Source organism: Schistocerca serialis, chromosome 5, assembly GCF_023864345.2.
Source record: "Schistocerca serialis cubense isolate TAMUIC-IGC-003099 chromosome 5, iqSchSeri2.2, whole genome shotgun sequence".
NCBI lineage: Eukaryota > Metazoa > Arthropoda > Insecta > Orthoptera > Acrididae > Schistocerca > Schistocerca serialis.
In genome coordinates this window covers 304,801,318-304,945,496 of record NC_064642.1, presented here as the reverse complement: position 1 = coordinate 304,945,496, position 144,179 = coordinate 304,801,318, and positions in this window count along the sequence as shown.

Sequence of the window (144,179 nt, the reverse complement as noted above, 5' to 3'; positions counted from 1 at the left end):
TTAGGGCCCAACCGATATAGTCACGAGCCCAGGAGAGGGGCTACAGGCGACGTCGTGCTGTTAGCAAAGACACTCGCGTTGGTTGTCTGCTGCCGCAGCCCAATAAAACCAGAATTCACCCCACTGTCTTGACGGATACGTTCGTCGCACGCCTAGCATTGATTTCTGAGGTTATTTCGCGTAGTGTTGCTTGTCTGTTACCACTGACAATTCTCCGTAAATGTCGTTGTTCTCAGTCGTTAAGTGAAGGCCGTCAGTCAGTGCATTATCAAACGGCTCAAATGGCTCTGAGCACTATGGGACTTAACATCTGAGGTCATCAGTCTCCTAGAACTTAGAACTACTTAAACCTAACTAACCTAAGGACATCAAACATATCCATGCCTGAGGCAGGATTCGAACCTGCGACGGTAGCTGTCTCGCGGTTCCAGACCGAAGCGTGTAGAACAGCTCGGTCACACCGGCCGGCCGTCAGTGCGTTATCCGTGGTGAGACGTATTACCTGAAATTTCGTATTCTCGGCACACTCTTGACACATCTCAGATTACTTAATTCCCTAACGATTTCCGTAATGGATTGTCTCACCCATCTACATATAAATACCAAGTCTGTTGGTTCTCTTCGTGCGGCCATGATCACATCGGAATCCTTTATACGTGAATTATCTCATTGACAGCTGCGCCAATACACCGCCCTTTTATTCGTTGTATAAGCGATAATACCGCCATCTAGATAATTGCGTATTCCATGACTTACGTCAAGTCAGTGAACAATACTGGCCATTAAATGTGCTACACCACGAAGATTTAACCGACAGGAAGAAGATGCTGTGATATACAAATGATTAGCTTTTCAGAGCATTGACACGAGATTGGCACCGATGGCGACACTTACAACGTGCTGACATGAGGAAAGTTTCTAACCGATTTCTCATACGCAAGTAGCAGTCGATCGGCGTTGCCTGATGAAACTATGTTGCGATGCCTCGTGTAAGGAAGAGAAATGCGTATCATCACGTTTCCGACTTTGAGAAAGGTCGGATTGTAGCCTATCGCGAGTGTGGTTTATCGTATCGCGACATTGCTGCTCGCGTTGGCCAAGATCCAATGACTGTTAGCAGAATATGGAATCGGTGGGTTCAGGAGGGTAATACGGAACACCGTGCTGGATCCCAACGGCCTCGTACCACTAGCAGTCGAGATGACAGGCATCTTATCCACATGGCTGTAACGGATCGTGCAGCCACGTCTCGATCCCTGAGTCAACAGATCGGGACGTTTGCGAGACAACAACCGTCTGCACGAACAGTTAGACGACGTTTGCAGCAGCATGGACTACCAGCTCGGAGACCATGGCTGCGGTTACCCTTGACGCTGCTTCACAGACAGGAGCCCCTGCAATCGTGTACTCAACGACCAACCTGGGTGCACCAATGGCAAAACGTCATTTTTTCCGATGAATCCAGGTTCTGTTTACAGCATTATGATGGTCGCATCCGTGTTTGGCGACATCGCGGTGAACGCACATTGGAAGCGTGTATTCGTCATCGCCATACTGGCGTATCACCCGGCGTGATGGTATGGTGTGCCATTGGTTACACGTCTCGATCACCTCTCGTTCGCACTGGCGGCACTTTGAGCAGTAGACGTTACATTTCACATGTGTTACGACCCGTTACTCTACCCTTCATTCGATCCCTGCGAAACCCCACATTTCAGCAGGATAATGCACGACCGCATGTTGCAGGTCCTGTACGGGCCTTTCTGCATATAGAAAATGTTTGACTGCTGCCCTGGCCAGCACATTCTCCAGATCTCTCACCAATTGAAAACGTCTGGTCAATGATGGCCGAGCAACTGGCTCGTCATAATACGTCAGTCACTACTCTTAATGACCTGTGGTATCGTGTTCAAGCTGCACGGGCAGCTGTACCTGTACACGCCATCCAAGCTCTGTTTGACTCAATGTCCAGGCGTATCAAGGCCAGAGGTGGTTGTTCTGGGTACTGATTTCTCAGGATCTATGCACCCAAATTGCGTGAAAATGTAATCACATGTCAGTTCTAGTATAATATATTTGTCCAATGAATATCCGTTTATCATCTGCATTTCTTCTTGGTGTAGCAGTTTTAATGGCCAGTAGTGTACATTGCGGAACACAATTATGTGATCACTTTTTCGAAACGTGGTAATTGTGTTCCACTTGCACGCTTAAGTTTTATATTTGACTGTAGGGAGAGTACGACCTTCCTCTGTAATGGTGCAAAAGCGTGGCGCCCTGCTACGTCACACTCGTGCTCAAAGGCGCTTCAGACCTCAAGGTTTGACCACATGCAGAAGAAACGCCGCAGCTCAGAAGTCCATGAGACCTGTAAGATGACGTCACATCGGCACAGAACTTCACCACAGTTCTGACAAGAGCCACCGTGGACGTGTCACGTGACGGGACAGTCGTCTCAGACCCTCTTACCCACATTAGAACCGCGACGCCCAGCTTTGACATCAAGCGTTTTTCTTATAAGTGACCGAGCATGACATCCCAGACACACCGCTGCTCAGAATTGGCACGTAAAGGTCCAGGGGGTGGCATAAGGGCCTCAGCGGAACCGCCCCTTTCTCTGATGCTATTCCGGCCTTGAAGAATTTTCATTGGTTGAAAAACACTTGATTATTTTGGAGAACTTTTGTAAATGTATTTGCAGTAAAAAGTGAATGGACAAAAGAGCAGCAAGTGACCCTTCTGCTATCTGTGTACAACGTTTGGTGCTTTCGGCTCAGATTAGGAAATCGTATTCTTTTAGTCTTCACATCCTCTAATATAAAGAGAACATAATTCATTCTGCCATAGTTCTTCCATTTGTAATTATCTGAAACATTTACACTCATAGCAACAAATCAGGATTAGGAGAATGAGGAACACATGGCATAACAGAGGCCGCTAGTCCGCTACTGAAAGAGGGGACATGATACTTCACATGAATCTCGATAGGCGACAAGGATAAGAGAAATGACGAAGTTCAGTTTCTGACGACTAGATATGTGGCAACGTCCATGTGTTTCTGCAGTGTGTTATCGAATTATCTCATGAGACCACTGTTGACTATCATCCATCTGCTGGATGTATTTGTTTAGCTCGTGCTGTACGAGATGAGTACGTTATGTATTGGCAACGCGTTTCACCGCCTCTCTTCACTAAAAAAAACCGACAGTAATTTTCTAGCAATATTTCGCGAGTATATATAAGACTGCTATCTAGTAAACTGAGTCTAGATATGAAACGTGTGAAACTTCAGTCTCCCCAGCCGTAACAAATGCGTAAGAAGTGTATAGAAATGAAGCGGCTGTTGTCGAGGACGTTAAACCACTGCATTCACGTAAGTTACATACATATTTTACAGGGAACAGCACCAGTGTACACTTACGATAGCAAAGACAACCTGTTAAGAGAGCTTAAAGTACCTAGCAGCGTCTACAACTTGAAGCACGAGCTCGCGCGCCCACACACACACACACACACACACACACACACACACACACACACACACACACACACACACATAAACAAGGAGACAGAAAAACTAAAGTTTATAACAACTGACATTTCGCCGAAACCTCTTCCGTCTAAGACTGGAGTGTTATAGCCATGGCTATTGCACAAAGAACAAAATATGTCAGACACAACTTTTTGAACATTGACACAAACGAACTGTTAAAAATTTTTAAATGTCAGAAATGTAAAACAATTTCAGTGTAGTATTTACAGTTAAAATAAAGTTTACCCTGTTGACAGTACTTTTTAAATTTTTTTTCTTTGATTGTAACAGTGAACCCGTACGTTGCTAAGCTTAGTTGCACATCACAGGGACAACAGAACGCAGTACAGAGTCATCAGACCCCTATTAGCCTTACACATTACAGAGATGTTAATCAATTGTTGTTTCTTAATGTTGAAACTGTTGATATACATCTAACTCGTGGCTGATAAGTCCACGTAGACCATACAGGAATGGATCATGATGAGGACGTGGGCTCACGAACGACCCCATACAGTACGCTTCAGAGACGCTCTCCACCAAAATCAGTAATTTTACGGTGGAAGAAAAAGCTCTTAGCCACTTGTTACATAAAAGAGAAACCCCACTCAGGACGACCACCAGCACGACTGGAAACTCATGTAGGGGTTGCAGGCGTCTGTCGAACGTTCACCCAAAACGCCAAGTGTAAGTGGCCACAGGAATTAGGAGTTCCATACTCGACATAAAAAAAAACATATTAAGAAGAAGTTGAAGTTGAAGGCATTTAAATAACGGCATGCAAAAACACCATCAGGATTGTGGGCGAATGCTGGATGTCTTTCTGGAGGGAAAGTATTTTTCTCGGACGAGTTTGCAATATATCACACTGCAAAAGTGAGAAACATTTATTTCTGGAGTAAAGAAAAAGCAAATTCTTAGAAGTACTTGAACACAATTCACTGGTATGATCTGGGCTTCAACGTCTGCAACCCACCCGGTAGGTCCACATTTCTTTGACGATCCTGTGAATCGAATTTTATGTCTTACCATGTTACGTGATTGGTTTATTTCGCATCTGCAAAATCGGAGACTGCTCGGTGATTTATTGTTCCAGCAGGATAGAGTACCAGCCCAGTATGCAATTGCCGACAGAGAATATCTCAGTGACGCATTCGTGACCAATGGATCGGACGTGGTTCCGTCCATTTGCTGCACCTTTGTAGCGGCCACTCCTAACTCCTGATTTCTCATCTTGCGACGTTGAATTATGGAGGTTAATTAAACAGAAGGTTGCTGGCACTCGTTACGAGACAGCTGATGAACTTAAGGTTGCTGTTCGATGTGCATTTACTGCCGTCACGCCAGTAATAAAGAGAATTTCACATCGTACATGGAGAAGAAATACACTCTGTTACGAAAACGATGGTGCACTCACAGACACTCTCGAATAATTAGTACAGAATAATACCACTACCTCAAAGTGGTCCTGTGCCATGACTCCACATTAATGGAGTGCAACCATCTATGTGTATCTGGACGTGCGATAGGGGATAATGGAATCTTGTGATAACTTTGTACGTCTTCTCCTGTGCCGTGTAAATTTTTCAGGCCTAACTTGGAGACAGTATTAAGGATGTTGTACATACTATTTTCGTATGCGAGTGTTTTGTCTTTGTTTACATTTGAGTTACACTCGCATTCTGTTCTATTAGTAAATAAAACAGAGTCTGATACTGTTTTCTGTTTTGGTCGTTGATCAACGTATCCATTCGAGGGATGAAATGCCACTCTACTGCGTTTTATGAGCATCTCTCACGCTGCAGTTTATTTTCTGAGCTCTAATGCTATTGATCTGTTGCTCTCGAATTGACTTGGTCTCCAAAGAAGCTTCTGTTTTCCAATATATAAGGTTCGTTGCCCCCCGAGACAGCCGAAGTAGAGATACTGGGGACTCAGTAAACATATTTTCGTCCTGGAACATAAAAAATGAACTGAAGGTAACCATCAGATTGATGGATAAGTTCTCTTCGTGAAAGTATAAAACGTAGTGTCACGGATGGATACCAAGTTACATATCACTTAGCTCTTATTATATCAAGGTGGACAGTAAGTCAGGAAGTAAACTCTTTCTGGGCAATACATCACCATAATTGCAGTTCCCTGTACTTTCATTTGCACTAAGGTGAAAAGAAGGACTTTACTTTGAGCTTTCACTTGAAAACACAAGGAAAATAATGTTTCTGAAACGACTTCATTCTGTGCTTTTAACAGGGTCTTGAACGATAATGACCCCATTTTAGGGTAACTAAATTCAAATCCAACCGAAATTATCGACGCCCTTAACATACACATTTATCAGAAAAGCAAGTAATATTAACCACACAATTTTAGATTCGATTTAAAATGTAACTAAAAGTAAATTTCTTTTTATTGAGGTTATCAGGTAACAACATAACATATCATCTGAATCAGTTCGCCTTTTTTTTCTATTCTGTCTTTCAAGAAAGAGGGGTATTTTTAAAAACCGCAGTGAAGACAACTGATAACCATGTAAGGCTTTAGAATCTAGGATAGAGCTGTTAAATGGCATCAATTTTCATTTGGGTTGAAAAGAGAAAACCTAATGATTCAAAATTGAGACCTGTATTTCATAAGTCTTCCCTGCATAAACACTACGAATAATCATCATTTCGTGTTAAAATGCGCAATATTCGTTCCTGCACTAGTCTTCTGTGGCAGGCAGCACGTCATCTGACAGAACATGTACAACGCTGTGGCAGCGCCACATACCTAAATTAAGAACATTTCCAATCCGTTTCTACGAGAAACAAAACTATTTGCAAACCTCACTATGGAACAGGTCTATGTTGCCGCAACTGACGATAAATCTGCTCGACATATTGGACATGCCTGAGTGTCGAAGTTTTTATCACGACGTTTCAACTAACAATGTCCAGAGAAGTAATGGTTCACTATCACATGATTATGCTCCAGTGCCTCGTGTTAAAATTTGTGGCTGGGATGTTTCTTTTTATTATGAACTCTCGTGTCCAAAATTAAAACAACGAACTCCGTGTCTAATTCACGGTATAATCATATAAAATTTCAACGAGATGCCCTTACTATCTTGTTCTGCACAGAAGATGGCATTCCCGTCACTGGACAACCATTCCAACGATGACCTCAGGGCGCCATGAAACGAGATAGTGTTTTTCGGTTGTCCTAAATCCACAATCGCTGTATACACAGTCATAGCCAGTGCAGTATGGCACGGAGAAGATGTCTACCACTCTGCGGTGGAGGGACATAGGAAGAATGGAAGCAGGACAGTCGCAAACTGATGTGACCCGTCGGCTTAGTGTGAATCGTTCTGCAGTTTCTCCGATGTGGCGACAGTTTATAGAGACTGAAACTGTTCCGAAGAGCATGGCAGGGCCAACCACGTATGACTTCAAATAGAGGACCGTCATTTGGCTGCAAGGGCACATCAGTACCGCCTTAACACTGCACGGCAACTGGCGTCTGACCTCGCAGCATCCGCTGGACTTGTTGTATCGAGACAAACGTTGTCCAGAAGGCTTTGGCATAGTGGCGTTTATTGTCGGATTTATTGTCTACCTCTGACGCGTCTTCACAAAAGGGAATGTCTAGAGTGGAATCATCAACATGCCACCTGCGTGATGGAACAATGTTGTTTTGACAGATGAGCCCATATTTAGTCTGATTCTCGATGGATTCGCATCTGGAGGGAACGTGGAACACGATTTAGGGACCCAAAAATTGTGGTAAGAGACCAATTTCGAGATGGATCACTTATGGTGTAGGCAGGGATTATGTTTACCACTCGAAACCCTCTTAATGAAATTGTACGGGAGAATCGGCAGGGTTAGGTATCGTGAAGAGATCTTGGGACCTGATTTGCGGTTGTCGCAAGGTACTGTGAGCTCAGACTTCGTATTGATTGACAATAATGCTCGACCTTATAGAGCAGGGGTGGTTATGTTTTCTTGCAAACGAAAGATATTGCATTCATTGTGTAGTCATTGACAGTACCAATTTCAAGTAAGGGATACTGATGTGGGAAGACCTACTCGAAAGTTATAAGAAAATATCAGTCTGACAGCGAACCCCTTCTACTGCAAGCTCGCTGCTTTCCACATTTTGGGAGGCGGTGGTATGGATCAAAAAAGAAAAAAAAATCTTCATTTACCATGGGCTCTGAAGTGCAACATTAAGAGCTATGAGCATTTGTTCATCTTCACTATTGTGAAACACACCTCTTCTAATGAACAAGTGTTCGAAGAACATAAGGTACGCATTTTAGAGCTCATGTTAACTAGACAATTTTTTTCTCGTTTTGGTCCATACTACTTCCTCAAAAAATCTGGAATGAAAAGAGCCTGCAGTAGAACAGTTCCGCTGTCAGAGGTATCAGAACGATTTTCGCTTATAACTTTCGACTCTATCGTTCCGTATCAGAGTCTCTTACCTCACATTGGCACATGTACCCTTGTCCACGATCCCTGAAAGTTGTAACATCATTACGGAATCACGCTGCATAGTAGCTTACCTGAAAAATCTTACTGTCTCTTTGACCCCGGCAATATCGGAAAAGGGAACCAAAGAAGATGCTTCAATCAGGAACTGTTATGGACAGGGGTAGACCATAAATAAATAACTGAGAAGCAGAAAGTCAATTAATTTTTGTATATATTGAACCATATATGAAGTTGGCAGAAGTCATGGGATAGCGATATGCACGTATACAGATCGCGGTAGCATTGCATACACAAGGCATAAAGGGGCAGTGTATTGGCGGAGCTGTCAGATCTACACAGGTGATTCACATGAAAAGGTTTCCGACGTGATTATGGCCTCATGACTGAAATTAATAGACTCTGAACTGGGAATGATAGTGGGAGCTAGACGCATGGGACATTCCGCTTCGGAAATCGTTGAGGAATTCAATATTCCGAGATCCATAGTGTCAAGAGCGTGCCGACAATATAAAATGTAAGGCATTACCTCTCACGACGGGCAATGCAATAGCCGTCGGCCTTCACTTAACTGCCGCGAGCAGCGGCATTTGCGTAGAGTTGCTAGTGCTAACAGACTAGCAATAGTACGTGAAGTAACTGCAGAAATCAATGTGGCACGTACAACGAACGTATACATTAGTACAATGAGGCGAAATTCGGCGTCAGTGGGCTATGGCACCAGACGACCGACCCGAGTGCCTTTGCTAACAGCACATCGCCTGCAGCGACTCTCCTGGGAGAAAACCACGGAGACTGGAAAACCATGTCATGGTCAGGTGAGTCCCGATTTCAGTTGGTAAGAGCTGATGGTAGGGTTAGAGTGTGACTTAGGCCCCACGAAGCCATGGACCGAAGTTGTGAACAAGGCACTGTGCAAGCTGGTGGTGGCTCCATGATGGTGTGGGCTGTGTTCACATCGAATGGACAGGATCCTCTGGTCCAAATGAACCGATCATTGACTAGAGATGGTTATTATCGGATACTTGGAGACCATTTTCAGCCATTCACAGACTTCATATTATCAAATAATGATTTCATGTCACCGACAGGTTTGAAGAAAATTCTACACAATTTGAGCGAATGATTTGGTCACCAAGATCGCCCGACATAAGTCTCATCAAACATTTATGGGACACAATCGGAGGGTCAGTTCGTGCACAAAATCCTGCACCGTCAACACTTTCGGAATAATGTACGGCTATAGAGGCAGATTGGCTCCATATTTCTCCAGGGGACTTCCAACTACTTGTTGAGTCCATGCCACGTCGAGTTGCTGCACTACGCCGGACGAAACGGAAACCTGCATGATATTAGGAGGTACTCCAAGGATTTTGTCATCTCATTGGAAACAGAAATGAAATGAGAAGCAGGCTTTACAGATTGGGACAGCCGCAGTCCACAGCGCTGGATTGTCCGTAGTAATTGCCTGACCACCACAAGAAGAAGAATATAAAATATGAAGAAAAGTTCGTCCAGCCTTTAGAGAGTTGTAATTGGTAAAAAGTGGGATCACCATCTCGGTGAGAGCAAGAACGGAGACCATGAAAGTTAATGAGATCCGATTGCAAGGTGTCAGGCAAATCCAACACCTTCCATGAAAACCCCGACATGATAGCAAATCCGGCAATATGTCACACAGCTCCGAATAAATCGTGACATTAAATTAACCAAAGTAATACGATCAACGAATGAGCAAATGGAATACCAGAGACTAACACAATAACGCCTAAATGCATGTTATACCTTCCCATCGTGAAACAGACGCAGTTCCTAGGGGAGAAACGAGAACGTAAGCCGAGAGCAGAGCCGTGTAGGCTACACTGCCCTACGATAAGAGCGGGACAATGGGACACCCACATGTCCGGCCGACCGCTGGGGGGTCCATCCTGCAGCCCCTGTTAAAAGATAGAGCCCTCCAGAAGAACAGCATAGATTTTACGATAACACTAAAAGTTCCACACCAGCTGCAAGTTTTAGCGTGAGACTGTTACGAAGCATACATTAAAAATAATGCCCCACCACGAAAAGTATAACGTTCTCATGGATAGACAGAATTTTTGTAGGCGGAGCTTAAAGTTAACATTGAGACGCTGATTGGTCAGTTGAAAACACAGCCAGATACCTTTTTCTTAAATCAACTTCGGAAAACAGTAGTAAGGATAAGTTCGTGAGAGTTGCTACCGAAATGGCGAGGTGTGTGGAGCTGTGCCACCCGCCACCCCTGACGCTGCCTAACCACTGACAAGGTAATGAACGTATGCGATGCAGCATAAGAGCGCATAAGGCTTCACTCAGAACTGCAGAAGTCTCATCTGTTACATCCCCTTTTTACGCAATACTAGTATCCAGCCGGCCGGTGTGGCCGTGTGGTTCTAGGCACGTCAGTCCGGAACCGCGAGACCGCTATGGTCACAGGTTCGAATCTTGCCTCGGGCATGGATGTGTGTCATTTCCTTAGGTTAGTTAGGTTTAAGTAGTTCTAAGTTCTATGGGACTGATGACCGCATCTGTTTTGTCCGACAGTGCTCAGAGCCATTTTTACTAGTCTCGAGTGTCAATTAGACTACGTGCTATTCACATTTGCTACTTGAAGTTAAAATCTGAAACGCGATGATTTTTCTGTTATATAATTATTGAGACGCCACATCAGCCACTGTAATTTCTGACAAGTTAAATAAATAATTAAAGATAATCGAGGGTCACTGTAGACCATTTTTGATAGTTTTCTCTTTTATGAAACTTAATTTAAACCTAGATTATAGATGTGATATGGCATAGGTCATCCTTCGATCCATTATAGAACTTGGAAACCCATTCAGGGAATATTCGTTCACATTTTGTTGAACGCAGTTGGTTTTTATCATCCTGTACTAAAATATTTCCTTTTATCAATAGTACAATTTAAAAACTATGTTTTGTGAATAGAATAAAAATTCCAATGGTAAACTTAACTGCTTTTTCGACGTTATTTTACCAGCTAACTAAAAATAGGAAAGCCTTGAACCCCTTCCACTAAATTCAGTTAGTATTAAGATTCTTTTACAGGGAGTGCAGTGGAGCTGCTATCCTCGCTAGTCTCACTGAACTCTTCTGAATTCTACATGTCATGTGTGGTCTGGCGTCTCCTTACCAGCAGCAGGTCCCAGGTTCAAACTAGTCAATTCCCTAACAAACACGCTCAGAGCGTCGTTGCGCGAAAGTGGTAGGGAGATACGACTTAGAACAAACGGACACCACGTAGAATGTTAGACGATTACAAAGGGTGGTACGTGTAGCAACTTTCACGAAAGCAAAGTCGGCGTGTGATGTGCAGTCGGCTCACAGAGCAGACTTCGTGCTCGCCTAGTTTCGGCGACCGCGACAGCCGTGTGCATCCTCTGCCTACGTGGAAGAATTCCTGTCGTGATCACTCTATGCACATCTGGCACTACGCCGATGGAAGTCAAAATATACTGCTAGCCTTGATGGCGACAGGCTTCCGTGCCAGTTTTCACTAACAATTCAAAGCCAAACGGCGTCCGCGACAGCTTGCGCCAGAATGACCTGGCGAGCGTGTCCTCGTTATTTTTCCTGCCAGTGTGGTCTGCCTTCATAAGCAAGTGCAGACAACCATACAAGGGAGATTGCTTTGACTAGAGATAGGCAGACTCCTTCATCTTTCGGAATTAGGTCATTGGTGATTGTTCCCTTTTGGGAACCGTTCATTTTTACCCGTTCACCGTTCCTGTGCATGCCACATGGATTTTAGATAAATTTTCAGAAAAAAATATCAAATAAAAATCAACAAAATTCATTTCCTTAGTCGAGTGCCTTCTCAGAAAGCATCAAAGTAGTCGACTGAGGCGAGGGGCCAGTAATTACAAGACAGGCAGAGAGACGCCAGAGCAGGCTGGACGAAGTACGACTTACGGAACCTTTTAACGAGCCAGCGTGAACGGCCCAGTCCTCATTAATTTTCGAAGGGAGTTCGTAATCTAGCAGGCACAATGTCTTCGTTTTCATTCAGTTCACAGAAAATAATACATGCATGCAGTGTCATTACTAGCATGAAGTAACTAGAAGTAAACTATCATTTGTCAAACCAACATTAAACAAATATCAGAAAAAGTTTTGCATCACCTCGGCTCCGAGAGTTCCGGAACCCGTACAGAAAACTGGAAAGAGATCAACACAAACATCATTTCCGCCCTTTTTATTGCTCCTGAAAACCACACATTGCATTTTGGACCACCATAAAGCGAGACCTTTAGAGGTGATGGTCCAGATTGCGATACATTCCGGTACCTCTAATACCTATCAGTAGCACGTCCTCTTTCATTGATGCGTGCCTGTATTCGTCGTGGCATACTGTCCACAAGTTCATCAAGGCACTGTTGGTCCGGACTGCCCTCCTCCTCAACGGCGATTTGGCGTAGATCCCTCAGAGTGGTTGGCGGGTCACGTCGTCCATAAACAGCCCTTTTCAATCTATCCCAGGCATGTTCGATGGGGTTCATGTCTGGAGAACATGCTGGCCACTCTAGTCGAGCGATGTCGTTATCATGATAGGGTTACAGTGTCGTTCGGAGGATGGCATTTACGCATCGTGCAGCCGTTACGGCGCCTTCCATGACCGCCAACGCCGTACGTCGGTCCCACATAATGCCACCCCATAACAGCAGGGAACCTCCACCTTGCTGTACTCGCTGGACAGTGTGTCTAAGGCGTTCAGGCTGAACGAGTGCCTCCAAACAAGTCTCCGACAATTGTCTGGGTGAAGGCATACGCGACACTCATAGGTGAACAGAATGTGATGCCAATACTGCGCGGTCCATTCGGCATGTTGCCTGGTCCATTTGTACCGCACTGCATGGTGTCGTCGTTACAAAGATAGGCCTTGCCATGGACGTCGGGAGTGAAGTTGCGCATAATGCAGCCTATTGCGCACAGTTTGAGTCGTAACACGAAGTTCTGTGGCTGCACGAAAAGCATTATCCAACATGGCGGCGTTGCTGCCAGGGTTCCACCGAGCCATAATCCGTAGGTAGTGGTCATCCAATGCAGTAGTAGCCCTTGGGCAGCCTGAGCGAGGCATGTCATCGACAGTTGCTGTCTCTCTCTATCCCCTCCATGTCCGAACAACATCACTTTGGTTCACTACGAGACGCCTGGACACTTCCCTTGTTGCGAGCCCTTCCAGGTACAAAGTAACATTGCAGAAGCGATCGAACCGCTGTATTGACCGTCTACGCATGGTTGAACTACAGACAACACAAGCCGTGTACCTCCTTGCTGATGGAATGACTGGAACTGATGGGCTGTCGGACCCCCTCTGTCTTATAGGCGCTACTCATGCATGGTTGTTTACATAGTTGGGCTGGTTTATTGACATCTCTGAACTGTCAAAGGGACTGTGTCTGTGACACAATATCCAGAGTCAACTTCTATCTTCAGGGGTTCTGGGAACTCGGATGATGCAAAACTTTTTTTTTATGTGTAGAGTAATCTTTTACAGTAAGCTGGTGTGCAAACTAACTATGTATTTATTAACTGCCATGCTATCTGTATGAGAAGTAATGCCTTATTTGGATAACTCACGACTTCCGAAACAGGAGCTGAGAATCTGCATACTAAAATTAGAAGCTTGGGAAACTACATGAATATGGTGGGAGATTGTCGGTGATAGGAAACCGGAATTGTTTTTTCCAAAACCTTCACGATATAGCAAACAGCGTTATTTTGAAGATCTTTAAAATCGAACATAGTAACCAGTTTTTGATCACTTATCAGTTGATGGGGTCCCAACCTCCATGCCTGGATTCAATCATCAGTTAAATGAGAAAGAGAGTTTCTGAGCGAGCACAGGCTGCCATTAACTGATGAGAGTGAAACTAATATGAAATTCAACAACTCGCTAAATATGTACTAATGTACTTAAAATTTAAATTTTACACACAGATATACTTGAAAATGAAAGAAAAAGAGAAGTTCACTACTACCTCAATGCTGATAATTTTGCGCATGTTTCGGCCATTTAACTTACTAAAAAAAATGGAGTAAAATGTTGTCCATGAAACCCAAGTTGAATGGCTTTTTAGTTGAATCATTAGTTTCTGTCACAACAAAAGGTGCATATGTTTGGAATGACAACGTTTTGGAAAACGATCTCTTGTGCTTACCTTTCAGGCATAAGATATATGCGAGGATTACGTCGACAGCTTTGAATTAATTGCGTACTCTCTTCTCCAAAACCATCTCAAGGAGTATCTTCCCGTGCTCCAAGGGAATCCATCACGCAAGGTGGATGGCGAAAGCCATTTATGTACTGGAAAAAATATTTGTTCCTAGATGAAACTGAGTTACGACAGTACGAGACTGCACTATTCTTACTTTCCTCGACAGTATGTAAGTGTGCCACTTCCAAAGCCAAAGCACAGCACTTAGGTTTCAGAATTCTCTCAAAACTTTATGCATCAGGTCGTCAATAGTGATACCCCTGCGTGGCTCTATAAAAACTGAAAAATCATTTATAGTCACCTGTCCCGTGCTATGATGTCTTCATCTTCTGGATCAAAAATCAGTTTGATAACATCGCTGAATCGTGAAGAAGAACCAACGGACAAAAATATATGTGAGGGTTCAATTACGAATCCATCAAATTCCAAAAATTTTGAACAGCTCGTTCCTAATAAGATGACTTCAACCTTTTTGATTGGAGTGAAAAGCTCCTTAAGACAGATTGTCACAGTGGCATAAAACTGAAGATGTCTACAGCACTCTATACCTACACTGAAGAGCCAAAGAAACTGGTACACCTGCCTAATATCGTGTAGAGCCCCCGCGAGCACACAGAAGTACCGCAACGCGACGTGGCATGGACCGACTAACGTCGGAAATAGTGCTGGAGGGCACTAACACTATGAATCCTGCAGGTTTATCCATAAATCTGAAAGACTACGAACGGGTGCAAATATCTTCTGCACAGCACGTTGCATTGTCCTACTGGAATTGCCAATGTCCATTGGAATGCACAATGGACATGAATGGTGATAATGATGGTTGGTTTGTGGGGCGCTCAACTTCTCGGTTATCAGCGGACCTACAAATTCCCAATCTTTACTCATTCCAATCTCGCCACTTTCATGAATGATGATGAAATGATGATGACAAACACTCAGTCCCCAGGCGGAGAAAATTCCCAACCCGGCTGGTCATGAAGGGATGCGAGTGATCAGAAAGGATGCTTACGTACGTGTCACCTTCAGAGTCGTATCTAGACGTATCAGAGGTCCCATATCACTCCAACTGCCTACGCCTCAAACCTGATGGCTCAACACAAAAGTTTTGTCTCAAGTATAGATAGTGTTGAGGATCAGTGGACAAAGTTCAAAACCATCGTACAATATATGTTAGATGAGAATATGCCAAGCAAGCTCGTAAGAGATGTAAAAGAGCCACCGTGGTACAACAACCGAGTTAGAAAACTGCTGCGGAAGCAAAAGGAACTTCACAGCAAACATAAACATAACCAAAGCCTTGCAGACAAACAAAAATTACGCGAAGCGAAATGTGGTGTGAGGAGGGCTATGCGAGAGGCGTTCAATGAATTCTAAAGTAAAGTTCTATGTACTGACTGGGCAGAAAATCCTAAGAAATTTTGGTCTTATGTCAAAGCGGTAGGTGAATCAAAACAAAATGTCCAGACACGCTGTGACCAAAATGGTACTGAAACAGAGGATGACAGACTGAAGGACGAAATACTAAATGTCTTTTTCTAAAGCTGTTTCACAGAGGAAGACTGCACTGTAGTTCCTTCTCTAGATTGTCGCACAGATAACAAAATGGTAGATATCGAAATAGACGACAGAGGGATAGAGAGACAATCAAAATCGCTCAAAAGAGGAAAGGCCGCTGGACCTGATGGGATACCAGTTCGATTTTACACAGAGTACGCGAAGGAACTTGCCCCCCTTCTTGCAGCGGTGTACCGTAGGTCTCTAGAAGAGCGTAGCGTTCCAAAGGAATGGCAAAGAGCACAGGTCATCCCCGTTTTCAAGGAGGGACGTCGAACAGATGTGCAGAACCATAGACCTATATCTCTAACGTCGATCAGTTGTAGAATTTTGGAACACGTATTGCGTTCGAGTGTAATGACTTTTCTGGAGACTAGAAATCTACTCTGTAGGAATCAGCATGGGTTTCGAAAAAGACGGTCGTGTGAAACCCAGCTCGCGCTATTCGTCCACGAGACTCAGAGGGCCATAGACACGGGTTCACAGATAGATGCCGTGTTTCTTGACTTCCGCAAGGCGTTCGATACAGTTCCCCACAGTCGTTTAATGAACAAAGTAAGAGCATATGGGCTATCAGACCAATTGTGTGATTGGGTTGAAGAGTTCCTAGATAACAGAACGCAGCTTGTCATTCTCAATGGAGAGAAGTCTTCCGAAGTAAGAGTGATTTGGAAGAATCCTAAGGAAATGCAATCCGAAAACAAAGGAAGTACGTTGCAGTACGCTTGTTCGCCCACTGCTTGAATACTGCTCAGCAGTGTGGGATCCGTACCAGATAGGGTTGATAGAAAGGATAGAGAAGATCCAACGGAGAGCAGCGCGTTTCGTTACAGGATCATTTAGTAATCGCGAAAGTGTTACGGAGATGATAGATAAACTCCAGTGGAACTCTCTGCAGGAGAGACGCTTAGTAGCTCGATACGGGCTTTTGTTGAAGTTTCGAGAACATACCTTCACCGAGGAGTCAAGCAGTATATTGCTCCCTCCTACGTATATCTCGCGAAGAGACCATGGGTATAAAATCAGAGAGATTAGAGCCCACACAGACTCATACCGACAATCCTTCTTTCCACGAACAACACGAGACTGGAACAGAAGGGAGAACCGATAGAGATACTCAAGGTACCCTCCGCCACACACCGTCAGGTGGCTTGGGGAGTATGGATGTAGATGTAGATGTTGATTATAGAGTCTCCTCCAGCTTGAACAGTCCTCTGATGACATGCAGATTTCGTGGATTCATAAGTGTGTCCCCATACCAGGACACATCCGTCCTCTCGACACATTTTAAAACGAGACTCGTCCGGCCAGGCAGCATGTTTCCAGTCGTCAACAGTCCAATGTCGGTGTTGACGGCCCCAGACGAGGCGTAAAGCTTTTCGTCGTGCAGTCATCAAGGGCACGCGAGTGGGCCTTCGGCTCCGAAAGCCCATTTTGATGATGTTTCATTGAATGGTTCGCACGCTGACGCTTCTTGATGGAAATTTTCGCAATTTGCGGAAGGGTTGAATTTCTGTCCTGTTGAATGATCCTCTTCAGTCGTCGTTGGCCACGTTCTTGCAGAATCTTGTTCCTGCCGCAGCGACGTAGGAGATTTTCTGTTTTACCGTATTCCTGATACTCACAATACACTCGTGAAATGGTCGTACGGGAAAGTCCCTACTTTATCGCTACCTCCTTGATACTGTGTCCCATCGCTTGTGTGCCGACTATAATACCACGTTCAAAGTCAAAAAAATGGTTCAAATGGCTCTGATCACTATGGGACTCAACAGCTATGGTCATCAGTCCCCTAGACCTTAGAACTACTAAAAACCTAACTAACCTAAGGACATAACACAACACCCAGTCATCACGAGGCAGAGAAAATGCCTGACCCCGCCGGGAATCGAACCCGGGAACCCGGGCGCGGGAAGCGAAAACGCTACCGCACGACCACGAGCTGCGGACACGTTCAAAGTCACTTAAATCTTGATAATCTCCTACTGTAGCAGCAGTAACCGATATAACAACTGTCTTATACAGGCGTTGCTGACCGTAGCACCGTATTCTGCCTGTTCACATATCTCTGCATTTGAATATGCATGCCTGTATCAGTTTCTTTGGCGTAAATGTAGTTCAAACGTTCAAATGTGTGTAAAGTCCTAAGGGACCAAACTGCTGAGGCCATCAGTCCCTAGACTTACACACTACTTAAACTGACTTATGCTAAGAACAACACACACACACCCATGCCCGATGGAGGACTCGAACCTCCGGCGGGAAAGGCCGCGCAATCCGTGCATGGCGCCTTAAACCGCGCGGCCACTCCGCGCGGCTCAATGTAGTTATTAAAGTAAACTGTTCGGCTGAGAGAGGCCTTAAGTTCATTAAACATACTAATAAAGAATTTACAAAGAAACAAGGATATGTAACACTTAAGGACCCACTAATCATGTAAGGTGGTGGGTTGCATATGTATAATTATAAAGATTTGTTAATAAAGGAATTTAAAAAAAAAGAACAAGGAACAGAAGCTGTATATACTTCAGATGATGTCTCAGTATTCTCACAAGGTTCCAGAAAAAAAAACTTTATAGGAGAATAAGTCTGCTTGCAAACAAGTCTGGTTTTCTCCTCATATTTGCCTCACACCTTTCATAATTGTAGGTTTACAGTCTGTATTATTAAATTTAATGAAGCAACACGCTGCCAATAATTAACTCGAAAGGGATATATATATATATATATATATATATATATATATATATATATATATATATATAAATAATAACTAGCTACTTCTCGACATTTTTTGAGACAAAAAGTAAATACATTTTATACTATTCTGCGATTTTGCAAATGGAGAGACACTGTTTTCCCTTTTTGTACTTAGCCGAAGCCATGTGCAACTCATTTTTTGTGCAATAAAACCAAATTAGAGGGCACCACAAAGAAACACCCAAACTTGCAAAATAATACTTTTTTAACCATCACGCTATTTTTTGGAAGAACTGTGAAAATCACACGTTTTACGCTAACATTCTTACACTACAATTAAAAAAATGATTAAGAGCTATCTTAAAATCAAGGAGATGATACTTTAAAAAGTCTTCAAATAAAAAAAAACAGTGGCTGCTCGTTTTAATTGGTAAACAAAAAACAACTTTCTTCTGATAAATGTGCGTTTTACAGTTGCTCAAAGTACGAGTTGGGAACGAGGAGCTGAAGAACTTGAGTGAGGTAATGAGTCTGAGGCGGGAACAAGACTGGCCGAAACGCGAAGTGAACGGCTGATCTATTGATTTCGATTGGAGTGAAAGACTCTTCCCGGGAATGAAACCAACTGCGATCGATGTGAACGACCGCTCCCAGGAAAGAGACCAACCGTAACCGAAGTAAACGGTGATCGACAGTTCCTTATAAGTCTTTCCTCGGTCTTTCACTTTAGTGACCCATTCCTTGGGGCTCATTGTTTGTGAGCGGCCCACCTCTATCGCTGACTCCTACTGCGGCGGAGTTGCTTCCAGACTCTGTTCTGAAGTGGCAACATTCGATTAGATCGAGAAGAAAGGTCTCCCTTAGCGCCAACATGGCTAAAAACAAAGTTTGAATGAAACGGTTCTTTTTCGTTCAACGGCTCGCGCGATCTTGTCTATTGTATATAATATGCATGGGTGGCATCAAATTTATCCTGACCTTATCTAGTGATCAGTAATATATCAGCGGGTCTAGATTCCAGGCAAAATTGATGCTATGGAGAAATTTTCGTATTAAGTTTTACAACTCGTTTAATACGTGCGCAATCCCCCTTCTATACGAATCTGCTATTGGATTTTACATCAGTTGAATGATTCGGTACTGTTCCATTGTAAGGCAAAGATGAAACATTTCCTAAGGCTTCTCCATGACTGTGTGAAACATGTAGGAGATCTCTCAGATTTAGAATCTGAGATGTCTCATGCTGGGCTCACATTCAGAAGAACGATGATTCAAATCCCTCTTGAGCCACTCACATTTACATTTCCTGTAGGTATCGTAATCGCTTACAACAAATGTTGGGATGATTCCATCGAAGAGGACACGGGAAGTTATCATACACAACCTTCCCCCAGTCCGCACATGTGCTTCGTCTCCAGTGACTACTTTTTCGACAGTTAATTAAACTGTTTTTTTTTTCCTTTCATACGTCTCTGCGCTATATCCTGGAATGAAGGCACGTAACGTATTGGAGGCAAGCTGTATTTCTTAAGGAAACACATGGCATTACTGAATCTGGTGGGATTTGAAACTTAGTAGGCTCGATATGCTGGTACTGGGTTTCATTATGTCGCTGCCCCCCATTTCGGTAATCATTCACAAGACGCAACTACTAAATTACGCTACACATGCATATACACTGAAAAGGCAAAGAAGAAACTGGTACACCTGCCTAATGTCGTGTAGGTCCCCCGCGGGCGTGCATAGTGCAGCAACAGCAGCAACACGTCTTGGCATGGACTCGACAAACGTCGGAAATACTGATGGAGGAAGCTGACACTACGAATCCTGCAGATTTGTCCATAAATACATAAGAATACGATGGGGTGGAGATCTCTTCTGGACAGTCGTTTCAAGGCTTCCCAGATGTGCTCAATAATGTTCATGTCTGGGAAGTTTGGTGGCCAGCGGAAGTGTTTAAATTCAGAACAATGTTACGGGAGACACTCTGTAGCAATTCTGGACGTGTGGGGTGTCGGACTGTTCTCCTGGAATTGCCCAAGTCCGTCGGAATGCACAATGAACATGAATGGATGCAAATAATCAGACAGGATGCTACCGTACGTGTCACCTGTCAGAGTCATATCTAGATGTATCAGGGGTCCCATGTCACTCCAACTGCACACGCCCCACACCATTACAGATCCTCCACCAGCTTGAACAGTCCCCTTCTGACACGTAGGGCCCTTGGATTCATGAGGTTGCCTCCATGCCCATATACGTCCACCTGCTCGATACAATTTGAAATGAGACTCGTTCGACCAGGCAACATGTTTCCAGTCATCAACAGTCCAATATCGGTGTTGACGGGCCCAGGCGAGCCGTAAAGCTTTGTCGTGCAGTCATCAAGGGTACACGAATGGGCTTTCGGCTCCGAAAGCCCATATCGATGATGTTTAGTTGTATGGTTCGCAAGCTGACACTCGTTGTTGTCCCAGCACTGAAATCTCCATCAATTTACGGAAGCGATATCGGATATTTGATGTCTTACCGGATTCCTGATATTCACGGCACACTCCTGAAACTGTCGTACAGGACACTCCCCACTCCATCGCTACCTCGAAGATTCTGAGTCCCATCGCTCGTGCGCCGACTACAACACCACGTTCAAAGTCACTTAAATCTTGATAACCTGCCATTGTAGCAGCAGAAACCGATCTAACAACTGCACCACTCGCTTCTTGTCTTAGGCAGGCGTTGCCGATCGCAGCGCCGTATTCTGCTTGTTGACGCATTTCTGTATTTGAATACGCATGTCTATACTGGTTTCTTTGACCCTTCAGTGCATTTCAGTCACCCAGACAACACAATATACACTTGGAATCGTAAGTGATGAAAGCAGAAGGATAGAAAACACGTTTCTCAGTATGCACTCTGGAAAATATTGCCGCGTTCGTGACAGTACTAATGGCTCAAACGAGACATCGTGAGGAAAGCTAGGTATTGCTCTTCATGCTGACGCACTTAAATCAAAGGGCAACATAGCGTACAGCGTTTCATAACAGCTTTGACTTCCTTTCCACGATCTCCTCCTTCCACAATTATCATTATGACGTGAGAGTAGTGGGCAGAAGGTGAACACTGTAAAACTTTAGCCCACTGGCTTAAAATATTCATGGAGTTAGTATTGTATATATCTGGACGGCTATTTCTTTCGGAGGGATACGGAGTCCCGCCTGCGTCATATGTGATCTAAACGGTAAATTTTGGCCTTCGCTGCGAAATGTTAGACTGAAAGCTTCCTCACTAGGCTATCACAGCGATAACACTAATTCATCTGGCTGTGTGATAAATCCTTGTTCTCCACAGAGTGTACTGTTTTTTGATTGCTACTGAGGACGGCATAAATGTTTTCTACGCGATCGCCGAAAAAGGATAGAAGAATGCAGCTTAGTCTGGCCTCCATCATCTTGGCAGGGCACCTCCTTCGCTCTTTCAAATCGCCAGACAGATTTTCGAGGAACACGATACAGAAAATAACACTTTAAAAATGCTCTGAGTAGTACTAAAAGTTTCTTTTGTTGAATAGTAGAGGAAAATAATCAGTATAAAATTCTGCCTGATGTGACATATGCCGTGATGATATCAATGTTTATTATCTGATATGAATTTCTTTCATTCTTTGAGAAAAGCTGGACATTTAACTCTAACCTAATTTTGTGACGTCTCTTGTCTGTTTCAGGTACGAATCTCCTACAGTTCAGTACAAGACCGTCTCCAATAGCGGTGATGGACTATACCATAAGTACTACTGTACCACTTTAGCTTGATCTTACATTTCTGGTTTTCTGCTATTCTTCAACCTCTTCTCTCTTGCAACATGTTTATTGCAGATATGCTTTTTGATAGAGACGGTGATGAAGAAGGTTGGAGAATGTAGAGCGAGAGAGAGAGAGAGAGAGAGAGAGAGAGAGAGAGAGAGAGAGAGAGAGGGGGGGGGGTCACCACTAATTAGGCAGATGTGTGGCATTCCCATATACTAGAAAACCTCTTCCGTAAAAAGAATGGTTGCTCCTCAAGTAATGTGTAGTCTCTGACTTCACCTGAAAATGCACCTGAGCTAGATGACTACTTAGATTTCATTTTGTGCCATAGTCCTTAAAGTCGGTTATCTTTAACAGTTACTAATTTTACTGGGGTGAAATCGTAGAAGGTGGTGCAACAAGTTATCGGCATGAACAAACTAACTGCTTACATCCCTTGTTCGAGAATATAAAGGGTGATTCAAAAGTAGCTGTACACACTTCGTGGATGTAATGTATGCATCAAAATAAGAGTAAACCGTTACATAAATTTTTTACTGAAATTGAATTATTTCAGAGCTATGCAGCGGAGTAGGGATCACAAGTGAAACACAAACAACTCAAAATTTATTCTTCTCGGAAAGCAACGACACGAAGGGATCCAAAATTCAACTATGTACTGCGCGTTACCCCAGGACATGTTGACAATAATGTTACGTAGACGTGCTCTACTTCTTAGCGCTCTCGGAATGTTGCAGGGTCCGTTCATCTCATTCTGCAGAGTTGTACAGCGATTTTCACTTTGCTGCTGTGGTTGTGCTACGTTCTTCATTGCAGCCCTTTACACGAGATCCTTTAGACGTCCGCAAAGACAGAAGTGCAGGGGTTAAGATCCGGAGATGTGGCGGGCCAAGCAACTGGCCCTGCACGACATGTCCACTTATTGGGGTAACCAACTTTGAGATACTCTCTTGCCTCCAGACTGAAACAATCAGGGGCACCGACGACAAAGCATTAGTCGACACGCAGGTGAACATGCGACGCCAAAAGCATTTACTAGGGCCCATGATGTAGTGCCTACCATAAATGACACTGTGCACCATATTTCGGAAATAAAGCAGTTTCAGACAAAACTTTATGTAACATTTTACTCTTATTTTGATCCATATATTACACCCTCGAAGTGCATACAGTTGCCTTTAAATCGTCCTGTATATTGTAGAGTACAAAAAGTTGAAAGAAAAGTACCACGTATTAGAAAACATTATAACATAAGGGAGTCAACCACCTTAACTTCGTTGATTGCAATCGAAAGAAAAGTTAACAACAGAAACCAAATACACGCAGGATTTTAGTAAAGCTCAGTTTTCGCGCATGACGTCGTCCTTTGGCAAAACCTTAGAACGGAGAGATTATTCCAAAATTTTCGTTCACAAAAATTACCGCTTATTGAGACAGTCGATACGTAGAAGGGAAGAAATGCAGATCACCAACGACCAATTTTATTCAACAAGAGTTCCAGCGATTGTCGTGCCGAGAACTGAGAGTAGGGCTCTTCAATGGTATGATCATGTACGGCGAATGGAGCATGGAGCGCAGTGGTTAACACACTGCACTCCATTCTGAAGGACGACGGTTCAAACCCCAGCCATCCTGATTTAGGTTTTTTGTGATTTCCCTAATTCGCTTAAGGAAACACTCGGAATCGTTCTTTCGAAAGGGTACGGCCGCTTACCTTCTACATCATTCCCTACTCCAAGTTTGTGCTCCTTCACTAATGACATCGTTGTCGACGGCGTGCGAAACACTAATCCTCTGCTTCTCCTCCTGGAGCAAGGACGATAGCCAAAGGCAAGCCTGGAATGGCATCCGCCAGGAAGGAGGAAAAGTGAACTGTTGCGATTGGCATGGAGAGCCGGAGTACTTGGAATGATGAGAAAGAGAAATCTGCCAGAGGAAGACTTCCGTGATCGTGACAGCTGGCGAGCGGGAATACAGGGCAACTGCTGAAGAATGGAGACGCCCTTGAAAGTGTAGTAAGTTCCAGAGATTTAAGGTTGGCGTACAATTAAGAGAGGAAAAATGGTCTTCATAACGTGGTTTAGGTTTTTCTCCGCAAATCGCCCAATCGCTGGTGTATTTTCTTCAATAAGCCCTGATCTCTTCGTTCCATCTTTTTAACACTGAATCAGTCCTCTACGCAAGAGCCTAGGATTTTCTAGAAGCGAAATACTCTGGCAGATAAGAATTTTGTCAATTATAGTGCATTTTAATACTACAACTAGATTAAATAACTTACGGAAATGCATGGGGGTGACGTCGTCGACAGCTCCCGATATTTCTAAAGGATCACACTCTGCCATTTTCAAACATAGTTAGCACTATGTAAGGGAATTAAAAAAAAAAAAAAAATGGATCAAATGGCTCTGAGCACTATGTGACTCAACATCTGAGGTCGTCAGTCCCCTAGAACTTAGAACTACTTAAACCTAACCAAGCTAAGGACATTACACGCATCCATGCCCGAGAGAGGATTCGAACCTGCGACCGTAGCGGTCGCGCGGTTCCAGACTGAAGCGCCTAGAACTGCTCGGCCACAACTGACGGCCCGCAAGGCAATTTAAAACCTCGGTTTACGTACAAACTCCGAAAGATAAAACATACACACACCCACACACACACACACACACACACACACACACACACACACACACACACACACACACTTACACACACACAGTGAAAACACTGGCGCCATACACAAACCAAGTATGACTGACGTCAGAAGTTATAGATAGCGAAGTTAATAATCAACGGGTGAGGAAGCATTAATCCTGTCTCTGTCTTTTTTTTTTTTTTTTTTTACTAGGGATATAGGATTCCACGCAGAATTTAAACAAACACCATCATTTCTATGAAAGTGCGTTTCAGAATCTCCGTGTTCCTATATTCCACAGGATGAAGGGATCCAAGACAATGTTCTGCAGTGGCGGACTTGCTCGGCTGTTGTAAGCGTGTGTGCTGCTTATGTTCAATACACCGCTCCTTCACAGTCCCTATAGTCTCATCAATATATGATAAGCCACAATCTCAAGGAATGCGGTAAACAAACGCCTTACACAAACCGAGATCATCCTATATGTAACCTTAAAGGGCGCTGATCTTAGATGGTGGAAGAAAAACGCATCTCGAATCATGTTTCCGCAAAATGCGACCAATTCTCTTCGAAACATCCCTGCGTAACGCAAAAAGGCCGTAGCCGCCGGTGCCACCTCGGTATTATCATCACTCAGCCGGTGCACAGTTGGTCGATAGCTCAATGTACATCTAATCTGTCTCTCACAACAACCATTCTAACGAAAATGTGACCGCACGAATGGCTAACTCAGCCGACAAACTCTCAGGTTCACCCGGCTATATTCCCGTAAGTTATCCGAACATTGTATAAGCCGGGAGAAACTCATGTATTATTGTAAATGGATCTTAAATTGAATACAACCATTGAATAAACAGTAATTAATGACGATTATATTCGCAGAATGCTTGTTTAAACGTCAAATAATTTGCAGCTTTCATTAACGTGAGCCGACCACGGTGGCCGACCGGTACCCGGCGCTTCAGTCCGGAACCGCGAGACTGCTACGGTCGCAGGTTCGAATCCTGCCTCGGGCATGGATGTCTGTGAAATCCTTAGGTTAGGTAGGTTTGAGTTGTTCTAAGTTCTAGGGGACTGATGACTTCAGATGTTAAGTCCCATAGTCCACAGAGCCATTTGAGCCATTAAGGTGACGTATTGCATGTAGCACACTTACAATCATCGGGAAGTTCTGCGCATCTTCTGTTCTACTATACTTAAATAGTAACAACTATTTCCTCCTTAACAAGTAGCAGGTACCATGTAGTCGTATATTCTTCCATCTGGATACGACAATATACATCGAGTAAAACATACACAAACAAACAGTTACTAAGGTGTTTTTAGATGTAGTAGACAGACAATGTTATAGGTCTTCCACGAAGCTTTTTTAACGGGGTATTTATCTTAACGATCTGGATCACAATTTGCTTCTATCTCATTTGCTTATGTCTATACTTCTGAACCAAGAGAACGTGCAGCAGGAAATAAACACAGATAAACAGAATGCAAAATGGCTCTGAGCACTATGGGACTTAACATCTATGGTCATCAGTCCCCTAGAACTTAGAACTACATAAACCTATCTAACCTAAGGACATCACACACATCCATGCCCGAGGCAGGATTCGAACCTGCGACCGTAGCGGTCACGCGGTTCCAGACTGAAGCGACTAGAACTGCACGGCCACACCGACCGGCAAACACAATTCAGTTGCCAATGATTATATTGCTTCCATGGTTGACACAATCCAAGACAAAGTGAAGAAACTACTGCTCCACAGAAGAAAAAGACAAAAACATATGTATATTTATCATCCTAATCATTGACAATAAGTCACAGAAAATTGCAAATATTTTCAGAAACCACAGAGTAAAAATTGGTTTATCCAAACCTAATAAACCACAACAAAAACTACAATACTGGCCATTAAAATTGCTACACCACGAGGATGAAGTGCTACGCGCGAAATTTAACCGACAGGAAGAATATGATGTGATATGCAAATGATTAGCTTTTCAGAGCATTCACACAAACTTGGCGCCGGTGGCGACACTTACAACGTGATGACATGAGGAAAGTTTCCAACCGATTTCTCATACACAAACAGCAGTTGATCGGCGTTGCCTGGTGAAACGTTGTTGTGATGCCTCGTGTAAGGAAGAGAAATGCGTATCATCACGTTTCCGACTTTGATAAAGGTCGGATTGTAGCCTATCGCGAGTGTGGTTTATTGTATCGCGACATTGCTGCTCGCGTTGGCCAAGATCCAATGACTGATAGCAGAATATGGAATCGGTGGGTTCAGGAGGGTAATACGGAACGCCATGCTGGATCCCAACGGCCTCGTACCACTAGCAGTCGAGAAGAAAGGCATCTTATCCGCATGGCTGTAACGGGTCGTGCAGCCAAGTCTCGATCCCTGACTCAACAGATGGGGACGTTTGCAAGACAACCATCTGCACGAACAGTTCGACAACGTTTCCAGCAGCATGGACTATCAGCTCGGAGACTATGGCGGCGGTTACCCTTGACGCTGCATCACAGACAGGAGCGCGTCCGGTGGTGTACTCAACGACTAACCTGTGTGCACGAATGGCAAAAAGTCATTTTTTCGGATGAATCCAGTTTCTGTTTACAGCATCATGATGGTCGCATCCGTGTTTGGTGACATCGTGGTGAACGCACGATGGAAGCGTGTATTCGTCATCATCATACTGGCGTATCACACGGCGTGATGGTATGGGGTGCCATTGGTTACACTTCTCGGTCACCTATTGTTCGCATTGACGACACTTTGATCAGTGTACGTTACATTTCAGATGTGTCACGACCCGTGGCTCTACCCTTCATTCGATCCCTGCGAAACCCTACATTTTAGCAGGATAATGCACCACCGCATGTTGCAGGTCCTGTACGGGCCTTTCTGGATACAGAAAATGTTCGACTGCTGCCCTGGCCAGCACATTATCTCTCACCAACTGAAAACGTCTGGTCAATGGTGGCCGAGCAACTGGCTCGTGGCAATACGGCAGTTAATACTCTTGATGAACTGTGGTATCGTGTTGAAGCTGCACGGACAGCTGTACCTGTACACGCCATCCAAGCTCTGTTTAACTCAGTGCCCAGGGGTATCAAGGCCGTTATTACTGCCAGAGGTGGTTGTTCTCGGTACTAATCTCTCAGGGTCTATGCACCCAAATTGCTTGAAAATGTAATCAAATGTATGTTCTAGTATAATATATTTGTCCAATTAGTACCCGTTTATCATCTGCATTTCTTCTTGGTGTAGCAATTTTAATGGCCAGTAGTGTAATACAGAGTGACAATTATTGATCTATATGAAATAAACTTATGAATGGTTTGCGTTAGGACGTTCAAACTGCACCGTTGACCGTTGGGCATGATGGGAATTAGTATATGCATGCACACACGCCTTTTGTTGTCGGCCATTTAGATTTCGATGAGTTCGTCAATATGCAATTTCGCAATCGAGAAGTCTCTTCGGCCTCAACGGGTGACTGTATGGTGTGCAATGTCTAGACACGGAATAATCGGCGCGATATTCCTTGATGGCACGGTGTCTACCAAACTGTACGTGAAGGTTTTGCAAGATGATTTCATCCCCATTACCCAAAATGACCCTGATTTCGACAATGTGTGGTTGATGCAAGACGGAACTCGACCTCATCTAAGCAGGAGAGGGGTTTGATGCCCTGGAGGAGCACTTTGGGGACAGCATTCTGGCCCTGGGGCACCGTGAGGCCATTGGCATGGGCTTCGATTGGCCGTCATATTCTCCGGATCTGAACGCATGCGACTCCTTTTTGTGGGGCTATATTAAAGACAATGTGTACAGTAATACTCCAAAACTATTTCTGAACTGAAAACGGCCATTCAGGTGGTCATCGACAGCATCGATGTTCGGACACTTCAGCGGGTCATGCAGAATTGCGCTATTCGTCTGCGCCACATCATCGCCAATGGTTGCAGGCATATCGAACATGTCATAACCTAAATCTGAATATCTGTAGTGACGTTTACATGTTGAATAATGTGTGTGCACGTCGTAGTTTGTAACTAATTTACGTTTGTTTCATTTAGTACAATAATTGTCGCCCTGTATATAACATAAAGTGTAGTCAGGAGCCATATGGAGTATACAAGTAACACGCGTCGTGTGAAATATAAATAAAAGAAAATCGTGGCTGGTAGCATAAACGGTATTTACAAACAAACCCGCTGTTTCACAGTCGTAGGCTTTCACAAATCATCTATGGTGGATCAAATCAGTCTTTCTGTTTAGTGTTTCAGCTCCATTAAGACACTGTTTTACACTGTCTCACTTCTGTGCATTTTAAGAAGTATTTTTGGTTACAGCTGTCTTTTGTATGACTGAAGGCTTTTCACACAACTTAAATAGTGATAATACGATGCATTATACTTTGTAATGTAAGCCCTCATCATATTCGAATTAATACGTAGAAGTCAGCCCCTGGAACGGCGGGCAGTTGTCAGTTCTACTTGGAGAGATGGTAAAAAACCTGAAACGTGATTGCTTTGCTGCTGCCACTAAATGAAAAAGAAGAGTAACAAGGCACTGGTAACTTCGCTAGTTTCGGTGTAGGAAGAGGTCCCAAAATTCTGTTTCGGTGTAGTTATGGAGAGAGAATTTGTAACAGTTAAATCAGTGCTTACATCAGTTAAATAAAATTTTTATAGACATAACCTTCAGTTTTTATCGTCATCATCATATCATATCCCACTTCGTCCCATCCTATTCGCTGGGCCGGCAGACGAAGCTTTCCACTAATTACCGTCGTTAAACTTCGAGGTTGTCCCAGCAATTTGCCAGATCCTCGATGTTAGGTTTCACAATATCCATATACGTGAGTCTTGGTCTAGGTCTTTCACATTATTAGTCTTGTTAGCTTATTAGCATCCATGTGTCGCATATGTCCGCAGCCTCTCAGGCGATGCGAAGTTATTTTGTCTTCTAGCCTTACTACTTGAGCCTGTTTTCGGATTTCCTCATTTCGGATTCTACCCCTCAGTGTCTTCCTGATTGTGCTAAGAAAAAACCTCATCTCTTCTTTGTGAATTCTGCTGCTTTCTTTACTTTCCACGGTCCATGTTTCACAACCATATGTCGAAATAAGCATGTAGTATTGTTCATAGATGACACTCTTACATTTTAGTGATACTTTCTTGTACGGTAGATGGAATTTACTATCTGCTTGAATTCTCTGAGTGATTTCTTTGCCTATAGAACAAGTATCAGATATATTTAAAAGGATGGCTCATCTGTAGATACTTCCCCTCCATTCCGACATGGTCCACTGGTTGCCCAGCCGGCCGCGGTGGTCTCGCGGTTCTAGGCGCGCAGTCCGGAACCGCGCGACTGCTACGGTCGAAGGTTCGAATCCTGCCTCGGGCATGGATGTGTGTGATGTCCTTAGGTTAGTTAGGTTTAAGTAGTTCTAAGTTCTAGGGGACTGATGACCACAGCTGTTAAGTCCCATAGTGCTCAGAGCCATTTGAACCATTTGAACTGGATGCCCATATCTTCTGAACACAATCACTTCACCTTTCTCCTGGCTGAAAATTAGACCACATACTATAGCAGCTTCTGCCCAGGTGTTTATTTGATCTTGAGGGTCTACTTTGCAATGCCCTAAAGACATACGTCATCACTAAACAACATGGATTTCACTTTTTCATCTCCTATAGTTTAGTGTGCTTTTCTCTGGATTTCGTTCAGTACAATAGTAAGAAGAGGACACAGAATTCCTCCTTGCCTTAACGAACATTTTACTCCAAAGGCTTCAGTCAGTTCTGACTTTACTGTTGATATCTTCGCACAAGTTTTTCAGCCTATGTACCATATCATGTATTCCAGTTTTCTTCAGTGCTTCCCACATCTTTTCCCCTGTTCACAACATGACACACTTTCTAATCAAGGAAGGCTGACGATAGGTCTCTGTTGTATTCATAGACCAAACATGAAATCTATTGTAGATATTGCCTTCCTGAATGCATACTATTCTTCCAAGATAGTTTCTTCAAGTAAAGTGTCCGATCTTAGGCTCTACTTTTGCAAAATTTTTCCACTGAAGATTTTAGTTGATTTCCTTCTTTCTATCACCTTCTTGAAAATTGGAATTGTGATACCCATTTTGCAATTAGCAGGTATCTTCCTTCTCTTTCATATATTACGAACGATCCTGTAGATCCATGACATGAAACAAGTAAGAAAAAATGTGAATGCATATTGGTAAATAGGGATCCAGGTGTTTAGCAGTGCTAAGGGCCCAGCGCGACCTTGAAACGACCATGACGTGAAGAACTACGTAAGATCGCCAAGCGGGTCAAAGGCTTCTATCTAAGCGCTCGTCAGCCAGTCTGGTGTGACAACAGAAGACAGTAAAAGGAAGCGCAAGTTTTAAATTTCGCGTTTAAGACATCGTTCACGCAGGAGAATCGTACAACCGTACTGTCTTTTGATCGTCGCATAGACTAATATGTGGAGGAATCCCTGTTGAGGAGAATCAACAGAAAGAGTTAAAAGAAAGTCGCCAGTCCGGGTGGAATCCCAATTCGATTTTACAGAGAGAACTATACGGCATTAGCCTCTTACTTAGCTAGCATTTTGTTTGAATGTCTCGCCCAGACCAAAGTTCCAAATGACTAGGAAAAAAGCCAGGGTGAGTCCTGTGAATAAGAAAGATAAAAGAACGGCCTCGCGTAATTGCAGACCAATATCCTTAACACTGGTTTGCTGCAGAATTCTTTAGCATATTCTGCTTGGGTGAATATAATAAGTTTACCTGAGACAAGAAAGCTTCTGTCGACAAACTAGCATCGCTCGTGAGGATCTCAGCTTGTCAGTTTCCCACAGGCTATCCTGAGAACCACGGATGGGGGGCAGCAAGTAGATTCCATAGTCCTAGATTTCCGGAATACGTTTGACACAGTGCCTCACTGCAGACTATTAAAGAAGGTACGAGCGTACGGAATAAATCTCCAGATATCTGAGTGGCACGAAGACTTCTTAAGTATTAGAATCCGGTATATTTGCCTAGACGGCGATCGTTCATCAGAGACAAATGTAGCGTCCGGAGTTCCCCCAAAGAAGTATGATAGGTCTGCTACTATTTTCGGTATATATAAATGAACTGACGGACAGGGTGAGCAGCAATTTGCGACCGTTCATTGAAGAAGTAATGGTGTGCGGAAAGCTACCGTCGTTAAGTGACTATACGAGGAATATAAGATGACCTGGGCAGAATTTCTAGTTGATGTGATGAATGGCAGCTAGCTTAACATTTAGAAAAATGTAAGTTAAGGCGGATGAGTAGGAGAAGTCCTTGCTGTTCGAATACAGCATTACTAATGTCCTGCTTGACACAGTCATGTCGTTTACATACCCGAGCGTTACGTTGCAAAGAGGTATGAGATGGAACGAGCATGTCAGGCGAATTTTCGGTTCATTGCGAGAATTTTAGTAAAGTGCAGGTCAGCTATAGAAGAGACCTAATATGGAACACGAAAGGGAGCCATTCTTGACTAATGCTCGAGGGTGTGGGATCTCCACTAGTCAGGTTAGAGAAAGACAGCAAAGCAGTTCAGAGACGTGCTGCTAGGTTTGTTACCATTAGGTTCGATCAGCACACAAGTATTACGCAGATACATCATGAACTCAAGTCGGAATGCCTGGAGGAAAGACGACGTTCTTACCGAGAGACACTACTGAGATAATTTAGAGAACAGGAATTTTAGGTTGTTTGCAGAACGAGTCTGCTGCCGCCTTCGTACTTTTCGCCCAAGGTCCACGTCGGTAAAATAAGAGAAATTATGGTAATGTATGGAGTGCCCAATGCAATGGCTTGTACCGTATGTAATGCAAGACATTGTTTTTCTGAAAGCAGGTTAGTCTTATTCGGGATTCCAATATACCATATTATTACCCACTCTTTTGACTACAAAACTCTATGGGCCACATAATCTCTGTGCAGTGCAAAGACACCTTACTGGGAGGGCTTGTATGCCCGCCTTGCACCATTTTACTGTCGAAGTTGCAGGCAACGTCTTGCTGCAGCAATAACTTCGCCATCATCCAAGTACTGCCTGCCATGGAGTACACTCTTCAGTAGGCCACATAGATGGAGGTCCGGGCTGTACAGTGGATGGAAGAACAGTCCAATGCAGTTTTGTGAGCTCCTCTCAGGTGCACAGACTGGTGTGAGGCCTTGCATAGTCATGGTGAAGGAGAAGTTCATTCGAATTTTTGTGGTGACGAATACGCTGAAGACGTTTCTTGAGTTTCCTGACGGTAGCACAACACTCTTCAGAGTTGATCATTGCACCGTGATGGAGGACATCAAACAGAATAACCCTTTCAGGGTTCCAGAAGACAGTCGCCATGACTTTATCAGGTGCGGGTGTGGCTTTGAACTTTACCTTCAGAGGAGTTTCGTTGTGGCCACACTCCATCCACCAAGCTCTTTATCCCGTCCACCCAATGGTTCACCGAATGCAGGACAGCCTCCACTTCCTCCACTTGGGGTTGGGGGGAGGGGGGGGGGGAAATCTCTATGGCGTTCCTCTGGATCCCAGGGCATGTTGGTATCTGCGGAAACGAGGCAGCCGATATAGCGGCCAAGGCTGCAGTCTCTCTTCCTCGGCCCGCTGTTCGCATGGTTCCCTTTGCCGATCTACACAGCGTTTTATGTCGTCGTGTTACTCTTTTATGGCACACACATTGGTCTACACTTCCCGATAATAAATTACGGGACGTGAAACCTCTTCCCTGTGCTTGGACCTCTTCCTCCCGGCCTCGTCGCCGAGAGGAGGTAATTTTAACTAGACTCCGGATAGGGCACTGTCTTTTTAGCCATCGATATCTTTTCAGTGGCAATCCTCCCCCGCTTTGTCCCCACTGCTCTCAGCCGTGGACGATGAGACACCTCTTACTCAGTGCCCCTACTGCAATCCGCTAAGTGCCCGATTCCAGTTGTCGCCTGATTTATCTTCCCTTCTAGCAGATGACAGGCGCTCAGTCGTTATCGTTCTTGAGTTTATCAGCGTCAGTCGGATGACTGAAGCTCTTTTTTGTGGACCACAATCCCCCCTTCAATAGTAGTTTTCTAAGATTCCATTCCGTTTTTAGTTTCCCTCCTTCTTGAGCCTAATGAACGAAGCAGTTTTGCACCCTAAAAACATAACAAGAAAACACTTAGGTTGTTTTTTGTTCTACAGATTTTTATTTGTATGAACTAATTTTCGGCTTATTAGGCCATCTTCAGATAAAAGCTCCTTGTTTACAAGGAGCTTTTGTTCTTATGAACCAAACATTCTGGACTAAGATGCAATGCACTTACATACGATCCTTAGTTGTGGCATTGTCTTGTGAATTGTCAAACGGGTGTTTTGACTTTTTGTTCTGTAAAACTTTTCTTTAACATAATAAATCACATTTTATGATTTCTCAGTAACATGTATGACAACAATTAGAATTATTTAGAATACACATTATTACAAAATTACAATTTTTGGTATTTGTTGTGAACAGTTGTACTGGTCCTTAACTGCTGGTTGTACAACGGTGATTTTTTCTTTGGGGGTTACATTTTGTTATTAGAAAGCTGTGTATTCATATATACCAAATATTACATTGTTACAGTTGAGTTACAGTTATGAATGTAAACACATAAGGGATATTTCGTTATATTGGGGTGTAAATTTGTTTACTATTGGGACACTTAGTGGTTAGTAGTAGGTTTAATTTATTGTGTAAAGTTTAAGAGTGGTTCAAAAATGGCTCTGAGCACTATGGGACTCAACTGCTGTGGTCATAAGTCCCCTAGAACTTAGAACTACTTAAACCTAACTAACCTAAGGACAGCACACAACACCCAGCCATCACGAGGCAGAGAAAATCCCTGACCCCGCCGGGAATCGAACCCGGGAACCCGGGCGTGGGAAGCGAGAACGCTACCGCACGACCACGAGATGCGGGCTTTAAGAGTGGTGATGTGCTCAATTGCAATTGGTCATTTATAACCAGCTGGGGATTTAGGGCTAAGTGTTAGTTTCAAGTGCTTCTATTATGCTGAGTTTTCTGCCTTTGTTGGCTATATGTTACACTTGTGTGTGTGTGTTAGATATTTGTGTTCTTCTTTGAGCACATGTTCAGCAAAGATGGAGTCTGATTTTTTAATCTCCACCTGCGTTCATGTTCAGTCATCCTTTTTGATATGGCTCGGCCCGTTTGACCAATGTACAGTTTATTGCAGTCAGTGCATATTATTTTGTAGACCCCACTGTTGCTTAGTTTATCTATTTTGTCCTTGCTGTTGAATAGGAGATAAGCTGTAGTAACTCTTACATAAAATGATGTTTTATAGTTTTGAGATTTCAGTGTTTTGGCTATTTTGTCAGGTAGCTTACCTAGATATGGAATAGTACACCAGTTGGTTTTTGGTGTAGTTGTTATTGCAGAGGGGGCATAAATGCAGGGCAAAATTTTCCTTCTTTGTTTCTTGTGCAGATTTTTGTCAACTAATTCAGGGCTATAGCCATTGTTATATGCAATATATTTAATGGTGTCTACTTCTGTTTGGAAATTCTGTTTTGACATTGGTATGGATGTGAGGCGATGTACCATGAAATGGAAAACTGTATGTTTGTGTGTTGTGAACATGAGGGTATTACTGTGTTTGTTGTTTGGGTTTTCTGTAAATTTTGAAAGTACCTGTATTTGTGATGATATCTATGTTAAGGTCTAAAAAGTTAATGAATTTTTCACCTAGGTCCATAGTGAATTGTACGTTTTTGTGTTGTGAATTTAGATGTTCTCGGAATGTGTTCGGTTGTCTGTTGCCACCTGCCAAAAAAAAAAAAAAAAAAAAAAAAAAAAAAAAAAACTCCAGATGGATTGCCGTTTTGTTTCCGTTTCGAAACGATGAACCCATGTTTCACTGCCTGTGACGATGCTCGACAAAAAATTGTTAGAGTCGTAACACGCAAGCAACAAACGACCCTTCATTTCTCTTTATGGTCTTTTGTTAGATGGCGTGGAACCCAACGGGTACACACCTTTGAGAACCCCAACTGGTGTAGGAGTGTGTTATCAACAGCAAACGACACGTACAGTTGTGCAGCGAGGTGTTTTACTGTGAACCGTCGATCATTTCAGATGAAAGAGTCCTCACATTCCAAGATTGCAAGAGTCAGAGCTGTGTGCAGGCAGACGGCATGTGGCAGACCGGACAGGTTTGCGTGACCTTGTTGCGATGGTAACATACGCCTCGCCCAACGGCTCACTGTGCCTTTGTTCACTGCAAGGTCTCCGTAGACATTCTGCAAGCGCCTATGAGTATCTGCGATGGTGTGGTTTTCTGCCAAAAAATCTTAGTGACAGCTCTCTGCCGTGAAACGTAGCTCTGTTACGGACGCCATTTTGAAAGCTACGTAGAGCGCCGCCACCTATCGGACCTTCGTGAAACTATACGGCCTGACGCCATGATATTCCACAGTATCGCACAACAAATTCCGCATTTTTTGCAAACGAAATTGTACGAGAAAAAAGTGTTGCTTTACTTATTGAGCCCTCTCATATGTGCTGCAGCCGAGCGAGAACAGGCTGAATGGCTGTTCGGCTGTTTACGCCGTTGTCCCGCTACTGCGCGGACACGTGCCACGGCGGCAGACTGCACGGCGAGCGTTATCTGTGGCCCACTGGCCCACATGTCGGCCGTGATAAGGCGGCGGCGGTTGCCACATCTCGCGCTCTGTGTTTGCGTGTGCCGTATCGGTCATCGCCGGCGAGCGGCCGGCGCGTGCGCGGCGGCAGCATCACACCAGAAGGCGGGCTGGACGAGGCGAGCGGGAATCGTCGCGCGAACCCGTCGCCACCACACGCCGTGGCTGGTGCTTCTTTTCGCAACTGTTCCGCATGTTTCTTATCATTTTCTTTCCTATTCATTTTCACCATTTTAATATCTTAATACACAATATTATAAAAATGTATGTACGTATGTATTTAGGTATATACACAACTGGCCATTAAAATTGCTACACCAAGAAGAAACGCAGATGATAAACGGGTACTCATTGGACAAATATACTACAACTGACATGTGATTACATTTTCACGCAATTTGCGTGCATAGATCCTGAGAAATCAGTACCCAGAACAACCACCTCTGGCTGTAAAAAAATGACGGCCTTGATACGCCTGGGCATTGAGTCAAACTGAGCTTGGATAGCGTGTACAGGTACAGCTACCCATGCAGCTTCAACACGATACCACAGTTCATCAAGAGTAGTGACTGGCGTACTGTGACGAGCCAATTGCTCGACCACCATTGACCAGAGCTTTTCAATTGGTGAGAGATCTGGAGAATGTGCTGGCCAGGGCAGCAGTCGAACATTTTCTGTATCCAGAAAGGCCCGTACAGGACCTGCAACATGCGGTCGTGCGTTATCCTGCTGAAATGTAGGGTTCCGCAGGGATCGAATGAAGAGTAGAGCCACGAGTCGTAACACATCTGAAATGTAACGTACACTGTTCAAAGCGCCGTCAATGCCAACTATATGTGACATTGACGTGTAACCAATGGCACCCCATACCATCACGCCGGGTGATACGCCAGTATGGTGATGACGAATACACGCTTCCAATGTGCGTTCACAGCGATGTCGCCAAACACGGATGCGCCCATCATGATGCTGTAAACAGAAGCTAGATTCATCCGAAAAAATGACGTTTTGCCATTCGTTCACCCAGGTTAGTCGTTGAGTACACCACCGCACGCGCTCCTGTCTGTGATGCAGCGTCAAGACTAACCGCTGCCATGGTCTCCGAGCTGATAGTCCATGCTGCTGGAAACGTTGTCGACCTGTTCGTGCAGATGGTTGCCTTGCAAACGTCCCCATCTGTTGACTCAGGGATCGAGACTTGGCTGTACGATCCGTTACAGCCATGCGGATAAGATGCCTGTCATCTCGACTGCTAGTGATACGAGGCCGTTGGGATCCAGCACGGCGTTACTTATTACCCTCCTGAACCTACCGATTCCATATTCTGCTAACAGTCATTGGATCTCGACCAACGCGAGCAGCAATGTCGCGATACGATAAATCGCAATCGCGATAGGGTACAATCCGACCTTTATCGGAAACGTGATGGTACTCATTTCTCCTCCTCACACGAGGCATCACAACAACGTTTCACCAGGCAACGTCGGTCAACTGCTGTTTGTGTATGAGAAATCGGTTGGAAACTTTCCTCATGTCATCACGCTGTGTCGCCACCGGCGCCAACTTTGTGTGAATGCTCTGAAAAGCTAATCATTTGCATATCACAGCATCTTCTTCCTGTCGGTTAAATTTCGCGTCTGTAGCACGTCATCTTCGTGGTGTAGCAATTTTAATGGCCAGTAGTGTATGTTCACATCTCGTCCTAAACCACTGGATCGATTTCGACAAACCTCTGTACGTATCACTTACTGTTTGGAAAGAACCGCTGTGGGCTTTGGGGACACGAACAAACAACCTCTCAAAGGCGTACGGATGAGGGTGATACAGGGCGTAGCTCACAACGCGAAAACAGCATTGCTATATTCATCCAATATTTGAAAATGAGAACATTTAGTGACTTGTAAACAATTTTACATATAATATCAGGCTCTCACGAGAATTTCTCTGGTCCCGGCGGAGGTTCGAGTCCTCCCTTGGGCACAGGTGTGTGTTTGTCCTTAGGATAATTTAGGTTAAGTAGCGTGTAAGCTTAGGGACTGATGACCTTAGCAGTTAAGTCCTATAAGATTTCACACACATTTGAACATTTTTGAGAATTTCTCTCGCTGATGCTCCCTACAATGCGAAGAAAGGAAAAATGTTTATCGTTACTGCAATTTCGCTATTCATGTAGTAAAACTGCCGCATCAGGCATGACGTATTAATGTATTACTTCTCTACTGCAAACTTTATTTGCAACATATTTTTCCGGCCGCTGTGGCCGAGCGGTTGTAGGCGCTTCAGTCCGGAACCGCGCTGCTGCTGCTCTCGCAATTTCGAATCCCGCCTCGGGCGTGGATGTGTGTGATGTCGTTAGGTTAGTTAGGTTTAGGGTCTAGGGGACTGATGACCTCAGATGTTAAATCCCATAGTGTTTAGAGCCATTTGAACCATTTTGCAACATATTTGCAGAGAGTGTCTTGTATATCACTGAATGTACCTGCAAAAATATACCTTTATACGGAATATAGTTCAGGAGATATGACGTCATAAATTTCCACATACTGCATGATGTTTTCATGTATCGGTTCTCTACTACTAAGTATATTTGCAGGCGGTATCAACAAGTACCCCATCTGGGTGGGTGACGGCGTCTGCAGATCACTGTTGGCAAGCAGGCTGCAGTCAGTCTTTGTGAGGCCAACTGAGGAGCTACTTGACTGAAAAGTAGTGACTCCAGTCACGAAAACTGATAATGGCCGGGAGAGGAATCTACTGACCACATTCGGTGACGCACAACATCTGAGGATGACACGGTGGTCGGACGGTACCGAGGCTTCTTCGGGTGGAGAGAGAGAGAGAGAGAGAGAGAGAGAGAGAGACACACACACACACACACACACACACACACACACACACACACACAGAGAGAGAGAGAGAGAGAGAGAGAGAGAGAGGAAGAGAGCGAATCCACACATACCGCTGGATGTACCCACAAAATTATATCACTGTAATCCGCTAAACTTCTGTTACGCGATAAATCAGTCAAATCTAAAGGACGCAAATTCAGCTTAGTACCAAGGAATTACAACTACTAACAATTTAAATTGGAAAGAACGCATAGAAAATGTTGTGGGGAAGGGAAACCAAAGATTGCGTTTTAGTGGCAGAACACTTAGAAAATGTAAGAGATCTGCTAAGGAGACTGCCTACACTACGCTTGTCCGTCCTCTTTTGGGGTACTGCTGCGTGGTCTGAGATCCCTACAAGATAGTATTAACGCAGTACATCGAGAAGGTTCGAAGAAGAGCAGCACGTTTTGTATTATCTCGAGATAGAGGAGAGAGCGCCACGGACATGATAGAGGATTTGAGGTCGAGAACATTAAAACAAAGGCGTTTTTCTTTGCGGCGGAATATTCTCACGAAATTTCAATTACCAACTTTCCCCTCCAAATGTGAAAATATTTTGTTAACGCCGACCTACATAGGGAAAAACAATTATCACAATAAAATAAGGCAAATCAGAGATCGCACGGAAAGATATAGGTGTTCATTTTTTCCGCACGCTGTTCGAGATTGCGATAGTAGAGAATTATTGTGAAGGTGGTTCGCTGAACCCTTTGCCAGGCACTTAATTGTGATTTGCGCAGTATCTATGTAGATATAGATATGGATGTAAATGTAGCCACACAGTGCATAAGCTAAGGCGTTATAAACATGGAGGTACGTGAAAACGAAACTGAAGGGCGAAATTCGCTAGAGGTATAAGTGAAATAACGGTACAGATATATGTGAAATATATTTTTACCCTATTAATCCACCTAATATATAGGGTTAGGACGTCTTAAGACATCACGGAATAACTTGCATTGTACTAGAGGGTAGAAAATGTAGAGGATGACAGAGACTGGAATACAGCCAGCAAATAATTGAGATCGTAGGTTGGCAGTGCTACTCTGAGATGAAGAGGCTGGCACAGGAGATCAAAAAAATACAGGCCACATCAAACCAGTCAGAAGACCGATGACTCAAAATATCTGTACCGGTATTTCACTTATACATCAAGCGGATTTCGCCCTTCAGTTCCATTTTCACGCACCTCCATCTTTATGACGCCTTAGCTTTCACACACACACACACACACACACACACACACACTTATATATATATATATATATATATATATATATATATGTGTGTGTGTGTGTGTGTGTGTGTGTGTGTGTGAAATATATATATGACAGTCATGTATGTGAGCAAAGCCACAGTGGAGAGGCTCCACCTTAACCCTTAACCCATGGATCTATTTCAAGCATACGTGGTACGCGTATTACTTTCTACCTGGAAAGAAATACTGTGGGGGTAAATACCAGCAACTGTTGGGGCGAGGGTGGTAACGTGGAGGAAAAAGCGTGCAGGAGGAGGTGGTGGATAGACAGAGAGGGTAAAGGAGGAGGTAGACTGTTGAAGGAGGAAACTGACACAGAGAAGGTGGAAAAAAATGGTTCAAATGGCTCTGAGCACAATGGGACTCAACTGCTGTGGTCATCAGTCCCCTAGAACTTAGAACTACTTAAACCTAACTAACCTAAGGACATCACACACATCCATGCCCGAGGCAGGATTCGAACCTGCGACCGTAGCAGTCGCGCGGTTCCGGACTGCGCGCCTAGAACCGCTAGACCACCGCGGCCGGCAGAGAAGGTGGAAGAGGAGGTGGACAGAGAGAGTGGGAGGATGGTATGAACAGAGACAGGAGGGCGGGGGAGAGGGACTGAGGAGGACTTGAGGAGGAGGAGTGGACAGAGGAGGTCGGAACAGACGCGCAGAGAGAAATAGGGAGTAGCAAATGGACAGAGAGTGGTGGGTGGAATACGTGGACACAGAGTGGGGTTGGGGTGGGTGGACAGACGGTGAGGGATGGGGGAGGTGCACAGAGAGAAGAGGGGGGGAGGAGGAGGAGAAGGACTAATAGAAGACTGGAATAAATGCATACTCAACCAACATCAGGTATTCAGATAGTAGTCTGATAACAAAACTAAGACGAATTATTTACAGAAAATTTCTAAAGATAGCAGGGTTAAAATACAATCAGGAAAAGGTTATTTACATTACGTTATTCAATCTGTACATTGAGGAAGCGGTAAAAGAAACGCAGGAGAAATTCTGAAAGTGAATTAATGTTCACAGAAAATAAATAAAAACTTTGAGACTGGGCGATGACATCGTAATTCTGTGAGAGATAGCGAAGGGCTTGGAACACCAGTTGAATGGAATGGATAGTGTCTTGAAAGAGGTTATAAGATAAATATCAACAACAGTAAACCAAGAATAATGAATTGTAGTCGAATTAAATCAGGCGATCTTAGGGGAATTAGATTAGGAAATAAGAGACTAAGAGTAGTAAATGAGTTTTGCTATTTGGGCAGAAAAATAACTAAAGGTCGAAGTACATCTATATCTACGTCTGCATGACTACTCCTCAACTAACTCTTGACTGCTAGACAGCGGGTTCATCGTACCACCTTCACAATAATTCTATGTTACTCCACTCTCGAATAGCTCGCGGGAAAAGCGAACACTTAAATCTCCCCGTGCAAATTCTCACTTCTCTTATTTTATTACAATGATCATTTCTCCCTCGGTATGCGCAAACATAACAGTGTCGCATTCGGAGGAGAAGGTTGGTAACTGAAATTTCGTGAAAAGGTTCTGTGGCAACGAAATCACCTTTGTTTTAAAGACTGCCACACTAGTTCGCGTATCATATCTATGAACTCTCTTCCCTATTACGCGACAATACAAAACGAGCTGCCCTTCTTTGAACTTTTACGATGTCATCCGTCAGTCGTATCTGAAGCGGATACCGCATCCTGCAGTAATATTCCGCAAGAGGACGGACAAGCGTGGTGTACGCAGTCTCTTTAGTAGATATGTTGGAGCTTCTAAATATTCTGCCAACAAATCGCAGTCTTTGGTTCACTTTCCAGTTTAAATTATTTGCAATTATGATCTCTAAGTATTTAGGTGATCTCAGGGCCTTCAGATTTGTGTGAATTATAGTGTAATCTAAATTTAGTGTGTTTCCAACTGCAATATTTACGTTGTTAAAAGCAGTGTCTGACGAAATAGTTATATCGAGTGGCAAAAGAACAATAGTATACCACAAAAAGAAGGAGAAACATGGTGAACAGTGTGAAGAAGATTGGAACGCAAAGGTGTGGTTATATGTCAGCAACGAAGTGGTAGTGCGACTTGCAGACCAGATGAGGGGAAACGCAGATCAGCAAATCATCCCACTGATGATGCTTTAGAACAAGATAAAGGCGAAACGCGTCTGGGATAAGCAAATTAAGTGGCAGCAGGAAAAGGAGGTTTTATTTACAAAACAAGTATTACAATCGAAGTGAGTGAGTGCACGGTCATGCTGAAACCACATCTACATCTACATGGATACTCTGCAAATTACATTTAAGTGCCTTCAAAATTCTCTGTTCCAATCTCGTACAGCGCGCGGAAAGAACGAATACCTGTATCTTCCCATACGAGCTCTGATGTCCCTTATTTTATCATGGTGATCGTTTCTCCCTACGTAGGTCGGTGTCAACAAAATATTTTCGCATTCGGAGGAATAAGTTGGTGACTGAAATTTCGTGAGAAGATTCCGCCGCAGAGAAAAACGCCTTTGTTTTTATGATTTCCACCTCAAATCCTTTATCATTTCTGTGACACTCTCTCCCATATTTCCCGATAATACAAAACTTCCTGCCGTTCTTGAAACTTTTTCGATGTACTCCGTCTGTTCTATCTGGCAAGGATCCCACACAACGCAGCAGTATTCTAAAAGAGGGTGGACAAGTGTAGTGTAGGTTAGGTTAGGTTAGTGTTGTTTAATGTCCCGTCGACAACGAGGTCATTAGGGACGGAGCGCTAGCTCGGGTCAGGGAAGGATGGGGAAGGAAATCGGCCGTGCCCTTTGAAAGGAACCATCCCAGCATTTGCCTGAAACGATTTAGGGAAATCACGGAAAACCTAAATCAGGATGGCTGGAGACGGGATTGAACCGCCGTCCTGCCGAATGCGAGTCCAGTGTGCTAACCACTGCGCCACCTCGCTCGGTTGGCGTAGTGTAGTGTAGGCAGTCTCCTTAGTAGATCTGTTACATTTTCTAAGTGTCCTGCCAATATCACGTGGTCTTTGATCAGCCTTCCCCACAACATTTTCTATGTGTTCCTTCCAATTGAAGTGGTTCGTAACTGTAATTCCAAGGCATCTAGTTGAATTTACGGTCTTTAGATTTGACTGATTTATCGTGTAACGGATTCCTTTTAGCATTCATGTGAATGACTTTACACTTTTCGTTATTTAGGATCAATTGCCAATTTTAGTACCATACAGATATCAGTTCTAAATAATTTTGCAATTTGTTGTGATCTTCTGATGAAATTATTTGTCCATAAACGACAGCATCATCTGCAAATAACCTAAGACGGTGCTCAGATTGTCTTTCAAATCGTTTATATAGTTAAGGAACAGCAAAGAGCCTAAAACATTTCCTTGGGCAACGCCAGAAAACACTTCTGTTTTACTCGATGACTTTCCGTCTACTACTACGAACTGTGACCTCTCTGACAGGAAATCACGAATCCAGTCACATAACTGAGACGATATTCCATAAGCACGCAATTTCTCAACAAGCCGCTTGTGTGGTACAGTGTCAAAAGCCCCCCGGAAATCCAGAAATAAGGAATCAATCTGAAAACCCTTGTCAATAGCACTCATCCTCTCGCGGGCATCAAACGTTCCATACTTCAGATGAACACCGCGTAAAACACATACGTTGAAATGTGTCGGCTGAGACACGGTACTACAAAGTGCTGTTCTGTTCCAATTAATGAATAACAGAAACTGTTGGTGATTATAAATATTAATAGGGAACGGGAATCATCACTCATATGATGTTTGTGACTGCTGTAAACAACGTAAATTTATACACGCCTCATCCTAGTACAATATAAAATATTTGAAGACTGACAGTGTAGTACAGTGCTGAACGATGTATTAAGTAAACTGACCTGGCTGAAAATCATTTGATTTCCGTGTAGCTCTCCTTGATAGCGATCTGGCTGCTGCTCCGCGAGTACTATGCAGACTGTTTAAAAAGTGAACATCTGACACAAAAGTATGTTGATGCTGTTTCCATATCATCAAACATCATCTGTTCAAATTGCGTTGAATGAAAATGACTGTTTCGTGTGTTCTCTCTCTCTCGATCTCTATCTTCCTCCCTCGCTCTAGTTCTCTCTCTCTCTCTATTTCTCTCTCTCTCGTTCTCTCTCTCTCTCTCTTCCTCGCTCGCTCTCTCTCTCTCTCTCTCTGTTCCTCGCTCTCTCTCTCTCTCTCTCTCTCTCTCTCTCTCTCTCTCTTCTCTCTCTCTCTCTCTCTCTCTCACTTTACTCTCTCTTCTCTCTCATTGTCTTTCTCTCTCTGGATTGAACGACATAACTGTTTCTCGCAAGTTTCTATTCACACATCGACAACCGTAATCATTTTTTATAACCGCATTTTCTCTGCATATTCATTAGGTTTCCCAACAATTCATCATGGTACATCGTAGATTAAATGGGTATGTGAATATTTTTTAACGAATAATGTTACATGTTGGACAACTAGTCATGGACGATAACAGTGGAACACTCTTGCTGTCTTTTTACGCTTAGCGCCTTCAACGTCGACGCAGCGACTGTCGATTGTTACAACTGTAGCGGTCTACAAACACCTTTCTCGCACTGACTGCTCCCTGACGACATCGTACAGCTTGAAAAAAGCATTTTCTAATGTAGCACATAGAACTCAAAATCGTCAGTTCACGTTATGCTAATAAATTTACTGGGTACCTTTTAGATGCGAGTGAAAACGTAGTCTTCAGAAAGTAGAAATGATTTTCAGAGGAAAACACTACTTCCATTTTGTTAACCATCGGTTTAGTCAATTACTAACGTCAAAGCTTTTACTTTATAAGAATGACCCTCTGAAGTTACATGTGACCAAAACAGATATGTTTGTGCGGATGTCCACCGTAGCAGCAGCGTTAGAGACTTGTGGGCCTGTGTTGACAATACTCGGAAGGTACATACAGGAAGACGTGTGCTGCACTGGCTCGAGAAAATTCGTCAAGTAACTTTGCAGACCAAGCCTAACATAAAGTTACGGCCCTCTTTCGCTTGGCTCTCTGCTGAAACATATTTCGTGTTTTTTGACCACCGTGCTTCGTTTACACAAAGATTTTCCATGAAATATTTGTAATGTTTTCTTTCACTTAAGAATTAAAGAATTCGTTAGTTTCGTGTTCTTCCGATTTTTCGTTTTTCAACTACAGAAAAGCAGCAACAGTTCCATAAACATTTGTTTGCGCGAAAAATGGAATTTATCTTTTCGATTCGTTTAAGCATCACCTATTTGTAACGGAAGTTACCCTGCAAAAATGACACACTAAAAGTTTGGCATTTCCTCTATGAAACTTGTGCATTTAAGAAATATTGTTTATGGCCTTCAGCTGTCCGTCTGTTTGCTCAGTATATTTTTACATGATAACATGTTTCATTTACCACTTTTCAGTATATACATACATCAAAAAAAGTTTTGCATCACCCCTGTTTCCAGAACTCCTGAAGATAGAGGTTGACTGTGGATATTGTATCACAGACACAGTCCCTTTGACTGTTCAGAGATGTCACTAAACCCACCGAAGGATGTAAACAACCATGCATGAGCAGCGCCTGTTAGGCGGAGGGAGTCCGACAGCCGATGAGTTCTAGTCATTCCACCAGGAAGGAGGTACACACCTCGTGTTGTCTGTTCAACCACACCTAGATGGTCAGTACCGCGGTTCGATCGAGTTCGCATTGTCAGTTTGTGCCAGGAAGGGCTCTAGACAAGGGAAGTGTCCTGGCGTATAGGAGTGAACCAAGGCGATGGTGGTGGGACATGGAGGAGATACAGAGAGACAGGAACTGTTGATGACATGGCTCGCACAGGCTGCCCAAGGGTTACTAATGCAGTGGATGAGCGCTACCTACGAATTATGGCTCGGAGGAACCCTGACAGCAATGCCACCATTTTGAATAATGCTTTTCGTGCAGCCACAGGACGTCGTCTTACGACTCAAACTGTGCGCAATAGGCTGTATGATGCGCAACTTCACTCCCGACGCCCATGGCGAGGTCCATCTTTGCAACCACGACACCATGCAGCGCGGTACAGATGGGCCCAACAACATGCCGAATGGACCGCTCAGGATTGGCATCACGTTCTCTGCACCCATGAGTGTCGCTTATGCCTTCAACCAGACAATCGCCGGGGACGTGTTTGGAGGCAACCCGGTCAGGCTGAACGCCTTAGATACCCTGTCCAGCGAGTGCAGAAAGGTGGAGGTTCCCTGTTGTTTTGGGGTGGCATTATGTGGGGCCGACGTACGCCGCTGGTGGTCATGGAAGGCGCAGTAACGGCTGAGCGGTACATGAATGCCATCCGCCGACCGATAGTGCAACTACATCGGCAGCATATTGGCGAGGCATTGGTCTTCATGGACGACAATTCGCGTCCCTATCGTGCACATCTTGTGAATGACTTACTGCAGGATAAAGACATCGCGCGACTAGTGTGGCATGCATGTTCTCCAGACATGAACCTTATCGAACATGCCGGGGATAGGATGAAAAGGGCGGTTTATGGACGACCTGACCCATCAACCACTCTGAGAGATCTAAGCCGAATCACCCTTAAGGAGTGGGACAATTTGGACCAACAGTGCCTTGATGAAGGTGTGGACAGTATGCCATTAGTAATACAGGCATGCATCAATGCAAGAGGAAGTGCAACTGGGTATTAGAGGTACCGGTGTGTACGGCAATCTGGACCACCACCTCTGAAGGTCTCGCTGTATGGTGGTACAACATGCAGTGTGTGGTTTCCATGAGAAATAAAAATGGCGGAAATGATGTTTATGTTGATCTCTATTCCATTTTCTATACAGGTTCAGGATCTCAAGGAACCGAGGTGATGCAAAACTTTTTTTGATGTGTGTAAATATTTCGCCTTGTTTTCTCGTTTTAGTATACTCTGGTTGCAAAACTTATTTTATGTCGAAACAGTCATTTATCAATCCTACTTTACGTTGTACCTGGGTACAACTTAAAATAATGTCACCATGAACTGGCAAATCCATAAACATACGCTTATGTGTTTGGATGTTGAATGACATGTTCTGAAATCCAATAAATTATTTTTTTTAACATCCGTTTTTGCAAGATCATTGTCTAATTACGATGGCGGAATATCTGTGTAGCTATGGTTGACATCATGTATGAAGACACGAGCAGTACTAAACACTTGAATAGGTTGCATTTCAACCATAGGGGCTAAAAATCTATACTAGCCTTCTCCCCATGGCTTCGCCAGCGTATGTGTATGTCATCACATATAAAGCACACATCTCTATCTCCACCCTCTCCGCTCATCACCTCCTCGTCACCCTATCTTCCCACCTCCTCCTCAGCCCACTCTCTGTCCACCTTCTCTCCTGTATGCCACTCTCCCCCTCCCTCTCTCTGTTATTACTTATACAGTAAGTAATACACTTATTGTCTGGAAATAAATACTGGAGGTAAAAACTAACAACCTCCAACAGTTTTAGAATCAGAGTTTAAGAGAGCTTTAGAGGACTTAAGATCAAATAAGGCGGAAGGGATAGAGAACATTCCATCAGAATTTCTAAAACCATTAGCGGAAGTGGCAACAAAACGACTGCACATGTTGGTGTGCAGAATGTATGAGTCTTGCAACATGCCATCTGACTTTCGGAAAAATATCATCCACACTATCCCGAAGACTGCAAGAGCTGATAAGTGCGAGAATTATGCCACAATCAGCTCAAAAGCTCAAGCATCCAAGTTGCAGACAAGAATAATATACAGAAGAATGGAAAAGGAAATCGAGGATGCGTTAGATGTCGATCATTTTGGCTTTAGGAAAGGTAAAGGCACGAGAGAGGCAATTCTGACGATGCAGTTCATAATAGAAATAACACTAAAGAAAAATCAAGACTCGTTCATAGGGTTTGTCGACCAGGAAAAAGGGCTCGACAGTGGAAAATGGTGCAAGATGTTCGAAATCCTGAGAAAAATAGGGATGAGTTATAGGATGAGACGGGTAATATAAAGTATGTACAAAAGCTAAGATGAAATAATAAGAGTGGACGACCAAGAACGAAATCCTCGGAGTAAAAGGGGTGTAGCCTTCCACCCCTAGTGTTCAATCTGTACATCAAAGAAACATTGATGGAAATAAAACAAAGGTTCAGGAGTGGAATTAAAATTCAAGGTGAAATGATATCAACCATACGATTTGCTGATTACATTGCTATCCTGAGTGAAAGTGAAGAAGAATTACATGGTCAGCTGAATGGAATGTACAATCTAATAGGCACAGGATATGGATTGACAGTAAAGCAAAGAAAGACGAAAGTAATGAGAAGTAGCAGAAATGAGAACAGCGAGAAACTCAACATCAGGAATGATGGTCACGAAGTAGTTGAAGTTAAAGTATTCTGCTACCTAGGCAACAAAATAACCAATGATGGACAGAGCAAAGAGGACATCAGAAGCAGACTGGCACTAGCAAAAAGGGCATTTCCTGCCAAGAGAAGTCTACTAGTATGAAGCATAGGCCTTAATATGAGGACGGAGTTTCTGGGAATATAAGTTAGGGGCACAACATTGCATAATAATGAAACATGGACTGTGGGACAATCGGAATAGAAGTGAATCTAAGCATCTGAGACGTGGTGCTACAGACAAATGTTGAAAATTAGATGGACTGATAAGGTAAGGAGTGAGGATGTTCTGCGCAGAATCGGAGAGGAAACGAATGTGTGAAAAATACCGACAAGAAAAAGGGAAAGGATGATAGGACATCTGTTAAGACATCGGGGAATGACTTCCATGGTAGTAGAGGGAGCTGTAGAGGGAAAAAACTGTAGACAGAGATTGGAATACATCCAGCAAATAATTGAAGACATAGGTTGCAAGTGCTACTCTGAGATGAAGAGGTCGACACAAGCGAGGAATTCGTGGTGGGCCGGATCAAACCAGTCAGAAAAGTGATGCGTCAGCAAAAAAAAAATTACACTAACGGAAAAAAAATCGCAACATAAAGAAGTTGAGCAAGATAAAAAAAATTTGTCAGGCATGTTTCTACCACTGATAGATGACGTATGTTCAAATTTCGCGCCATTATGAAGATGCAAATCAGGTTTGCTTTAAATGTGTACCGTAACTCTCGTGAGCGTTTGTTACTTTTGAGATTCGACGAAGTGAGCTGTGTTAGTCTAGAATACTTTTAAGAGGACAAAGGCGATATGATGGACATGTCACAGAGTTTGAACAAGGTCGTATAATACGGCTAAAAGAAGCTGGCTGTTCCTTCCACGATAATGCAGATAGAACTGATAGGAATGTAGCCACCGTACATGATTGCTGGTAGCAGTTGTCACGGGAAGATACAGTAGCATGAAGAATGGCCTCCGGACGCCCACATTACACTACCGAGAAGGTAGATCGTCAAGTTCGGTGTGTGACTGTGGTGCATCATATTGTGCCTGCAACAGCAATTCGGGCAGCAGCTGGCACCACAGTGACACAACGGACTGTTGCAACTGGTTACTTCGACAGCATCGAGCCAGACGCCAGTAGCGTGCATTCGACTGAACCCACGACACAGCCATTTCTGACTTCAGCGATGTCAAGCGAGAGCTCATTGGAGGCCGGAGTGGAGATCTGTTGCGTTATCTGATGAAAGCTGGTTCTGTCTCACTGTCAGTGATGGTAGTGTGTTGGTTAGGAGGAGGCAAGGTCTGTGGCTTACACACACACACACACACACACACACACACACACACACACACACACACACACACACTGGAAATACACCAGGAGTTACGGTCTGGGGTGTGATTTTATATAGTGGTTATGACCATTGTATTAGGATGTTTTTATAGACCACCAGCATCCGCAACAAACGTCACAGAACGTTCCAGGGAAAGTCTTGAGTACATAGGAAATAAATACCCAAATTATCCGTTAGAGACTTTAATCTGGCATCCACTGACTGGGAAAATTACACGTTTATCACAGGGGGCAGAAGCAAAGACTCGCGTGAAGCTATACTAGGAGCGCTCTCAACATACAACATTGAGCAATTGGTTAGAAAACCAACTTGAAATGGGAACATTTAGATATCTTGGTGACAAACAGACCTGATCTTTTTGAGGAAGTTAATCTAGAAGAAGGTATTAGCGACCATAATTTCGTTGTGGCTTCTATGTCCGTGGAAGTTGCAAAAAATCCAAAGAAAAAGCGTAGAGTTTTCTTGTTTGGGAAAGCAAATAAAAGTGTTCAAATGGCTCTGAGGACTATGCGACTTAACTTCTGAGGTCATCAGTCGCCTAGAACTTAGAACTAATTAAACCTAAGTAACCTAAGGACATCACACACATCCATGCCCGAGGCAGGATTCGAACCTGCGACCGCAGCGGTCGCTCGGCTGCAGACTGTAGCGCCTAGAACCGCACGGCCACTCCGGCCGGCAAAAATAAAAGTGTCATTAATGAATATCTTCGTAGTCAGCTCCAAGCATTCACCGCGGGACACATAGATATTGACCATCTTTGGTCGGAATTTAAAGGCATTGTCCACCATGTGCTATAGAAGTATGTTCCTAGCAAAAAGGTAGGGGAGGTAAATGATCCACCTTGGTAAAACAAACATATTAGGAAGTTGCTGGGATAGCAGAGAATTTTGCACAGTCGTTTTGAACGTAGTCACTGCCCCACTGACAAACAGAAATTATGCGAAATGAAAGCAACTGTCAAAAGGTCAATGAGAGATCCTTGTAACGAATTTGAAAGCAATATTTTATCTGTAGGTTCTAAAAAAAACAAAAAAATTTGATCGTACGTAAAATCTATGAACGCTACAAATAATTCAATACCTTCTCTTGCTGACAGTACGGGCAATATAACGGGTGATGATAAACAGAAGGTCGAAATTCTAAACCTAGCTTCCAAAAACTCATTTACGGTAGAGGACTGCAGCACCATCCCCCCTTTCATTTATGGTACAAGCGTAAGGATGCCTGACATAGTGTTTAGTGTACCTGGCATTGTGAAACAGTTAAGATCCTTAGATGCCAGGAAGGCATCTGGCCCAGACGGTATCACTGTCAGATTAGATGTTGACTATGCTACAAATATAGCACCAATCTTAATCATCATCCATCATCTATCAGAGATCATTGGAACAACGGAAAGTTCCACTGGACTGGAAGAAGGCCCAAGTTATAGCAATCTATAAAAAGGGTAGAAAATCGGATGCACATAATTACCAGCCAATTTCACTGGCATCGATTTGTTGTAGAATCATGGAACATATTTTGTGTTCAGACATAATGACCTTCCTAGACTCTGAGAAACTCATCTGCAGAAACCAGACTCATAAAGTTTAATGAGGGCTGAAAAATCTGCACTTGAGATACCAGAAATATTCAAGCATATATACTTGAATATTTCTGGTATCTCAAGTGCAGATTTTTCAATTCAAGTATATATACTTGAATATTTCTGGCATCTCAAGTGCAGTTTTTTCAGCCCTCATTTAACTTTAGGACTCTGTATCTCAGAATGAACGAAAATGGACTTGTACCACTATTGAAATAAGCCCTTCAAATGGGAGATATGATACGGCGTGAAGAGTTTGGCAGGGCACTGAAAGATCTAAGTCGAAACAAGGCCCCGCGAGTAGACAACATTCCATTAGAACTAGTAATAGCCTTGGGAAAGCCAGCCCTGACAAAACTCTACCTTCTGGTGAGCAAGACGTATGAGACAGGCGAAATACCCTCAGACTTCAAGAAGAATATGATAAATCCAATCCCAAAGCGAGCAGGTGTTGACAGATGTGAAAATTACCGAACTGTCAGTTTAAAAAGCCACGGCTGCAATATACTAACACGAATTCTTTACAGACTAATGGAAAAACTGCTAGAAGCCGATCTCGGGGAAGATCAGTTTGGATTCCGCAGAAATGTTGGAATGCGTGAGGCAATACTGACCCTACGACTTATCTTAGAATATGCATTAAGGAAAGGCAAACCAACGTTTCTAGCATTTGTAGACTTAGAGAAAGCTTTTGACAATGTTGACGGGAATACTATCTTTCAAATTCTGAAGGTTGCAGGGGTAAAATAAAGGGAGCGAAAGGCTATTTACAATTTGTACAGAAACCAGATGGCAGTTATAAGAGTCGAGTGGCATGAAAGGGAAGCAGTGGTTGGGAAGGAAGTGAGACAGGTTTGAGCAAGCAGTAAAGTAAAACTTTGTAATTCTGTCAGAGACAGTAAAGCACGTGGAAGAGCAGCTGAACGGAATGGACAGTGTGTTGAAAGGAGGATATAAAGTGGCACGCAAGCCTCCCCACCAACGCAAGGTCCATGGTTCATAGGGGGGGTGGGGGGGGGGGGGGGAGGGAGGGAATTTTCTAACCTACCTGCCCGATTAAGGGATCTGACGATGTTATTCGATCTGTATATTGAGCAAACAGTAAATAAAACAAAATAAAATTTCGGAGTAGGTATTATAAGCCATGGAGAAGAAATAAAAACTTTGAGGTTCGCCGATGACATTGTAATTCTGTCAGAGACAGCAATGAACCTGGAAGAGCAGTTGAACGGAATGGACAGTGTCTTGAAAGGAGGATATAAGATGAACATCAACAAAAGCAAAACGAGGATAATGGAATATAGTAGAATTAATTCGGGTGATGCTGAGGGAATTAGGTTAAGAAATGAGACGCTTAAAATAGTAAATGAGTTTTGCTATTTGGTGAGCAAAATAACTGATGATGGTCGAAGTAGAGAGGATATAAAATGTAGACTGGCAATGGCAAGGAAAGTGTTTCTGAATAAGAGAAATTTGTTAACATCGAGTATAGATTTATGTATCAGGAAATCGTTTCTGGAAGTATTTGTATGGAGTGTAGCCATGTATGGAAGTGAAACGTGGACGATAAATAGTTTAGACAAGAAGAGAATAGAAACTTTCGCGAAATGTGGTGCTACACAAGAATGCTGAAGATTGGATGGGTAGATCACGTAACTATCGAGAAGGTATTGAATAGAATTGGGGAGAAGAGAAGTTTGTGACACAACTTGACTAAAAGAGGGGACCGCTTGGTAGGACATATCCCGAGGCATCAAGGAATCACCAATTTAGTATTGGAGGGCAGCGTGGAGGGTAAAAATCGTAGAGGGAGACCAAGAGATTAATACACTAAACAGATTCAGAAGGATGTAGGTTGCAGTAAGTACTGGGAGATGAAGAAGCTTGCACAGATGAAGCTGCATCAAACCAGTCTCAGGACTGAAGACCACAATAACAACAACAACATCTGAATTTGCTAATACGGACCATCGAAAAAACAAGTAATGGAAAAGAGTAATTCTGTTTGTAGCTTATTTTGTAGCTGGAACTGACTGAAACGTCCCATCCATAAAATTTTCTGCAGTATGTTATGTGGAAGCAGATGAACCTACCTGAGAATCACGCATAGTCAAGTGCAAATAACTCCGCTCCGGTTCAGCATCATCCAAAGTCGGACGACAGTTCTTTTATGCGTTTCCTGGTGACAGCAGTCAGCACGCGGGGACAATGCATCACTGCGTCACTTTGCCTAATTTTATTTCTTAGGGTCAAGCAAGTAAAATAATGAAGGGCTTTAGTTGTAAATTCATCTCAGGTCTTCTGGCAGATGTGAGGGAATCTTGAGTTGAATAATAAAATCCCTTTATTAAAAGCCAATGGCACGTATTACTCTGTGTAACATGATATTTATTGCTTAGCGCTTGAAACAAATGAAGTCTTTTTCTGGACAATACGAAAGTAAAAACTCAGCAGTAGAATAATGTATTTCTTCTTATTAAATAAATCAATCTTCTGTACATAATGATCACAAAATAGTATAAGGGCCACCTACCATACCAAAAAAGTCATTTTTTTAGTTTGGTCGTGGAAATGGAGGATTGGGGGGGGGGGGGGGGGGAAGTGACGAATTTATGAGATAAATATCTAAGTGTTTCGTCTGACTACAGAAAATATTTCATCTGTAGTTTACAGTTCCAGAACACAGAAGCACCAGAATTCTTAGACAACGGGTCCCTTGGAAGGCTTCTACGATGATCTTATTTTACCACAGTTACTCATATAACGATCTACAAACAGATGCTTCCAATTCCTCACTTTCTTTAAACGTGATTGTTTTTAGAGAATGACAAAGGTAGTAACATGAACGATCTCCAGAATGAACGGTACATTTCAATCCGTTCCAGAGTTCCTTGCAAGATTGAGCCATCGAATGCTTCTGGAATTCATTGCATCAAATTCACTGAGTGACATCGTACAGCGCAGCTTACATACATGGCATTGAGTGGCATTGCTTTTTACAAAATATTCTTTATCTGTTACAAGGAATTCACAGAGCCCACCTGACTTATAATCTATGTTGCCAGTTGTCTACCTAAATTTTTCAGAAGCGTTCTCACCGATGGCTGAGATTGGTCTGTCAGTGACTTCGCTCCATTTCTCTGAAAAACAAAACAGCATAGGAGACATTCTGCATTATTCATTGTTACCTACATTATCGACGTGATGCCTCCTTCCTGGAACTCACGAAGCCGGTATCGGTGTGTAGGTTGGAGTGCACAAGAGAAATGGTAATGAGGACACATTATATGCATGGAGGTATAAGCACACCCTACACATATGTCGTAATATATAAATATTTATGTCAAGAAAAATATGATACTGTCATCTAAACGACTCGCTTGGAAAACTATGATTAACTAATTTATTACAATAGAGCATTAAAAGATTAAAATTCTCATTCTGACCAAGAGAAGAGCTTCGTAATATAACACTACACTGATTAAAACTCATGATTTATGTGAATTCCTTGCCGATCAAAGAAATATTTCGTCACGAATGCCAAATGTTTGCTAAAGCTTATACTCATTAGAAGCAGAGTTTTATACTTTCTTACTAACGTCGAACTCAGAGATACACCAATTTTATTTCGGCGTCTTTAAAATTTTGAACAGCTCAACCGGTTTAATATTGTCCGCAAACATAAAGGCTGCATGCCAGTCAACGTCTGGCTGTCTGTTCTCATTTCTTAGAACGCTTTCCTCAAACAGAATATGAAATCGAAAGTTACCAAAATGTAAAACAATTAAAACAGACCCTAGTTATAAATAGCGGAAATGATGTTATGAGCTAGAATCTCTTCTGAAATATTATTGCAGCATATACAGTTAATTAGCCCACCATCAACTTACCGAGTTTAGTGTTCTGTTCGAATGTTACTAATGTTGTTGTTGGGGTCTTCAGTCCAAAGATTGGTTTGATGCAGCTCTCCATGCTACTCTACCCTGTGCAAGCCTCTTCATCTCCGAGAAACTACTGCTATCTACATCTTCCTGAATCTGCTTAGTGTATTCATCGCTTGGTCTCCCTCTACGATTTTTATCCTCCATGCTCCCTCCAGTACTAAATTGGTGATCCCTAAATGCCTCATAACGTGTCTATCTACCGATCCCTTCTTCTAGTCAAGTAGGGCCACAAATTTAACTTCTCCACAGTTATGTTCAGTACCTCCTCATTAGTTAGGTGATCTACCCATCCAATCTTCAGTGTTCTTCTGCAGCATCACATTTCAAAGGCTTCTATTCTCTTCTTGTTAAACTGTTTGTCGTCCATGTTTCACATTCATACACGGCTACACGCCATATTAGTACTTTCACAAAAGTCTTCCTGACACTTAAATCTATACGCGATGTTATTTGTTCTTCTGTAGCACCACATTTCAGAAGCTTCTATTCTCTTCTTGTTAAACTGTTTATCGTCCATCTTTCCCATTCATACATGGCTACACGCCATACAAGTACTTTCACAAAAGTCTTCCTGATACTTAAATCTATACGCGATGTTAACAAATTTCTCTTCTTCAGAAACGCTTTCCTTGCCATTGCCAGCCTACATTTTATATCCTCTCTACTTCGACCATCATCAGTTATTTTGCTGCCCAACTAGCAAAACTCATCTGCTGCTTTAAGTCTATCATTCCCTAATTCCCTTAGCTTCACCTGATTTAATTCGACTACATTTCATTATCCTCGTTTTGCTTTTGTTGATTTTCATCTTGTATCCTCCTTTCAAGACACTGTCCGTTCCGTTCAACTGTTCTACCTAGTCCTTTGCTGTCCTGACAGAATTACAACGTCATCGGCAAATCTCAAAGTTTTTATTTCTTCTCCCAGGATTTTAACCCCTACTCCAAAGTTTTCTTTTGTTTCCTTTACTGCTTGTTCAATGTATAGATTAAATAACATCTGGGACAGGCTACAACCCTGTCTCACTCTCTTCTGAACCATTGCTTCCCTTTCTTGTCCCTCGACTCTTACAACTCCCATCTGGTTTCTGTGCAAATTGTAAGTAGCCTGTCACTCCCTGTATTTTACCCACGCCATCATCAGAATTTGAAAGAGAGTATTCCAGTCAACATTGTCAAAACCTTTCTCTAAGTCCACAAATGCTACAAAGGCAGGCTTACCTCTCCTTAACCTAGCTTCTAAGATAGGTCGTAGGGTCAGTATTGCCTCGAGTGTTCGCCTGTAAAGAATTCGTGTTAGTATTTTGCAACCATGACTTATTAAACTGATAATTCAGTCAGTTCTCGCTTTCTTTGGAATTGGAATTATTATATTCTTATTGAAGTCTGAGGGTATTATCCTGTCTCACACATCTTCCCCACCAGATGGAAGAGTTTGATCATGGCTGGCTCTCCCAAGGCTATCAGTAGTTCTAACGGAATGTTGTCTACTCCAGGGGCCTTGTTTCTAATTACGTCTTTCAGTGCTCTGTCAAATTCTTCACGCAGTATAATATCTCCCATCTCATCTTCATCTAGTCGTCTTCCATGTCCATGCTATTGCCCTTAAGTACATCGCCTTTGTATAGATCTCTAATATTCCTTCAATCTTTTGTCTTTCTCTTCTTTGCTTCGGACTGGTTTACCATCTGAGTTCTTGATATGCATACAGGTGGTTCTCTTCTCTCCAAAGGCTTCCTTACTTATTCTGTAGGTGACGTCTATCTTACTTTTAGGGATATATTCTTCTACATTCTAGCCATTCCCACTTAGCCGTTTTGCACTTCCTGTCGATCTGATTTTTGAGACGTTTGTATTCCGTTTCGCCTGCTTCATTTACTGCATTTTATTATTTTGTCATTTCATCAATTAAATCCAACATGTCTTTTGTTCCCCAAGGTTTTCAACTATCCCTCGTCTTCTTACCTACTTGATCCGCTGCTGCCTTCACTAATTCATCTCTCAAAGCTACCCATTCTTCTTCTATTGTATTCCTTTCCCTTGTTATTGTCAATCGTTCCCTAATGCTGCCTCTGGAACTCTCTAAAACCTCTAGTTCTTACAGTTTATCCAGGTCCCATCTCCTTAAATTCTTAACTGGTCCCATCTCCTTAAATTCTTAACTTTCTGCAGTTTCTTCAGTTTTAATCTACAGTCCATAACCAATGAATTGTGCACATAGTCTACCTTTCCCCCTGCATCTGCCCCTGGAAATGTCTTACAATTTAAAACCTGGTTCCTAAATCTCTATCTTACCATTATATAACCAGTCTGGAACCTTCCGGTGCCTCCAAGTCTCTTCCACGTACACAACCTTCTTTCGAGATTCTTAAACCAAGTGTTAACGATGATTAAGTTATGCTCTGTGCAGAATTCTAGCAGACAGCTTCCTCTTTCATTCCTTGCTTCCAGTCCATATTCACCTACTACTTTTCCTTCTCTTCCTTTTCCTACTATCGAATTCCAGTCCCCCCTAGTTATTAAATTTTCGTCTCCCTCCACTATTTGAATAATTTCTTTTATCTCATCACACATTTCTTTTTTCTCTTCGTCATCATCGGAGCTAATAGGCAAATAAACTTGTACTGCTGTGGTAGACGCGCGCTTTGTGTCTATCTTGGCGACGATAATGAATTTACTATGCTGCTCGCAGTACCTTACCCGCGTTACAATTTTTTTATTCATTATTAAACCTGCTCCTGTACTACCCCTATTTGATTTTGTACTTATAACCTAGTATTCGCCTGACCAGAATTCCTGTTCCTCCTGCCACCGATCTTCACTAATTAACCTATCCATTGCCCTTTTTAAATTGTCAAGGGATCTGACATTGCACGCTTCGATCCACAGAAGGCCAGTTTTGTTTCTCTTGGCAACGACATCCTCTTGAGTAGTCCCTGCCTGGAGATCCGAATGTATATCTATTTTACCTCCGGAGTATTTTACGCAACAGGACACCTTCGTCATTTAACAACACAGTACAGCTGCATGCCCTCTGGAAAAATTATGGCTGTAGTTTCACGTTGCTTTCAGCCGTTCGCAGTACCAGCATGCAATGCTGTTTTGTTTGATATTACAAGGCCAGATCAGTCAATCGTCCAGGCTGTTGCCCCTGCAACCATTGAAAGGCTGCTGCCCCTCTTTAGGAACCACACGTTTGTCTTGCCTGTTAACAGATATCCCTCCATTGTGGTTGCATCCACGGTACGGCTATCTGCATCGCTGATGCACGCAACTCTCCCCATAAATGGCGAGGTCCATGGTTAATGGAAGGAGGTAGAATGTTAGTAAACTAATCTATTCACTTTAAACATTCTTACTATGGAAAAGGTTAGGTAGATTTAGACCAGCTTTGTTATTTTATGTCAACATAATTATTAGACATTAATTAGAGTGTCTCCCCTCATTTGTAACAAGCGATACTTCACTACTTCACTTTATTCCAAAATTAAATCAATTTTAGAGAGACACTGGAGTTTCCTTCTGCAAGAGCGGATTACAGATCGTTGTGCGACCATGTGCATTTAGGTTTTCCATAGTTTCCCTGAATTATTCAAGGCAAATGCCCGGATGGTTCCTCTGCAACGGTGTAAAGGACGCTGTGTATGTCCCGGACCATTCTTATCCTATCCCGGTTTGTGCTCCAGCGGAAATGCCCTCCTTGTCTAAGGGACGTTAAACTCTATTCTTCCTCTTATTTCCTTTATACACTCAATAAATATCATAAATAACTCATTACTGAGTAGAAGCAACAGTGTTTCTGCTTTCAGCCTTCTGGTTACTAAATTCCTGAATATGCAAATGTTTGAAAGACTAGATTCACGATACGAAATTTATATTTACGTGCACAAACAGAACGAAATGCTTTGTTGCACAACAGCGCGTATTAAAGACAGTATCACCATCTTCTTCTTCATCATCTTCTTCATCGTCATCTTCTTGCGGTTTATTTACAACTGGAGCCGCTTCTCCACCTCCAGTCTCCATCGACTTCTGTCTTTCCTCAACATTCATATTCCTTGCTAGCGTTGCCTCTTGCACATCATTTACTGTATGTTTCTACTTCACTCTAGATGTGTTACTTCTCTTACAATTTTGTCTGCTAACATTTAACTTCTTTGGTGATAATACTCAGTAAATGTCTGAAGATGGCCTTGTAAGCCGAAAACCGGTTAGCAATAAAAGTAATATTGTAGAACAAAAGCAAACTGGTGCTTTTCATTTATTAGTATTCTGTCAAATTCTGCAAAATACTCGTTGACTGAAACTGTAATTGTCTCATTTGATAGCAATTTCATCCCAGAAGGCCAATGTTTCAAGCTACGGAACAGGAAGAAGACATCTGGGCTGGGTTTGGGGAATAGGATAGACGAGGGACCAATTTAATGCCCATTTTTTGCTCTTTGGCCATTGTAATTGAGACGTGGGATATGGTGCATTATACTGGTGAAAGAGCACTTTTCCACGAGCCAATGTTGGTCTTTTTCCAGCCAAAGCAGGCTTCAGAAAATCAGACAATGAAGCATAATAGGCTAAAGTTATTGTTCTGTCTTTTCCAAGTAATCTATCAGGATTATTCCTTAGAAATCAGTGGCCATCATCTTACCAACTGACAAAATGGTCTTTGCCTTCTACGGCGCACTTTCACCAGATTTTATCCATTGTTTTGACTGCCGTTTTGACTCTGGTACGTAATGGTGCATCCTGGTTTTATCAACAGTCACAAATCGGCGCAAAAATTCTTGTGGATTGCGATTAAACATCGACACAATTGTGTTGAAATAATGTGTCGGAAGCGCTTTTACTCGACTGTGAGGAATCGCGGCACCCACTTCTCACACAGCTTTTTCATAGCCAAATCTCGTTGCATAATATAATGCACTCGCTCAGTTGACATCCCTACTGTCTCAGCAATTTCACGAATTTGTATTCGGCGGTCTCTCGGTTTTAAGAGAAATCATTAAATATTGAAAAACGGTACGTTATACTGTAATAACCGATGAAATCGTATAAAATTTACGAAAAATGATAGAGTTACAGTTTTTCCAAAGTCATCGAAAATGAATGTAAATAATGAGATTTGACAGAAAAGCTGTACTTTCTTGTTTCAAATAAATACTAATTTTTGTCCATCCGATTGTTTATAATTGGAGTACCTTGTAAAAATTTAAAATAAATGTGTCAAGTACTTTTCGAGATTATTGGAATCACCTTTTCCCCTTTATACAGTGTGTTCGGAAATTCCCGTTACACACTTCTAGGTCATGTAGAGGGAAGTTAGTACATAATATTTTGAAGTGGAACCGATGTCCTGAAAGTCATCCAACGACGTTACAGAGTTATAGGCACCGGCGCCTGCTGAAATTTGTTTTTACAGGATTATTGCGTGATGATGTTACAAACTTCTTAGGGTGATAGAGATGGATAAACGTATCAATTTGAGGTAAAGGTCTCTGGTTAGTAAAGGAAGGAGTCGGAAATTACGAGGGAAAATCTGATACCTCTGATAGTGGAGTACGTGTACAGCTACTGTTGTTGTTAAGAATGCCGGCCGGTGTGGCCGTGCGGTTCTAGGCGCTTCAGTCTGGAACCGCGTGACCGCTACGGTCGCAGGTTCGAATCCTGCCTTGGGCGTGGATGTGTGTGATGTCCTTAGGTTAGTTAGGTTTAAGTAGTTCTAAGTTCTAGGGGATTGATGACCACAGATGTTAAGTCCCATTGTGCTCAGAGCCATTTGAACCATTTGTTATGAAAACAGGATATGAAACTTTCAGAGATGCTATTATTGACCAAAACAGGGAAGAAATATCCAGTAAACATGGGCTCAAAAGTGCATTACCGTAGGAGCTGTGAGCACTTGTTCATCTTCGCTACTGTGAAACACATTTCCTCTTCTGAGCAAGTGCTCATAGCTCTTAACCGAAGCATTTTAGAGCTCATGTTTACTAGACATTTTGTTGTTGTGTTGGTTCATACTACCACCTCTGAAAGTTGCCCACCCTACAATTTTAGCAACTACAATAGCCGTATATGTATTGCACTGTCAGAGATATCAGAACGATTTTCGCTTGTAGCTTCCGATTCGTTCGTTTCCGAACCAGGGACTGCTACCTCAAACTGATACATTTATCCGTCTCCATCATCCTAGAAAGTCTGTAATATCATCACAGAATCACTGTCTGTAACTTCAATGCTCTGTAGCAGCGTTGAATGATGTTTCCGAAAACGAGTTTCTGTTCAAAATATTGTCTACTCACTCCCTCCTATAAGTCATAGAAGTTTTTAACGGGATTCCCGATTCCCTATATGTAAGCATAGAGCGTGAATTTATATTAGAATACTCCCGCAGATATTAGACAACGGAAAGCGTTCCAGTAATTCATATTATTGTTTTAAGACTTTCGGTATAAACGAGCATTTCGTAGTCAGTGACAAGAAGGAACTGGACACATACTGAGACGAATAATGTCGAGACAGAAACGACATGTTACTTTGTGGGACACGGTGGTTAGGTCCACAGTAAGGCTCATTCAGTGGATGTTATGCTTTTCCATTGGCTTTGGTACGACACTGAACGAATGATCCCGCGTCAGGCTTGTTATGTGACACGCTGAACAGCCGTTTCGGTGTTATCCACGTATATCTAACTACTGAGAACCGCGGCTCGTTTGCTACATACGCGTCTACATTTTTACTCCACGAGCAGTCGTATGGTGTGACGCGAAGTGTGATTTGTGTGACGCTGTCAGTGACCCCATTTCCCGGTCCAGTGGTGCTCGGGAAGATCGACTGTTGTTAACCATTCCTAAGAATAGTTTTGTGCCTTCATGCCACATTAATTCATCCCGTGTACATGCTTTCACATATTTGATGGATGTGACAGCTTCCAATAACTGTTTAGAAATAGTGTGTTAATGGATCTTTCCTCCCGTACATGAGCAATTAGTTTCATTTGTTTGTTGACTGACAATCCCTGCACCAAACTCAGGAACGTCTTCAACTTAAAATGGAAATTAAACTTCCGTAATTCTTCCTCTTATTGTTTGCACAACAGGCCTATCACGCAGAATTCCACACAGGTTAAGGTTTAAAAGAGTTTTGTCTAGTCAGTAAACTGTTTTGAATATTTTTTTAAATTAATTTCAATTTTTCGCTATTAAACATGTTTTGCTTTGTAATATGATGAATGTCAGAACTGTAGCTACAACTGATCTACATTTTAAAATTAAAAACATTGTATGAGATATCTATACACAGTTGGCATTTCATTTGCAGTCAGTTCACACTTACGACCAAAAATGTTGAACATCAACAAAACTGTGTAATATATTTTTACTCGTTTATCGCGGAAATATAATGTTTATTTAGTCTGCCTAAGGTCGAGCTCTCCCGTTTTCCTTGTACCTTAAACTGCTGCCATATTTTATTCTTCACGGTACATGCTTAAAAAAATACATGCGAAGAGTCAGAACTCTTGAGCTGTATTTGCTGGAGGTAAAAAGTAGAATAATAACCAAACAGAATAAAAGCTGCACTATGGAAAACCAGGACGATTTTTTCAGTAAATATTTTCTACTGACACGAGGAGCAAGATCTCGGAGGATGAGAAACACTTATTTTCCTGTTGGAACGAAATTCACGAAAACTTTTTAACAACATCAGAGTCGACGCCATCATAATAAGATTGACAATATTTCACCATCCATATTTTACCCTGAGCCAGCCGGCTGTTCCTGAAAGTTTTAGTTGGACGTAAATATTAAGCAGGAACAAGAGATTGCTTTTTCGTACCAGACAGGAGAGAAAAATCTTATGCGCTACGTCGTGAGCGTCGCATCAGTCACGTCGTACATCTGATAACGTGAAGTGTAACGTAAGTGTCCAGTGTAACGTCTGTAGCGTAGTTTCACGGATATGAGGATCGACAGAAACCACCGCTTGGCTGTGTGTATTCTGCTCACTAAGCTGCATTTACACTATAGCTGCACTGCGGAAAAGATTTTGTATTCTCGCCAAAATCGGTACCTTCGGGTAAATCGCCACGGTCAACTTGCGACAGATTGCAACTTACGTATTTCTTATAAAATGAGGTCAGTCAAAGTCGCCATACTTCTTTCCTGCCAATGATGACGTCAGAGAAATCCGAAATTTTATTGAATTTGGATGCAGCATTAATAGCGAAAATATTTGTTGCACTAGCGTTGCACGTATATGAAACAACGTGGAAAGTACGTCGTTTCTTTAAAGTGTGAATCAGAACTCTACAAATTTTTTTCCATGTTTTGAATTCTTGTCGAAATCTAGTGATCGCTCATTGGCATTAGTCCGTCAGTGAGGCAGCAGCAGCCGGCCGAGTCACAAGCAGCAACAGGGAAGTAACTGATTTTATGAGATTTTACAATTTCCTAACCAGGAGCGAATTATTTAGTCTCATCTGTGTGCTTCGGTGGTTTAGTTTTTATAACTCTGCAAGTTAATGAAATTTATTGGACACAGATCTTGCGTTAACGTTAGTGTCTACATTATAATTTCGTAGCGCGTGTCGATAGTCATTTGTTTCTCCGTGTAGTGTAGTTTTCCATCATCTTTAGTACTGATCAGGGACTGATTGCTGTGTGCGGATACGGGCTCAGGTGGTGACACTTAACTGTCAGCTCCAGTCTGTGCTGGCTTCAGTTGCACAGCTTGAGGCTGCAGTGGATGGGAATCACTGTTGTGGACCGGCAGTGGGAATCCAATGGAAGTGCAACACGACCCACGAGTCCACCGATCGGTCTGCATCGGTAGCCTTCCCAGTTACTGCTCGCTGTGAGGTTGACCCCTCACCCGTAGTCAAGTGGGAGGTCGCCTCGGGGCATGGCAGGCTGCAAAAGACTTCCCACGGCGCAACATGTGAGGCCCTTTAGTCTGACAAACAGCTTCCAGGTGTTGTCTGTGGCTGATACTGTCCCTCAGCCAGATGCAGTTGCTTGTCCTCTCTCAGAAGAAACTCTCAGCCAGCAAGATCTGGACAGTCATAGAGGGTGGGATTATTATTAATTGGAGCTCCAGTGTTAGATGCATTGTGAGGCTCCTTAGGGAAATGATTGCCAAGAAGGGGAAGAAAGCCATGTGCACTCCATATGCACACCACCTAGAGCCATTCCAGATGTGGAAAGGTTCCTTCAGTATGGAATGAAGAACACGGGATGCAGCGAATTCCAGGTAATGGCTCATTTCGGTACCAGTAATGTGTGTCGCTTTGAATCAGAAGAGATTCTCTCTGGTTTCGAGCGGCAGTTGTAATTGGTGAAGGCCACCAGTCTTGCTTGCGGGATGGAAGCAGAGCTTACCATTTGCACTATAATCGACAGGACCGATTGTGAACCACTGGTACAGTGCTGAGTGGAGGGTCTGAATTAGAGGCTCAACACAGTTCTGCAACCGTGTAGGCTCCAGATTCCTCGACTTGCCCCATAGGATGATGGGGTTTTGGGTTCCGTTAAATAGATCAGGAGTCCATTACGCGCACGAGGAGGCTATCTGTAGCGGGGACTCTGTGGCGTGGACTGGGCGATTTTTTGGGTTAGATAGTCTCAGGGAAACACAAAAAGTGCTTCAGTATCAGAGGGTGTTCGTCAATCACAGGAAGAACGTAGATATAGGAAACATATATAGCAGTTGTAAATTGTCGTAGCAGTATTGGTAAAGTACCAGAGCTCCAACCGCTAATAGAAAGCAGTCATGCTCAAATCGCTATAGGCATTTAAAGCTGGCTAAAGCAGGAGATAAATTCAATCGAAATTTTTTCAATCACCTGACGGTGTTCAGAAAGATAAGCTAAATATTGTTGGCGGTTGCGTGTTCGTTGCTGATAGAAGTAGTTTATTTTGTAGCAAAATTGAAGTGAATAGTTCCTTTGAGCTATTACGGGTAGAGGTCATTCTTGGCAACTGGAATAAAATAATAATAGTTTCCTTTTACCGACCTCCCAACTCATATAACACAATTACTGTAAGGTTCAAAGAAAACTTGAGTCTAATTTCAAATACGTATCATAGAATTATAGTCGGTAGTGACTTCAATTTAACCTCGATATGTCGGCGAAAATACATGTTTAAATCCGGAAGTGCGCACGAGACATCATCCGAAACTGTGCCAACCGCAATCTCCGAAAATTATTTCGAGCAGGCAATTCATGAGCCCGCTCGAATAGTAAACATTTGTGAATACATACTTGCCCTTTTAGCAATAAATAATCCTGAACTAATAACGAGCATCAAAACGGTTACAGGGATTAGTGAACGCAAGGTCGTCGTAGCGAGACTGAATACAGTAACTCCCAAACCCACCAAAAAATAAACAAAAATATATCTATTGAAAAAAGCGACAATCCTCACTCCTTCCAAAATAAAATTGTAAGCATAAAACAGTTGTGGCTGAAATACAGAGAAATCATATCGACAACAATTGAAAGATTTATATACAAATAAATTAACGGAGTTAATTCGCCATGGTACACAAAACAGGTCAGAATACTGTTTCAGAAACAACGAAGAAACTGTGACAAATGTAAAGGAAATCAAAACTCGCAAGAGTGGCGATTTTTAAAATAAGCTCCAAACTTTAGCGCGGACTTCAATGCGACATGCTTATAACAGTTTCCACAACGAAATTTTGTCTCGTAACTTGTCCAAAAATCCAGAGAGACTCCGGTCGTATGTAAAGTATGCCAGCGGTTGACACAGTCTACGAGATAGCAATGGAAATACTATCGATGTCAGTACTGGCAAAGCAGAGTTACTAAACACAGCCTTCTGAAATTCCTTTATCAGAGCTGATGAAGTAAATATTCCAGAATTCGAATCAGAAACAGCTGACAATGTGAATGACTTAGAAGAAGATTCGGATTAGTGCAGTAACTTAAATTGCTTAAAACAGGAAGTTTTCCCAGTCTAGACTGTATACCAGTTAGGTTCCCTTCAGAGTATGCTGCAGCAATAGCTCCATGCTTTTAAGAATCACACAGAACCGATCGTTTGACGAAAGATCAGTATCCAAATACTCGAAAGTCACACCAATATTCAAGAAGGGCATAGGAGTAATCCACCAAATTACAGGCCCATATCGTTGATATACAGCAGGATTTTCCAACATATATTGTGTTTGAACATTACGAATTATCTCGAAGAGAACTGTCTATTGACACACAGTCAAAACGGATTTAAAAAACTTTGCTGTTGTGAAACAAAGCTAGCTCTTTACTCACAAGAAGTGTGGAGGGCTATCGACAAAAGATTGCAAATTGATTCTGTATTTTCAGATTTCCAGAAGATATTTGACATTGTACCTCACAAGTGACTTATAATCAAATTGCGTGCTTATGGAATGTCGTCTCAGATAAGCGACTGGATTCGTGATTTCCTTTCAGACAGGTCACAGTTCGTAGTAACTGGCGGAAAGTCATCGAGTAAAATAGGAATGATTTGTGTCGTTCCCGGAGGTAGTTTTATAGGCCATCTGTTGTTCCTTATCTATATAAAAATTTAGGGGACAATCTGAGGAGTCGTTTTAGATTGTTTACAGTGATGCTGTCGTTTCTCCTCTACTAAAATCACGAGAAGATCAAAATCAATTGCAAAAGGATTTAGATAAGATATCTGTGTGGTGCGAAAATTGGCAATTGACCCTAAATATTGAAAAGTGGCAAGTCAGCCACATGAGTGCTAGAAGGTTACACGATAAATACATCAAGTCTAAAGGGCGTAAATTCAACTAAATACCTAGGAATAGCACTTACGAAAAACTTAAATTGGAAAAACACATAGAAATTGTTGTGGAAAAGGCGAACCGAAGATTCCACTTTTATTGGCAGAACACTAAGAAGATGTAACAGATCTACTAAAGTGACTTCCTATGCTAAGCTTGTTCGTCCTCTTTTGGGGTACTGTTGTGCGGTGTGGGATCCTTACCAGGTAGGATTAACGGGGTATATCGAGAAAGTTCAAAGGAGGGCAGCATATTTTATATTATCGAGAAATAGGAGAGAGAGTGTCACGGACATGATACAGGATCTATGTGGACATAATTAAAACAAAGGCGTTTTCCTTTGCGGCGGGATCTTCTCATGAAATTTCAATAACCAACTTTCTCAAAAATGGCTCTGAGCACTATGGGACTTAACATCTGAGGTCATCAGTCCCCTAGAACTTAGAACTAATTAAACCTAACTAACATAAGGAAATCACACAAATCCATGCCCGACGCAGGATCCGAATCTGCGACCGTAGCGGTCGCGCGGTTCCAGACTGAAGCGCTTAGAACCACATGGCCACTTCGGCCGGCAACCAACTTTCTCCTCCGAATGCGAAACTATTTTGTTGACATCGCCCTACGCATGGAGAAACGAGCATCATAATAAAATAAGGGAAATCAGAGCTCGCACGTTAAGGTTAAGTGTTCGAGAGTGGAATAACAGAGAATTATTGTAAAGGTGGTTCGATGAACCCGCTACCAGACATTGAAGTGTGATTAGCAGAGTAGCCACGCAGCTGTAAATGTACTTGTATCTTCAATGACAGCCCGCATCTCGTGGTCGTGCGGTAGCGTTCTCGCTTCCCATGCCCGGATTCCCGGGTTCGATTCCCGGCGGGGTCAGAGATTTTCTCTGCCTCGTGATGGCTGGGTGTTGTGTGATGTCCTTAGGTTACTTAGGTTTAAGTAGTTCTAAGTTCTAGGGGACTGATGACCATAGATGTTAAGTCCCATAGTGCTCAGAGCCATTTAATCCATTTTTTTTTTTTAATGTTCAATGACATGCAAGGTAGTTAGGTTTATTATCCCATCCACCTTATCGGTTATCTTACGCTTATAATATCTGTATACCAATGCAAATGAAAGTAATACTGAATGCATATTGAGCTTGGATCGTCTTGTGGTGTACGCTGTTGACAACACACAGGTAACACAAGAGCAATGCATTCAAGCGGATAATGTAATTTCTGTTGTCAGACACAAGGCCAAAACAAAATGAATTAAAAGTGGGAGACCCAAGATTTGCACATAGTACACACAATTACACAGGTATTAAGCGAAGGCACCGCGGAACGCTGAAAAGTGGAATACGAAGTATAACTCAATTGGCACCGGGAAAAAGAGGCAGTCCGTAAAGTCCATTGGCAGTCTGAAATGGCTTCTACCGTCAACGCCTCTATAGGATACAGATCGTGTGACTGTGTAGTGATCCAGAACGTCAAGCACTCCTGTTTTGGCTACTCTAGGTACAGAAGCGAATCAAGAGTCGCTACTTATGGAGCTGATCCACGTGTATTAAGAAATAACCTCTAATGTGTTAACACTCTCGACAACAAGAAATAGAGACGTTTATGAATTGATCGTGGAATGCACTTTAAAATTTGAGATTAAGTTAAAACCGTTCACTTTGTGTGAGTGTGCGTGTGTGTTCGAGTTGAAAGCTGACATTAAATTGTAACCATTCAATCTCTCTCTCTCTCTCTGTGCTCTCTCTCTCTCTGTCTCTCTCTCTGTCTCTGTCTCTCTCTCTCTCTCTCCCTCTCTCTCTCTCTCTCTCTCTCTCTCTCTCTCTCTCTCTCTCTGTGTGTGTGTGTGTGTGTGTGTGTGTGTGTGTGTCTGTGTGTGTTTATTTCGATTTATTAGAAACCTGTCCGTTAAATTAAGGGCCACTGTATATTATATATTTATAGTGGCAATGAAATTTATGCTTTCAAGTCCTCAGAAATTGTAGAAAAATTGGTACAGATGCCTTTTCAGAGGAGAGACAGGAAGTTTGGACTGGCTAGGTTGGTGTTCCCACAGGCCAATAAAAAAAGAAAGAGAATACCAGATATATAGTTTCCTTTTCGCCCGTACCCCGCCCAGAATGTCCAGGCCTGAACTCTCATAACAAGAGAACCCCATCTTGTTTTGAGGAATAGATCAGGAAAACTTATAAAACGAAGAGAAATACAATAATTCTGTTATAGAACAGTACAGAAAGGCGGCTAACAGTATAGAACTGTTTTATTGCAAGAACTGTTCGGAATCATGACCGATGTAGTTGCAGTTAGGCGTTCCATTCCGTACATTTCCCTTCTTATTAATGTAATGGTTATACTGTGGACGCGATATAGGGCCTGCGACGTATCTGTCAGATTTTCCTCTGTGTTCTCTGATATTCGCTGTTCGGAATGTGTGCTCTAATTCGTATAGAGTGCTACGAAAGTACTGAGCTCCACATTACACCTGCCAGCTAATACTTGTTGATATGCTGACGGAAGTTGTTGTAACAGTGACGTAAAATTTCACCGGTGGCGCATGGTACGTCAAGATACTGGTATTTGTCAATCATTGCATCAAAGAACATGACTGGGCTTTTGTAGCCTGAACTATCGAAACCTTTGCCAACATTCATCTCGTACTTTATGTGCTCTTGCGTCTCCTTGGACCAGTAGATATTTAGGAAGCTGTCGTTGAACTCCTGGTAACTCCTACACGTCACAGGTATTCCCCGCATTTTCCCTGCAACTGACCCTTGCAAGTGTCCGCAAATAAAGCCTAATTTGTATTTTAAAGGTCAATTTGGAGGTAAAGAGAGGTCAAATTGGGATATCCTGTCCGTGGGTGAGTAAAATTACCCTCATCTCGGAAAATTTCAAATTTTCGGAGTAGTAAGAAGTGTTTAAAATCAAACGGCGTTTCGTCGACAACTTCCGTCCTACGGAAAATATCAGTCCTTTGGATGTCCTCGGTCGACGTCCCCTCATTTGTGCTCCCTCCTCGGCTTCAAGAAAATGCGACGTCTTGGCTCTCTCTGCCGTCTTCTTACAAGGGAACCTCCCCATCGCACCCCCCTCAGAATTAGTTATAAGTTGGCACAGTGAATAGGCCTTGAAAAACTGAACACAGATCAATTGAGAAAACAGGAAGAAGTTGTGTGGAACTGTGAAAAAATAAGCAAAATATACAAACTGAGTAGTTCATGGGAACATATGTAACATCAAGGACAATAAGATCGCAGGAGCGCAATGGTCTCGTGGTTACGTGAGGAGCTGCGGAACGAAAGGTCCTTGGTTCAAATCTTCCATTGAGTGAAAATTTTTATTTTTTATTTTCAGTTTATGTGACAAACTCTTATGTTTTCATCACTTTTTTGGGAGTGATTATCACATCCACAAGAAAACCTAAATCGGGCAAGGTAGAAGAATCGCCAAGTGTACAAGTTAGGTGGGTCGACAACATATTCCTGTCATGTGGTGCACATGCCGTCACCAGTGTCGTATAGAATATATCAGATGTGTTTTCCTGTGGAGGAATCGGTTGACCTATGACCTTGCGATCAAATGTTTTCGGTTCCCATTGGAGAGGCACGTCCTTTCGTTTACTAATCGCACGGTTTTGCGATGCGGTCGCAAAACACAGACACTAAACTTATTACAGTGAACAGAGACGTCAATGAACGAACGGACAGATAATAACTATGCAAAAATAAATAAAGTAAAATTTTCACTCCAGGGAAGACTTGAACCAAGGACATCTCGTTCTGCAGTTGCTCACGCTACCACGGGACCACGGCGCTCCTGAGCTCACATTGTGCATGATGTTGCCTATGTGGCCCATGGACTACTCAGTTTGTATATTTTGCTTATTTTTTCACAGTTCCATACAACTTCTTCCTGTTTTCTCAATTGATCTGTGTTCAGTTTATCAAGGCCTATCCACTGTGCCAACTTATAACTAAATCTGAGGGGGGTACGATGGGGAGGTTCCCTTGTTAGCATCATGTGCGATCTTTAAACTTTTCATTGCTTTGGTGTTTACTTTACACAGACTTTCCCGGAATTGATTTGCCCATGACTTGTGTTCCTCTTGTGTCTGATTTACCTGAGCACCGATATTTTTGATGTCCATCCTCGTCTCGTTATCATCTCGTACCAAATCATTAATTTTCTCCTTCGTTCCTCTTAGTCCATTAATCTTTTCCCCCATTACTTCCATTCCCATTAAAAATGCCGCCAGATTGAAGTGCTCTTCCTTTTCCTCAGTATAGTGATCGACCGAACTTATACTTGATTTCTGCGGTGTTGTATCCGCATCATTGCGTTCTGATACCACCCTGTCTTCTCTGTCCGGATTTCTAATAATCATCCCTGCTTCGATATGTTGTGGTACGCTCACGTTTTCTATCACACGCGATCTGACTCTGTATGTTCCCTCAAGGAAAGCCATATCGCTTTCGTCTCCCTGATTTCCTTGTTGCATGACATCGTTGTTGCTAACACCGTTCAACAGCAACGTCTCCCCACGTTCAAACTGTGCGTCCACCGTTCATTGTGCTCTTCCTGCATGACAAACGATTTATTTTCCCTCTCCCAGTCTACTTGTCTCAGTGCCCTACTTTCTCCGTGCCCTACTTCTTGTTATCATTCAAATTCTCTGACCACAACAAACTTTAATTATCCGTGCAACACGTGGACAATTGTATTATCTAGCTCACAAGATATACACAGTACAATACAATGAATGTAAAAAAAAAAAAAAAAAATTTGCAAAGCCATATGCAGTTCGAGACTACAACAATAGTACACAAGATTCAGAATCAAAAACAACCAAATACAAAACAAATACAATAGAAAACACCACAGAAATAATACAACACCATTAGCAATGACGAGAAAATGGCTGACAAATGACACAGAAGTCACTAACACAAATACACTGTAAATAAAACAAATAAAAACATAAACAACACAGAGAAACAAGTATCTATAACATAACGTGGACCTGTTCGGCAAGGACGCTAAATGACTTCGTCACAGAAGTGCCAAGGACCTAGATACTGCCAGGGTCGCCTGTTACAAGCGTCCAACTTTCAACAGTAATCATGACTTTAATAAAAATGGTAATGTTAATGTTAATCAGAACACTGGGAGGAGTTGTGGTCTAAATAACAATAGATTTATTCATTTCTTAACATCAAAAGACAACAAAAATGGCTAAATAAATGGCACACAAACATTTTTTTATTCGACAAACACTTTCAATGATACGCAGTCTATAGTGAACAAAGTGATCAGCTGGGGATCAACACGCGGCATTAACCAGAACTAATCGCTTTACCTGACTTCATACATGTGAATCCATGGTACGGCCCAAAGACTACGCTACTATCAAGCATCCGTACTCTACTATTCCACAAAGAAAAATATGGATCCAAAGAACAGGGTGCTGACAAGCATATATTGGAGCCCTACGCCTTAACAGCGAATACTTACCCTCCTGCTCGTCAGGGTGGCACTCCACGATGCTATCGACGGCTGAAGTGATGGACGGCAGCAATCTATTATTAATGGCGCGCGCCCCAAAAAAAATGAAAGTACGCCCTCTCGTGTTCGGCTAATTCGGAAAGCAGGTACTTCCCTATGAGCCTCTGAAACCCCGGTGGATTCCAGCGTGCAGGTGGACCCGTTTGCTGGTCTGCCAAACCAATTTCACTCCGTGCCATGACTATGCATGACGGAATGTGTCAAATATTTAGACGGACGACTCAAAACAAATAAGTACACCCACGCATCACTCTTTGTGTGCATGATGCTAGAAGCAGTACCTCTGACGGTTCAGATAGTGACTGGCACGGGCTCTAAGTGGCACACTAGCAAAGGACACAAGTCTCACCGTTTAGGTAAACACCTGCCGTTCTTTACTAGCGAAGCGCCAGTTATTAGCGTGTCCTTTTCTCTTTCTCTCAGCTTTCCTCGCCAGCTCGGTAACACAGCACAGTTACATCTTAGGCTACTCCCACTTTAGCACAAGCCAATCACGAGCTGGAGTGCAGCATTCGAAGCTGGGAGACCGCCCCTTGCTCTGCATACACAGATTTCACCAATTGGCGACTTTAAAAATTAATTGGGAAAAAAAGGAAAAAGATTCAGCTTCGCGGCCTCTTCCCACGCATCTTTCCTAAAAGCATGACCTGGATGGAACCACAGCACACCATAAAAAGATCGTTATTTTCCCTATTGCGTCCATTTCGAGCTTTACAAAGAACGGCCATAAACTCCCTAAAAGTGTTAACTACTGCCAACCATTTCAGCAAATGAATGAAGTCAGATTGTATCCACTATAGTAACCAAGTAATAAAGATCATCTTCCCTAAGAACATTACGCAGCATAACACCGTATCTGAAGTGAGAGTGCCCTGCAATCTCTCGAGGGTACACCTGAGCTTTCGACATACTCATGTGGATGTCAGGACAATTCGCATTGATTGAACTGGCCGACATATCTCTCCCCTTGGGCTCATATCCGTTTAATACAAGCTGTCACGGAATGGATAACTAATAGAACTGAGATGGCCCTAGCAAACATCAGGTATGGGTGTTGCATCTCACAAAAGTTAACAAGTGGGGTGATCATGTAGCTACGAAATGAAACAATGATCCACATTAACTACTGCTTATTATAAAGTTCCCTGATACCATATGCGTCAATAAGAAATTACTGCATGGTCTATTCGATCCCAAGAAACGCAGAGAACACGGAAGTTGACAGTTAGTGACATGGAATGGTACTACTCTATCAATTGAGGGTCCCAGCAAAGACTGAAAGTTTAGGTGATCTGGATAAAACCGTACCCTACGAGTGAATTAAAGGAAGTCAAATCTGCAGTGGACACACATCGATTGCTTGAGTCCGCGAGAGGAATGGAAAACTATGACACTGATCGAGTCAGGAATACTCCATCAATCACTCTAGAAAGGCATAAGATTCATGGGTCATGTTCGATCCTAAGAAAGCGCCTACAAACGCTCGGTAATTCTTATACCTTGCTCGCCCAAGATGGAATTTCTCACCATATTTTTCACTCAATAGTGGGATGTTGCGGACGCCGTGGTCTGCTGCAGACTGCAGCACATCAGCTGCCAATTGCTAGAACATTCCTTCTCTGCTTCTGCAGGCTCTGTCCTCTGTTCCGTGTCTCCAGACGAAGTGTTATTTACCAGCACAGAGTTCTTTTTCCTCTCTACATACTCATTAATTTCCATGAGCCAATGAAAAATGCTTCAAAATGCTGGCCTATGATATTTTTTCACAAGACAACAATCTTCCCTCGTAACAAAAGTTTCACGAAATAACCAATAGTCCACTGCACTTCACATTTCTTAAACAATTCAGAGTTCCGCTCCCACTGTTAAGCTAAGTTTTCCCCTTCAGCTAGTGCGCTAGTCTCCACGTCCGCATTTCTTGCAGACTGGCAGCCTGGCTACCCTTCCTCGAGTATATTTTTAAGATTATTCCATGAGGAGCCCTCTTATCACTTTTTAAACAAGAGACTGGTCATCTCTCATATGGTGGGACCATAGAGGAAAGAATCGTTGACCACACTTTGGCTCAAAATGGTTCAAATGACTCTGAGCACTATGGGACTTAACATCTGAGGTCATCAGTCCCCTAGACTTAGAACTACTTAAACTTAACTAACCCAAGGACACTACATACATCCATGCCCGAGGCACGATTCGAACCTGCGACCGTAGCAGCAGCGCAGTTCCGGACGGAAGCGCCTAGCACCGCTCGGCCACAACGGCCGGCACACTTCGGCTCTGTCGCTTCTGACAGAACACAGAGAACTGTTAGTGAATGCCCCCTCATAGCGTTCTCAGAAGGCGACTTGTCACCGTAAAACAAAGTTACTTCGAAACGTGTTTTGGCCAGATGGCACTGCTTGTAAAAACTACGGAGGGCCGAATGGAGACATCTCTGCATAAATTCAAGATAGCTTTCGGAAACCTGTGAAGCGTCAACGACGGTATTAAAGCATTATTACAGTTCAGATAATTGTTCATAGTGTTTGTAAGTCTTCGTCCTTTCACGCCAGCCACGACTGTTGCTCATTCAGCTATGTGTTGGTTTCTAGGTGAGCGGTTGGTTGCACACGCGGACGACTGCCGGTGAGCAGGCGCGGCCGTTTCGGTGTGTACTCGGTCCCAGTCCGAATGCTACGATGACCCTTGATGACCCATCCGTGATGTTCTTGTTGTCGATAGTCGTGTGGTCTTTTGATTTCCTCCCTACTCCTGGTAGGTTTCAGCAGCCGAAGGCGTTCAGTGTTGAACAGGAACGTGGACCCCCCAAGGAGGCGCTGTTGCTGGCTTCTCCGTCAGAACGTGGAAGGAGGCGAGCAGCATGAAGTACATCAGGTTAAGCCCATCATCTTGAATGCAAATTGTAAATTTGTGGTAAGTTCTTACGGGGCAAACTGGTGAGGTCATCGGTCCCTAAGCCTACACACTACTTATACTTATGCTATGGACAACACACACACCCATGCGTGAGGGAGGACTCGAACCTCCGACGGGGAGAGCCGCATGGACCGTGACAAGGTGCCCCACACAGCGCGGCTACCCCGCGCGCCCACCATCTTGAGTGCATCGTCGTTTAGTTTATAGACTGTGCTGGAGCATCTAGGACATAGATTCACTACAGTCTCGCAATCATGGAATTGAGTGCTGTTACTGTGAATGCCATTTAACCCAATGATCGACTCATGACGAGAACTGGATAGTTGGAGAATTTAAAGGAATTAGCGTGAGGCTATGATGCACGGTTCGGATCGTAATGACTGAGTGTGTCCTCCTTATTCTGCTAAATTCAATCACCGGTCCCTCGCTATCTGCTGTTATGAAAACGGTACAGTTTTACGAACAAGTCTTAACGACCTAACGAATATACTTGTTTAGCTTCACTTGATTTTCTGTCACACTCTCCTTTCTCCTGAATGTGTATCCTTAATCGGCACACAGTGTCGTCGACCTGAATCACTTGCGTCGTTCTGGCTTGCCTCTTGCTTCCGCCTCTGATTCTGTCATGACCTGAATCTGCCTGTGGCTGTGTGAGTAAGTTTTTATAATTTTTTTCTACATCTACATCTACATGATTACTCTGCAATTCACATTTAAGTGCTAGGCAGAGGGTTCATCGAACCACAATCATACTATCTCTCTACCATTCCACTCCCGAACAGCGCGCGGGAAAAACGAACACCTAAATCTTTCTGTTCGAGCTCTGATTTCTCTTATTTTATTTTGATGATCATTCCTACCTATGTAGGTTGGGAACAAAATATTTTAGCATTCGGAAGAGAAAGTTAGTGACTGAAATTTCGTAAATAGATCTCGCCGTGACGAAAAACGTCTTTGCTTTAATGACTTCCATCCCAACTCGCGTATCATATCTGCCACACTCTCTCCCCTATTACGTGATAATACAAAACGAGCTACTCTTTTTTGCACCCTTTCGATGTCCTCCGTCAGTCCCACATGGTAAGGATCCCACACCGCGCAGCAATATTCTAACAGAGGACATACGAGTGTAGTGTAAGCTGTCTCTTTAGTGGACTTGTTGCATCTTCTAAGTGTCCTGCCAATGAAACGCAACCTTTGGCTCGCCTTCCTCACAATATTATCTATGTGGTCTTTCCAACTGAAGTTGATCGTAATGTTAACACCCATGTACTTAGTTGAATTGACAGCCTTGAGAATTGTACTATTTATCGAGTAATCGAATTCCAACGGATTTCTTTTGGAACTCATGTGGATCACCTCACACTTTTCGTTATTTAGCGTCAACTGCCACCTGCCACACCATATAGCAATTTTTTTCTAAATCGCTTTGCAACTGATACTGGTCTTTGGATGACCTTACTAGACGGTAAATTACAGCATCATCTGCGAACAACCTAAGATAACTGCTCAGATTGTCACCCAGGTCATTTACATAGATCAGGAACAGCAGAGGTCCCAGGACGCTTCCCTGGGGAACACCTGATATCACTTCAGTTTTACTCGATTTTCCATCTATTACTACGAACTGCGACCTTCCTGACAGGAAATCACGAATCCAGTCGCACAACTGAGACGATACCCCATAGGCCCGCAGCTTGATTAGAAGTCGCTTGTGAGGAACGGTGTCAAAAGCTTTCCGGAAATCTAGAAATACAGGATCAACTTGAGATCCCCTGTCGATAGCGGCCATTACTTCATGCGAATAAAGAGCTAGCTGCGTTGCACAAGAACGATGTTTTCTGAAACCATACTGATTACGTATCAATAGCTCGTTCCCTTCGAGGTGATTCATAATGTTTGAATACAGTACATGGTCCAAAACCCTACTGCAAACCGACGTCAATGATATAGGTCTGTAGTTCGATGGATTACTCCTACTACCCTTCTTAAACACTGGTGCGACCTGCGCAATTTTCCAATCTGTAGGTACAGACCTATCGGTGAGCGAGCGGTTGTATATGATTGCTAAGTAGGGAGCTATTGTATCAGCGTAATCTCAAAGGAATCTAATCGGTATACAATCTGGACCTGAAGACTTGCCCGTATCAAGCGATTTGAGTTGCTTCGCAACCCCTAAGGTATCTACTTCTAAGAAACTCATGCTAGCAGCTGTTCGTGTGTCAAATTCTGAAATATTCCATTCATCTTCCCTAGTGAAGGACTTTCGGAAAACTGCGTTCAATAACTCCGCTTTAGCGGCACAGTCGTCGGTAACAGTACCATCGGCACTGCGCAGCGAAGGTATTAACTGCGTCTTGCCGCTTTTGTACTTTACATATTACCAGAATTTCTTCGGATTTTCTACCAAATTTCGAGACAATGTTTCGTTGTGGAACCTATTAAAGGCATCTCGCATTGAAGTCCGTGCCAAATTTTCTCGCGTCTGTAAACTTTAGCCAATCTTCGGGATTTCGCGTTCTACCTGAACTTCGCATGATTTTTCCGTTGTCTCTGCAACAGCGTTCTAATGTCTGCCCCTTACTATCACTTATTACTCTCTGCCGTAAAAAAAACTAAGATTCTGCATGAGCACAGGTCTCCGCCACAATGCATTATACAGCTTCTTTGTATGTAGCCTGGGCCCCATATTGTGCATACTTTATGCGAAGAAGTGCCAGACTGCGCTGCCCAGTTCCCCAGCCCTAACAAAGCTTGAGTTGAGGCGTAAACCTGCCACTGGGGGACGCTTCGTCCGATTCCACTCCATTCCTCATCTGAAAGCGAGAGCCAAAACTCCAGACGGGCTCGAGAGGACATCTTCTCACTGCCTCGGTCCAATCTCCCGACCCTGGCTCATCGTTGCCCCAGTCTTTCTTTCTTCCTTTGTTGCTTTTTGAGTCATCAGTTTTCTGACTGCTCTGAAGCGGTCTGCCACGAATTCGTCGCCTGTGCCAACCTCCTCATCCCAGAACAGCAGTTGCAACCTACGTCCTCAATTGTTTGCCGGATATAGTCCATGTCTTAACACAAGTCCTACCGTCCTGTTCCTTCTTCTCTTCAATGTTTTCGATAATATCCTTAGCGATTCCGCAGAGAATTTCCTCGTTCCTTACCTTACCAGTCCACCTAATTTTTAACATTCTTCTGTAACACCACATGTCAGATGCTTCCATTCATTTCAGCTCTAATTGTCCCACAGTCCACGTTTTACAACCGTTCAATGTTAACTCTAAACGTATTTACTCACAAATTTCTTTCTCAAAGGAAGGCCTCTGTTTGATATTAGTTGACTTCCCTTGGCCAGGAATGCCCTTTTTGCCAGTGCTAGTCTGCTTTTTATGTCCTCCTTGCTCCTTTCATCATTGGTTATTTTGCTACTTAACTTCATCTGCTTCGTGACGATTAATCCTGATGTTAAGTTTCTCGCTGTTCTCCTTTCTGGTACTTCCCATTACTTTCGTCTTTCTTCGATTTACTCTCAGTCCATATTCTTTACTCATTGGACCGTTCATTGCGTTCAGAAGATCATGTAATTCTTCTTCACTTTCACTTGGGTTAGCAGTGTCATCAGCGAATCGTATCACTGATATCCTTTCACCTCGATCTTTATTCCACTCCTGAGACTTTCTTTTATTTCTCTCATTGCTTCTTCGATGTACAGATTGAACAGCAGGGGCGAAAGATTATGTCCTTGTCTTACAACCTTTTTAATCCGAACACTTCTTTCCTTGTCGTCCACTTTTATTATTCCCTCTTGGCTCTTGTACATGTTATAACAATCTGTCTCTCCCTACTGGTATTTTTCTCAGAATTTCGAAAATTTTGCACTATTTTACATTGTCGAACGCTTTTTCCAGGTCGACAAATCGTATGGAAGTGTCTTGATTTTTCTTTAGTCTTGCTTCCATTATCAACCGCAACGTCAGAGTTGTCTCTCTGGTGTCCTTACCTTTCCTGAAGCCAAACTGATCGTTATCTAACACGTCCGCGGTTTTCTTTTCCATTCTTCTGTGCATTACTCTCGTCAGCAACTTGGACGCATGAGTTGTTAACCTCATTGTGCGATAATTCTCGCATTGTCAGCTCTTGCAGTCTTCGGAATTGTGGGGATGATATTTTTCCGAATGTCAGATGGTCTGTCATCAGACTCATACATTCTACGCACCAACGCAATAGTCGTTTTGTTGCCACTTCCCCTAATGGTTTTAGGAATTATGATGGTATGTTATCTGTCCATTGTGCCTTTTTTAATCTTAAGCCCTCCAATGCTCTCTTAAATTCTGATTCTAATATTGGATCCCCTATCTCTTCTAAATCGACTTCTGTTTCTTCTTCTATCACTCACAAAAATCGCCCCCTACCCCTCCCCCCCCCCCTCCAGACGCCTTCAATGTACTCTTTTCAACTATCCGCTCTCTCCACCGCATTTAGCAGAGGAATTCCCGTTGCACTCTTAGTGTTACCACCCTAGATTTTATTTTCACCGATGGTTTATTTTACTTTCCTATATGTTGATTCAGTTCTTCCGACAATCATTTCTTTTTCGATTTCTTCACATTTTTTCTGCAGCCATTTTGCCTTAGATTTCTTGCACTTCCTATTTATTTCATTCCTGAATTTCACTGAACATTTTTGTACTTTCTCCTTTCATCGATCAACTGAAGTATTTCTTCCGTTACCCATGGTGTCTACGCAGTTATCTTCTTTGTATGTATGTTTTTTTCCAGTGTCTGTGGTTGCCCCTTTTAGAGATGTCCATTCCTCTTCAACTGTGCTGCCTACTGAGCTATTTCTTATTGCTGTATCTATAACCTTAGAGAACTTAGTACTTCTGTATCCTACTTCTTTGTGTATCGGTTCTTCCTGACTTCAGCCTGTTCTTCATCACTACTACGTCGTGATCTTTGTCTATACCTGCTCCCGGGTACGCCTTACAATCCAGTATCTGATTTCGGAATCTCTGTCTGACCATGATGTAATCTAACTGAAATCTTTCCATATCACGTGGCCTCCCCCACGTTCACCTCCTCCTCTTGTATTTCTTGAACAGAGTATTCGCTATTACTAGCTGAAATTTATTACAGAACTCAATTAGTCTTCCTCTTCTCCCATTCCGGTTCTAGGCGCTACAGTCTGGAACCGCGCGACCGCTACGGTCGCAGGTTCGAATCCTGCCTCCGACATAGATGTGTGTGATGTCCTTAGGTTAGTTAGGTTTAAGTATTTCTACGTTCTAGGGGACTGATGACCTCAAAAGTTAAGTCCCATAGTGCTCAGAGCCATTTGAACCATTTTTTTCTCACATTCCTTGTCCCAAGCCCTTATTCTCCAGTAATCGTTTCTTCTTCTCCTTCCCCGACAACTGCATTACAGTCCCCCACGACCATTAGACTTTCATCTCCCTTTACGTACTGTATTATCTTTTCAATATCCTAATTTACTTCCTATATCTCGTCAGCGTCAGCTTGCGAGGTCGGCATGTGTACCTGAACTGTTGCAGTCGATATTGTTTCGCTGTCGATTCTGGTATGAACAACCCTATCACTGCACTGCTCGCAGTAACAACCTCTCTGCCGTACCTTCCTACTTATAACAAATCTTCCTCCCGTTATACCATTTTTTGCTGCTGTTGATATTCGCTGCACTCATCTTACCAGAAATTCTTGTCTTCTTTCCATTTCACTTCACTGACCCCTCCCATATCCATATTGAGCCTTTGCATTTCTCTATTCGGATTTTCTCGTTTCCGTACCACGTTCAAGCTTCTGACATTCCACGCCCCGACTCGTAGAACGTTATCCTTTGGTTGATTATTCAATCTTTTTCTCATGGTAACCTCCCCCTTGGTAGTCCCCTCCTGGAGATCCGAATGGGGGACTATTCCGGAATCTTTTGCCATTGGAGACATCATCATGACACGTTTTCAATTACAGGCCATATGTCCTGTGGATATATATTATGTATCATTAATGCAGTGGTTTCTATTGCCTTCTGCATCCTCGTGCCGTTGATTATTGCTGAATATTCTGCCTTTAGAGTCTTCGGTTGACACTATTGTTGTTGTGGTCTTCTGTCCTGAGACCAGTTTGATGCAGCTCTCCATGCTACTCTATCCTGTGCAAGCGGCTTCATCTCCCAGTACCTACTGCAGCCTACATCCTTCTGAATCTGCTTAGTATATTCATGTCTTGGTCTCCCTCTATGATTTTTACTCTCCATGCCACCCTCCAATACTAAATTGGTGATCCCCTGATACCTCAGAACATGTCCTACCAACCGATCCCTACTTCTAGTCAAGTTGTGCCACAAACTCCTCTTCTGCCCAGTCCTATTCAATACCGCCTCATTAGTTATGTGATTTACCCATCTAATCTTCAGCATTCTTCTGTAGCACCTCATTTCGAAAGCTTCTATTCTCTTCTTGTCCAAACTACTTACCGTCCATGTTTGACTTCCTTACATGGCTACAAATACTTTCAGAAACGACTTCCTGACACTTAAAACTATACTCGATGTTAACAAATTTCTCTTCTTCAGAAACGCTTTCCTTGCCATTGCCAGTCTACATTTTATATCCTCTCTACTTCGACCATCATCAGTTATTTTGCACCACAAATAGCAAAAGTTCTTTACTACTTTAAGTGTCTCATTTCCTAATCTGATTCCTTCAGCATCACACGATTTAATTCGACTACATTCCATTATCCTCGTTTTGCTTTTGTTGATGTTCATCTTACACCCTCCTTTCATGACACTGTCCATTCCATTCAACTGCTCTTCCAAGTCCTTTGCTGTCTCTGACAGAATTCAGTGTCAGTGACGCCATTTTTCAACAATACAATGCTTGTTCACAAATGCCAAATGTCTCTGAGAACTGTCTACTTGCTGATGCACTGCACTGGCCAGCAAGATCCCCAAATCTGTCCCAACCACTTCCGATAGATGCACACGACAGTAGCATACAAATCCTTCCAGCTTCAGCATTTCCGGGATGCTCGTTCCTACGTTACGTGCCTAAAACGCTACCTCTGTCAAATTCGCTTATGTCAGTAAATATCTGCATGTGCCGACAACTATTTCTCATTCGTTTCTGTTCCAATTCTACACTTTTCCTGTCACGTCACGCGCAATCTCGCTACGGGCAGTGATAGTAATATTTTGGGTCAACACTGTACATCAATATACAGGGTGGGGCAAATGAAAGTGGCCCGGAGAACAGAGTTCCAGGATACAAAGAAACACGGCAAGGGGAAAGAAATACAATATTTACCTGACTATAGAAGATGTTAAAATTAACCACCGTTGATCTCTTTGCTCTTCTGGGTCCTGTTCAGCAAGTTGGTCAAGGCAGATCGAAGCTGGACTGCTGGAATTCCTCAGATGTTCTGCTGCAGTTCTTGAAGGCTTTGAGTGTTGTTGCGATACCCGTCAGACTTGAGGGCTCCCCACGCAGAGTAATCGCACACTGGCCGATAATGTGACATTGATGCCCAGCTAGTGCCGCGACCAGACTGATTTGTGCTAACAACTCTATCAGGCGTAAAGATTGTGTAAATGAGCTCCAAGGTTCCGCCGGCTGTATGGGCAGTTGCTCCACCCTGTTGGAATTCACGGGGTGTGGTTATATGCATTCATTCACGCGCAATCGTATACAATCGTCCGGGCCACTTCTTGTACAATTTATCATGTAATCTGAATCACGGTAGAGAAGCCTTTGAGCATAAACCGTCTTTCAGTATACGGACTGAACTGCTGAGTCTATCTTTCCAGTCAGTTGCCAAGTGCTCCGTTCTGCTGCTGATTTGACGGCATGAAGGTGAGGAGCCTAAGTGATTAGTGTGCAACTTCCCGGCCTGGGGGGCAGAGGCGCGCTAATGGGGAGCAGCTAAGTTTAGGCTGTGGGCGGCTCGCGTGCGCCGCCAGATAGGGCCGTGGCATTCCTGGGCGCCCGGCGACCGCTCGCATGCAGCACGCGACGCCGGATCCCCTGCATCCCGCATGCCGCTGACGGCTAATTTCGCAGCGTGTTGCAGCTAATCGATGCATGCATGCATGTAATTCTGCGTGTCACTCTCCCCCGCTGCATCCGCGCAACACACAGTGAGAGCCGACACTTAAAACAATCCACTGCAAGACTGTTGAAGTGGTCATTATCTGTAACAGCTACATAAATGCAAAAAGAGCTTTTCTTTGCATGTTGCAATATAGATATATTGCTCCCTACACATTTTTCCGTCGTTTGTATTGAGTCTTCAGTGTGTATTCTGAATTATTACTCGATTACGATTTTAAACATAGCACATCTACTTAGGCAGCTCATATCTTCCTTTTTTCGGAAAAGGAGCCTATAGTTACAGTTCATTTCACGTATCTTCAAGACTATTCTTTATCTCCTGGTGACGAGAGGTTAAAACTTGCACGTTTACTTTGCCTATGGGCATTTTTGCGATTTCAATGTTAATTACTGTGAGTGTATATTGTGTGGGTTAGAGACAGGCTTTGGCTGTCTAGCCATTAATCACTCATTTTCCACAAGAGGTGGTGGAGTGCAGATCTGTTTGTTGATGACAGCAGTTCCATAGTTCCATTAGCATGTGCAGATACTTTCTCTCTCTCTCTCTCTCTCTCTCTCTCTCTCTCTCTCTCTCTCTCTATGTCTATCTGTATCTGTTTCTCCCCCCCCCCCCCCACACACACACACACTTTTTGTGTGTGTGGCTTTTATTTGACTAATATTTTAATTTTTAAAAGTACGTGAAGATCTTTTCCAATTTCGTTAAAGTCACTCAGTCGTCTGGAAAGAGAATTTGTTTTGTAACGGCGAAAGTATATAATTTAAATATCTCCACATAATAAATTGACGGCTTTTAGAGAGTGTGAACCAGTTACAGCCAAAACAATAATTAATAACAAAGCAATGGTGCAAATCAACAAATTCCTACCGTTGTGATTTGAGACTACTTACATATCAAGTGACAGTGTGAGTAGAAAGCTACAGAAATGTGTCACAGTCAAACAGTGTTTTAAAATTTGCAGAAAAAATTCATTGTTAAACTGTATCAGGTAATGTCAACAACAACCTTTCTGTACAGATGAGAATGTTAGTCATTTATTAAACCACATATAAAAAGAATAGGAAGAGCAGAGTTGAAATTTCTAAGAAACGTTGTTGGCTATAGATGACTTAATAGGGGCAAAAAGGACGGTATTGAGAAAGAACTAAACATATTTGATTCGAATGAAGAAATAGTAAAGTAGAAATGAATATAACGTGGAACAGGAAAGAGAAAAATCGGAACTCTAAAATCAATGCTGAATTGTAAGCCAAAATCACGAAGAATATGAGTCAGCCAAGGAAAAGAACGATAGAGGGAGGGAGGGAGGGAGAGGGGGGGGGGGGGGAGTGCGTCCTTCGATGTACTACAGGTGACGGTACTGGAAATTCCCTCCGATATATTCCCAATTTGGACTCTGTCTGCCAGCTCACCTGATGTTTCGCTGCAAAGTTGCGTCATTACTCGAATCGGCCATTCTAACTAGATAATGAAAAGTAAAATAATAATAATAGTCCATACATATTTTAAAAATGCATACATACAGTATTTATATATATTTTGCGTCTTCTTCTAAACAACTGGACCTCTTTCAACCAAACATCATACTTAAATCACTTACTGTTTGGAAAGAATCGCTGTGGGGGTAAGACCCACCTATCTATCAAAGATGTGCGAATACCCAGATTTCATTCATTCGGTATTTGAGAATGAGAGCACTTGGTGGTTTCACATGTACCACTGAGTGTACCAGCAAAATATCACTCTTCGACACGTAGTTCAGGAGATATTACGTCATAAATATTGTGCTGCGTGAAAATGATACTGTAGGGCGAAATTAGTTAAAGGTGGAATATGTGTACAGACACTGTAAAATACGTTAAATATATGTGAAATATATTTTACATGTGTGTACACAGCCAAAGCCACGGATAAAAAGCTCAAACCCGTGGATTGATTTCAGTCAAATTTGATGCACATATTAGTTACGATCTGTAAACAAATACTGTGGAAGTAAGAACCACCAGCCTCCTTTTGGGTTGGGTGTGAGAGAGAAGGAGGGAGAAGGACGCAGATAGGGGGAAGGAGAAGATGAATAGGGAGAGGAGGTGGGGAAAATAGAGAGAATGGCGAGGAGGCGACAGAAGCGAAAGTAAAGAGGAGGATATGGACAGATAAGAGAGGGAAGGAGGAGATAGACACTGATTTGGGGGGGGGGGAGATGAATAGGGAGACGAGGTGGGGGAAATGGCCAGAGAGAGGAGAGTGGAGGAGATGGATAGAGAAGGGAAAGAGAAGGAAACGTGCAGGAGGCAAAGACGTGCAGAGAGAGGGGTAAGGAAGGGGAGAGAGAAAGGGGAGGAGACAGACAGAGAGAGAAGATAGGAGGAGATGGAGAGAAAGGAAAGGGTAGAAGGAAAGGGAAAGAGACAGGGACAGGAAGAGGTGTGCAAAGAGTGGTGACAGAGGAGGGACAAAGAAAGGGGCAGAAGTGGAGAGAGAGAGAGAGAGAGAGAGAGAGAGAGAGAGAGAGAGAGAGAGAGAGAGAGGCGATAGGAGTAGATGGACAGAGAAAGGCATGGGTAGAAGATGGACCGACAGAGAAGGGAGGAAGAGATGAACAATGAGAGGGGGGCAGAGGAGGAGACGGACATGGGAAGAGAGGGAAGGGGGAGATTGACTAATAGAAGATCGGAATAAACACGCTAGGTACTCAGCTTAAAGGCGCTTCAGTCTGGAACCGCGTGACCGCTACGGTCGCAGGTTCGAATGCTGCCTCGGGCATGGATGTGTGTGATGTCCTTAGGTTAGTTAGGTTTAATTAGTTCTAAGTTCTAGGCGACTGATGACCTCAGAAGTTAAGTTACATAGTGCTCTGAGCCATTTGAACCATACTCAGCTTGTAATAAAATGAAATAAAATAAATAGAGTAATTCGCAAATACATACCATGATTCGTTTAAAGGTAATTTTAGTTTTTTTCCAGTTTAAACGTAATTCTCCAGCTAAAATTTGTTTACTGAAAATAGAACAACAGCCAGCCATGATAGTTTAACCTCTGCTACAAAAATACGTTTTCGGTTTCAAACTTGCAGCTTTATCTTAAAGGGGCAGTACACGTTCTAAATTTATTTATTATTCATGAATGCGATATCGTGGTTGTAAAGTGTATAGTAAGAAATATAGTTAGGCGCAACAGCACAGTGCGTTACTGTGGCTCACGTTCAAAACGAGACTTGTCGGCTATAATACGAATTTTGATGTTAGGTATAATTTCTAGCTGACGCCCTTCAAACAGTCTCAAAATGTCAATTTTCGAGGAGCTTTTTCAATGATATGTCTCTTACACAATCACAAGGTGATTACACTCCTGGAAATTGAAATAAGAACACCGTGAATTCATTGACCCAGGAAGGGGAAACTTTATTGACACATTCCTGGGGTCAGATACATCACATGATCACACTGACAGAACCACAGGCACATAGACACAGGCAACGGAGCATGCACAATGTCGGCACTAGTACAGTGTATATCTACCTTTCGCAGCAATGCAGGCTGCTATTCTCCCATGGAGACAATCGTAGAGATGCTGGATGTAGTCCTGTGGAACGGCTTGCCATGCCATTTCCACCTGGCGCCTCAGTTGGACCAGCGTTCGTGCTGGACGTGCAGACCGCGTGAGACGACGCTTCATCCAGTCCCAAACATGCTCAATGGGGGACAGATCCGGAGATCTTGCTGGCCAGGGTAGTTGACTTACACCTTCTAGAGCACGTTGGGTGGCACGGGATACATGCGGACGTGCATTGTCCTGTTAGAATAGCAAGTTCCCTTGCCGGTCTAGGAATGGTAGAACGATGGGTTCGATGACGGTTTGGATGTACCGTGCACTATTCAGTGTCCCCTCGACGATCACCAGTGGTGTACGGCCAGTGTAGGAGATCGCTCCCCACACCATGATGCCGGGTGTTGGCCCTGTGTGCCTTGGTCGTATGCAGTCCTGGTTGTGGCGCTCACCTGCACGGCGCCAAACACGCATACGAGCATCATTGGCACCAAGGCAGAAGCGACTCTCATCGCTGAAGACGACACGCCTCCATTCGTCCCTCCATTCATGCCTGTCGCGACACCACTGGAGGCGGGCTGCACGATGTTGGGGCGTGAGCGGAAGACGGCCTAACGGTGTGCGGGACCGTAGCCCAGCTTCATGGAGACGGTTGCGAATGGTCCTCGCCGATACCCCAGGAGCAACAGTGTCCCTAATTTGCTGGGAAGTGGCGGTGCGGTCCCCTACGGCACTGCGTAGGATCCTACGGTCTTGGCGTGCATCCGTGCGTCGCTGCGGTCCGGTCCCAGGTCGACGGGCACGTGCACCTTCCGCCGACCACTGGCGACAACATCGATGTACTGTGGAGACCTCACGCCCCACGTGTTGAGCAATTCGGCGGTACGTCCACCCGGCCTCCCGCATGCCCACTATACGCCCTCGCTCAAAGTCCGTCAACTGCACATACGGTTCACGTCCACGCTGTCGCGGTATGCTACCAGTGTTAAAGACTGCGATGGAGCTCCGTATGCCACGGCAAACTGGCTGACACTGACGGCGGCGGTGCACAAATGCTGCGCAGATAGCGCCATTCGACGGCCAACACCGCGGTTCCTGGTGTGTCCGCTGTGCCGTGCGTGTGATCATTGCTTGTACAGCCCTCTCGCAGTGTCCGGAGCAAGTATGGTTGGTATGACACACCGGTGTCAATGTGTTCTTTTTTCCATTTCCAGGAGTGTATTTTCACTAGGAGGAAAGAAGATTAGGGTTTAACGTACCGTTGAAGACGACGTCATTTGCCACGTAGTACAACCTTGAAAGGACAGGAAGGAAAGCGACCGCGCTCTTTCGAAGGAACCATCATGGCATTCACCTTAAACGTATTAGAGAAATCACGGAAAACCTAAATAGGGACCGTATGCAGAGATGTTCGAACCATCACGCCGTCCTTAGTAGGGCAGTCTTCCTTAATAGAACACTTGCTGTCACAAATGTGAAGAGCACAGATGCTCAAGAAGTTCGGATATCTACGGAATCAAATACGAGTATTGGTGCCTTGTCTCAAATATACGTGGGTGGTACTTGGCGTCAGTCATATGACATGCCTGAAGATTGGGGATGGTAGCGTCTAAACTGGTTGCCTAATAAAGCAATATTAAAATAACGGTCGTTGGTACAGCATTATTACATTCCCTTAATAGGGTCTAGCGTCTTATAACTCCGCACTCTTCCTCGGCAGTTTTCATTAGAAAAGTGTGGACACATTACCACTCGCTACCAGTATTCCCGCAATCGTAGTTCATATTGCATCCAATGAATGATGCATGTTTCACTACGATTACACAAGTCTCTGCTTATTTTAAACTGCTGCGAAAAAAAGGAAAAAAACACTCCAAAACTGATTATTAAAACTGATTTTTTTGTTGCGGTGTGCACAACTAACAACCCAGTTTGTACCTAGACCACATGAAGACGATAGACAATTGTAATAATGCCACCTGATAGCAAAGGTGTGATTTTATAAGTTATATTTTAAAGGTTCTGAACGGATGCAGACAATTGCAGACTAAAATAACTAACTTCCGTCCGATGTAGGATGTCAGATTACATTTGAAGGCTCAAACATTATGAGGTTTACTTCAACGAAAGAGCATAGGGTTCAGTAAAAAATACCCATGTGAACACAAAATGCTTTACTTATACACAATATCTTACAAACAGTACATAGATGCGTATTACATTCTTCTGTGTGTTTCAGTTTTTTTTTTTTTTTTGTCAATGTGTACGTTGTTGAGACAGTTGTTTGCTATGAAGCGTACATACGCCTAACATGCAATTGTCACGTAAGACCCCGCACCGCCTGAAACGCTCATTCTGTGCCATTGCTTCCTTTCGCGGGGCGCCAAACTAATCGCAGTCAATACTGTTGACTATAGCAGGGTATCGTCGTTGACTGTAAGAAATTGCTGCAAGATTTGGAAAAAGTTTCCTCTTGATATAATGAGTCGGAAGTCTCTTACAAAAGGATAACTGCAAGCCATTTCCAGTAACAAAGGAAGAAAGGCCAGTGGCAATCGATTACAAGATTAGTGGCTATTGTCCGGAGTTCGCCACATGGTTTCAGTAACTTTGGGATAATATTAAGAAGCGATATGAAAAGGGCGAATTCGTAAAACCAGTACTAGGGAAGGCAAAAGGACGACTTATATGCAGCATGTGAATCTCGGCTGCAAATAGTGGAAAATGATAAGCTGGTTTCTTTGAGTAACTGAGCAGTAAAATTTCAATAAAATATCTCAATAATAAGATATTTCAAGTGCATCCATTGTGGCTTTTTATTCAGTAGAGGCAATGATTTCAAGTATTTGTAGAGCAACGACATATTTTTAAAATCTCAAATTCTACCCAAAATTTTATTCTTAAGAGTACTCCAATGGTTATATAACATTATTTAGTTTCAAACTGAGTGCACTTATACGTAAGTTACTACTGAGTTACCATTAGCCGCGCGGGATTAGCCGAGCGGTCTTGGGCGCTGCAGTCATGGACTGTGCGGCTGGTCCCGGCGGAAGTTCGAGTCCTCCCTCGGGCATGGGTGTGTGTGTTTGTCCTTAGGAAAATTTAAGTTAAGTAGTGTGTAAGCTTAGGGACTGATGACCTTAGCAGTTAAGATCCATAAGATTTCACACACAGTTACGATTATTTACTTGGTGGAGGAGTTGATGAAACATCGCTGTGAAACGTCTCGAAAATATAAGTTTAAAAAGCGCGAAATGTTTCAGTTTATGCTGCAAAGATATGCGTTTGAAATAATAATAATAATGGCGTGTGGCTGGGCCTCCTGTCGGGTAGACCGCTCGCCTGGTGCGAGTCTTTCGATTTGACGACACTTTGGCGAGTTGCGTGTCGATGGGGATGAAATGATGATGATTAGGACAACACAACACCCAGTCCCTGAGCGGAGGAAATCTCCAACCCAGCCGGGAATCGAACCCGGGCCCTTAGGATTGACAGTCTGCCGCGCTGACCACTCAGCTACCGGGGGCGGACTGCGTTTGAAATGAGGAAGTGTAACATCTTCAAAAATCGTTAAAGCCCACAAGCGCTGTAACGAATACGTATCAAAATGCTGTGGGCATGATCGCTATTTGGGGAGTTGTAGTCTTCAGTTCCTATTTCGGCTGGTAACACGAAGTAGAAAGTTTTTGATTTAGCCCCGCCCAACATCCATTTGTACAGGCATTCGAACATCTGGCTTACTGTTGCTATGTTACAATTTATTTAGCAAGAGTTGAACGACGGACCGGTGCTGATGCCCAGGCAAATTGTGCAAATCTATTAATTGCCTTTGCAAAATATTTTAATAGGAATGAAATTAACGTTCATCTAACGACACCATTTTTATATGCATCCTTCGGATTTTGCGTGCAAAAACAGTTTACCCCTATATAACTCCTGCCTGCAACGAGACTGATAGTTCAAATTTGGTCCACCGGTGTATCGCGCCTTGGTCTAAGATCATTTTCAACCGTTTGAAAATTTCTCGGTTTGTTTGAATTTTACGTAAAGAAAATAATTTTATGGGAGTAAATTTATGTTTTACTACAATTTCCAATATTTACCGAAAATTGCGAAAAAATATAACATAAAATAAAAATATCTGTACTCGATAGTAACATTTCGTTATCGATATATCCAGAAAAAGTATCGCCGTTATCTATCGAAACTTTTCGAAAAAATATCGATACTTCGACATTTTATCAACAGGCTTATCAGCAGTTCTGCTTAGGCACTTACCACTACTTAAATGCACGTCTCCTGACAATTCACCATTACTGGGACTCTGAAATTAGAGGTAGGACTGCCATTTCTCGGTACATCTTGGAACTATCGACTAATATGAATAAAGCACTCCCCATACCATATTTTACATGCAACAACCCTATTTTTAATCGAGGATCCCTTACCACTGTATGTAGGAAATTTCAAGCATGACGCTAATGTGACCAATTTTAGAATATTGTTCAAGTATTTGGGAGTCTTTACCAAGTAGGCATCAAACGAATTCGGAGACAAGTTGCTAGTTTCGTAACTGGTCGGTTTATTCCATATGAAAGTGTAACAGAAAAACTCGGGGAACGTAAACAGGAATCCCGGCTGAAAGAGGAAATAATTCACGGGTAAACCGGTTCAGTCAATTTAGCGAGCCTGTATTCGAAGGTGACTGTGATAAAATTGTGCTGTAAGGATCGAATGTCTTGCGTAGCGATTACGAAAATAAGAGAGATTAGGGCACGTACAGAGGTTGAAACAGCCAATTTTCCATCGGTCAGTAAGCGAATCGCTGTTAATGCTACGAAATACGAGTTCCATCCGTTTGCAGTGTACATAGAAGTAAATATTCTCGACGTCAAAGAACGCAATATCGGCATGTGAGTTCGGACAGACTGCAATGTCCCATCTCTAGGAAATGGATTCGTCATATCGTGACATTTGGATTCTGATTGGTTATTTTTTTACGGCAGTGATACGTCTGTTGAATCAGAGGAAAGTCGTTTGTACAGTGGTCTGCTAGTATTAATCAACTCAACCGATCAAAACTTGGAGTGACTGCCATCTTGCTCATATTCGGAGCCGTCTACAGAAGGAGTCCATAAAAACGCCTCAGACGACAGTGAGCAAGTGAGCTACAGTTCTGAGTAGCAAAACGTACCTAAGTTCTTTACAGAAAGCTCTTAAATGTGTTAGTTGCTAATATAGTGGGTGAAGTCTGGCTGTCTGCATGCATTTTGTGGCACAGAGGACGAATACCAAATTTAATGGTTTGTCATGCCAGTAAATACGTCATTTGAAAAGAAACGCTTACATTATGGAGGGTTTAGACCGCAAATATCTTCACCTCCTTATCTGCACCTCCTTATCTGCACCTCCTTATCTGCACCTCCTTCAGTCAACTCCATATGTCCGGTTTCAGGACGACAGTACCCAACCACTTAAGGAGTAGTGTGTTTCAACATTCCTGGAAAAAACTGAATATCCTTGCTTTCCCGGCCTGCGTGTTCTCCTGACATGTCGCAAACTGAACGTTTTTATTCTAATATTTTCATTAGGGTCTATTTTCTTTAAAGACAGATGCAGTAACATGTAAAAATATCAGAAAAACAATTCAGTTGTTGCAGATTATCTCCGCTTGACCTAACATCAATCTTTCATTAACGTGTTTAGATGGCACAGAACATACTAATCCTGGTTTTCCGGGAAGCACTGTTCGTGCTTTCCGTAGATCTACAGGGACAGCCCCAGTAGCACATCCAGGGCCACTGTGATTTCATTCTGAGACTTTATATCTCGTGCGCGTTGCGAATCATGTCGAACTCTGAAAGTCAGAGATCACTATAGTACAAGGCTCTTAATCTGTGGTGTATTGAAACTTGTCTAATTTGAGATACAAACATATTTTCAGTCTCCTGGGTTGTTCTTCTTTCACAAACTAAAACAGTTTGCCCGATTCACACATTAATTTATATTCTAAGTTCATAAATAGTCAAGTATCTCAAAGGGAAGGACGTCTCACATGCTAGCCACATGGATTCGGAAAGAATGGGCCATGCAGAACCCAACTCACACTCTTCTCACATGACATTCTGAAACCCAAGAATCAAGATAATCAAATGCACGCAGCATTTTTTAACTTGCAAAAAGTGTTTGACTCAGTAGCACACCAACGGTTATTAAAGAAAGTATGACCATAAATTTATGACAGGATTGAGAATTTCTTGGTCGGGACGTGGCAATCTGGACAGCCAATGGCGCATAAAAAGTAACTTCAGGCGTATCCCAGTGAAATGTGTTGTGGCCGTTATTGTTCGTGTTGGGTGTTTATAAGAAGACAATATAAATAATATTCTCAGATTCCTTCCAGATGACACAGTTGCCTACAATGCAGTACTACCTGAAACAGCTGCAATCATATCCAGTAAGAAATTGATGTGATTTCACAGTGCTGGAAGTACTGGAAACTAGTTTTAAATGTTCAGGAGTGTGCAGTTGTGCACGTAACAAAGCGCAAAAATGTTGTACAGTATAACTGCAATATCAGTTAGTGATAACTCACACAAATTCTTAGGTTTAATATTTTGTAAGTGTATGAGTAGGAAGAAAGATTAAGGAAAGGCAAACCTACGTTTCTAGCATTTGTAGACTTAGAGAAAGCTCTCGACAATGTTGACTGGAATATTCTCTTTCAAATTCTAAAGGTGGCAGGGGTAAGATACAGGGAGCGAAAGGCTATTTACCATTTGTACAGAAACCAGATGGCAGTTATAAGAGTTGAGGGACACGAAAGGGAAGTAGTGGTTGGGAAGAGAGTGAGACAGGGTTGTAGCCGTTCCCCGATGTTATTCAATCTGTATATTGAGCAAGCAGTAAAGGAAACAAAAGAAAAATTCGGAGTAGGTATTATAATCCATGGAGAAGAAATAAAAAGTTTGAGGTTCGCCGATGACATTGTAATGCCGACAGAGACAGCAAAGGACTTGGAAGAGCAGTTGAACGGAATGGACAGTGTCTTGAAAGGAGGATATAAGATGAACATCGACAAAAGCAAAACGAGGATAATGGAATGTAATCGAATTAAGTCGGGTGATGCTGAGGGAATTAGATTAGGAAATGAGACACTTAAAGAAGTAAAGGAGTTTTGATATTTGGGGAGCAAAATAACTGATGATGGCCGAAGTAGACAGGATATAAAATGTAGACTGACAATGGCAAGGAAAGCGTTCCTGAAGAAGAGAAATTTGTTGACATTGAGTATAGATTTAAGTGTCAGGAAGTCGTTTCTGAAAGTATTTGTATGGAGTGTAGCCATGTATGGAAGTGAAGCATGGACGATAAGTAGTCTGGACAAGAAGAGAATAGAAGCTTTCGAAATGTGGTGCTACAGGAGAATGCTGAAGATTAGATGGGTAGATCACATAACTAATGAGGAGGTATTGAATAGAATTGGGGAGAAGAGGAATTTGTGGCACAACTTGACAAGAAGAAGGGACCGGTTGGTAGGACATGTTCTGAGGTATCAGGGGATCACAAATTTAGCATTGGAGGGCAGCGTGGAGGGTAAAAATCGTAGAGGGAGGCCAAGAGATGAATACACTAAGCAGATTCGGAAGGATGTAGGTTGCAGTAAGTACTGGGAGATGAAGAAGCTAACACAGGATAGAGTAGCATGGACAGCTGCATCTAACCAGTCTCAGGACTGAAGACCACAACAACAACAACATGAATTAGAATTATTAAATAGGATCAATCAATAGATAAGCACACGGCACACTTCTCTTCATTGGTAGGATACTGGGGAAATACAGTCAGTTTATAAGTGGGAGCTATTAGAAATAATTAATGGAATCAGTGCTAAAATATTATAATGCAATTAATTGGCCGCATCTCGTGGTCGTGCGGTAGCGTTCTCGCTTCCCACGCCCGGGTTCCCGGGTTCGATTCCCGGCGGGGTCGGGGATTTTCTCTGCCTCGTGATGGCTGGGTGTTGTGTGCTGTCCTTAGGTTAGTTAGGTTTAAGTAGTTCTAAGTTTTAGGGGACTTATGACCACAGCAGTTGAGTCCCATAGTGCTCAGAGCCATTTGAACCATTTTTTTGCAATTAATTTTAGCGCTGTAACTTCTCGTTACTTAGTACAGCAGGCCCATTTATTGTAAACAGCAGACGATGTTCAGTTCCTCACCGTTACGTGGCGTATTAGCATTGTGTTTGCATGCAGAATGTCCTTCGCTGGTTCCGTTTGTTTACTGTCGTCTCTTTCCAAATCAACTTTTCGTTCATCATAGTATCTCTGAGCGTCGACTGCCGTGCTCTCTCTTTTCGTAATAATACTCTTTGTGGGACTCTTTATTAAGCATCATTGTCAATCTTTTAAATTCCAGTTTTTTTTTGTAGTTTCTCTAACTTTTAATGCATTTTGTCAGCTTTTATTTCGTTTCTTTCCTATGCCTACTTCCTTGGCTGCCCCCTACAGACCCTACTTTAACTTTCCTCTCCCTATTTAAGTGCATTCCTGGCGTTCCTCGGCAGGCGTCCCGTGCCCTCTCAGGGCGATTGACTTGTAAGTTAAGGACACATATGTCGATTTCCTAGATTGTAACCGATTTCGTACTACATATATGTTATTATGACGTTTTTATGATGTTTATTGACCAGTTTGTTCAACATTATATTGTTTATATAACATCCATCCATTTTAATACAAGGCGAAATCACACTACACTACTTCTTAATTTGTTATCTTCATGAGGTGCTCCAGTGTCTTGAACATTTATGCATTTGATTTGTTGTTGATTATGCTTATTGCCACATTTTTCCTCATTTCAGTAATTCTGTAGTACAGTGTTGTTTGATACTATGTAGATACAATTAGATAGTGGCCTTGGGGACCGACACCGGTCGTGGTTTAGAATAAAAAGAAAATTGCAATTGGTGCTGAAATTTTGTTCAGAATTATCACCACGTTTGCGAAATCTTCACCAGCATGTTCCACATGTTGGACAAGAAACTAGAATATTTTTTAAATGTGAGGGAGTGTAGCAAATATGATTCACATGGGATGTTGAACGAATACAAACAAGAGGACACCAATGGTCACACATTTATTTGACTCAGGCAAGGGTGCCAAGGAAGCGCTGAACACTCTGAACCGACAAACGCTTGAATGAAGACGTCAATCATTTAATCAAGACCCACTTATAAAGTTTCAAGAACCGTAACCAAGCAATGAATCTAGGGACGTACCACAGTCACTTAGACACCTCTCGCGTACGGACTGCAAAGTGGACGTTGCGCCCACAGCGGCATTTAAGCAATTATTTTCCGCACACTACATCGCTTACGCGAATAGAACTGGAAGAAACTTTAACAAGAGAAGTAACCCTCTGCACTTCACAGTCGTTTACAGTATATGGATGTAGAATTACTATGGATCTTTCATACATATTTCTTAGAACAAGAACGGTACTGCTCTGATAATGTCCTGTTCAAAATTACACTTTCTCTGTCCGCACTTGAAGTTTGTGTATATATGTATGAAAGTTTATGATTTTGCAGAGAATATTGCTACAAGATTTTAACATTAGAAACGTTCTAATTTCTGGCAAATCTGTGTACTTATATTCATTTAAATGAACACTAATAACTTTTAAATGATAAAAAAACATGAAACATGGACCTTGCCGTTCAAGGTTAGGCTTCCGTGCCTCAACTATACACATTGCCGTTCCGTAGGTGCAACCACAACGGAGGAGTATCTGTTGAGAGGCCAGACAAACGTGTGGTTCCTGAAGAGGGGCAACAGCCTTTTCAGTAGCTGCAGGGGCAACAGTCTAGATGATGACTGATCTGGCCTTGTAACATTAACCATAATGACCTTGCTGTACTGATACTGCGAACGGCTGAAAGCAAGAGAAAACTATAGGCGTAATTCTTCCTGAGGGCACGCAGCTTTACTGTACGGCTAAATGATGATGGCGTCCTCTTGGGTAAAATAGTTCCCCTTTCGGATCTCCAAGCGGGGACTACGGAGGTGGACGTAGTTATCAGAAGGAACAAAGCTGATGTTCTACAAATCGGAGGATGGAATATCAGAGCCCTTAATCTGGCAGGTAGGTTAGAAAATTTAAAAAGGGAAATGGATAGAATAAAGTTGGAAAAAGAGGGCTGGAGGAACAGGACTTCTTGCCAGGTGAATACAGGGCTATAAACACAAAATCAAATAGGGGTAATGTAGGAGTAGGTTTAATAATGAGTAAAAAATAGAAGGAACGCGGTTAAGCTACTTTTAACAGCATATTGAACGCATTATTGTAGCCAAGATAGACATGAAGCCCACTCAGTACTACAAGTTTACATGCCAACTAGCACCGCAGGTGAGGAGGAGTTGTATGACGAGATAAAATAAATTATGCAGACGGTTAAGGGAACCGAAAATGTAATAGTCACGGGGGACTGGAATTCAACAGTAGGAAAAGGAAGAGAAGGAAAAGTAGTAGGGGAATATGGACTAGGGGAAAGGAATGAAAGAGGAAGCCGTCTGGCTTAAGAATCATGTGACAAGGTGCACATATGGAAGACACATGCACACATCGGAAGGTTTAAGATTGGTCATATAATGGATAGACGTAGGCTTAGGAACCACATTTTAAATTGTAAGACATTTCAGGGGCAGATGTGGACTCTGACCACGATTTATTGCTTATGAACTGCAGATTAAAACTGAACTTGAAGACCACAGGAATTTAAGAAGATGGAACCTGGATAAACTGAAAGAACCAGAAGTTTTAAAGTATTTCAGAGGGAGTATTAGGGAACTATTGACAAAAACTGGGGAAAGGAATACGATGGAAGAAGAATGGGTAGCTTTGAGATATGAAATAATGAAGCCAGCAGAAGCTCAAGTAGGTAAAAAGACGAGGGCTAGTAAAAGTCCTTGGGTAATACAAGAGATATTGAATTTAATCGAGGAAAGGAGACAACATAGAAATGCAATAAATAAAGCAGGCGAAGGGGAATAGGCCTACAAACGTCTAAAAAATGAGATCGACAGGAAGTGCAAAATGGCTAATCAGGAATGGCTAGAGGACAAATGTAAGGATGTAGAAGCATGTATCACTGTGGGTAAGACAGATACTACCTAGAGGAAAATTAAAAAGACCTTCAGATCAAAGAGAACCATCTGCATGAATATCAAACGACTAGAGGGAAAACCAGTTCTAAGCAAACAAGATAAAGCAGAAAGGTGTAAGGAGAATATAGAGGGGCTATACAATGGAGATGTACTTGTGGGCAAAGTTATAGAAAGGGAAGAGGACGTAGAGGAACACGAGAAGAATTTGATAAAGCACTGAAAGACTTAAGTCAAAACAAGACCCCGGGAGGGTCCATTAGAGCTACTGATAGCCTTAGGAGAGCCAGCCATGACTAGACTCTTCCATCTGGCGAGCAAGATGTATGAGACAGGCGAAATACCCTCAGACTTAAAGAAGAATGTAATAATTCCAATTCCAAAGAAATCAGGTGCTGACAGGTGTGAAAATTACCGAACTCTCAGTTTAGTAAGTCACGGTTGCAAAACACTAAGACGAATCCTTTACAGAAGAATGGAAAAACTGGTAGAAGCCTGGTAGACGTTGGGGAAGGTCAGTATGGATTCTGGCGAAATGTAGGAACACGCGAGGCAGTACTGACCCAACGAATTCTCACAGAATACAGGTTAAGGAAAGGCGAACATACATTTATTAGCACTTGCAGACTTAGGTAAAGCTTTTGGCAATGTTGACTGGAATATTGTTTCAAATTCTAAAGGTGACAGGGGTAAAATACAGGGAGCGAAAGGGTATTTACAATTTGTACAGATCCAAATGGCAGGTATAAGAGTCGAGGGTCACTAAAGGGAAGCGGTGGTTGAGAAGGGAGTGAGACAGGGTTGTATCTTATCCCCGACGTTTTAGCAAGCAATAAAGGAAACAAAAGAAAAATTTGGAGTAGGAATTAAATTCCATTTAGGTTTGCCGGTGACACTGTAATTCTGTCAGAGACAGCAAAAGACTTGGAAGAGCAGTTGAACGGAATGGACAGTATCTTCAAAGGAGAATATAAGATGAAGATCAACAAAAGCAAAACGAGGACAGTGGAACGTAGTCGAACTAAAACAAGTGATGCTGAGGGGATTAGATTAGAAAACGAAACTTTTAAAGTAGTAAATGAGTTTTGCTATTTTGTTCAAAATGGCTCTGAGCACTATGGGACTTAACATCTACGGTCATCAGTCCCCTAGAACTTAGAACTACTTAAACCTAACTAACCTAAGGACATCACACAACACCCAGCCATCACGAGGCAGAGAAAATCCCTGACCCCGCCGGGAATCGAACCCGGGATCCCGGGCGTGGGAATGCTATTTGGAAAGCAGAATAACTGATGATGGTCTAAGTAGGAAAGATGTAAAATGAAGACTAGCAATGGCAAGAAAATATTTTCTGGTGAAGAGAAATTTGTTAAAATCAAGTATAGATTTAAGGAAATCCTTCCTGAAAGTATTTGTATGGAGTGTACCCATGTGTGGAAGTGAAATGTGGACGATAAGCAATTTAGACATGAAGAGAATAGAAGCTTTTGAAATGTGGTGCTACAGAAGAATGCTGAAGGTTAGATGAGTAGATAACGTAACTAATGAGGACGTACTGAATAGAATTGGGGAGAAGGGGAACATGTGATACAACCAGACTAAAAGAAGGGACCGGCTGGTAGGATAAATTCTGAACCGTCAAGGTTTCACCAATTTACACTACTGGCCATTAAGATTGCTACACCACGAAGATGACGTGCTACAGACTCGAAATTTAACCGACAGGAAGAAGATGCTATGATATGCAAATGATTAGCTTTCCAGAGCATTCACACAAGGTTGGAGCCGGTGGCGACACCTACAACGTGCTGACATGAGGGAAGTTTCCAACCGATTTCTCATACACAAACAGCAGTTGACCGACGTTGCCTGGTGAAACGTTGTTGTAAGGAGGAGAAATGCGTACCATACCGTTTCCGACTTTGATAAAGGTCGGATTCTAGTTTATCGCGATTGCGGTTTATCGTATCGCGTCATTGCTGCTCGCGTTGGTCGCGATCCAATGACTGTTAGCAGAATATAGAATCGGTGGGCTCAGGAAAGTAATGCGGAACGCCGTGCTGGATCCCAACGGCCTCATATCACTAGCAGTCGAGATGACAGGCATCTTATCCGCATGGCTGTAACGGATCGTGAAGCCACAACTCGATCTCTGTGTCAACAAAAATGGTTCAAATGGCCCTGAGCACTATGGGACTTAACATCTATGGTCATCAGTCCCCTAGAACTTAGAACTACTTAAACCTAACTAACCTAAGGACAGCACACAACACCCAGCCATCACGAGGCAGAGAAAATCCCTGACCCCGCCGGGAATCGAACTCGGGAACCCGGGCGTGGGAAACGAGAACGCTACCGCACGACCACGAGATGCGGGCTCTGTGTCAACAGTTGGGGACGTTGCTAGACAACAACCATCTGCACGAACAGGTCGACGAGTCTGCAGCAGCATGGACTATCAGCCCGGAGACCATGGCTGCAGTTACCCTTGACGCTGCATCACAGACAGGAGCGCCTGCGATGGTGTACTCAACACGAACCTGGGTGCACGAATGGCAAAACGTCGTTTTTTTTCGGATGAATCCAGGTTCTGTTTACAGCATCTTGATGGTCGCATACGTGTTGGCGACATCGCCGTGAATGCACATTGGTAGCATGTATTCGCCATACTGGCGTATCACCCGGCGTGATGGTATGGGGTGCCATTGGTTACACGTCTCGGTCACCTCTTGTTCTCATTGACGGTACTTTGAACAGTGGACGTTACAATTCAGATGTGTTACGACCAGTGGCTCTACCCTTCATTCGATCCCTGCGAAACCCTACATTTCATCAGGATAATGCCCGACTGCATGTTGCAGGTTCTGTATGAGCCTTTCTTGATACAGAAAATGTTCGACTGCTGCCCTGGCCAGCACATTCTCCAGACGTCTCACCAATTGAAAACGTCTGGTCAATGGTGGACGAGCAACTGGCTCGTCACAATAAGCCAGTCACGTGTTGAAGCTTCATGGGCAGCTGTACCTGTACACGCCATCCAAGCTCTGTTTGACTCAATGCCCAGGCGTATCAAGGCCGTTATTATGGCCAGAGGTGGCTGTTCTGGGTCCTGATTTCTCAAGATATATGCACCCAAATTGCGTGAAAATGTAATCAGATGTCAGTTCTAGTATAATATATTTGTCCAATGGAGACTCGTTTATAATCTGCATTTATTCCTGGCGTGGCATCTTTAATGGCCAGTAGTGTAGTACTGGAGGGAAGCGTGGCGGGTAAGAATCGTATATGGAGACCAGGAGATGAATATAGTGAGCAGATACAGTGTGATGTAGGTTGCAGTAGTTACTCAGAGATGAAGAGGCTTGCACAGGTTAGAGTAGCATAGAGCGCTGCATCAAACCAGCCTTTGGCCTAAAGACCACAACAACAGCGGACGATAAAAAGTAGAACATGCACATTGAATGTTGAATGCTTGCTAACAAATGCCCAAAAGTCGACTATTCTCCGGTAAGTTGGCGGACCTCGGCCGGTCGTGTCCTTGCCATGTCTCCGTGGGCGTCACTGTTGAACAGCTAGACGAAACAGACTTTTTTCCCCGCGGCCGCGGCTTTCGTATTCCGTGCACAAAGAGCATAGACATGTCGCGCGGAGGGAGTGTCGCAGAACTGTCCGGGTGCGACGCCGCTCTTGAATGCAAAGCGAGACTTTTATTGAAATACGACTGCTGGCGGCCCGCCTCGCTGAACCTAGCCTACCCTGCGAAGTGTCTTGAGTTTCTACGGAACGCGGACTCATACCATCGGAAGAAGTTTCAGGACTGATGCACTTTTACTTTCGGTCTTTTTCCATGCGAATTATTTAAAATTATGCGTAATATCGTAAGTAATTTATACTAATTTCATTCGAAATGCATGAAAATTTGGTGATTAGATAGTCCTACAGTACCACAGGTGCCGTAATCGCAACAGAAAAACAATTAGCAGAGGATTTTGGTAGCAGTCTGTGTATTCCAGGTTGTAAACGCGATCTTACAGGATTGGGAACCGCTTCAGTCCTGGTAATAGAAAAATTTCGCCAAGGAAACAAAAATTGTTCCGAGTGTTAGTGGTGGGAGACTTAAGCAACATAATATGACCAAGACACAAGGAAACCGTGATGCATACAATTCGTAAGACTGTTCATCATTGTTGTAGGTTAAATACCAATCTTCTCTGCAGTGTATCATGAAGTATTTGCGGCTAGCAATGTAGATGGCGTTATTTTTCTTGGGTAAGATCAATATGATCAATATGCTCGATTTTACTCTTTCCGAAAAGACGGATGGGCGCTTGGTCCTCCCCCCCCCCCCTCCCTCCTCCCCCCCCTCCGACACCACCCGATTGAATATATTTAAAAACTAATTTCAGTTCCATCAGATTTCCTGTGAGTAAGTTATTTAGCCAAAATAACACGTTACTCAGGCTTCACACTGATCTCCATTGCCCAACGCCAAAGATATCTCAAGTACACTGTGTCATTTGTATGAGCAATAAAAAGTAGTTTTAATTTAAAACCAGAAATTTTCCGAATCAGCATGGGGATTTCTATGGATTCTTACACTTTCAGGTACCAGCCCTACACTGTGAGTTTTTTCGATTAAAGATTACAGCGCACTAATTACCGTTATAACGGATGAAGAAGTTTCATCAAACGTATACGCCAAATGTATAGCAAACTGTTGAGTTGACTGTTTACATCTACTAAGGAAGGCAGTGGAAGTCACTGCATTATAGGTAGATATTGTATGTCCATATGAAAAGTGGCCTACAAATGAGAAAAATGTGCGCTCATGATCTCTCCATTGCTAAGGATCGTGGATTAGTTCCCCACTCGCATCTCCGGAAGGAGAATGCCAAGGTGAAGTTCACCAAAAACCAACGGTAGGATAGCATACTACTAGTAGTGGCATGGATGTGACTGGTAGTTAGAAAATCTGAAAAAGGAAATGCAAAGGCTCAATCTAGATATAGTGGGAGTCAGTGAAATGATATGGAAAGAAAATAAATGTTTTTGGCCAGATCACTACAGGATAAGGTGAGCAACAGCAGAAAGGAAGTAGTCTTTGTTATGAGTAGGGAGGTATGGCAGAGACAGTGATATTGCTCATCACAATCACCATTAAACCATCGCTAACAAAATAATTCATTGTTAGTAACTCTAGGCATTTTCCTCAGTTGCCACTTCAGTTATGCTGAATATAGATTCAGTTGCAAAAGAGGGATTTTTTTTCTTATCTGTATGATACAGAATAACTAGCAATACACCAATTATACATGCTGACATCGTAAGCGGAAGATGCAGATATAGTGAAAGTACATGAGGACAGCGAACAGGTAATTCAATTCGTGAAGGGAGACAAAAATCTAATATTTATGGGAGACTGGAACGTTGTAGTAGGAGTGCAATAGAAGGGACGGGAGAATACAGTGTCAGTAAAAGAAATGAGAGAGGAGAAAGACTCCCTGAATTCTGCAATACATCCCAGCTGGTAACAGGAAATTAACTTTCCAAGAACAGCAACAAGAGGCGGAATACTTGGAAAGGCCCTCGGGACACAGGGAGACACGGATGAATTACGTCGTGGTCAGACAGAGATGCTATGCAATTTAGTTGTGATGAGGAGTAGAGTGAAGTTTAAGAGAACCTGCAGGAAGAATCATCATGCAAAGAAGTCGGACACGGAAGTACTGAGGCACGTCAAGCGAAGATCTCTTCATACTTTAAAACTTATTCTGAAATAATAATGTTGTTATGATGTATATTCTTTGTTATAATGTTTCTTTCGCTATATGTTCTTAGCAGCTAACAGCTTCCAACCGCCATCTTTGTTTGCAAAATATGGCAGTTTACATGTGATGTGTTACGACAATGAAAGGAAACTGTGACCACTGGAGGTGTTCTATTTTACTTGTTTTATTTTCGCTGTTAGATATACGTTTAGATTTTAGTAAAAAAAAGCTCCAAAATCATGTTATGAAATAGTGTTTTGTTTCTCCGCAAGACAGTGCCACAAGCTTTTCAAAAAAATCGTAACACAACACACAAATATGCCATACTAACAAATGTAAATCCATCTGATGATGGAGGTTTAAACCTTCTAAACGCGTCGTGAAGATAAATAAACATTGACAGGTAAGTTGTTTCATTCGAAATTTAGATGTAATTAAAATCAAATTTGTCAACGTTTAGAGTGCAAGAGGAATTTCACTGTTAAACGCAGAGGAGAGCGCGGATAGGTGGAAAGAGTCCATCGAAAAGGACTATTCAGCTTGAATCTATGAGAACAGAGACGTATCTTGAGTGTTCCAGAAAAACATCATCCACACAATCCCGAAGAGTGTAAGGGCAGATAAATGTGAGAATAGTCGCACGATTAGTTTAACATGTCATGCATCCAAAATGCTGACAATAATAATACACGGAAGAATGGAAAAGAAAACCGAAGATCTGTTAGATGATAATCAGTTTGGCTTTAAGGAAAGTAAAGGCACCATAGAGGCAGTTCTGACGTTGCACTTTATAATAGAAACAAGACTTGATCATGACACTTTAAAATGATTGGTCGACCTAGAAAAACGTTCGACACAATATAAAACAATATAAGATATTTAAAATTCTCAGAAAAACAGCTATAAGCTGCAGACACGGGTGGACGTTTACATGACTCAAAAGGGAACAATAAGAATGGAAAATCCCGAGAGAAGTGCTCCCCTGATGATTTAAGAAGCAGTGTAGGAAACAAACGGAAGATTAGGTGTCTTATTTAAGCCAGGATGAAAGGATTTCAATAATAAGATTCGCAGATGGCGTTACTATCCTCAGAGAATGTGAGAAAGAATTACATAACTTGTTGATTGGAATGATCGGAAGAGTACAGAATATGGGCTGAGAGTAAACAAAGGTGAAAGTAATGACGCGTAGCAGAAATGGGATTAGTGATGAGCTTAGCGTCATAATTGGGAAAACGTAGAATTCTGCTGTCTAGAAAGCAAAATAAAGCATGATGGACGAATCAAGGATCATATCAGAATCAAACTGACAGGCAAAGAAGGAATTCGTTGCTTACTGGTATCAAATATAGGCATTAATTTGGCCAAGGAATTGCTGAGAATTTACTTTTGGAGAACATGATTTTATAAAACTTAAAGATGGACCTTCGAAGAACAAGGAAAAGACAATCGAATCGTTTGCAGTGTGGTGTAATAGAAGGATGTTTAATTTTAAGTGGACTTGTCGGTATGAGATAAGAAATGCGGTGGTTCTCCGCGGAATCTGTGGGGAAAGTAAAGACCTTAAACACTACTAGAAGAAAGGGCAGGATGCTATGGCTTGTATTAATACTTCGGGGAATAACATTCATAGTTTTAGAGGTACATTTAGAGAGCAAAAGCTGTGGTGCTACTGTCAGATGACCAGGCTGTCACAGATGAGGAATCCGTAGCGGCCCGCATCAAAACAGTCACATAACTTCCTGAAAGAGGTCAGTGTTTGCGACACAACTGGGACATTCTGTACGCCAAGCTGTGCAGTCATTCCTGATTCTTAGATAATACCGCCTTAAGGACTTTATGAGTTCTCAGTGAACAGACTTGGCATCACAGGCGCTACTTCATGATCAGAAGCAGCATTTAATATGAAATGTTGGAAGTATGCAGGGCGTTCAGACAGTCTGAAATGCTTGTAAGGGTATTGCAGGGTAGGTTACGCAGATACAAATGTTAAGAACAAAATTCTGTGCGTTGGGCCGTTTCAGAGATAATTAGCATTTAATTTAGCCAATCAGGCCATTGAGGGCGCGAACTCAAGTGGCCTGCCAGATACAATTAGCGACAGTTGCTCTCATAGCGTAAATGATTGCGCACAAGACTGCTCAGCCTCTAGTTCGGGTTCGATCCGTGCTGGCACTACATATCCAATTTTTGTATCGCTCTCTTGTTCGGCTTTAGAAAACCAAGCGGTTGGTGACACCATTTCTGCTGGGTTGCTTGAAATTGCGCGCGTAATGGTCTGAGTGGCTAATTTCAATATTAATTAACTCCCAAACGGCGCAAAGTCTCGATTTTTTATCTTGACAATTATTTCTCTCCACAACGTGCCCTGCAATGCCCTCAAAAGCTTTTCATACCGTTTCTGACCACCCTGTGTAGTCACACGACACCCCGCTTATTACCCTGCAAGAGCTACCATACGAGTATCAGGCGGACAGTGAGCTGTTTGCTTCAGTTTGGCATGTGCGCGGAACACACTCGAGAGCATCCCGGATATGGTCCCACGGGAACAAACAGTCTCTCCTTCTTGATTCTACACGTGAACCACAGCTACATTTGACGTAAGTAGTTTTGTAATATCTGGCCGGAGTGGCCGAGCGGTTCTAGGCGCTACAGCCTGGACCCGCGTGACCGATACGGTCGCAGGTTCGAATCCTGCCTCGGGCATGGATGTGTGTGGTGTCCTTAGGTTAGTTAGGTTTAAGTAGTTCTAAGTTCTAGGGGACTGATGAACTCAGCAGTTAAGTCCCATAGTGCTCAGAGCCATTTGAACAATTTTTTTCTTTTTTTATGTAATATGAGACACAATTGAGAGATAAAACTCGTGGCGTTCGCTGTGTTATTCAGTGGTTTGGTATTTAACTAATTTGTAAATGAAAATGATAATCTTATTTTATTACATTGAGTAATTACTGAATAATTTTTCTCCCGGCTAAAGATTTGGTTCAAGTTGCTAAAGAACTCCAAGTTAACGTTGTGTTAAAGTGTTGTCTGTAAGTTGTGTAAGTGTCACTAAATCACAGTTCATACAACAGATTCTATACAACTATTAATAATGATAGAAATAGTTATCGTCAGCAAAATGATCATTAAAACCACCGAATATCAGCCGCGTACAACACTGACGTACGTCACCGGAAAAAAAATTCTTCGCAACTCGTGCGTAATTAAGTTCGACTCCATACATCAGCTAGAAAAGTTTGTTATAACGATCGTGCTATGAGCACTTTTTTTAAAGAACCAATCTGATTCGAATTATTTTCATTAAAATGAGTTCGGGACCACCGGTGCACATTTATTTTTACGCATTTGTATTACGTTCGGCATTTATGTCTGCAGAATTGCGTAATTTGAATTTGCCGCTGAGATAATTGTTAAGATGGCGGCAGACAATTGATACAGACTTTTTATTGTTAGACCAAACAAGTAACTATTTGAAATGCTTATTAAACTCTACTTTCATATTGTGCAATATTTAGACTTCAGCAAGCAAACATTTGATTTGTTTCTAAGGAAAAAAAAAATGGTTCAAATGGCTCTGAGCACTATGGGACTCAACTTCTGAGGTCATTAGTCCCCTAGAACTTAGAACTAGTTAAACCTAACTAACCTAAGGACATCACAAACATCCATGCCCGAGGCAGGATTCGAACCTGCGACCGAAGCGGTATTGCGGTTCCAGATTGCAGCGCCTTTAACCGCACGGCCACTTCGGCCGGCTCTAAGGAAAGAACAGACAAAAACGCGACACAAATCGCTATCATCAATGGCTGCGCTCCTTGCAGCGGAGAGAAATAATTAACACAGATAATCCTTACTGAGAGAGGAATTAAAATTACAAATAATTATTCACTCATATTTATAATAATAATGAACTCTATTCTCAAGTAATAATTAACAAATAATTACAATTTATTAACAGACCTCATTTTGATATGCGGCCGCAACCTACAAAAGCCAACCAACAAAAGGTAAAAACAAAGGAAGACAAACGCAGATCATAAAAGGAATTTACAATTATCATTGTCTTTGTATGATACATAGCGATATATCCAATTACATCATAGAATATTATATAAATAATTAATATTTATCATCGTTTTCACTGTTTTTTCATATGTTGAATGTTTATAATTGTTAGAGGCATAATTTCCTCTCGTCGCACTGTAGCTAAAATTTATCTCGTGGATGTTACAAACTGAGCTTCAAGCAATGTCCAGGCTTCTCGATGACATCCCAGTGTTTGTAAGTTTGGTAAGTAATATATTAACACTAATAAAAGTCGGCCTCAACGCTTTTAGGTTTTTCTTATCACCTTCCCTCCGTTCCATTTAGGACGTAAAGGGGGAACAGAAAATTCACATGAAGCCAAACTTTAGAAGAAGATGATACAGGATTGGTCTGGAAATCGTTAAAAGAAAGGCGTTTTTCGTGCGACGGAATCTTTTCATGAAATTCCAATCACCAACTTCCTCCTCCGGATGCGAAAATATTTTGTTGACACCTACCTACAAAGGGAGGCACGATCACCACGATAAAATAAGGGAAATAAGAGTTCGTACGGAAAGATATAGGTGTTCAGTCTTTCCGCGCGCTGTACGAGATCGGAATAATAAAGAATTGTGAAGGTGGTTCGATGAACCCTCTGCCAGGCACTTAAATGTAATTTGCAGAGTATCCATGTAGATGTAGATGTAGATGTAGAATTCATTAGCACAACGAGTGTACATTTCACTTACAAACTTTTTCCACTGTACATGGACCACGACTAGGGTTGTCAACTCTTTAGAGACAAATGACATATCTTATTTCAAAGAGATGTGAATGCAAGGAATGTATGCTGTATATCTGAAAATATTACTTTTTTGGGGAACGTCATTTGTTTCGGGTTAAGGAAATCTCAGCAGACCACTACTGGATGTTATAGAAGGCGTGAACTCCAACAGATGTGCTGAGAGCCGCTTCATGTGAACGAAAGGTTACTACTTGTATTAACCTCTCCTCCCCTCTTTCCCACCCAACCCCTTCCCCCTCTGGCAATTTGCGTGCCTGCCGCGCGGAACGGAGCGAAACGAGCCTTCAGGTCGGCCAGGAGAGCGTTCGAATGCAGGAGGTAGCGAGCGAAACGCGCCACCTCTCCGCGACTTCTATAACCCTGGGCGGCAGCGCAGGAGCTGAGGTAACACACTGTTCCCAGCGCTCCAGAGCGGCGCAGATTAATATAAGTACCAGCATATACATGTGAATAGCACTTCTCTCTGTCTGTGAAGTAGTTACTGATGTGTTGGCAAATGTGCCAACACCTTGTAGATAGAGGAAGCCGAAATGCACGCTATCTAACGCAGACGGGCGTGAATTCTGGAACAGGATAAGTAGTGAAAGCTAATAAGAAAAGTATGCAGCTCCTCGAATACTTAACTTTTAATCTCCTTGTTGTTTACAATGTTCTAGATGAGACATTTCATACGATAACTATCAAACTATGTAAGGCTAATGGCGCCTTGCTAGGTTGTAGCCATGGACTTAGCTGAAGGCTATTCTAACTGTCTCTCGGCAAATGAGAGAAAGGCTTCGTCAGTGTAGTCGCTAGCAAAGTCGTCGTACAACTGGGCGAGTGCTAGTCCGTATCTCGAGACCTGCCTTGTGGTGGCGCTCGGTCTGCGATCACACAGTGGCGACACGCGGGTCCGACATGTACTAAATGGACCGCGGCCGATTTAAGCTACCACCTAGCAAGTGTGGTGTCTGGCGGTGACACCACAGTTACTATACCAGCTACTTTTCAGTACTTGAGAAAATGTGTCAAATTTTGTGTGCTTACATACGATTTGCACTTACGTAGCCATGAACGTAATTTTCTGCACAATATACACTCCAAGGCAAAAAGAACGGCGCACCACGAAGGAATTATCCGAATGGAATGGAAATCGGTAGATGTGATATACATGAACAGACAAACAAATTTTCACAATTTTAGAAAAATTGAATGATTTATTCAAGAGGAGCTTCACAAATTGAGCAAGTTAATAACGTGTTGGTCCACTTCCGGGCCTTATGCAAGCAAATATGCGCCTTGACGTTAAGCAGTATCGGTGCAAATTCGGTCCAATTGGCGCGTTGTATCGTCAAAATCCCGAGCTGGTTGGAGCACACTGCCCGTAACGCACCAAACCTTCTCAATTGAGGAGAGATCCGGCGATCTTGCTGGTCAGTGTGGGGCTCGGCAAGCAGAAAGATTAGCAGTAGAAACACTCGCTGTGTGCGGGAGGGCGTTATCTTGCTGAAATGTGAGCCCAAATGGCTTGCCACGGAGGGCAACAAAACGAGGCGTAGGATATCCTCGACGTACCGCTGTGCTATAAGGCTGCGGCGAATGACAACTAAAGGGGTCCTGTTATAAAAGGAAATGGCACCAGAGACCATCAGTCCCGGTTGTCGGCCTGTGTAGTGGACGACAGTCAGATTGGTATCCCACAACTGTCTAGGGCATCTCCAGTTCGCAGCGAGACTATCACTGAAGACATTGCTCATCCAGTCAATGATATTCCGGGCCGAATGTGTCCCACACCACTGCAGACAGGCTAATTGGTTCACAGAGGTAATGGAAGTCGGGGCAAGGAAGCCGTGCACCTAGCCCCGTTACTTCGAGCCGCCCATTACTGGTCCTTGTGGTCACTAAAGCACCAGTTGTACGTCGGATCGACGACAGTGGTGAATGAATGCCCTTATTCGGGGACAAGGGAGGGCCGCCCCCACCCTCCCACAAGCCTCAGCTCTCTGGGAAAGGAAACACATTAGTTTATCAGGTGTTTATCTTTCAGGAAAATGACCTGAAAGTCGGTATTACACAGGTATTTAACAGGACAGTAAGTGGTACTTTGTAACGACTACTTTTACTTACAAGTCGCCATTTGCCGTCCAGAATATTATAAGTCCTCCATAGCTCCAAGTACCGCCCTTCCCTCCTCCACCCCCCCCACCCCCCAAACTATCGTATGGGCATCTCTGACTATCGCTAGGTCCTCATATTTTCTCTTCTCTCTAGGTCGGCCGCTTCCTTCTCTACGCTTTGTTCGGCCAAGATGCAGCTACTCTTACTGATATCATCGAATAGTGGCATTACTCCTACCCAAATGCCGAACTTTTCGTCGATTACTCCAACCAGTTTCTTTGAGCCCAACCACAAATCCTCACACGAATTTTGAAATCTGCGCATATTGTTCACACCCCAGTCTACGCGGCATTGCTACTCTCCATAGGAATACACTGTATGAAATTTGCAAAGGGTTTATGCCCCGGTATCGACATGTCCTCCAGTTAATGTTCTTGCCAGCTGCCCCATGAATTGCACTGCAGCCTCACATATTCATCTATTGGCCACCAGAGTTTACAATTCTACATTTTCCGTCGATATCTGTATGGACATAAATCGTTGACCAACCTGTAAGGCTCCTTCGTGTTGCGGCGTTTTTTTGTCGTACAGTGTATTTGCCTTTGATACAAATAAATGGTGGAATGAGTGTTTAAGCGCAAGAGTCCAATGGGTTTTAATTAATGGTCGGACATCACCATAGTTTTTCAGAAAAACGGGTTACAAACAACGGTTTAAATTTGGCAGTGTTCTTTTCTTTTTCATGTGTCTAAGGGAACTTTTAAGCGCAACTTTGAACCCTCAGCGATAGATCATCTTCATTAGTTACGTGTTAATTGTATCTGGAATAACTTAGATGAAGAGAAAAAGAATTAATCTATTCAGTACACAATTAAAAAACTGACAACGGCCTTGTGAGAGATGTGCTGACAACATGCCTCTCCACATTCGCATTCAGTAACCAGTAGGGACTGAGGATGACACGGCGATAGTGCGGTACCGTTGCCCCTTGAAGGCCAGTCCGCACAGAGTGTAATTGAAGACGAGTTCCCTGTCCAGGCCTTGAAGGCCCTTGTGCCTCGATGTCGGCGGCCACCGTGTCATCCTCTGCCTTGCGGCATCAAGTTGATGCGTTATGGAAGGGTATGTGGTCAGACCCTGCTGTGCCGGCAATCTTTCCAGACAGTGGAGCAGCTACTTCTCATTCAAATGGCTCCTCAATGAATGGCGAGGCTCACTCCATCTCGTATCACTCCTTTCAACGAGGAAAAATCCTTTACAGTACCGTGAATCGAACCCGAGTCCTACGCATGGCAGCCACCTACGCTGACCAGTCAGCTACGAAGGCGGATACACAAGTAAATGACTTTGTGTGATGCTTATTTTAATTTTGGTGTAATCCGTGAGTTGCCTGCACATACCGCAGGGATAGCGCTTCCCAGTGACATTCGTAGAAATTTGGGCGATGGAGAGTGGGGAGAGGGGAAGGGGACATGGCTCTAAAATTGTCATTTTTGATAAAAATGATGTGAGTTTTGATACATATATACCATAAGAACGACATTTTGTGGCTGAGAGTAAAAACTTATTACATCCCATCAAATTGATCTTTATCCACCCAGTATATGAATAAAAAGTCTTTACTTCAGATTCTAAAGGGATGGGGGGAGGAGAAGGCAAGCCCACCCTTTGCGGACGCCTATGCTTGGCCGTACACCATCGTTTTAGTTCAGCTAATGAAACTGCCACAGATTAGTTTCACTTAGAACAATAAATGGTTAGCGCAGTCAACTTACACTCTAGAGAATGCTTTCAGTTGAAAGAACGAAAGCTTGTTTCAACCGAAAGAAAGAATTACAGATTGGTTTCACTTGAAAAGGAAGAATGAGTAATTCAGGCAATACGCAAAACTACAACGGAATGGCCTGACTGTTTTTACTCGGTTACTTTCACAGACTGGTTCCACTCGAAAGGAACGAACAAATAATAATCCAACCGATACGTAAAACTAGAACCGACAGGGTCGATTTTTTTCTTTCGGCTGCTGCCACAGACTGGTTTCACTCAAAAAGAATAGAATGAATAGTCCAAACGACTGAATTGATCGTTTACGTTTGGTTGCCCACATGAGTAGTTTCACCAAATAGAATGAATGAACTGCGTAAAGCTGCAGCCGGATGAGTCGATTGTTTTCCACCAATCAATAGTTTTCATTCAAAAAATGGTTCAGATGCCTCTGAGCACTATGGGACTCAACTTCTGAGGTCATCAGTCCCCTAGAACTTAGAACTACTTAAACCTAACTAACCTAAGGACATCACACACATCCATGCCCGAGGCAGGATTCGAACCTGCGACCGTAGCGGTCACGCGGTTCCAGACTGAAGCGCCTAGAACCGCACGGCCACACCGGCCGGCAATATAGTTTTCATTCAAGATTTTAACCATGGCTGCGCTTCAGCAACTGTGCTTGTAAGAGCTTCAATGGATTGAAAATAACAGCCAACCGGTCGCGAAATATAGGTTTATTAAACTTTGACCATGCTTTAGACTGTTTTAAGACTTTGGAGGTATGAATTAAACAACGTCTTCAGCCACAACATTTTCGTGTTTTATTAACTACACGATGCATTTCGGACTCTGTGGGTCCATCGTCAGGTGTAATTTGTCTTAATACACGTCTTATTTCTTTTCCTAATGAGGTGAAATGCATATTCCTGTCACGAAAAGGTTTAATGTTAGGTTATGAATGTCGTAAGTCGAACGTGGAAAATATGTGTAAAATAGTGGAAAATGAACATCGTAAACTTACCACATCATCCAAGGAAAGTGATAAGTTTACACGATGGACTCACAGGGTCCAAAATGCATCGTGTAGTTAATAAAACACGAAAAAGTTGTGACTGAAGGCGTTGTTTAATTCATACCTCCAATGTTCTGATTACAGTCACATTTTAAGCTGCAAAATTTGGATAAAATTAAAAAGTTTTATAAGTGTCTTCTGCAGAAGGTATTGTACCTATTAACAAATATTATGACACTGTGTGTGGAACATAGATGATATCATTACAATAAACAAAATTACAGGAAATGTTTGCAAACAATTCTAGTGAACCATACTCGTCTACAATCACACATTATCTATATCCGATGTGGGAGTCGTTGACTCTCTCTAGAACATGTGCGTGTCATCCACGTAAGCATAATTTAAAAGTAGTAGCTGTCTACTGCAGCACTTCGTCGTAAATTATTTTTAAATGTCACACGTATGACAATGGATCCAACAACTTGTAATGTGCCACTTGAAATGTTTGTATATATACATGACATTTAAATAATTAAAAAAGCATGGCATCGGATCGTATGGAACGTAAGTTTGCGACGTACATAGCTAGTGACTCGCGCCGCCTGGTTGAACATTAGAGGCACGAGCCTCAGGTCGCCTCTGATGGCTGGGGCACCAGCGCGTTCTGTATGCACGTTAAGTGCGATGAACAGCGTGTATGTTTTCACAAGTACACATTCATTACCAGAATTAACATATTAGCTAACAAGTTGGAAAGAGGGAAAGGGGAGGCGGGTAAAAAAAGTGTGCCATTAAAGTTATCTGGCTTATAAAGAGCCCCCAGGTTCAGGTAAACTAGAAGCATTTGTGCGCCTATACGCTACTGTAACGAGCGTTGATGTAAAAAGCATCAATACTTTGACATATTATCAATGTATGTTGTTGTTAATGTGGTCTTCAGTTCACAGACTGATTTGTTGCAGCTGTCCATGCTACTCTATCCTGTGTAAGGTTCTTCATCTCCAAGTAACTACTGCACCCTACATCCTTCTGAATCGGCTTAGTGTATTCGTCTCTCGGTCTCCGATTGTTACCCTCCACACTGCCCTCCAGTACTAACTTGGTGATCCCTTGATGCCTCAGAACACGTCCTACCAACCGATCCCTTCTTCTAGTAAAGTTGTACCACAAATTCCTCTTCTCCCCAATTCTATTCAGGACCTCCTCATTAGTTACGTGACCTACCATCCAATCTTCAGCAGTCTTCTGTAGCACCACATTTCAAAAGCTTCTATTCTCTTATTGTCTAAACTATTTATTCTCCATGTTTCACATCCATACACGGCTACACTCCATTCAAATACTTTTAGAAAAAAAGACTTCCTGACACTTAAATCTATACTCCATGTTAACAAATTTCTCTTCTTCAGAAACGCTTTTCTTGCCATTGGCAGTATAGATTTTATGTCCTTTCTACTTCGACCATCATGAGTTAATTTGCTCCCTAAACAGCAAACGTCATCTACTACTTTAAATGTCTCGTATCCTAATCTAATTCCCTCAGCATCACCTGATTTAATTAGATTACATTCCAGTATCCTCGTTTGGGTTTTATTGATGTTTATCTTGTATCCTCCTTTCAAGACACTGTTCATTCCTTTCAACTGCTCTTCCAGGTCCTTTGCTGTCTCTGCCAGAATTACAATGTTATCGGCAAAGCTCAAAGTTTTTATTTCTTCTCCATGGATTTTAATTCCTACTCCAAATTTTTCTTTTGTTTCCTTTACTGCTGGCTCAATATATAGATTGAATAGGCCACAACCCTGTCTCTCTCCCTACCCAACCACTGCTTCCCTTTCATGCCCCTCGACTCTTATAACTGCCATCTGGTTTCTGTACAAATTGTAAATAGCCTTTCGCCCCCTATATTTGACCCCTTGCCGTATAAGAGGACCAATACTTGAAGTACTAAGTTGACCACTGACATGAGGAAGTACTGTGAAAGGACAGACACATTGTGATGGAGAAAATGTAAATATTAAGAATGAGGTGCTAATTTTGGAACTAGGAGTGGGAAAGGAGACGGAGGTAGATAAGCACTTGTGAAGCACTGTACTACCTGATTCTACTGATAAAAGCATGCTGTGTGAAGACATATGCTAGAAGAAGGGTTTGTTATAAAATACTCAGGAAAATAATGACTAAACGAAGCCTCAGTAAGAAGTGTATATGAGCCTAAAAATCACGATGTTGTAAGCAGAAGAAAACACACTTCAGACATAAAAAAATAAAACATGAATAATAAAAAATAGAAAATTTTCAAGATAAAGCCCTATAGTAGAGTGTTACTAGTTTTAAATCATGTGCTTTAAATGATGATTAAGTGAGGTACACGCACATGTTCTAGACAGAGTCTACGACTCGCACGTCGGATATAGATAATATGTAATTCTACGTCAGTCTGCTTCATTACAGTTATTTGTAAATATTTCCTGTAATTTTGTTTATTTTAATGAAACCATCTCTGTTAAATACATAGTGTCGTAATATTTGTTAATAGGTAGAATACTACCTGATGAAGACATGTTAAAACCGTTGAGGTTTAATAAACATGTATTTTGCAGTTAGTTGGCTGTCGTTTTCAATCCATTGAAGTTTTCATTCAGTTGTTCACATCACTACCGTACATCCCAATCATATAGCTGTTCCGTCACGTACTAATCCTGTGCGTTTTGTATGATTATCCGTCTGCTTTGTGTACGCTCTCAAACGAAGTATACTAATCCGTCTTCCAGCTACCAAGCGCGTATTCGATTTCCGGGAATTCACTAGTGCCTACCACGCAGATTCGACTGATATTGTAACGGAGGCTGATCTGAAGTAATCTAATGGAGGCAGTCGGCCCTCGTCAGCAGAGTGGCTCCTAATCCCTTTCCGAGAGCCGCTGCCACTGGCGGAGTGGCTGCGGCCGGCACGGGAACGACGTGGGCGAAAATGTATAAATTTTACAGTGCGCGCGCGTGTTTCTCGACAGGACAGTTGGCACTCCTGGCCCGGGCGGCGCATGTTTTATTCGCGCTCTGCGCTGCCAACGCGATCTGCCAAACCCGTCCGTGTGCGCCCCTTCCCCTCCGCTTCCCACTCCGCCTCCCACTGTCTGACAGCTCTTTTCTCCCCGTCCCCACTCCCCACCACAGCAGAGACCCTACAGTACAGCTCTTCCAATTTCCAACAGGCGAGCTTGTGTTTTTGCTCGCTACACGACCCGGAAAAATTAAATCGCATCGATTCGGTCCTGTTTGGAGCGTAGGACTGGCCGCGGTATTTACATGCGGGACGCGATAGCATCTGCTGTCACAGTCGAGGACCCTGACCCTGCCGACCGGCGCCGGCTCCAGCGGTCTGCCGTCCCCCCCCCCCTCCACCTCTCCTCCCACCACCCCTCCCCCCCCCCCCCACACACACACAATCACTCTCACATCACTTCACACGAGAACCTCAGAGACCAATGACCAGCGCTTCCTCGTGCTGCATTATCATGTTCTTCTGCATTTCATATTATGTAAGTAAAGAACCTGGCAAGCATCATTCGTATCTCAGGGATACGTGTCATCAACCTCTGAGGCGTTTTGACAATCTCATCGCCGCACAACACGAAAGAACTACCCACCGAAAACGGTACGTTCTCGGGTAACATGCTCGCTTGACGATCTCCAGCCAACTACTATGACGTCCGACTGACTTGTGGACGAGTCAGCTAATGCAGTTTGATTGTTGTTATCACATTATGAAATGTGCGGAAGCAGCTCACGGAAAATATATTTTCCCTCAGCGATAACGAATCTTTGTACATAAGGGTCAGACACAGATATTGCATCAATGCGATAAAATATTTTGACCCTTATAAGCAACATCCGCAGTCATTTCCTTTCAGAACTACAAAGCACGATAAGACTGAGACCTAAGAAACTACAAATATGATATAATTGCACCACATTACCTGATCATTTTCTTGCCAAATACACAAACAAAAATTGAAGACCAGGCACGACTGCCCTCAGAAAAAGGAACCACCATAAACCTATCATTCATTAAAATAAATCCTTCATACAGAAAGACAACATCTACACGTCATTTTGAGGCAATGACCAGTCAAGTTTTAGCAGTCCAACTCTCCATAGGCTAACAAGAGGCCCACCTGGCCATTGACGTCTCATAATATACACTACTGGCCATTAAAATTGCTACACCACGAAGATGACGTGCTACAGACGCGAAATTTTACCGACAGGAAGAAGATACTATGATATGCAAATGATTAGCTATTCAGAGCATTCACACAAGGTTGGCGCCGGTGGCGACACCTACAACGTGCTGACATGAGGAAAGATTCCAACCGATTTCTTATAGACAAACAGCAATTGGCCGCCGTTGCCTGGTGAAACGCTGTTATGATTCCCTCGTGTAAGGAGGAGAAATGCATGCCATCACGTTTCCGACTTTGATAAAGGTCGGACTGTAGCCTATCGCGATTGCGGTTTATCGTGTCGCGACATTGCAGCTCGCGTTGGTCGAGATCCAATGACTGTTAGCAGAATATGGAATCGGTGGGTTCGGGAGGGTAATACGGAACGCCGTGCTGGATCCCAACGGCCTCGTATCACTAGCAGTTGAGATGACAGGCATCTTATCCGCATGGCTGTAACGGGTCGTGCAGCCACGTCTCGATCCCTGAGTCAACAGATGGGGACGTTTGCAAGACAACAATCATCTGCACGAACAGTTCGACAACGTTTGCAGCAGCATAGACTATCAGATCAGCTCGGAGACCATGGCTGCGGTTAACCTTGACGCTGCATCAGAGACAGGAGCGTCTGCGATGGTGTACTCAACGACGAACTTGGGTGCACGAATGGCAAAACGTCATTTTTTCGGATGAATCCAGGTTCTGTTCACAGCATCATGATGGTCGCATCCGTGTTTGGCGACATCGCGGTGAACGCACATTGGTAGCGCGTATTCGTCATCGCCGTACTGGTAAGGGGTGCCATTGGTTACACGTCTCGGTCACCTCTTGTTCGCATTGACGGCACTTTGAACAGTGGACGTTACATTTCAGATATGTTACGACCCGTGGCTCTACTCTTCATTCGATCCCTGCGAAACCCTACATTTCAGCAGGATAATGCACGACCGCATGTTGCAGGTCCCGTTCGGGCCTTTCAGGATACAGAAAATGTTCGACTGCTGCCCTGGCCAGCACATTCTCCAGATCTCTCACCAATTGAAAACGTCTGGTCAATGGTGGCCGAGCAACTGGCTCGTCACAATACGCCGCTCACTACTCTTGATGAACTGTCGTATCGTGTTGAAGCTGCATCGGCAGCTGTACCTATACACGCCATCCAAGCTCTGTTTGACTCAATGCACAGGTGTATCAAGGCCGTTATTACGGCCATAGGTGGTTGTTCTGGGTACTGATTTCTCAGGATCTATGCACTCAAATTGCGTGAAAATGTAATCACATGTCAGTTCTAGTATAATATATTTGACCAATGAATACCGGTTTATTATCTGTATTTCTTCCTGGTGTAGCAATTTTAATGGCCAGTAGTGTACATTCACCGTTTTGTCAATGAAAGAACACTCACGCGTTACAAGTTCGGCAGAACAAACGAAAATTCGTACAGTAGTGTCTTGAAATGAGTTTTGCACCGCGGTGCCAAAGTCATGGGATAGCGACACGCGCATATACAGCTTGCAGTAGTATCGCGTACACAAGGTATAAAAGGGCAGTTCATTGGCGGACTCAGGTGACCCTTATTAAAAGATTTCCGACGTGGTTATGGCCCCACGAAGCTAATTTACAGACTGTGAGTGCGAAATGGTACTTGGAACCAGACGCTTGGGACATTCCATTTCGAAGATCGTTAGGGAATTAAGTATTCCGAGATCCACAGTGTCAAGAACGTGCCGGCAATACAAATTTTGGGCATTACGTCTCACAACGGACAACCCAGTGGCCGACAGCCTTCACTTGATGACTGAGAGCGGCGGTGTTTCATAGAGTTGTTACTGCTAACAGACATGCAACACTCCGTGAAATAACCACAGAAGTTACGGCAGACTTATTCGTTAGGTCAGTGCGTGAAACGTGGCGTTAATGGGCTATGTATCAGTCAACCGACGCGATTGCCTTTGCTAATAGTACGACATCGCCTGTAGCAGCTCTCCTGGGGTCGTGACGATATCGGTTGGTCCCTAGACGACTGGAAAACCGTGACCAGGTCGAAAGACTCCCGATTTCAGTGGGTATGAGCTGGTGGTAGAGTTAGTGTGGCTCAGACCCTTCGAAGCTGTGGATCGACGTTGTCAATAAGGCGTTGTGCAATCCGATGGTGCCTCCGTAACGGTACGGGCTGTGTGTACATGGCATGGACTGGACCCTCTGGTCCAACTGAACAGATCATTGACGTGGAATGGTTATGTTCGGCTATTTGGACACCGTTTGCAGTCGTTCATGGATTTCAAGTTCCCAAAAGACGATGCGCCATGTCACCAGGCCACAGTTGTTCGCGACTGGTCTGAAGAACATTCTGGGCAAATCGAGTGAATAATTTTACCAACTGTCTCGTTGGATATCGATCGAACGATTATGGGACATAAGCGAGAGGTCATTTCGTGTACAAAATCCTGCACTGGCAACATCTTCGCAGTTACGGGCGTTAAAGAGGCAGAGCGCCTCACTATTTCTGCAGGAGACTTCCAACAACTTATTGAGCCCACCCACGTCGAGTTCCTGCACTACACCGAACAAAACGAGATCCTACTCAATGTAAGGACGTTTCCCATTACCGTTGTCACTTCATTGTAAGATGAATATTGTAAGCCACAGGTCAAGGAAATCAGGTGAATACAATTTTCTTTAACTTACAAAAAGCATTTACCACAACACCACAATAACACTTATTAATTAAAGTACAATGAAATGAAATTTGTAAGTAGACTGAGGATTTATTGGTAAGAAAGGCAGTGCCATAAGTCGATGTTCTGTGACCATACACACTGCCTTAACGAATTCACAGGGCAGTGGATATGGAAATGGCCAAATCTTGCTAATCTGTCTAACCAAATCCCGAGAAATGATAAGCACAGCACTCCGTCTTCAGGTCACAAGTGGACCATCGGGACCATCCGACCGTCGTATCATCCTCAGATGAGGATACGGATAGGAGGGGCGCGTGGTCAGCACACCGCTCTCCAGGTCATTATGACGGTTTTCTTTGACCGGAGCCGCTACTGTTCGGTCGAGTAGCTCCTCAATTGGCATCACGAGGCTGAGTGCACCCCGAAAAATGGCAACAGCGCAAGGCGGCCCGGGTGGTCACCCATCCAAATGCCGGCCACTCCCGACAGCACTTAACTTCGGTGATCTGGCGGGAACCGGTGTATCCACGGCGGCAAGGCTGTTGCCCGAGAAATGATAAATTACACCCAAAAAGCACGTGGACTACACGGATAAGATACGCTGAAATTTAGTACCTAAAACTGGCAGATGGTTAGAGAACTTGGGCAATCAATATGTTGGGTAATCTGATAATTTCTAAACTAGAGAATTAGACCTGATAACATTTTATTTTTATTCATGAAACAACTAAGAACATCAGAAGATTTCATGAATAGATTCACAGGCTTAGTACTGATTATATGCCGTGTTCACATCGACCTTCTACTCATAATTATGCTGTACAAATGGAGGTGATATTTTAACTACTGACGACGCCTTAGGCATGATTGTTTTATGTATCTCCACTGCAGGATGTGATTTTAGTGTATTTTTGCTCCTGATGAAGGTATATTTAGGTATACCGAAACCGTGGTAAAGGATTTCAATAAATCTTTATCCTGCAACTGTTTGGCTGTTGTCATTCACCGTGAATATTTTCGACAGTTACTGCTTCACCATGAAGAATAGATTAGAATCAAAAGAGCTATTAAATGATGGCTTTCTTTAACGAGATGTTAATTGAATAATTAATGACAAACGGTCACCACCAGCACCACACTAGATAAGGCGACTGAAATGGTAGCCAGAAGCAATTTACGGACACACACGTAATAATTTCTAACGTGCCAGAAGAGGAATCAAATCAGTAAAAGATCAACCGAGTCTACAATCGGAACAGAATTAGGAAATAAAGTATTGAAAAACCATTATAATAGTGGCGAGACCTACATCTGATAACAGCATCAATTAATTGGTTCATGCGTGGTTAGCCATTGAAAAGCCCCAGGAAAAGAAAAAGTGGCTTGTGGAAAAAACATGCACCATTCCACGTACCTCAGACACACTAACTGAGCAGTAGATTGACGTTAAGCCTCGTGTTCTCCACCTTGCCGCAGAACCTGAAACTGAAAGTGCGCATCGCAATCTGCAGTCTCACAGTGGGCAGCAGTAAATGTAGCCGTGGGTGATGGCGTCGACCGCTGAGGCGTTAGAGCTGCTGAACAACGTTCGTATACGCGTATGCATGCGTGGCGTCCATTCTTTCTGACATGTCTAAAAGCGACTGATGCTATCAGCTGTACCGGGACTTTAAGCGGAATCTGCGGCTAAGAGTGGAAATATGTGCCGCACCGGGACAATAAAACCCCTGAGCTCCAGCTTACTTGGCAGGTGCGTTAAGCACTGCGTCATCCGGACACAGTGTTTATCGCACATACACAGACCATCTCGACACGCTCCCCACCCAACTCAAATTCTCAACTAGCAACACCTATCCGTAGTCCCCGTTCACGTCCTTCCTGCTCGCTAATTTTAGATTTCCGCTGGAGGTCGAACAAAATGTCGTCCGCAGCTCGTGGTCGTGCGGTAGCGTTCTCGCTTCCCGCGCCCGGGTTCCTGGGTTCGATTCCCGGCGGGGTCAGGGATTTTCTCTGCCTCGTGATGACTGGGTGTTGTGTGATGTCCTTAGGTCAGTTAGGTTTAAGTAGTTCTGAGTTCTAGGGGACTGATGACCATAGATGTTAAGTCCCATAGTGCTCAGAGCCTCGAACAAAATGTGCATCCGCAATGTAGATTATTGATTCATTACCCATCGATGTGAATCAATGATATGAATGCGTGGCGTCTGTTCTTTCCGCTAAGTGGGACGCGTAGCGTTCCGTGATGGTCTGCGCATTTGCGATAAACTCCGTCTGTGGATGACGCAGTCGTTAACGCAACTAACTAGTAAGCAGGAGATGCTGGGTTTGAATCGTAGTTTGGCACACATTTTCACTCGTTGCCGGCGATTGTGCACAGATTCCCGATGCAGCTGATGTTGTCAGTTTGTAACACGCCTGGGGGTACAAATGGGTGGGGTACGTTAAACTGATTGTCGATTAGTTGACCGTTCCTTGACCTTGCGCCCTGTCCACACCACGTACCTGATAATCCCGCGGCGGTCGTATTGTCCTGCACCACACTGCTGTGGGCTTGCCTGAAATTATCTATCGAAACATGCAAGCGTGTTTAGGGGAGCCACTCAACGTTAAAACAAAACACTGTCCTATGTCTGGTATGAACATCTATATTCTGAGACGATATGGAAACCACAGCCGGCCGTAGTGGCCGTGCGGTTCTAGGCGCTACAGTCAGGAACCGAGCTACCGCTACGATCGCAGGTTCGAATCCTGCCTCGGGCATGGATGTGTGTGATGTCCTTAGGTTAGTTAGGTTTAATTAGTTCTATGTTCTAGGCGACTGATGACCTCAGAAGTTAAGTCGCATAGTGCTCAGAGCCATTTGGAAAACACAGGTTGCACTGTTTACACTCCAAATCGTAAATGTTTATCCCAATTAACAATCTTGATGATTAACAGTCCAAAATATCATACGGACGAGCGTACGCGTAACCGACACGACGCGGGTGATGCTGATGGTGCGGAAGCTGAATGATCGAACGAAAGTTCTTACACTCGTCACACATCACAGATACAGATATACATGCGAACGATGACCGAACGCACGTCCTCACGCTCGCTACAGGACACTGGCACTTGACTGCACTCTTTTATGGTAACTAATTTTTGTTGATTCACATTAATTCATGCCGGGAGACCGAACACGGCGCGGATGATCGATGCTGTGCGACACAAAACGAGAGTATACAAAAATACGTTATTGGCGGCACTGCATCTTGACGCACTTTCCTCTGAACCATTTCCATATACCATTACTTTACTATAATAGCACTTGTAGCAACACGTCAACTTCCATACTCACAAAAGTTCTTACATACAGAGCTATCCACAACACAACATAACAGTTCCGTGTCCCACGCTCGACTCTCTAGACGCGGCTGCCCGCATAGATACTCCACAAATAAACCAGCAATATGACAGTACACATACAAGTTCCTTATCTTTCCTTTCCTTTCATCAACCTTCAGTGTCATAAATGGAGTACGTCACTGGGCGTAGGTTGACTCTGTGAAACTGAGTTCACCATCTTGTCGATACTGATGAGGCTGAATAAACTCTGTAAGTCGTGTAAAAATTGAACTATAACACCGGAATGACTTGGCAGAAGGCCCAAGTCCAAACTTCTACTGATTCGAAGCTTTTTCAGCTCCCCTAGTAACCAACTGCTCTCCAGCAAGACTTCCTCCACACTTCGGAACAGCACTTCCAAAAACCCCTCCGAGACCAATCAGCAAAGGGACCTAAGTGAACAACCAATTCCAGGTGTGGAAACTGTTTCCCTGTCTCCCATCATATAATGTAACATGCGCTAGCCAATGAAAATCGTAGTTTCTCTAGCCAACGAAGATTATCACGTTCGATACTTCACGATGGGAAATTTTGCAATTTTTTGAAGACTACAATCCTCGTTCCCACAGAACACCCGGGGCAATAATTTTGGCCTAGCAAGACAGAGCCACGGAGCAAACACAGTGGGAAGTCTTACTGTGGATTGTCAAAATCGCCCGTCGATGGCTGTAACGAGGGATAGGTCTCAACCCCACCAACCGTCAAGTACTGGTTTCTATTTTGAGGAAAAGTTAGCCTGAGTTCAAAAAATGGTTCAAATGGCTCTGAGCACTATGCGACTTAACTTCTGAGGTCATCAGTCGCCTAGAACTTAGAACTAATTAAACCTAACTAACCTAAGGACATCACACATATCCATGCCCGAGGCAGGATTCGAACCTGCGACCGTAGCGGTCGCTTGGTTCCAGACTGTAGCGTCCAGAACCTCACGGCCATTCCGGCCGACTAGTTTGAGTTGACTTTCCGTTGACAAGACGCAGCCAGTGGATAGTCCGTTGGTCGCTGCTCGCTTCAGAGCTGTCTTCTGGGAAAGCCAGGTGCTGAGGAAAACAGGGCTTGACTGAGTTTGCCTCTGCAAGACGTGAGAAGGTTGCTGTTCCACACTTAGAGGAAATCCGTGTGCCGAGCCAAGATACGAACAAAGAAAACTGAACGTCATCAGAAGTGAGGATGATACTAAAATTCCCGTATTATTAGCGATCTAAATTACTAGCACAGCCAACGGCCTTGCCGCATTGGTAACACAGGTTCCCGTCAAATCATCGAAGTTAAGCACTGTCCGGTTGGGCTAACATTAGGATGGGTGACTAAGGTGGGTGGCCATCCGGTCTGACGAGCGCTGCTGGCAAGCGGGGTGCACTCAGCCCTTGTGAGGCAAACTGACTGAGAAGTAGCGCCTCCGGTCTCGTAAACTGACTTACGGCCGGGAGAGCGGTACGCCGACACGCGCCCCTCCAATACACATCCAGTGGCGCCTGTGGTATGAGGAAGACACGGCAGTCGGTCGGTACCGTTCGGCCTTCGTGTGCTGTTCAGGCGGGGTTTGGTTCCTTTTTTTTTTTGACATTACTAGCAAAATGAAGAAGTGAAAGTTTGATATACACCCCTGGAAATGGAAAAAAGAACACATTGACACCGGTGTGTCAGACCCACCATACTTGCTCCGGACACTGCGAGAGGGCTGTACAAGCAATGATCACACGCACGGCACAGCGGACACACCAGGAACCGCGGTGTTGGCCGTCGAATGGCGCTAGCTGCGCAGCATTTGTGCACCGCCGCCGTCAGTGTCAGCCAGTTTGCCGTGGCATACGGAGCTCCATCGCAGTCTTTAACACTGGTAGCATGCCGCGACAGCGTGGACGTGAACCGTATGTGCAGTTGACGGACTTTGAGCGAAGGCGTATAGTGGGCATGCGGGAGGCCGGGTGGACGTCCCGCCGAATTGCTCAACACGTGGGGCGTGAGGTCTCCACAGTACATCGATGTTGTCGCCAGTGGTCGGCGGAAGGTGCACGTGCCCGTCGACCTGGGACCAGACCGCAGCGACGCACGGATGCACGCCAAGACCGTAGGATCCTACGCAGTGCCGTAGGGGACCGCACCGCCACTTCCCAGCAAATTAGGGACACTGTTGCTCCTGGGGTATCGGCGAGGACCATTCGCAACCGTCTCCATGAAGCTGGGCTGCGGTCCCGCACACCGTTAAGCCGTCTTCCGCTCACGCCCCAACATCGTGCAGCCCGCCTCCAGTGGTGTCGCGACAGGCGTGAATGGAGGGACGAATGGAGACGTGTCGTCTTCAGCGATGAGAGTCGCTTCTGCCTTGGTGCCAATGATGGTCGTATGCGTGTTTGGCGCCGTGCAGGTGAGCGCCATAATCAGGACTGCATACGACCGAGGCACACAGGGCCAACACCCGGCATCATGGTGTGGGGAGCGATCTCCTACACTGGCCGTACGCCACTGGTGATCGTCGAGGGGACACTGAATAGTGCACGGTACATCCAAACCGTCATCGAACCCATCGTTCTACCATTCCTAGACCGGCAAGGGAACTTGCTGTTCCAACAGGACAATGCACGTCCGCATGTATCCCGTGCCACCCAACGTGCTCTAGAAGGTGTAAGTCAACTACCCTGGCCAGCAAGATCTCCGGATCTGTCCCCCATTGAGCATGTTTGGGACTGGATGAAGCGTCGTCTCACGCGGTCTGCACGTCCAGCACGAACGCTGGTCCAACTGAGGCGCCAGGTGGAAATGGCATGGCAAGCCGTTCCACAGGACTACATCCAGCATCTCTACGATTGTCTCCATGGGAGAATAGCAGCCTGCATTGCTGCGAAAGGTGGATATACACTGTACTAGTGCCGACATTGTGCATGCTCTGTTGCCTGTGTCTATGTGCCTGTGGTTCTGTCAGTGTGATCATGTGATGTATCTGACCCCAGGAAAGTGTCAATAAAGTTTCCCCTTCCTGGGACAATGAATTCACGGTGTTCTTATTTCAATTTCCAGGAGTGTACTAATCGCGTAATCAAAGCATGATACTATGTGAGATAAGGCCTGGAACAAGCCGCCGCCTCAAACACAGCATTTTATCCCGAATGGAGAGTCATCTAGAGTTGCAGAAATAACTTGGGGCGTGTCACGGGAAAATATATCTTTAATAATTCTTTTAATTTTGTATGCAAATGACTTGACAGACTATATCAATGATACCCTCAGTTTCTGCAAGTGATGCATATATACAAGGTGTGTATCATCATTAGCAGCGAAAAATGAAAGCGGTGAAAGTATAGTAATACAGCTAACAATGTTCCAGTAAAAATAGGTCCGCAAACGAACCACCATTGATTTTAGTATGAACTATTGCCCTAGTAAAATCAAATAAATGTATTTCAAATATATACTTTCGGATTAAGTATCCATATAACTGTGCTCAAATTACAGCTATGGCCCACATTAACAAAACAATTTACAGTACCCCTTCAGTACGTTACACGTCACAGTTGACTGTACACTCGTTAAAGGAAGTCAGGAAAAGTTTGGTCCTCGCGTACCGCAGTTAGCAGAGTTACTAGTTTCATCTCCTAAGTTCTGACAAGACCGTATAATTCGGTGCTCCAGTTTTTTTAGGGGTATCAACGGGGGATCTGTACGCTTCACTTCTGAGATTGCACCACACGGAAGCATTCAGAGCATAGAGGTCAGGTGATCATAAAGCCCATAGCACTGTTCCTACTAGACCTATACATCTTGGACCATACTGGCGATGTCGCTTTACATCAGCAGCAAACTTTGCCAATGTCCCATCACGCACGTATCACGTTTCCAACCAATGCCCATGCATGAAATTTGAGCCAAATAACATTATAGTATACCTTCATCGCTGTCAGTTTCTTCATGATACGCTCTATGTGCAGGTTGTCCGCGCTAGAGGTGTACGCAGACAAATGCTTATAATGAAGGAGCTCGACATCTTATGTTGTTGGGTAAATTTGCAGTCAGTAGACACACTCTCCAAGAAGTGACCCTCACCGGTCCATGAACAGCGCTGTCGTATGGTGCATGCGCACAAATGCTTACTGTTCAGCAGGCAGACGTATTCCTGGCATGTGGACGCCACAACGAAAGGTGCAGTGTGTGTTTTATGGTTATAAGAGTTAAAATCGGTAACACGCGTTCATCGGCGTGGATCGTTCAACAAGTAAATCCATTTATCAGTCGGACAGAACTCTTTGAAAAACGGGAAATTTGATTTCAAATGTTCGAAAACATCCAAATACGCATGTGATGAAGAGAATGTGGAGCGTGTGCGCGAAGCATTCGATAAAAGCCCACTTAACCCATCGGATAGGCTAGTAAGAACCTAGCCGCCCCCGTTCGACAATGCACGGAACTGTGCAAGGAAGTCTCCGGCTGCGTGCTTAAAAACTCCAACTTTTGCATCACGTTAAGCCTGAGGATTACCGCAGACGATGTGATTTTTCTGCTGAAATATTGCCTCGTACAGACGAAAAAAATGAATACCTTAATGCAGTGCTGTCCAATGATGAATCTACCTTCCACGTCTGTCGCAAAGTTTGCCGGCATAACTGTCAAATATGAGGAAGTGAGTTTCCAGGAGAAGTGAATGAGTACGAAAGAAGCACACCAAAACTTTATGTGTAGCTGTGATTTCACAAACATGGTTTTACTGCTCCTTTTTTAGTGAGGTCCGCATTGAAAGGGCACACCTATCTCCATATGCTGGCGAACTATGCACTCACAGAGACGCCTTCCCACGTCATTGTGCAGCAGGATGGTCTCCACACACCACACTATCAAGAGGGTGTTACCACATTGCCCTATTACACGTTTCATGAGCGCTGGACGTGAAGAGAAGGTCCCATTGCATGTGTCCCTCGACCTCCCCATCTGACTCCGCTGGACTTCTGTGAGTGGGGCCTTATCAGGGACATTGTTTACAGAACAAAGGTCCGAGATCTCGCAGATCTGAGGCGTTGGATCTACACCATAGTAGAGGCCACAACATCTGTCACGCTTATGCACATGAGGCGAGAGGTGGAGTACCGTTGTGATATATGTCAATATACAAACGGAGCCACTTTGAACCAACACACACAAAAGTGTTTGAGCTCCTGTGTACAACGTTGGGCAAATACAGTTATAAACCATAATAGGTACTGAAATATAAACAAATGTTTTGTATACCTCTAGCCCAGACAACCTGTGTAATGAAATACTACTTGAAAAAAGTTACACACATCTCGTCCGATACTGATAAGATTTCAAAGAAATGCAAAATTGCCGACTTACTTTAAATATACTGAAATGTAAAATCATGCTGCAATGTTGAAAGTACAAAAAAAATTAAAATTATGCATTTCAAAAAATCGAAAACGTATTGTCTTACTATTATAATACACGTAGGGACTTTAGAAAGTAAGTTACGCGCACATAAGGATGATTATATGACTATGTTACAAAATTTCGGGGATGACGGAGAAGGGTAAATGTATCAAATCTTCAAATGTGTATGAAATTTTATGGGACTTAACTGCTAAGGTCATCAGTCACTAAGCTTACACACTACTTAACCTAAATTATCCTAAGGACAAACACATACACCCATGCCCGAGGGAGGACTCGAACCTCCGCCAGGACCAGCCGCACAGTCCATGACTGCAGCGCCTTAAATCACTCGGCTAATCCCGCGCGGCGGTAAATGTATCAGTTTGAGGTAAGAGACCCTGACCGGAAACGACCGAGTCGACAGGCATAAGCGACAATCTACTCAACTTCTGCCTTAGTCTCACGCAGCATTAGAATTAAGGTTCAAATGGTTCAAATGGCTCTGAGCACTATGGGACTTAACTTCTGAGGTCATCAGTCCCCTAGAACTTAGAACTACTTAAACCTAACTAACCTAAGGACATCACACACATCCATGCCCGAGGCAGGATTCGAACCTGCGACCGTAGCGGTCGCGCGGTTCCAGACTGTAGCGCCTAGAACCGCTCGGCCACTCCGGCCGGCTAGAATTAAGGGCCCGTCTTCCGAACCTTGGTCATGGCATACAGAATTCTCTCTGAATACTTCCAAATACCCTTAGATAATTTCCCCTGAAGATGGACTAGTAACGGAACATGTAACTTGAGGTCAGAGAGACCGAAAATCTTAAGTCTACAGTGCAGTAATATTTAATTCTATTCGTTTTCGGCCATAGTGGCTACGTTTATGAACCGTGACTGTGTGGGATAATTATTTATTTGTAATTTCTACAACCAGTCACTTTTTTATTTTTTGTCTTATGTTTAATCTAACATAATACAACGCGTTTTGAACATGTTCTGTTCATCTTCAGGAGTTAATACATACATAAAGAGAAATGTTACTTAAAAATAAACCCCTCTCCCCCCTCCCCCTGCCTCAAATGCCACACCAGCCACTACTGTAACAGAAAATGGAAAAAGTGTCCTATGTTAACCTAGTTTAAGATGGTTTATTTTTAAGTAACATTTCTCTTTATGTATGTATAAACGCCTGAAGATGAACAGAACATGTTCGAAACGCTTTTTATTATGTTGGCTTAAACATAAAACAAAAATAAAAAAGTGACTTATAGCGGCCGTGCGCTTTGAAAAGGAACCACCTCGGCATTTGCCCGAAGCAAATTAGGGAAATCACGGGAAACTTAAATCACGATGGCCTAATGCAGGTTTGAACCGTCGTCCATCTGGACACGAGTCCAGTGTGTTAACCGCTGCGCCTTCTCACTCGGTCCCTGAAAAGGGAGACTCACCATCACAGCCCCCCTCAGATTTAGTGGTAAAATGGCCCAGTGAATAGCCCATCAAAAACTGAAAGCAGACCAGTCATGAAAACAGGAAGACGGTGTACTGAACTGTTAAAAAAGAAGCGAAACAGACACAGTGAACGGTCCAAGCTGAATATGTTCAACATCGAACGAATTAGAAGAACCACGGCGTGGTGGTCGTGTTGTCATAGTTTTGGACTGCAAAGCAGGACATGCGTGTTCAGATGTTCAAATCCCCGTCGTACCTCTATTTTTTGGTCACAGTATTATCCGGTGATAGACGTGTCTGTTCTCGTTCTGCAGCCTTCGGAACTGCCTTACTATACACTCTTTATAATATATGTGGTGGTGGTGGTGGTTAGTGTTTAACGTCCCGTCGACAACGAGGTCATTAGAGACGGAGCGCAAGCTCGGGTTAGGGAGGGATTGGGAAGGAAATCGGCCGTGCCCTTTCAAAGGAACCATCCCGGCATTTGCCTGAAACGATTTAGGGAAAGCACGGAAAACCTAAATCAGGATGGCTGGAGACGGGATTGAACCGTCGTCCTCCCGAATGCGAGTCCAGTGTGCTAACCACTGCGCCACCTCGCTCGGTATATAATACATGAGTCATATGGGAAGAATATATTACCGTCGCAAGTAAATGTGATGAACAGGGAGAGCAGGAGAGATGCCGCATAGACGTCTTACAGGAATGAAAACAAGAAAGAAACGGGTATTACAGCAAAGAAATTCTAAAGTCAAAACTTACAAAACTGAACGCAAGAGTCGTAGCATGCGGTACTTGTGTAGAACAACTAGATTTGGACGCCTTTTCCTTACACTTCGCTGTTGCAAATTGACGTTTCACTACGACACTAGACACAAATTTAAATACAGCGAGCATACACGTCAATGAGCGGACGGACGGTTCATAATTTTGTAAAAAAAAGTATACTAAAGCGCCAAAGAATCTGGTACACCTGCTTAATGTCTTTTAGGGCCCTCGCGAGCACGCAGAAGTGCCACAACAGGACGTGGGATGGACCCGATTAATGTCTGAAGTAGTGCTGGACGGAACTGACACCATGAACCTTGCAGAGTTGTCCATAAATCCGTAATAGTACGAGGGGGTGGAGATCTCTTCTTAACAGCACGTTACAAGGAATCCCAGATATGAGGCCGACTTTCTCCTGGCGTACACAATTTTCAAACAACTTACGAGAAGTCAGCCAGGTAATATTCACAGCGATCACCGTAAATATTACCTGGCTGTATTCCCGCAAGTTTGAAAATACCAGATATGTTCAGCATTAGTAATGTCTGGGGAGTTTGGTGACCGATGGAAGAGTGTTACTGAAGCGACTCTATAGCAATTCTGGACGTATGGGGTGTCACATTATTCTGCTGGAATTGCCCAGGTCTGTCGGAATGCACAATGGACATGAATGGATGCAGCTGATCAGATAGGGCGCTTGTGTACGTATTACCTGTCAGAGGTATGTAGATGTATCAGCGGTCTCATTTCACTCCAACTGCACACGCCCCACACCATTACACATCCTCCACTAGCTTGAGCAGTCCCCTCCTGATATGCTGAGTCCTTGGATTCATGAGGTTGTCTCCGTAACCCTACACGTCCATCCTCTCGATACAATTTGAAACGAGACTGTTCCGATCAGGCAACGTGTTTCCAGCCACCAACAGTCCAGCATCGGTGTTGACATGCCCAAAGGAGACGTAATGCGTTGTGTCCGAAAGCCCATATCGATGATGTTTCGTTGAATGCTGACACTCGTTGATGGCCCAGCATCGAAATCTGCAGCAATTTTGCGGAACGTTGCACATCTGTCATGTTCAATGATGCTCTACAATCGTCGCTTGTCCCGTTCTTGCAGGACCTTCTTCCGCCCGTAGCGATGTCGGAGATTAGGTGTTTACCGGATTCCTGATATTCACGAAACTTTCGTGAAATGGTCGTACGGGAAAATCCCCACTTCATCCCTACCTCAGAGATGCTGTCCCATCGCTCATGCGCCGACTATATATAACATGGCGTTCATACTCACTTAAATCTTGATAACCTGCCACTGTAGTAGCAGTAACCGATCTAACAATTGCGCCAGACTCTTTTTGTCTTATATAGGCGTTGCCTACCGCAGCGCCGTATTCCGCACAATAAAAGAAGTTTTGCATCACCCCGATTCCCAGAACTCCTGAAGACAGACGTTTACTTTGGATATTGTGTCTGTGACACACAGACACAGTCTCTTTGACTGTTCGGAGATGTCACTAAACCCGCCCAAAGACGTAAACAACCATGCATGAGCAGCACCTAGTAGTCGGAGGAAGTCCGATAGCTGATCAGTTCCAGTCATTCCACCAGGAAGGAGGTACACTGATTGGGTTGTCTGTAGTTCAACCATGCCTAGACCGTCGATACTGCGGTTCGATCGCATTCGCATTGTTACTTTGTGCCAGGAAGGTCTCTCAACAAGGGAAGTGTCCAGGTGTCTCGGAGTGAACCAAAGCGATGTTCTTCGGACATGGAGGAGATACAGAGAGACAGGAACTACCGATGACAAGCCTCGCTCAGGACTACTGAGTGGATGACCGCTAGCTACGGATTATGGCTCGGAGGAACCCTGACAAAACGCCACCATGTTGAATAATGCTTCTCGTGCAGCCACAGGACGTCGTGTTACGACTCAAACTGTGGGCAATAGGCTGCATGCTGCGCAACTTCACTCCCGACGTCCATGGCGAGGTCCATCTTTGCAACCACAACACTAGGCAGCGCGGTACAGATGGGCCCAACAACATACCGAAAGGACCGCTCAGTATTGGCATCACGTTCTCTTCACCCGATAAGTATCGCATATGCCTCCAACCAGTCGATCGTCGGAGACGGTGTTTGGAGGCAACGCCTTAGACGCACCGTCCAGCGAGTGCAGCAAGGTTGGGGTTCCCTGCTGTTTTGGGATGGCATTATGTAGTCATAGAAGGCGCCGTAACGACTGTACGATATGTGAATGCTATCTTCGGACCGATAGTGCAACCCTATTGGTAGCATTTTGGCGAGGCATTCGTCTTCATGGACGACAATTCGCACCCCCATCGTGGACATCTCGCGAATGACTTCCTCCAGGATAACGACATCGCTCGGCTAGAGAGGCCAGCATGTTCTCCAGACATGAACCCTATCGAACGTGCGTGGAACAGATTGAAATGGGCAGTTTGTGGGCGAAGTGACTCACCAACCACTCTGAGGGATCTACGCCGAATCGCCGTTGAGGAGTGGGACAATCTGGACCAACAGTGACTTGATGAACTTGTGGATAGCATGCCACGACGAAAACAAGCATGCATCAATGCAAGAGAACGTGCTACTGGGTATTAGAGGTACCGGTGTGCACAGCAGTCTGGACCAACAACTTTGAAGGTCTCACTGTATGGTGGTACAACGTGCACTGAATGGCTTTGATGAGCAATAAAAATGGTGGAAATGATGTTTATGTTGATCTCTATTCCAATTTTCTGTACAGGTTCCGGAACTCTCGGAACCGAGATGATTCAAAACTCTTTTTGATGTGTGTGTGTCTGTGTATTTGAACGCGCAAGCCTATACCAGTTTCTTTGGCGCTCATTGTACATGGTGCACGAGGGAGATTCGAACACGGATCTGCCCCTTCACACTCCGACACCGTCGCCACACAAACACGACATCGTTGCTTTTCTAACTTGCTCTATGTTGCATATCATGAGATTGGACCGTTCACTATTTCTATTTTCCTTCTTTTTTCTCACCGTTCAGTACACCTTCTCCCAGTTATCATGCTTGATCTGTGTTCAGCCTATCCACTGGCCCATCTTACCACTAAATCTGAGGGCAGTGCGATGGGGAGTGTCCCTTGTGAGTACATCGAAATAGCCATTCAAAACTCACCCCATTTACTAAGCAAAAACTTTGGGTGCCGTTTCTTATGTACACAAAATCTCAGTACGTTTAATAATAGCCATTCAAAACTCACCCCATTTACTACGTAAAACCTTTGGGTGCCGTTTCTTATGTACACAAAATCTTAGTACGTTTAATACTAGTTCTTTCGGCGCTCTGTACATCACTTCTAAATTATTATGCGTATTTCCTCCCACATTCGTTTTCTTAAAGGTATTGTACGTGTGAAACCCTGATGCAATGTAAGGGAGGGCATGCTGGCCCTAATCAGATTACGTTAAATAAATAAAGAAATATAATAAAATGAAATAGAGAAGGAAACCCTCTTATGAATAAAACGTTAAATATGATTGCGGCCTCACATATAGATTTTATGTCTTCAATTGATAAAGCCTTATTGCATAAGAGAAATATGTTAAGTGTAAGGCAATCTGTCTGAAACTATTTACGTGGATTGTAGCCTTATGAGGAAGTGAAACGTCGGTGATTAACAGTACAGGCAAGGACAGAAGAAAAGTTTTTGAAATGTGGCGCTACAGAAGAGGATTAGATGGGTACGTCGGATAACTAATAAACAGTCACTGTACATAATTCTACAGAAAAGAACTGTATGGTACAATTTAGTAATCGAAGGGATAGGACACAAACTGACGCATCAACAAATGATCAACTTGGTAATGAAGTGAAGATGTGTGTGTGTCTGGATGTGGAGAAAGATAGGAGAAACTAAAATCAGACTACATTTTAGGCTGCAGTCTGTACAGAGATATGAAGAGACTTGCGGAAAGTGGAGTGCTGCATCACGCTAGTATTTGGACGGACAACAACAAAACCTACTACTGCTACTATTACTATTATTACTGCTGATCAGGAACTATTGGGAAAAAAATGAACAGCACGCAACTCTGTCATAATTTTCATCATCCTTATCTTTCTGCATCTCATCTACTAATTTTATGTCATTACTTCGTCCTCTCTCCATACCTGTCAGCTTCCTCTGTAGATCTGATTCTTTTTTCTTACTGCCACATATTTCTGTTATATTAATCACTTTCATTCGACAAAAACGCAACACAGTATTATTTAACGTGTAATGAGGGTGACATTTCTGAAATCCTTTACTATAGTATATCAGTCAACAATACAGAGTATTGTCTTCATTTAGTACACATAATGTACTATGCACATTTTGTTGATTATTGTGTCTGTTCAAATGGTTCAAATGGCTCTGAGCACTATGGGACTTAACTTCTTAGGTCATCAGTCCCTAGAACTTAGAACTACTTAAACCTAACTAACCTAAGGACATCACACACATCCATGCCCGAGGCAGGACTCGAACCTGCGACCGTAGCGGTCGCGCGGTTCCAGACTGTAGCGCCTAGAACCGCATGGCCACTCCGGCCGGCTATTGTGTCTGTGATTAATATTTTTATTTTTTCGTAGTAATAATATATTACGCATATTTTACTGATTAATACATCCAATATCAACATCATCGTCACTATTATTAGTGTCATTGATTGTATCTCTTCGTTTTACCCTTTAATGCTACGACGCTAATGGTTTGAAGAGGAGTTGTCGCTAAGTTATCTGGATTCTCCAAGAACCAGCCGATCTATTCTGAGGTTCTCATTACAGTTGCCTCCAGCACTTGACAACAGACCGCTTATGGTGGGACGAACGTTGGGATCTGTAGAATTTTCCTGCAGTGTGTCGCTAGTCCTGGTTCTCCGAACTCCCTCTGTAGCGTTTCGGAAAAAGATCATCGTCTTCACATAAGTCCATCTAACCCCACGAGGCATCTCCGTTGTGACAGAACAAAACGGTAACATTCTAGCGTCACCGTTCTCAGCATACCTTCTAGTACTACACCTCTTGCCGTGACTATGTTTTGCTAAATGCTTTCGTTTGGCTATCTGCTTTAGGATCGGGTACTGACTGGGTGAAGCTGATGAAACACGATATATGCGAAGAACACAGTGTCGGTTATCACATATATATAAATATATTCTGACTGTTACTGTGTGCCACAATTACATTCTGAAATTGCACTGGTGTGCAAAACTTAAAGAGGAAAATAACTTTCGCATGATGTTCCAGTACCAAGTAACATATCTCTATGAAACTTGGATCGTATGTAGATAGAACGGCTAGAGTGTACTACAGAAGGTGACTGAAAAAAATGTGCAATGATAAGAAACGAATGACACTCCTTATCAAAGGCGATAATTCTACTGATAACTTATGACGGTCCGCCGGACATTACAAAAGACACATCATGTTTCTTAGTGGGGTGTGTGATCACCTGGATGAATTACGTATTGCCACAACTCGTCATATGAGGGTACGTCCACCAATCCCGCACATGATCGTTTTTATGGTCCAGTTGTATAGTCTGGAGAGGCACAATATTACATGGTCGTGCTGATCTCCAAATCTTGGAACCCGGTTCATCACCGGTCACCATTACTGTGACGCTGTACTACTTACCGATGAACATCTCTTGAGGAGAGGCGTTTTCAAGGCTGACGGAGCGAGACTGCATCGAAGAGCGCAGGTGGTGGACCTCTTGGGAGTAGAGGATATTCGGCGAACGGGAGTGGGTTGCCCGTTCGCCGAGTTAAATCCCATCGAGTATGTGTGGAATACGTTGTGGAGAGTTACTGCAACAGGTCCACATGCGCCAACGACCAACCAGCGTTGATGGAGGAGTTGAGCGCCCTACCACAAGAAGTCCTTACCAGCTTTGTGGTCAGAATGGGAACACGTCAGAGAGCATACACTGCCGTCCGTGGTGATCACACACCCTATAAAGGCCGTGTCCCGCCTTTTGTAATTCCAGTGGACAATCATCAACTGCCGTGACTTCGTTGTAATTATTGTCTTTGAATAATAATGTCACTTCTGTTTGTCTCATTGTTTATTTCTTTCAGTTACTTTCTGCACAATACTAATAGCAGTTGTTTCTATGTAACGTCCAAGTTTTATTGAGATTTCGTTTTTAAATTTTGCTCATCAGTATTCAGCCGTGGTAAAAATTGCTGTTTTGAAGAGCGCGCCGCAGCGTGTAGTGAGAAGCAGTCGCCCTCCGTTTCTGATCGCCTCTGTGTCACTGGCAGCTTTGGTGTCTCCCTCTGGTGGGAAAGGGGAAAGGTTGCCTGTTCACGTGCATTTAAGGGGCGCTATGGGCTCGCCAGTCGGTACTGTCTGGGTCAGTCTCTCGTCCGCATTTGGTAGACAGTTAGTGTCTGTCTATCGTTCGGAGTGCTAGTATGTCTGTCGTTCGGATCAACCTTTAAAGCCGGCAAAATGAGAGTCTTTCCGCTCCGCCAGCAAGAGAACTCAGCGAGTGGTCGCCCGGTCGGGGCTTAGTTCCTGCATCTGAGTCTGCACGTTAGGCCGCCAGTCTGCTCAGGCAATCGTCATTGACGGTTGGATTGATCGGTTGGTCGGTCGCGCACTGAGACACAAGATGACTTGTCCGTCTTGAGCGTCGGCGCATGTGAGGTCGCCACGTGAGTCCAGTGCGCCGCGGCGTATAGCGAGGGGTCGTGACTTCGCGGTCGACACGAGAGCAACAGGAGTCAACCCACGATATCAGTCTGGCCGATGCGAGCTGCGACGCCGTGAGACGGGAGATCGGTGCGCCTTCCTGCGTCCGTTGAAGCGGCTGGCAGCGGACGGCTCGGGAGAGCGATCTGGGGGTGCTGCGCCAGGCCTTCTCGAGAAATCGCAGTTATTAGAAGTTAAGTGATTGGTGATATGTTGTTTGATTTACTCTTGTTAAATTCTACTTGTTTTCCTGGTGAGGTCACCAGCCGTTTTGCTTTGGGGTCGTCCCACTATTCTTCTACGTTTGCCCACCCGCGGGAAGGTGGTTGTTTATAAATTGGGTGGTCCGTTTTTACCTTGTGGAGTAGGGTCGGGTTAGAGCAACCTGCGGTTCGGGTTGTTTGGTAATCTCCCTATCAATCTACCGTACGTTAGTAGCTGCCTCTGTCATGTTTGTCGGATTTGGTGTGTTAACAAATTTATTGCTTGGAGTGTAACGGCCTAATACCTGAAATATGTTTGATCTTTAGAACTTTGATATTATTGCCTATGATTTTCAGAGGCAGTATCTGTGTACTGTAGAGCATCTTAACTATTGTTTGGTCAACCTTGTAGAATGTTATGTAAGATTGTATTTTATGAGCCTTTATTTAAATGATCATTTTAGTATATAAAGTTGCCACAGTTACACCGTAAGACTTTTCTTAGAAGTTAAAATAAATTGCATCTTCGGTGGCAAAGTTAATATTTTAACTGTTAGCCTTTTGTATCATTTCCATCCCTCCTATGGGGGGTGGGGGGTGCATAGTTTGTGTAATTTGTAAAAACTCTTAGTTTAAAGTAATCTGGTGTGTTGCAGATTTGCACCAGTGTAGTCTTTCAGAGGCTGTTGTGAGCGGTCGTAACTACGGCCGTGTCAAAAGGGAGCAGCAAGGTTCCCTGCCCGAAAGCTCATACAGTCAAAACTTGTTTCTTTCTGCCTCTGAATAAATTGTAACTTGATATTTAGAGGGTGCTTTCTGATTATAATTTTAAATCTTTTTTTTTTTAATGCTTTTAGGAACTATTAAAGTGAGTAAATTTCCCATTTGTTAAAAGGAATTTGGTTATGATTTCGTAAGTTACTCCCTGGCAACTACTTGCATGCTTACATAGTGTGATTAAATGTGTTAATATTCTTGATGAATCGCTAGTAAGCAAAATAAATTCTTAAGAATATTCTTTGAAAAGAAATCACGGTTCAAGTATACCAAAGTAGAGAGAAACGAGATTTACGTCCTAAGTAGGCTATGATTCACAGAGTGTAGTGCGTACGGCCTTGTAGGTCTGCTGTGCTTTCTGAAATACATTGTTGGCGTCAGCGATCATCTTTATGTTGTAGGATATGTTGAATTCACGTCCTGTACGACAGTCATTAAATGTAAGGGTACACTACCTGAATTGCTTAGATGTTTTTCCTTCATCCAACCTAGTACCCCTATCCTAAATTCCGAAGTACTCGAGAAGTACAAATGGTTCAAATGGCTCTGAGCACTATGGGACTCAACTGCTGAGGTCATTAGTCCCCTAGAACTTAGAACTAGTTAAACCTAACTAACCTAAGGACATCACAAACATCCATGCCCGAGGCAGGATTCGAACCTGCGACCGTAGCGGTCTTGCGGTTCCAGACTGCAGCGCCTTTAACCGCACGGCCACTTCGGTCGGCTCGAGAAGTACAGAAGAACGTGTTGACCCTTAACAGGGCTGGAATTTTGGGGCCGAGCTCCAGAGAAAGTGTTTCGTGGTGCACTGTCAGCACTGGTGTCTCACAGCATGGCAACATACGAGGACGCATCTCCTAGCAGTACAGGCACAGTCGCCTTCCATGTGTAGCACGCGCCGTCTGAGAACAGAGTGCGTGTGAGATTTGCAGTGGTGACGTCCACCAAGTGAGAGAGAGAGAGAGAGAGAGAGTGTGATGACGCGGCGGCAGGGGGGCCGGGGGAGGGAGCAGTGCGGCGCACGTCATTGTTCTGCGCGCAGCACCCGCGGCGTTGCCGTACAAAGGCGCCGTGAGCCCAAAGGCAGGGCCTGCTTAGTGGCTCTGCTCTATCTCCGGCCGGGCTTCACGGCGAGTTTCAGATGGCTTTACCACCCGCCAGCACGCCGTACACGTAGCTGGGCACGCAGCAGGTAACACGGCGCGTCGTTCAGGTGACTGCGGAATTATGCCCGTGAGTGCTGGCTACTAAAACTGCTGCTCCAGGAACAACAGCAAACAACAAAATTTTACCTATCGTGCAACTCCGGTACAGTAGGAAGTATTCATGACTAAATTTGTAATTGATTTGGCGGTACAGACGTTGCAAAATGTACACTACTGGCCATTAAAATTGCTACACCACCAAGGTGACGTGCTACAGACGCGAAATTCATCCGACAGGAAGAATATGCTGTGATATGCAAATGATCAGCTTTTCAGAGCATTCACACAAGGTGTTATTTCTAGTGTAATATATTTGTCCAATGAATACCCGTTTGTCATCTGCATTTCTTCTTGGTGTAGAAATTTTAATAGCCAGTAGTGTATAATTTTTTCGAACATTATAAATTACCTCCAATAGAATGGTCTATTGACACATAGTCAACACGGATGTAGAAAACATCGTTGTTGTGTAAAACAACTTTCTCTTTACTCACACCTAGTGTTTGATGCTATCGAAAAGGGATTTCAAATTGATTCCGAATTTCTTGATTTCAAGAAGGCTTTTGACACCGTTCCTTACAAGCGGCTTGTAATCACATTGTGTGCTTATGGAATATCGTCTCTGGATTCGTAGTTTCCTGTCAGATAGGTCACAGTTTGTAGCAACTGACGGAAAGTCATCTGGTAAAACAGAAGTTGTTTCTGTCATTCCCAAATTAGTGTTATAGACCCTCTGCCATTCCTTATCCTTATAAACAATTTAGCACACAATTTGAGCAGCCGTCTTAGTTCAATTCCAGATGATATTGTCCTTTGTTGTTTAGTAAAGTCATTGTAAGATCAAAACCAATTGCAATGCGATTTAGATAAGATATCTGTATGGCCAAAAGATTGGCAATTGAGCCTAAATAATGAAAAATGGAAGGTCATCAGGTTACACCATAAATCAATGAAATACGTTCCTCGTACATCACATAGATTTCTGCGGTTATTTCACTCAGTGTTTTTTATACTTTAGCACTGACAACTCTACACAAACGCCGCAACTCTCCGTCTCTGTGTGAAGGCCTTCGGCCACTGCGTTGTCCGTGATGAGAGGTAATGCCTGAAATTTATATCTTGGAATTTCGAACTCCCTAACGATTTCCGAAATGGAATGTCTCATGTATCTAGCTCCAACTACCATTCCGCGTTCAAAGTCCGTCAACTCCAGTCGTGCAATCACAATCACGTAGGAAACCCTTCCACATGAATCACCGAAGTACAAATAACACTCCGTCAATGCTCTGCCTGTTTGTACCCTGTGTACGCGATGCCACCGCTATCTGTATCTGTGCATATCGCTATCCCAGAACTTTTGTCATCTCAGTATAGACAGCGTACAATGTACGAACAGGTTGTTAGTTTTGCTGACGCTATGCCAGACATGGGCGACTGTTTTTCGCTGTTAATCATAGAACACGTACGATCATTTGTAGACCACACATAGCGTTTTTCATGTTTCTATAGACATTTCTGGCAGGTGCTTAATCGTAACGCTGCAACTATTTGCGCAATTTAGTAGTTATGTACGTTTGTTTCCACACATTGTACAAACGTATCATGATTTTTATTTCAGGAACTATTTCCTTGTGCCAAAACGCAGTTTCAGTTACCTTCACCGTGTTACGTTTGTCTGGCCTCTCAACAGATTCCCTTCCGATACGGTTGCACCTACGGTACGAGTACCTGTATCGCTGAGGCAAGAGGCACGCAAGTCTCCCCACCAACGGCAAGGTCCGTGGTTCATTTGGGGGGGAATTCTCATACCTACCTGCCCGATTAAGGGATCTGACGATGTTATTCGATCTATATATTGAGCGAACAGTAAACGAAACAAAAGAAAAATTCAGAGTAGGTATTAAATTCCATGGAGAAGAAATAAAAACTTTGAGGTTCGCCGATGACATTGTAATTCTGTCAGAGACAGCAATGAACCTGGAAGAGCAGTTGAACGGAATGGACAGTGTCTTGAGGAGGATATAAGAAGAACATCAACAAAAGCAAAACGAGGATAATGGAATCTAGTCGAATTAAGTCGGATGATGCTGAGGGAATTAAGTTAGGAAATGAGACACTTAAAGTAGTAAATGAATTTTGCTATTTGGGGAGCAAAATAACTGATGATGGTCGAAGTAGAGAGGATATAAAATATAGACTGGCAATGGCAAGGAAAGCGTTTCTGAAGAAGAGAAATTTGTTAACATCGAGTATTGATTTAAGTGTCAGGAAGTCATTTCTGAAAGTATTTGTATGGATCGTAGCCATGTTTGGAAGTGAAACATGGACGATAAATAGTTTAGACAAGAAGAGAATAGAAGCTTTCGAAATGTGGTGCTACAGAAGAATGCTGATGATTAGATGGGTAGATAACATAACTGATGAGGAGGTATTGAACAGAATTGGGGACAAGACGAGTTTGTGGCACAATTTGACTAGAAGAAGGGATCGGTTGGTAGGACATGTTCTGAGGCATCAAGGGATCACCAATTTAGAATTGGAGGGCAGTGTGAAGGGTAAAAATGGTTCAAATGGCTTTGAGCACTATGGAACTTAACATCTATGGTCATC